The 144,179-nt window shown below is 42.6% G+C and overlaps 1 protein-coding gene and 1 pseudogene across 2 annotated transcripts; one reads left to right on the top strand and one right to left on the bottom strand.

Moving 5' to 3' along the window:
- Positions 1 to 68,307: 68,307 nt before the first annotated feature.
- LOC147886501 (uncharacterized) lies at positions 68,308 to 109,078 on the top strand. 2 transcript variants are annotated; one of them, XM_087395788.1, is made up of 9 exons: positions 68,308 to 68,976; positions 71,902 to 72,083; positions 92,023 to 92,054; positions 92,191 to 92,342; positions 92,453 to 93,399; positions 94,733 to 94,814; positions 103,584 to 103,672; positions 108,294 to 108,399; positions 108,495 to 109,078. In XM_087395788.1, exons 1-8 carry the CDS (start codon positions 68,500 to 68,502, stop codon positions 108,340 to 108,342), a joined length of 2,010 nt encoding a protein of 669 aa, XP_087251914.1. In that variant the 5' UTR covers positions 68,308 to 68,499; the 3' UTR covers positions 108,343 to 108,399; positions 108,495 to 109,078. The 2 variants fall into 2 exon arrangements, with proteins under 2 accessions (XP_087251914.1, XP_087251913.1); XM_087395787.1 differs by having other exon boundaries at positions 92,020 to 92,054.
- Positions 109,079 to 124,878: 15,800 nt separating this feature from the next.
- On the bottom strand, positions 124,879 to 126,626 carry LOC147886500 (delta(8)-fatty-acid desaturase 2 pseudogene; annotated as a pseudogene).
- Positions 126,627 to 144,179: the final 17,553 nt, after the last annotated feature.

Genomic DNA, 144,179 nt, shown 5'->3' with positions numbered 1-144,179 from the left:
GGAGAGGGAGGAGTGTCTTGCATAGGGCTCGAAATGGGGAAGAGGATGGAGGCAAGATGTGAAAGAAAAAGTATGAGAGGGATGGGTGCTCTTTTATAAGGAAGGAGGGGGGGCTGTGGATTTAGTCAAACACGTGCAGCTTTGAATTTGTCCATGTTTGACTAGGGAGGTGGTTTTAATTTTCCTTTTGGGTTATGGCATTTAGAACCTTTAATTATTGATTGCTCATAACTTTTGGTGGTTGTGTCGGAATGTGCTTCCGTAAAAAGGAGAAGGGTTCAGAATTTCAAGCTCTACAGTCTGACAACCATCACATGGTTTGATTTATTGCTTAAGGTGTTGTTTTTCTAGAAAACATGCATTTTCCTAAACTGGTAACAGAGTTTTAGCTAGGAATTATTTTTTTATTTTTTACTTGAGTTGGAAAAATTTTAGCTCTCCTAGCTCTTGAGTGATATGTTCATGAAAGTTCGAAGTAGTTTGTTTTTCACACATACCTGTGTATGTTTACACGTTATTTGAGACGCTAGTCTCCTCGGTAGCGATGCCAAATGTTGGCTCTTTCCCATGGCTTCCGTAGCAAGAGCAGGGTATTCTCAGTAGCAGGGTTTCGAGGCTTTTTGTCACCTTTAGATATATCGGGGTTGTCGCTTGTAGTATATGTGTAGCTTAGGACTTCGAGTCGTATTTTGATGAGAGACGTAGGCTTAAGTGTGTTAAGCAAACTTAGTGCATGCATGTGTAAAAGGAACATGTATCATCATGGTTGAGGTAATGAAGGCTTTCGCCTTCATTGAGGGTTGTAGGGTTTAGGAGGAGTTTAAGGGTTAGAAGGAGGTTTCAAGGTTTAGAAGGAGGTTCCAAGGTTTCAAGAGAGGTTTCAGAGTTTAGAAGGAGGTTCCAGGGTTAGAAGGAGGATCCAAGGTTCAGGGTAGAGTACATGGTGGAGAACTCGTCTCCCTTGTAGATCATGGAGGTTAAGGGTTGAAGAACTAAGGGTTTAGGGGGAGCATAGGAGTGGGAGAGGAAGAAGGTGTAAGAGCATGGGGGAAAGAAGAGAGAGGAGGAAGGAGGAGGAGGAGGAGGAGGAGGAGGAGGAGGGAGAAGGAGGAGGAGGAGGAGGAGGGAGGAGGAGAAGGGGGGAGGAGGGAGGAGGGAGGAGGAGGAGGAAGAGGGAGGAGGAGGAGGGAGGAGGAGAGGGGAGGGAGGAGGAGAGGGGAGGGAGGAGGAGAAGGAGGAGGGAGGAGGAGAAGAAAGGAGGAGGAGGGAGGAGGAGGAGGGAGGAGGAGAGGGAGAGGATGGGTTGCAAGGTTGGAGGAGAGGGGAGGAGGAGTTGCAAGGTTAGGACATGCTTTTGGACGTGGAGTGCAAGGAAGCTTGGACACTTGAGACAATTGCTTGGAATACCAAAGTAGAACTCAACACAATGCTCCAAAAAGTGTGGGCTTCATTCCATTATGGGGTATTTATACAAGTTGGAGAGCTTCTCTCTCTGCATGTAGGAATTGTAAGACATTCTCTCTCTACATATAGAACTTGCATATAGAAGTTGTATGTAGGAGTTGCATGTAGAGCTCGCATGTAGGAGTTGCATGTAGGAGTTGCATGTAGAACTCACATGTAGGAGTTGCATGTAGAACTCGCATGTAGGAGTTGCATGCAGAACTCGCATGTAGAACTTGCTTCCACGACAATCTCAAGCAAATCAGCTCCCTTGCAACAGCATGCCATAGCGGGCAATTCACAAAGCAATGCTAATAATTGGATACATACATTGGCAACCATCGACAACTACCATTCATTAGACCCCATCTTCTCACAGATAGATGCTAAGGTGCTACAGGTAGATCCTCCACTCACACATGAAGAACCAATTGATCTAGAGGTGCATTCTTTATGGCTGACCTCGAGTGGAATAATGAACCTGAAGAAGGTACCCATACCAATGATGACTCAGATTTTCCTTGGGACCTTGAAACAGAGGCTGAGAATGCTAAAATTGAAGATCAAATCTTTGATAATGACTTAGCCATTTTGCATGCCCTAATGGCAGGTGAGCTCCCAAAAGTTGAACCTCCAAAGTTGAATAACAGCAGAAGATCCCGCAAGAAATCTAAAGGAGGAAAATGCAAGAAAAGCCAAGGCCGACAGGTCCTATAGGAACTCGTTTTGTATACTTGGAAATAGCCTATTGTGTAATTCTTTTGGAAATGGAGGACACAAATGCACCTCCATTCATCAATGTAGAGCCACCTCTTCTTCTAGAAGCAAAGCAGGATGTTGAAGTTGAGGAGAATCCCGATGTGGTTGCGGAAGCTGCCGTTGCTCTAGATTGGTCTAGTGCAACTTTGGACAAGGGAAAGCACACAACAAAAATAGAGTAGACGACAGAGTTGGTTGTGGTTTCCAATGCATACGGGACATCATCCTCCATAGGAAAGCCATAAGAGGAAGAGGAGGAAGGAGAGCAAAAAGAGGAGGAAGAAGGTATGACGGATGAGGTTTTGATGTGAACCCTTCCATATATTTTGGTTGAAAATAGAGAATATTTATTTTTGATTGACATTCAATACATTAAAAAATTGAGAGAAGATGAAGTATTGGGGGCACTCTCCGCTTGGGAGAGTAGTAGTAACCTAGGTTACCCAAAATAGGGTTTCGATAGGTGTACAGATTTGGCACCTGCAAACACTTTGGAGCAACCGATCTTAACTGTGTGGGAGGAAATGCATGACTCTACTAATGCAGTAGTTATAGAGACGGAGTTCCGTGAGGTCCAAGAAAGATTGGAGGCAGAGAGGGCACAGAAATGCCAAAGAGTTGAGAATACTGCAAAGGCCTCATCATTGGCACCACCTTGAGCAATTGATAAGAGCAAAAGCTCCATTGATATAACTCGGTCGATGAACAAGATGCTACCCACATTGTAAGTTCATGATATTTTGTCAACATGAATGAATTTATGTTCTTAGTTTGGCATTGAGAAGATTACTGATGTTATCTCAATTTTCAAGATGTCATCGAAGTTGATTAGTTTGTGACACATAAAGGGGGTCGAGGTGACAACATCGGTGTGGATTCAGCACTAGGACTACATGGGAATGTTTGAGTGCCATAGCCTAGTGTGCTTCCATACTTTGTTCTCCCCTTATGGGAAGGAGGAGATGATAAAGTGCAGGGCACTTTCAAAGCTAGTCTCCCTTGTGCCTTTACCCCCTTCTATGCGCAAGTGTATTTGGGTGAGGCAGGATTTGGCACTATCTACTTTTGGAGAGAAACTAGCAGGAAGAATCATGGCAGTTGCTGCTATGGGTGCTTTGGTAGGTGTTTAAGATGTTGGGCAGCTTGTAGAATCTTCCAGTGAACCCACTGTTTTGTCAACTCAAAGGAGAGTAGCAATAGTAGCTAAAGCTAAGCAAGCAAATATTTTGTAAAAAGCGCATCTATTGGATGCAATATACAAGAAATATTATATAGATATCAAAATTTAATATATATTTCTCTTGTTTTCCATATGGGCAGTGTTTTGCATTATAATTGAGTTTCATTTCTTGGATTTTAGTGTATTCTTGTATTCTCAAAATTTGCATCAAGTAGGGCTTGTTTTTTAATTAAAAAAGTCAAGTAGGACATGAGGCTAGAGCAAGAGGAAGAGTACTATACATGAACTTGATGAACTGCAAAATGTGATAATTATAAATGATACTATGAAATTCCTTAATGGCAATGATATTAAGAAATTCCTTAATTTAAATATATGGTTGATTTTGAAGAAAACTGCATTCCCTTATCAAAGGTTTCAAGAATTCTTCAAGTTACTAGGTGTATGAATAGACAAGATCCTTCTAGTCTACTTTGTTCTTGCCATGTCGGTGATGGTGGGGCTATGGAAGATGTGACGGTAGGAAGGAATGTACTAGTATGAGAGAGTACTGATGGTATTGATAAAATGAAGGTATTTGCATATATATAGGGGTACATTTATTTTGTGCATCATTATTAGCTAGCCCCCCTCCCTTTCCCCCTTTCCCCCCCCTCAACCCCTCCTCCCCCCCCTATTTGTCATCGCTCGGGGGTTAACCTTACAAAATTTTAGTGTACCACATGCATTGTAAAGAAGGGATATTTCTCAAAAAAATTACTTAGTTCATTGAAACATTAGGTTTTTTCATTCAACTTTAGGAAAAAATTACATAAAGAGGGGTGTTTGTTTTGGGGAAAAGAATTTATGGGTTTCTTAGCCCAAGGTTGCTCCCCCAACCTTTTCCATTGCTCGCCCTTGTTGGGTCCACAAGTACAAAATTTAATGCTTGTTATAAAAAAAAGAGCCAATTAATCAAATGTCCACAAGAAATATTAAAGTGCGATTTTAATTAACATCAAAGTACATTTGGTTTAGCGATCCAACGCTTTCCAACACGACTTCTGGTTGCTATCCAACTTCTATGTTTTTGGGAATCTTGCAAAGATATCCATGAATGCCTTCTTTTACTCGTTTGAGTTCGACGAATTGCTTGGGCTAACTCTGTTTGCAAAGCTTTATTCCTTGCATAGGAGGACCCGACTATACCATGATAGAACCACTCGAACATCTCATGAAGAGCATTACTTCCATTAATCCCTCCTCCATGTCGCGTACTCTTGAAATAAGCACCTTAAGCTCTATAATGAGACTTTTCCATCCCTTGGGCACTCCAAGCATTCAAGGAACCATATTGGCAAAGAAACCATGGACCATGAGCATAAAGAATGTGCTGGCATACATAGAAAAAACACATGACGTAAACAAGAATAAATTGATTGCAATTAAAATTTGAAAAAAGCAAAGATCAAACACACCATGTAGTGAGTAATGTGTGATTCACCCCATCCATCTACCATGGCTTCAATGAACTCTTTCACGATGACTTTATATAGTTGCACATCATCATCATCTATGGAAGGCTTCCTCAAGATCTTTACTAGATTATCCAATTCTTTCCAAACATGTATTCTCAAAGTTCTGACATGAGGATCAACTTCCAATTTAATGGTGCAATCACATAACTTTTTCCAATAATTCCAATGCAGATTTAATCGATGTTTTCCATGATTGGACAAAAACCTTCGTGCCTTAGAGCCTCGCATGGACACTTTATTTGGAAGATTTCCTAATTTCCTTGACAATTCTGCGTCTTTGATTAGCTTTACATTCCCCCCATGTAGACCCATGCTCAAGAGTAAAGCTTCAACCCTTGCTATACATGATGCCGCTCTCTCCTCCAGTTTCATGTTCCATACATATACAATGTGCAAGTAAAGCAATTTATCAATGAGCTGCATCTCCACATGTAACACACAAAAATGCACTCTTTGTAATGGAATATTTAAAAATAGATTCCAATTTTTATTGTTCTAATCTCTGTTGGGTGTAGCATCTTGATTGCAGTTCATTACTCCATTGCTCCAATACATCCGTTTGTTAGCATCATCATCATCTGTGATGTCATTCATTACATCTTTAGCATTCCCAAAGTCTTTTCCTCTTTTTATTTGCTCTTTCGCTCTATGTATTCCTATAATACTGTCGTGAAGTTTTTGTGAGTGCATATAATAAAGACATGGATATGTGACATTTGCACTCAATTCCATTTCAAACATGCACTTCAATGTCTTAAGATCTCCTGCCATGTGCCATTCAACTTTAAATTATCTAAACCCTTCAACTTGAAGCAACTCTCCTTTCATTTGTGCATCTATGACACTTGGAATTGTAGATCTATCAAATACCCATTTCAAGAATGAGTGTGTCTTTTTAGGAAGTTCAAACATGGCAAGCCACCAAATGTGCTTTTTCGATTGTACACTAAAGTCTTCCCTAATTTCCTTATCTTTGGCATGTTCGAGGGCTTTATTCATCAAAGTAATACTAACCCTCTCCAACTTGCAACCTTTTACAACCTCACACTCATCCAATTTGATAACGAATACTAACTTTCCTTCACAATCTGAAAGATTAAAAGATTTACATGATTAGAAAAGATTTCAATAAAAATTGCAGCTCTCTAAACAATATAATTTTAACCTACCCCATGCTTCCATGTTGTAAAACTCCACCATTACAACTTGGACCCTATGTACATCCAAAAAAACATTGTTATGCTCTATGTACTCAAAGGTTCTTGGTCCTTGATTTGCCCCTTTGGCAGTTGGTCCTCCTTTCTTTTTGCTATGTTGGACATTTGTCTTGTTTGTGCCTTCCAACGTCATGCTTTCTGAAATGTGTACAAATCCACCCAACAAATCTTGAACAATAGAATTTGTTTCTTTCCTTGCATTTCTAACGTATACTAATCTCGGCAATAGAGGATTCTTAATGCCTTGACCTTGAAGTGCATTTACAAAGACATTATACATAGCTAAGTACCCTTGCTGACTAATGCCAGCAGCATCACATGAGTGGACAACTTCCGATGGATCTACAAGATTCTCTAAATCAGTTGTTTGCAACCTCTTGTAATATTACATGTCGCAATGCACACCAACAGGGGTCCCTAAGAATAGAAATGAATTCTTTCTTCTTAACTACACTCTTTACGGTGCAAAGTTTGTCAGAGGAATTTCTTCCAATAACCTCCTCCATAAAATTTATGCAAAAATCATGATAACATTAGAAAAATAAATGACTCATTTGTAAGTAATGCTTCATAATTACAAAATAGTCCAAATATACATACCTTGTAGCTTTCACCTTGCGCTTCCTTGCTCCACCATGATATGCCACGCTCTCCATTGGTCGCATGGGCTTGATCCTATGCTTGTAAACTAGAGGGGTTCTTTTTATCCTCTCTAATCTTCTAGTCAATGTAGCAAGCTCTTGTTGGATACACCAAGTCTTTTTCAACAGTTTACTCTTCTCATCTATTAATCTTGTGATTGTCTCTTGTGACCTCTCTTTTGCAATTTCTAAGTCAGCAAGTTTTTTTTTTGTTCTTGGGTTAGTTGTTCTTGGAGGTTATGCATGGTATCTCTAAGTATCTTTGTCTCTCCTTCCATTCTCAACAAGTGAACCTTTGCAAAGTGTGCTTCAACATTGGAATGGCTGATGCATTTACAATATCCTAGTAAGCCTTGAAGACCATCTCCTACGTATTGAATCAAACTCATCACATTTTCAAACAAAGGTGGAGCACCTGTCAAAGGATCCACTAGATAGAGTCCACCAACACTCCATAAGTCGACATGCTTTGTTCCTTGTTGTCGTAATTGATCTAATGTATCTTTGCCAACAACCTTGTGGCCATAACATTGACAAGTCATGGCATACTCTGGTGTAACTTCAATGTGCAAGGTGCTTTTTCGTGGGTTGTTGGTGTGATCTTCCAATGGAGCCATGAGAGGGATTTAGAAATAAGGCCTTGGATCAGTTCAAAGAATAGAATAGAATCAATGGAAACAAGTTTGGGACAATGAAAAGATCCTATTATGGAAACAAGTTTAGGACAATGGAAAGATATAATAGGATCAATGGAAGCAAGTTTGGGACAAAATGATGAGAAGAAATTGGATGTGGGTGTTGCAAAGTGCTTATGATAGAAGGAGTATGAATGTGGGGTTGGAAGATGATTATGGTGAGAAGGAGTAGGATTTAGATGTTGAAAAGTGATTTGGGTGCATAGGCATGGTTTAGGGGAAGGTCTTGAAGAGTTTTGGATCATTTTGAGCACTTTTGAAAACTTTTAAAATTTTGGGCTAGGGTGTACCCGGATACTTTTTGGGAATGTGGACCATCTAAAGGTTGTAAAGAGAGTTAACTTTTTGAGAGTGGGGGGACCCTCCAACTAGGAGAGGGAGGTGCACTTTTGGGGACCACCAAGGGCCTAGGGAGATGTACTTTTTTGTCCCCATATGGGGTGATGGGACCCTTTGTAGGTCATATTAGTTCTTAATTCATTTTGCTAATCCACTCCTTATGAGGCCCTTTTTGAGTCCGAAATTCCCCTAATGTGTCACCAGGAGAAAGTTTGTCCTGAATCACTACATCTACCCATCAATTCTTTACTTTATTTCCAGCTAGGCTCCAACCAAAAAGAGTTTGGGGAAGAATAATAGCCTTTTTCGGTCTTTCCTGTGGGCAGGGGACATAGGTTGCCACAAAATGGCCAAAGTAAGATGGCAATTCCACACGATGCCCAAAGAGACAGGAGGGCTAGGGATTGTGGATGTTGAGAAGTCTTTGGCAAGATTCATGAACCAGTGGATAATCAAAGTATTTCTAGAACCTAACTCAACTTTGGCTATGCTAAACTTTTGCAAAAAAAGCAAAGTCAGACTCAAAAGATGCAAACATTGGAAGCATATTCCATTTGGGGTAGCACTCCTAGGCAAAGAACCTTGTGTTGTTAAGGGCTTAGAACTTATGGGAGTTAAAGGCCACTATGCCTTAACCTCAGTTATGTATAATACTCAAGCACACACACACATACACACACACATATATATATGGATGACATAGAAGATTAGGGTGTTCAGCACCCATCAAAACTTGTGTGGCTCTCTTCTGGCTCTCCCTCTTGCTCACCCTCTTCTATTTCGCTTCCATTGAGAGCACTCTCAATAGGTATTAGAGCCTGGGTGGTCTATCTAATGCTTGTGGGTGGTCTACTTGAGCCTAGTGTGTGTGTCTAGAGCTTGCTGTTGTAGCTTTGTGGGAGGACGGAGCAAGCCTATGGGTGCTTGTTTGAGTTGTCCAGGTGGTATTGGAACATTGTGGAAGCCTAAAAGTGATTTCTTGTAGTCTCAGAGTGTTTTTGCAAGCCAATGAGTGATTTTTGAGCAAAAAAGACGTTTTCTGAGACCGAGTGACAAACTTTTTGTCTGGGTGAGCCGATTTCTCACAGGAGAACCTTGTGGGTGTGACCATTTAGCTAGATGTAGACTTTTTTGAGCATTTTGAAGGCTCTTTGAAGCAAAAAGGGCAATTTGAGGCTACCTGGTGTCCCTTGCTATTGTGAAATCACTATGTGAGCTCATTACTCTGTCCTCCAGTTTTGAAGCAATTCCAAGCTTCCATTTATCTTCTAGCCAGCTCGAGAGAAGAAGCGAGAGTAGGAAAAACTAGTCAGAGCAAGTATTTTGAAGTCTAGATCCCTTCCTATGTTTTGGATGCCCATGGTTTGGACCCACTTGCTCAGGCTACCATTTTTGAATCTGTTTGTACAACATGAGAAGACTATGGAAGATTTGTGGAAGAAATTATGTGCCACTTATGAGAAAGAAACTTCCTCTAATAAAGTTTACCTCATGAAGAGATTGTTTGAGCTGCAGATGAAGGAAGGGGTCTTCGTTGCTTCTCATGTGAATGAGTTCAATATTATTTTCAGCTAACTTTAGGCTTATAAGCTGAATTTTGATGCAGAGACAGAGCAGAGACTAAGGCAATGTTCCTCTTGTGTTCATTGCCATCCTCATGGGATACCAAGTCCATACTGCTGGTGGACTACTGAAGTTAATGATGTGGGTAGCGTGTTAGCCGAGGAGATTAGATGGAAGTCTATGGATGGAAACAAGCACAATGCAGCCTTAAATGTGCAAAGGGGTAGATCATAGTTTAGGGGAAAGTCCCAAGAAAGTGTGAAGTCTCATAGCAAATCAAGGGCATGAAACATTGAATGTTACCATTGTGGCAAGAAGGGCCACATGAAAAAGGATTGCTACAAGCTGAAAAGAGATAAAAAAGATAAGAAAAAGAATGCAAATTGGGGTACAAATAAGTTCAAGGAAGAGAGTCCAAGGGAGGACAAATGAAAATTGAAGATCTAGGAGATCAATGCAATCACTAATGATAATAACAATGACATTCTCTTCATGTCTAGTCTACCTGCAGAGTTGCTTACCACTTTAGATGATGCATATTCCTAGAATTGGATTTTGGATTCTAGTGCTTCACTCCATGTTACTCCCCATAGGGAATGGCTCTCCACTTATGATAGTGGAAAGACAGGTTGTGTGCAGCTTGGAAATAACTATGCATATGACACAGTGGGAGTAGGTGACATAAAGTTTTCTTTTGCAAATGGGTCTATTTTTATTTTGAAAAATGTGAGACATGTGCCTAAGCTGACCAAGAGTCTCATTTTAGTGGGCTAGATGATGCTATTTTTCAGACCATCTTTGAAAATCAGAAGGGCTCTATGCTTTTGACCACAGGTGCTAAGTGTGGGAATCTGTATCCCTTACATGTATCATGGGTGTCTGATCATGTTGTTGCAATAATCGATCAGCCAAGTACTTCTTTGTGGCATTGTCGGTTGGGCCATATGGACCAAAATGGAATGAAATTCTTATGTTGTTTGGGTTATGTACCGCATTTGAGTTTTTCTAACTTTGAATTTTGTGAGCATTGTCTCTATGGGAAGTAGACTAAATCAGCCCATAAAATAAGGGAAAAGAAAGAGCTTGAAAAGATTGATTTGATGCATTCATATGTATGTGGTCCCATGCCTACACGGTCATTAGGTGGGGCTGAATACTATGTGACATTCATTGATGATGCAACTCAGAAAGTGTGGGCTTATGATATGGCTCGGAAGAGCGATGTGTTCTAGGTAATTCAAAAATGGATGGCTTTGGCTGCAAATCAATCAGGTAGAATGCTTAAATGCCTACGAATTGTTTATGGTGGATAGTATCTCTCTCATGACTTTCAGCATTTCTGTGATACACATAGGGAGCTCATCCCCTTGTATTCCATAGAAAAATCCAGTTGTAGAAAAGATGAACCACACCACTTAGGAAAGGTTGCAATGTATGCTTTCCAATGCAAGTATTTCTAGTGGTTTTTGGGCTGGGTTGTAGTGCATGTGATCAATAGATCATCTAGTTAGAGTTTGGATGGTGGTATTCTTGAAGAGGCATGGGGTTGTAAGAATCCCTCTTACTCTCATTTGCATATATTTGATGGTGTGAGGTGTATACACATGTGCCAAAAGAAGAGGGTCTAGATCACCTGGGAGATTTGTTCCAACGACAAACTATGTGATGCTTACTGATTTGGGGAGCCTTCTTGCTATAGGGAGGCTATGATGCACGAGGATCAGTGCAAGTGGGAGTATGCTATGCTATCAAAGATGTGGACTCACTCATGAAAAATAAGACTTGGTACTTGGTTCCTTTTCCACATGGAAAGAAAGCATTGCCATGTAAATGGGTCAACAAGATGAAGGTCATAGGTGTTGATGTGCCTAAGTATAAGACCCGTTTGGTTGCTAAATGGTTCAAGCAAGAGAAGGGTGTGGACTTTGATGAGATTTTCTCTCTGGTAATGAAGATGAACACATTTAGATGTGTACTTGGACATGTGGTAGGAGAGGATATGGAGCTTATGTAGATGGATATGAAGACAACTTTCTTGCACGGGGATCTGCATGAGAAAATTTACATGGGACAGTCGCAAGGCTTTGAAGAAAAGGGCAAAGAGATTTGGTTTGCAAGTTGGAAAAGAGTCTCTATGCCCTTAAGCAAGCACCTAGAGAATGGTACCACAAGTTTGATGCTTTCATTCGGTCCCAAGGTTTTAGAAGAAGTGAGATTGATCACTATCTCTACACTAAAAGGGCTAAGGATAATAGCCTGATACTTCAGGCACTTTATCTGGATGATATGCTGTTGGCTAGCAAGAACACTTATGAGCTAGATGCAAGTGGCTGGAAGATGAAATGTTGATAGCCAGGTTTTGAATCAACAGGTTTGTGGGGTGGTAGCAAGATAAGGGTGTCCACTTTTTGACTACTCCAGGCAAAGTGTGATACCCCCAACTCTCAAATACAAAGGATTGCACTACCTTGATCATGGTACTACATACAATCAAACTTCAACACGTGGAGGTTCAGGAGCTAGTGAGTGGAGGCTCGAGAGGAGCAAAAAATGCTCGATCGTGGTATTGTGCAGAAATCACAGCTCAGCAAACAAACCTTGAATGTGATTATGTGTCATCCAACATGCTTACCTCGTTCGAGGTGTGTGGCAGCCTACATGTGCATCCAAAAGCCTCGATCATGGTATTTGGGCATGACACTCTGAGCACCCATGGCAGTGAGCTGGCAAGCCAAATACCTTGATCGTGGTATTTCATACCTCGATCGTATGCATGGATGATACATCTTGCGCCCATGGCAGTGAGTTGGCATTCCAATTACCTTGAATGAGGTATGTTGATGTGGCATATGTTCAACATTTGGCGAGGCAAATCCTATGTGGTATGCTTGCTTGGTTTTTTAAAAAATTGATTTGTGGCAGAAGTACCTCGATTGAGGTGAGTTGGCATAAAAAACCTCGATCATGGTCGTTTCATGGATCCTTCACATGCATAGGTGTTGCATGAAAACCTCGATCGAGGTATGGTTCTACATGCCTCACATGCATACGTGCATGAAAGAAACCTCGATCGTGGTATGTTTATGATGAAACATTATTGTTGTTACTTAGCATGACCTCATATTTTCTATGCCCTTTATAAAACAATCATGTTAGACTTCCACGATATATGATAAAAGTTTTATTCCAACAAATACAGAGTCTTATGAAGACTTTTCTTCATAGCTGTAAATTTTATAGAACCAATTCAAGTATAGTGGTAACCAGAGTGGGTTGTGTCTTTTCAAAGCATCCTTGTGCACCCCAATGAAGTGACATATACATTAATGGTGAGATACATTATCCAAAAAAGATCTAAAAATGTGTGAAGAGGGTTTCTTTCATTTGCTCAAAAAGAAATATAGAGGGTTGTTTTGCTGGACAGTTTGTCTCCTCATGTCTTTATGTTTTAAAATTTGGAACTAGTGAACATGAGATTTTGAGATGTACATTAGTTCATTGGAATTTGTTAAGCATAGAGCTTAAGTTATGATGTTTAACAAGTCAACGAGTCTGTTGGATGGTATAGTGATGGAATGAGCTTTTAGAATGGATTGTACGTGAGTCTGTGGGTTTGGTTTAGTGTTACAAGTATTTGTCTCTGAATTCTTAAGTCTTTTGTTGACTCACATCTTTATCATCAATGCAACTATAGTCACGAGTAGCATGACTCGTCGGTAGACTGCCCGGCTAAGCATCCACCTTTGTCCAGTTTAAAGGTTTGCATCCTAGGTTGCCTTTAATTTTTATGAATGAAGTACTTGATGATTGCAACATGTATCAACAATAGAGGTCCTCCATATAGTTTTGTTAGAATGTGCAAAACAAATAAAGAGGCAAAAATAGGCCTTGTTCTCTCGGAGCATATACCTTTGAAGTGTTTGTGCGACTTTGCTTGCTCCTTTGTGTGACTTTGCTTAGCTCAATTCACACCACAACTTCTACATTGCTAGAAAAAATTGATTCCATTTTAGTATTATTAATTTAGGAGCTTAGCATAAGTGCCACATGGTAGTGCCATGTGACAGCCCCTCCTCATATTAAGAGGAGGTGCATATATGTACATGTTAGCAAGTGAGAATGATTGACACATAAGAAGTTAAGCAGTCTAGTCCCTCCTACTTTCTCTCAAGCATTTCAATGCCACACTTTATGCATCTCTAGCATAATGTAAGGAGTCAAGTGACACTTGACTACTCACATTGACAAATAGACTCACCTAATACAATGCTAGAACCCAATTCACCTCATTGAATGGTGGCCAACACATTTTATAGGTTTAGTAGATAATTTTCATAGAGGCAATAGCTATCGAGCTATTCATCCAAGAGTAATAAACTTTCAAAATCAAGAAAGAAATCATTATATACTCTGTAACTATTTTGCTTTTATTCACTTGTATTATCACTTCCACTATTATGTATGATAGGATTTGCAAAATTTCATTTGAAGTAGAAAAATGTAAAAACGAAAGAATTGTCGACAGACATTATGGAGAGATAGAAGAATAGTTACACTTGATGATAGTCATGTATAGAAACATGTAGAATACCCCAAAACATGTTGCAAAGACTTGGTCCTCTAGGGACGCCAATGTTGTTGTTATGGAGCACTAATTTGTGTTAGTGCTTGAATTATGGAGCTGAAGCCAAATCCATGTAGATCACCTTTGGGTTTTACTCTTGAGCATGCATGTGTATGTGGGTAGACACATGCAAACGTACATATGCAACTTCAATTAGTGACTTTAGATGTATGTGTTTATTTGTGTAGGTTTGACATAGCTCTTGCCACTATACAACACAATAGATTGAGATTTTGAGAGTCGAGATGAGGACTCTGCAGGATGCTGGGGAACGCTGGGGACCCCCCTCACTTGGTCACGAGTGTGGATGCAGTCATTGATGGTCTACGTTGATGAGGTGGTTACGAGAACCTTCAGTAGACATTTCAACCACATAGGCAGAGAATGAGGTAGGAGGTTAAGGCATGGATTCGAGAGCCATACATTCCCTATTTGAGTGTGATTCTCCTCATAGGGCGGCACTAGATCTACTTTTTTGGGATGGTTAGATAGCATCCCAACGACCTCATTCAGGATAACCTTTTCACATATTGCAGTGTATGCCCCCCATGATGGCAATGCATATCTATCCAAGGTATCTCTGCCAATGGTGGTCGGTTGCCTCACAACCACCAGATCCCTCGCTCATTTATGATGCAGCTATATGTTAAGTTCATCCTTGGGCATAGGGTGGACTATCTCAGTGCGTGTCTTGGATCAAGAGCTGGACGTGGTAGGTGGGACACCAACAGTAGTAGACAGCAGGTGTGTGATGTCAACGTGAGGCACCAGTCTAAGGAAAGAGCAGCAAGTCGTGAGCGTTCATCTCCAAACATGGAAGGCTCACACCATTAGGAAAGAAGGGAACTCATTTTGGGGCCCTCTAAGAAATTCACTATCTAACTATTTTTGTTGCACTCAAAATATGGGAAATGCCATAAAATACGGATACTTACAGCAAAAATGCCAGTCTAGTACTCAAGCTTCACATAAATGCATATATAAGATCCTTGATTTTTTGTGTAAAATTTGATGATTCTAACATCGCCAGCACGTCTGAGTGGGCCAAAACCCCCAAATTGACCCTAGAGACACCAAAAACTGATGCCTGGAGGCTCGAAAAAGGAAAAAATGCTTGGAATGGGGGATTTGCACCAAGTTCCCCATTGCCCTTGGTGCAAATCCCCCATTCCAAGCATTTTTTTCCTTTTTTGAGCCTTTGGGCATCGGTTTTTGGTGTCTCCAAGGTTGATTTGGGGATTTTGGGCTGCTCTAGTTGTGCTAGCAATGTCAGATTCATCAAATTTTGCACAAAAAATTGTCTTTTGAAGATCACATATGTCAAACTTGATAAAAGAAAAAGATTTTGAGTATGACTTATTTTATCTTTTTACATTGTTTTTGGTATTTTTCTAACATTACATTGGCCCTCTTTTGATTGGTCGAGAGCCTATTTTTCTAAACCCTAAAAGGCCCCAAAATGAGCTCCCTTTTTTTCTAATGTAGGTCCAAAAATCTATTTGCAGTTGAATCGGATACCATTGATAGGTCTGTGCCAGTAAAGCTAGTTAAAAAATATGAGAAAGAGGATAGTGAGAAGAGTCTTGATGGACCTTGGTGTGCTCCTTTACCAAAACTAGAAGACTCACTTGATTGGATGCATACATTGGCGGCAATAGATCTACCGATTGTTGCTGAGGGCACTCAAGCGATGCACCTTGATGATGAACAACTTAACTCCATGGATTATTTCTAGCCTTATGCAAGTACAAGCGGAGTTTTGCCACTACTCTACACACACATTCTGTTCTACCTAAGTCCATGTTGGCACAAAGATAACATACTCTCGAATTTAGTTGATAACCCATCCTCAGGTTATGGCTTATTGCGAGCACGTAGCTAGATTGCCATGCCTTTAGTCAACAAGTGCTTGTGGAACTTGTGTCATGCCACTCGATCCTGTTGTAAAGCCTTGGCACCATACAATTTTTGCTCAGTTTCCAGGTAGCCTGTATCCACCATTTGTTCGAATAGAGATATGTGGCATGCTTCTAAGAAGATCACTCTTTGATAGAGTCGGCTTGTAATCTGAGCATCGACCCGTTCATTGGGATTGAAACTGAGTGGAGGCAAATGGGTATCAAGGTAACATGGGACCTCCAGAATGAATTCCAATGTTTTGTAGAAGATAGCACTTAGGCAAAGGAAGCGATCAATGTTGCCGCACATTATTTGCTCAAGCTGTTGAAGTGCTCGGATCATTGTGCCTTGGATATACCATTCTACACCAGAGTATGGTTCGATCATTGGCCAATTAATGGTGCGATCTTCATCCAAAGTGTAACTGCATATAGAACTTGGGATGGAATCTGAGACATGGAGGTGCATGTAGGTACTCTTTCAAGAAGATTACATCAAAGAGCTTGGGACGGTGCCAATCAGGTTGTGGATCCAACTTGCTTATCCAACCTTCACTAATTTGATGCTGACGAAGGTTGGTAGGAAAGTTGTCCAGGGTCCATCCACCTTGAGTTTTCATATTAGGATATTTGCTCCAAAATTCCTTGATGGGGTTACTGGGAAGTGGTATCTCATCAAAATCATACCCATCATTGGAACGTGGCATGGGAGTATGAATTGGATTATGCAGATCCTGATATTCAAAACCAAATATTGTGTCATTTTCCACTGATGTAAGCACAAGTAGTGTCGAAGGTGATGATGGGGCAGGGAGAGAATCTGGGGACATGGGGGAGAAATATGGATAAGTGTTAGTTGTGGAAGGGGGAGCAGAGGGGAGGGGGGGAAGAACTGGGCAAATGGTTTGAGCAGCTTGGTAATCCTCAAGGGTAGGATTAGCAAGGGAAGGGAAGAAGCTAGGTGTGAGGGGCTCGTAAGTTTGTGACTATTGGATTAGTTGAAAATGGTGAGAGGCATGAGCAAAGAAACGATGGAGGGAATAGATGTTAGGATGGAGCTCGGGGAAGGTTAAGAGGGTGGTAGCAGCAAGGGTAAGTAAGGTTTTGAGGTTGACAGAGAGAGTGGTTAGATATGGGAAGTTGGATGTGAGATAGGCCCTGTCATCTTTCGACACTTCTTTTTGTTGGTGCGATGGGATCATTAGCTGCATGGGTGGGATGTCGGTTATGTCATGCCTTGCAAATAATAGTGATGGACTTTGTAGCAATGGCAACAAACTAGCAGTAACCCTAAGGGGAGGACTACCCATGAGGCATACATATGCAATGAAAGCATCCATCCTGAGTGCTATAAACCCGGCATGTGTAGACAGGCAGGAGATATTTTTCTCATCTTCAGACAAGTCTTGGCAAATTATGCACAGAGTTTTGGTCCCTATGGAATGTTCCCATTTGACTGTTGGATGAGCAGATATGATCATGATTTGGAGTTGCTTCCATTGGATAAGCACGCGTGCGTTGAGGTGATCTTCCACTTGTAGAGCTGCCACAATCTCTTGGTACACCACCGTTGTGCATTGTAGTGGGGCTTCATTGGTGTTGTCTTCCATTGCCTCATTATTGTGCCCTAGCAATTGGAGTTCAAGCTTGGAGATGACTATCTTTTGGGAGTGCATCTCATTCATTTTTTCTTTGTATTTCTGGTAGATGGTTGTATATGCCTCCTTAAGCTTTCTCATTTGCAAGGTGACCTTTGCCTATTGAGGAATGTCTTCAGTGGTATTGGACCATTAGTCCAAGACTTGTGCTTGTGAAGTGTTGGCCTCTTTAGCGGTAGCAAGTTGGTCCCATAAGATTCTGCATTCCCTTGTAAGCTCCTCAATGCTGAAGGCACATACTGCCAAAGATTGTTTCATGTCTTCAAGCTTGTCTTTGCAATCCTAGAGCTCTTCTTCTTTGTGAATTAGAGTGAGTCAATCTTGTGTCACTACCTCCATCTGCTGAGCATGTGCGGAGGTCAAGGAGTTATAGTAGGTCTGTAGGATTGCCGTTGCTTGTACTGCTACTGACAATTGTGTTTGACTTTGGTGGAGGACGATTACATTCGGATGTTCATTCTATAGCCACATCCTTGCACGACATGGTCTCTGCCCTGCCAAGATTTGTACAAGTAGAGATCATTGTTCTTGATCTAGAAAAATTTCCATGTTTTTTTTGTTTGCAAAGTCACGTTAGAATGATTTTTGCATGTACACACTACTGATTCCACCTCTCATAGATGAGCGTGTTGCACGTATTGCTGATTTGGAGGTGCAGTTGGTAGAGTCTACCAGGCAAGGTTAGTCGTTCATCATCTTTTACTATATTTTTATGCCGCATGAGTTACTCATGTGATATGCCCCTTTCTCACCTCATGATGTGTGTTTGTTTGGCAGATGGAGACTCAAGTACGATAGCTAGAGGTAGAGCTACAGGAGAAGAGGGTCTTAGCATGCATTGCATACCATCAAGCTGAGCACTATTTATATCAGAGCTAAGGCATATCTCATGTGACGAGAGTCACCATAGGATACACCCCAGTGTGGCTTTGTATCCTGCCCCTCCTATTGAGATATCGAGCTCCACTCGTGATATGCCAGGGTGACCGTTGTGCATTTATGTCACCGACTTGTTAGCTGTAGATGTAGTTGGTACACCGCCCATGAATAATAGCTGGATCACAACTATCTTTATGCACTCTAGTTAGTGGCTCAGTTAGTATGCCACCTAGGTTAGCTAAGTTTGGTTTGAGACCCACATATAGGGTTCATCTACTAAGAGAGAGTTCTTTTGGCTTTCACAACTAAGAAGAGGAAAATTGTTTTTAGCCTCCACCTTTGTGTGTATTCCCCCTTTATGTATGTGAGAAAGCTGCAAGTGAGACTCCTTACTTCTCTCCCACTCTCTTCACATGGTATCAGAGCTCAGTTCATGTTAAGGAGCTCAAGAAAGCAAACCAAGCTCGCGGCATCTTGGTAAGAGGATCAGTGTTGCTTTCCTTTTTCGAGTTTGGGAGCAAATCTTTGCAGATAGCACAGTCAAAAAGTGCAAGAGTGCACTGTCTCAGATTGGGATGCCCTTGCAGTGCGACGAGAGGGCAGTATATGCTACGAGATCGGGCAAAGCCCTTGGTGACATTATTTTTTTGATTCGAGGCTGTTTCCATTTTGGTGGCAGAAGTTTTCCGCAGGCACTCAGAAAGGTGCCCTGTTTTTGCTGTGTGACCACTGTTCTATAGGTTGGTGAAAAGTTGCCGCACAAATTGCATCGTATGCCTGTGCACAGAGATATTGGGAGTGACAGAATCATTCTTATTGCCTGTTGATGCATAATCGTCACTAGGAAGTGACTATGTGGTCAAATACCACTTTCATCAGTTTTGCATATTTGCCCTTGTGAGGCAGAAGTTGTGTTTTTTGTAGTGACAGAATATTTTTGCAGTGTTTTGTAATGGCATCTGATGCTCTTTCATAGATAGTCATTGAAAAGCTTGGCAAGAACAACTTCCCAGCATGGAAGTTTAGAATGATGAATTTCCTTAAGGGAAAAGGCTATTGGGAGTTCATTACTGGAGCTAAACAAGAACCAGTTATTCCTAATGTTCCCAAACAACAGGAGTTGCAGGCATTTAAAGGCTGACATGAGAGGGCCTGAAAAGTTATGTATTAGTATTTCAGATTCTATGATTGTGCATATTCAGGATGCAAGCACGCCGAAAGAGGCATGGGATACTTTGACAAAAATGTATAGTACAAATATGCAAGCCAGGAAAATGCAGCTCAAGTAGGACTTACATAATGTGGAGAGAGAAAATATGAGGATCAATGACTACCACATGAAGGTGAAGAAGATTGCAAATGCACTTGCTTCCATTGGGTCACCAGTGGAAGATGATGATTTAGTTTTTGTGACCTTGAATGGTCTAGGAAAGGATTATGCACAATTCCAGACATCCATTTCCATCTGTGAAAAATTTCCTGATTTTGAAGAGTTGATTGCTCTTCGAATTTCTAAAGAGCAGAGAAATGGTGGTGCATCTTCTTCAGGAGTAACTTCAAAAGAAATTGTCTTCTACTCAAATGTTGGAAGAGGTAGAGGCAGAGGTAGAGCAGGCCGATCAGGAGGCCATGGCAAAAATCAAAATATGTAGCAAATTCAAGAAAACCAGTCCTATGGAGGAGGATGTGGTAACCTTAGAGGCAAGGGGAGCCAAAGAGGTCGTGGTGGATGGCAGAGAGGCCAAAATGCAAATAGAAATGTTGAATGCTACTACTGTGGTAAAATGGGTCATATGGCTAAAGACTGCTATAAAAAGCAGAATGACATCATGAATGGAAAATTGCAGCAAGGCAATTATGCATCCTCTAGTAGATAGGGTGATGACAGAAATGAGCATTTGTTTATGATGCAGCACATGACCAATTCTGTGACAAGTGCAGAAGAAAGTAATGATGTGTGGTATGTTGACTCAGGTGCATCAAACCACATGACAGGTCATGCAGAATGGATGCAGGATGCAAGGAAAATGGAAAGACCAGTATTTGTGGAGACTGGTGATGATACTGCACATCCTATTATGCAGATTGGTAAAATTCCTTTGTCTATGTAGGATGGGAAAAAGAAATACTTGTTTGATGTATTTCATGTTCCGAATATCACCAAGAACCTAGTTTCTATTGGTCAAATGGTTAAATAGGGCTTGCAGGTCAGATTTAATCCTCATGGATGCTTTGTTGAGGATATGAAAAATAAAGGTCTCTTGATAGCAAAAGGGAAGAAGAAGGGCAGGATGTTTACATTGGATGCGGACATGCTTGAATTGAGTGCAGCAATGTTTGCACATGGGACCGGTGTAGTTGCAGATATTGATATCTGGCATAAACACATTGGTCATGTTAATGTACAATGACTTAAATTAATGCAGGCCCAAAATATTGTTGTAGGATTGCCTAAGTTCAAGGTTGCTGAAATGCATAAGGTATGTGAAGCCTATCAATTTGGAAAACAAGCAAGGAAACCATTTCCTAGACATGTTCAAGAGAGTAAGAGGCCATTGGAATTAATCCACTCTGATGTGTGGACTACTAAAGCTGCATCTATTGGAGGCTGTCATTATTTTGTCACTTTTATTGATGACTACAGCAGAAAAGTTTGGGTGTATTTTATGAAAAAGAAAAGTGAAGTGTTTAAGCATTTCAAAGCTTTTAAAGTTATGGTTGAAAAAGAAACAGGCCTACAAATAAAATGCCTAAGGTCAAATGGAGGGGGAGAGTACCTCTCAAATGAGTTTGCAAGGTTCTTGCAGGAGCATGGCATAAAGCAGCAATATTCATGCAGTCATACCCCACAGCAAAATGGACTTGCAAAAAGGAAAAATAGGCATATTGGAGAGGTATCTCGTGCCATGCTCAATGAAAAAGACCTGCCAGATTATTATTGGGCTGAAGCAGTTCCTACAACAGTCTACATAATGAACAGGACTCCCATTGCAGCAATACATGGCATGATGCCAGAGGAGAGGTATACTGGTAGGAAACCAGATATTTCTCATTTGAAAGTTTTTGGTTGCATTGCCTATGTTCATGTGCTAGATGAGTTGAGATCGAAGTTAGATCCAAAAGCTAAGAAGTGCATCTTTATTGGTTATTCTCTATAGCAGAAAGGGTATAGATGCTATAACCCTTCTACTCGTAAGATCACAGTGAGCAGAGATGTTTTTGATGAGATGAGCAACTGGTATAAACCAGTAAATGTGATTGATGATGTAGATGCACAAAATGGTAATGCTGCACAAAATTCACAGCAGCAATCACAAAGATAGTGGTATGCAAGCATCACAAAAAGGAAAAGAGAAAGTAGATCAGCCCATGGTTCATGTGAATGCAAGTCACTCTTATGTGGATGGTGAATCCAGTGGCTCAGAACAGAGCCTTGATGATGAGTTGGGTATTCCTTCTATTGTTACACCTAGAGTAAGGAAGACAAGGGATGTTTTAAGAGCACCTGGTAGTGAGCCTATTTTGCACAGGTCTACCAGAGTTAAGTATCCTATGGATAGGCTGAAATATGATGGATTTACAGCCATTCACTATGCCTATATGGTCAAAGTTACCAGTGGATATGTGTTCTCTTTTGGGAGTGTTGCAGTCACTTGGAGTAGCAAGAAACAGCCTACAGTTGCCTTGTCGAGCATAGAGGCTGAGTACAGGGGTGCAGCAATGGCTGCATGTGAGGCAACTTGGTTGCATAAGCTACTTTATGATATGCATCAGTCTACAAATGGGCCAGTTGTCATTTATTGTGACAACATGAGCAATATACACTTGGCAAATAACCCAGTCTATCATGCTAGAACAAAGCACATTGAGGTGCATTATCACTATGTGCAGGAGAAGGTTCTAGTAGGTTTTATTGATCTAGTTTATGTTAGCATAGAGGATCAGGCAGCTGACATATTCACAAAGGCATTGGGCGCAGAGAAGCTACGCAAGTTCAGAGACCTACTTAGTGTGCACGAATTGGGATTGAGCTCAAGGGGAGTGTTGAGATATCGAGCTCCACTCGTGATATGTCAGGGTGACTGTTGTGCATTTATGTCACCAACTTGTTAGTTGTAGATGCAGTTGGTACACCGCCCATGAATAATAGCTGGATGATAGCTATCTTTATGTACTCTAGTTAGTGGCTCAGTTAGTATGCCACCTAGGTTAGCTGAGTTTGGTTTGAGACCCACATATAGGGTTCATCTATTCCTTTTGTACTAAGAGAGAGAGTTCTTTTTCTTTCACAACTAAGAAGAGGAAAACTGTTTTCAGCCTCCACCTTTGTGTGTATTCCCCCTTTGTGTATGTGAGAAAGTTGCAAGTGAGACTCCTTACTTCTCTCCCACTCTCTTCACACCTCCTGCAAATGTTCCCACCAAACATCCCATAGACCCAGTAGTACTCTCTAGGATCACCATGTCTATGTGTGTCCTTTGCCAATAGGATTTTGACAGCATAGGATTTTTTGACCTAGGATTGGGCCACCTCGCTCATCTCCACTACTTGACCCACCATATGGTTTCAGGACATGCTGCCTAGTTTGTTTTGCTGATATCGGAGTGCCTACCTTCTAGGCATGGATGACCTATACGCTGGATATTGTTAGGCTATTGACCCCATTGCCTGCATGATCTTGACAGAGCATTATAGGGTAGAGGCACAGAGGGATTTGCTTGAGCAAGAGGGATTTGATGCCGTAGTGATTGCCATATGTATACCCCGATAGTTCTTGTCTGTAGACTTCATGCTTGGCGATGAGACACGAGCAGAGGAGGCACAACGCATCAAGCGAGAGGCACACCTAGAGATATCCTTGCAGGATTAGGTGCAACAGAATATTGGGGAGGATCTAGACTAGTGGCTCAAACATGAGGAGGATCTTACTCATGTTGGATTTGAGGCACAAATCCATGTAGATTAGCGACTCTGGGAGCTTAGGCGCACATATGTGGAGGACACAAGGATTATGGAAATATAGGTAGTGGCTCATCGTGTTGTCACATCCCATGGAGATGAGGCCGGACCTTCTACATAGCGGACAATTGGGCAACGTGTCGTGCAAGAGACATGTAAGAGGGTGATTAGAGGCACCTATGTCGAGTTGTCTGATTCCTTTGATGATAGTAGCTGATGTAGGTGGCACATACTTTGACGATCATGTATGTGTACTTTGATGTACTTGGCATACTTTGATGACCATGCATGTATTATGAGTTATCTACTTTGATGATGATGTACGTACATTGATGATAATGATTTATGAATGTTGATGACATGCGTGTTGTGCGATATGTGATGATTATGGTGGTTATGTTCTTTTTAGCATGTGATTCCATTGTATCTTTGTTTATCACGATATTCTCTCTCTCTCTCTCTCTCTCTCTCTCTCTCTCTCTCTCTCTCTCTCTCTCTCCCCTCTCTCCCCCCCCCCTCTCTCTCTCTCTCTCTCTCTCTCTCTCTCTCTCTCTGCAATCTTATCTCACATAAAATGTGAATAATGCAACAGATTTAATTCAAACACCTTAATGGAAATTTTGTTATCAATGATTGAGAAAAGAAGTGGCCTTGAATTCATTATATGCCATGAATTCGCATTGTACAATAGAAGGGATAGAAGAAATACAAACCATCAAAGCACTCATTGTACTGCAAGTAGCTTAAGGGTGTATATATGTGCTTTTGTTTAGAGAGAGAACAAGTTTTAAGCTTGATCGCTATGCTAGAAGTTGTTCTAGAATATTCTCAAAACTACTTTGATGAGATTTGAAGTAGCAAAGAGGAGACTCTATGGTTTAGGAGGGACCAAGCTTTGTAATATCTAAGTTCAAGACTCTATAGTGTTAATGGTCCACACTAATAATATCAAATTATTCGAAAGAAGATCGAAGTTAGGTTTGTAAATGTAAAATAAATGTGTCCACTAGTCATTCTCAAATTTCCAACTAAGAGAATGACCTAAGAAATTTTGAAAGTCAAAATATTCAATAGAAATTATGAAAGACAAAATATACTAATGACCCATTCCATATTTTGCACCTTCACTAATGTAATGAGGTGCATAGGGTGAAAGTAGGCCCTTTGACCTCCCCGTGCCCACATCTGGTGTCAGATGGGACTCAAACTTTGCAAGAGCATGGAGACCATAGAGTTTAGGACCTGTGCAATGTTTGAACCCAATCCGACACATGGACATGCAAATCCTAATGACCCATTCCATATTTTGCACCTTCACTGATGCAACGATGTGCATAGGGTGAATATGGGCCCTCTAACCTCCCCGTGCCTACATCCCATGTCAGATGGGACTAAGACTTCTCAAGAGCATGGAAACCATAGGGTTTAGGACCTATGAAAAGTTTGAGCCCAATCCAACACATGGACATGCAAATCCTAATGACCCATTCCATATTTTGCATCTTCACTGACGTAATGAGGTGCATAGGCTAAAAATGGGCCCTTTGACCTCCCCATGCCCACATCCGATGTCGGATGGGACTCAAACTTTGCAAGAGCATGGAGACATGGTTTAGGACCTGTGCAAAGTTTGAGTCCAATCACAAACATGGACATGCAAATCCTAATGTCCCATTCCATATTTTGCTCCTTCACTAATGCAACAAGGTGCATAGGGTGAAAATGGGCCCTTTGACCTCCCCGTGCCTACATCCAAACTCAAATGGGACTCAAACTTTGCAAGAGCATGGAGAGCATAGGGTTTAGGACCTCTGCAAAGTCTGAGCCCAATACAACACATGGACATGCAAATCCTAATGACCCATTCCATATTTTGCACCTTCACTAATGCAACGAGGTGCATAGGGTGAAAATGGACCCTCTGATCTCCCTGTGTCCACATCCAGTGTTGGATGGGACTCAAACTTTGCAAGAGAATGAAAATCATAGGATTTAGGAGCCGCACAAAGTCTAACCCCAATCCAACACATGGACATGCAAATCCTAATGACCCATTCCATATTTTGCACCTTCCCCATGCCCACATTCGGTGTTGGATGGGACTCAAACTTTGCAAGAGCATGGAGAACATAGGGTTTAGGGTTTAGAACCTCTGCGATGTTTGAGCCCAATCCAACACATGGACATGCAAATCCTAATGTCCCATTCCATATTTTGCACCTTCAATGATGCAATGAGGTGCGTTCGTGCCCACATCCGGTGTCAGATGGGACTAAAACTTTAAGAGAGCATGGAGACCATAGGGATTAGGACCTGTGAAAAATTTGAGCTTAATTCGACACATGGACATGCAAATCCTAATGACCCATTCCATATTTTGCACCTTCACTGATGCAATGAGGTGCATAGGGTGAAAGTAGACCCTTTGACCTCCCCGTGCACACATCTGGTGTCGGATGGACCTCAAACTTTGCAAGAGCATGGAAACCATAGGGTGTAGGACCTATGAAAAGTTTGAGCCCAATCAAATCCTAATGACACATTCCATATTTTGCACTTTCACTGATGCAATGAGGTCCATAGGTGAAAAGGGGCCCTCTGACCTCCTTGTGCCCACACTTGGTGTCTGATGGGATGCAAACTTTGCAAGAGCATGGAAACCATAGGGTTTAGGACCTGTGCAATATTTGAGCCCAATTTGACACATGGACATGCAAATCCTAATGACCCATTCCATATTTTGCAGCTTCACTAATGTAATGCAGTGCATAGGGTGAAAATGGGACATTTGACCTCCGTGTGCCCACCTCTGGTGTCTGATGGGACTAAAACTTTGCAAGAGCATGGAGACTATAGGGTTTAGGACTTGTGCAAATTTTGAGCCCAATCCGGCACATGGACATGGAAATTCTAGTGACCCATTCCATATTATTCTCCTTCACTGGATGTAACGAGGTGCATAGGGTTAAAATGGGCCTCTGATCTCCCCGTGCCCACATCTGATACCGGATGGGACTCAAACTTTGCAAGAGCATGGAAACCATAGGGTTTAGGACCTGTGAAAAGTTTGAGCCTAATCCAACACATGGACATGGAAATCCTAATGACCCATTCCATATTTTTCTCCTTCACTGATGCAACGAGGTGCATAGGGTGAAAATGGGCCCTCTAACCTCCCCATGCCCCCATCCGATGTTGGATGGGACTCAAAGTTTGTAAGAGCATGGAGACTTAAGGGTTTAGGACCTGTGCAAAGTTTGAGCCCACAATCCAACACATGGACATGCAAATCAGTGCATAGGGTGAAAATGGGCCCTCTGACCTCCCCGTGCCCACATCCGGTGTCGGATGGGACTCAAACTTTGGAAGAGCATGAAGACCATAGTGTTTAGGACCCGTGAAAATTTTGAGTCTAATTTGTCACATGGACATGCAAATCCTTTGCACAATTTATTAATCCTTTATTGCACGGTACGTGTACAAGAACCATTTAAATCACCAAAACACGATATGCCATTGTAACATAAGTAATAATAAACACTTGTACATGATAAAACAAGGAATGGAGTGAAGGAGGCAATGTGGATGATGAATAAAATAGAGTTAAATACAAGATGTGCATGACATTGTATAAAACCAATCATGTCGTATACAGTGAAATGCATTAAAAAACTCCATGCAAAATACAATGGTGTGCTCATAATGTGAGACTATAGATCTCTAATACAATGACATGTAATAAACTAGAAACCCCCAATACAATGATATACCCTAAACTTCCTTAGGATCCACTCTCATGCAAATAGTTGCAAGTATGCTCTCGTGATCCTCAAGAGCAAGGCACCATTGAGGAGTGGATGCCATCTTGCAACTGTGAACATGAGTCAGTGAACCCTGATCTTGCAACAATAAGATGTGAATACATGTATGAGAGTGCTATTCATCTTGCAAAGAATTCAGCCTTCCATTCAAGAACGAAACATATACACCTCAAGTATCATTTCATCCGATTTGTTTTGGAGGATGGACTGTTGAAGCTAGAAAAGATACACACTAGCTAGAACCCTGCAAACATGTTGACTAAGGTGGTAACTAGGGAGAAGTTGAGCTCTTTCTCAATTTCAATTGGTCATCAAGAATGAGGAACACAAGAGAGATAGCTAGATCTAAAGCATTTCTTTGAGTGTAATAATGGTGGAATTACTATGATCAGTCTCCAAGTGGGAGATTGTTGTATGTGGAGCCTGATCCATTTTCCAAGGTTGTTTTTTTGTTGTGCTTTGGAGCAGGTGTGCTTATACCCATTCCATGAAGGGGGGGGAGGTGGGTGCAATACCAAACTAGGACGTCACCCAAGGGTTCCAAGGGGGGCATGAAATTTGTAAGAGAAGGGTGTGGCTCACATAGCAAGAGAGCAGTGGATATATTGCTTGTATCTTGTATCTTCTCACATGTTGGATAAGAAAAACACACGACTAGTCATTTCTCCATAGATGTAGCCCACACTGGGTGAACCACGTATATCGGTGTCTCTTTATCTTCCATTCCATGTGCTTCTTATATTGTGTAGTTTATGCATTCCACTTCTCGCATTGTTGCTCTTCGTACACCTCTTCCAGTCCCAAGTAGACATCCTCAGCTACCTTCAAAAGACGAGATCAAAAGAGCACAAGAGCAAAATCCTTAGAGTATAAAGATTCGGCAATAGCTAGCCTTAGCGAAACCACCTCTCCATTTTTGCCTCATTAATAATATTCTGTATTATCATAAGCCCCCTTTTTAACCTCGCATTTTCATCCCAGCTGTATTCCGTGATCGATACATGCATTCTTTCCATGACGGAATGTTCGGAGGACACCTAGGCATGAGTAAGGTTTTCACAAAGTTGCAGACCAATTTCTTCTGGCCTAAAATGCAACAATCGATTCACAATTATATCCAATCGTGCCCAAAATGCCAGGCATTCAAGCCACCTACTCAAAAGCTGACTGGAAGTATGCAGTCTATTTCTGTTTCTTGACCTTTTGAAATGGTAGCATACGATATAATAGGCTCTTTTCCAACTTCAAAGGATGGTAACTAGTACATTATAGTACTCATAGATTACCTAACGCGATGGGCAATTGCAAAGCCACTCAAGATGGCAACAGCTTCAAAAGTAGCTAATTTTCTAATCCAGTATTCACCGCATTTAAAGATTATTAGAGAAAATTCCTAGAGGTCTTCTTAGATGAACTATTCTACATGGAATGATCATCTTAAACATCTAAAATTGGACTTTGAGAGGTGTAGGCTATACCGAATCTCCCTAAACCTTGTCAAGTGCCAATTTTTAGGTAAAGCATGGAGTAATTCTTGGGCACATAGTGTCCAAGAATGGATCTCCATAGATTATAATAAGATCAAGCTCATTATGGAGCTACCACCATCCAGCAAAAGTAGTGCACCGGTTCATGAGCGACACTGACTACTACTGTAGGTTCATCCTCTTCTATGTTGACATATCCATGCCACTGTACAAACCCCTAGTGTTGTTTGATTGGATTGAGGAATATCAAAAGGTGACACCCTCAAGTTAGCTTTGGCCATAGCACTCGTGCTAAGAGCACCAGACTAGGATTTGATATTCCATGTCCACATTGATTCCTCTAATTATGCCATAGGGTGTGTGTCAGTACAACCAAGGGAGCACAATTAAACTACCTGGTGTACTTTGCTAGTTGGAAACTAAATGATGTCGAGATCAATTATACCACCACTAAGCGAGAAGGCCTTGCCATGGTATACGCGGTTAAAAAGTTGACTCTACTTATTGCAAACAAGTTTGTGTTCTTTGTAGATCACCAAGCACTACTATATTTGAACAACAATACATGTATAACTAGGCACATAACTAGATGGATGCTAATTTGAATTTACCGTCATGGTTCGTAAGAGGAAGATCCACATCTTGGAAGACCATCTATAGAATACCTAATGGGGAACCCCCAATGGGAGTACAAGATGACCTCTCTGATGCCCCCCTATTCTTAATTTATATAATTCTGAAATGGGTAGTGCAAATAGGTCACTTCCTTGTGCTAATGGGTTCCTAGTTTTGATAGGCCCCTTGATAAAGAAAGGGCTTGTAAGCTCATTAAGAACGCCGCATCTACCAACTAATCACAAGCCAACTTTACCATATGGGGAAGGATGGCATTATGCATAGGTGTGTGAGGTAGGATGAGTATGTAGATGTGCTAGAAGAGACACACTCAAGCATAGTGGGTGGTCACCATAGAAATCATAGCATGACAAGTGCTAGAAATAGGTCTCTGGTGGCCTACACTTTTTCGAGACTTGAGGGAGTTTGTCAAACATTGTGATCCCTGCAACGAGCCAAAATCCCCCAGAAGGTAGACATGATGCCCCTCACCCTGGTATCTTAATGGACCAACCATTTGAAACATGGGGTGTAGACTTCATCGCATGATAATCCGACCAAGTAAAGGAATGAGAGCCAAATATAGCATCTTGGCCATTAACTATTTTACCAAAGGGGGGAATGCAAGGCCATGAAAAAGGTTGATGCAAGGTCCACAGCCAAGTTCTTGAATGAATAGGTAATCACAAGGTTCGGATGCCCCTTGGAGCTTTTCAATGACTGAGGAACCCATTTCCTCAATGAGAGTATAGCAATCCTTACTAGCGAGTTTCTAATAATCCATCAAAAATCCATTCCTTACTACCCACAAGCAAACGGCTTAACTAAAAGCTCAAACAAAACTTACTGTACAATAATCACCTGCACAGTTGAAGGTGACCGGTCGCACATACTATGAGCACAAACTCATTGTAGCACTATGGGCATATCTCACATCATATAAATTGGCAGCCAACTGCACCCCCTTTAGCTTAGCCTTTGGGTTGGAGGCAATTATGCCGATGAAGTATGTTGTACCTAGCCTATGCATTGTGGTGAGGAAAAGGATTGCCGAGAATGCCCTAGCTGAGCGCCTAACAAAACTTGAGAAGCTCAATGAAACATGATTGTGAGCCACGTATTGCTTTAAGGTTAAAAAAGCCAGATGCAAAAGATGGTTCAACCACAAACTTACAAAAAAAGACCTCAACAAAGGAGACTTGGCACTCCTTTATAGCGTTCAAAACACAAAGTGAAAACTTACATACAAGGGCATGGGTCCCTAACATGTAGTGGAGGTTACTTCACAAGGCACAAGTAGGATAGCAACACTAAACGGAGTTAAGATGGACATCTACCTCAATGGTGGCAAAATAAAAAGATACCACGGTCGTCTCGCCCTACAAAGCCATCCATTTGGTAAAGGAACTTAAGGCCAAAGTGGCAAAAATGAAATGTCAGGGCATTGATATGATAGTAAATCCTACTAGGGTGCCTCTAAGGTTTCTTGTGGAGAGCAAGATGATTCATACTTGTGATGCACTTATTGACCCGAGTGTGAGCCATAACTCTGTATCATAGGAGGTATGGGAAAGTACCTCTCGCCTCTAATCTCGAAGAAGTATGTGCTATAAATGGAAAATATCTGCATGCCCTAAGATACATAACGATTAATGTTGTAGTAAATAACCATGTTGTGCAAGCACGCTTTTATGTTTTACCTCTATAAGCTCGATCGAGGAACATGTGATACTAGGAAGAGGGTGGTGTTGTGGTAGGCAAATTGCCAAATCGACTGGCACCAATGCATGGTCATCCTCACCTATGGAGGCCGCACCTCGTTACTCCTTCTAAGTGCAAAAATTGAGAAGGAGATAATATAACCAGTAGAAAAGCAGCCCCTCAAGGTGTTGGCCCCCCCAACCACTCAAGGATGCCTAAGGTTTTAACCCCCTAGCTGCCCAAGGCCATACAAAAACCAAGATCATCAAGATAGACAACCCAACAAAAGAAAGGACCAAATGCGACCCCCCACCACACAAACAAACAATTCATATGGGTCCCCAAGAATAGGCCTTAGTGACAAAATCCTCTTCCTCCTCCACCTCTGCCAAGTCCTCTTAGCCTCAGACAACAAGAGGCAAACCTCGCTGATGCAAGCAAAAGTCCCACTCCTAATGGGTTTTGAAGAGGATCCTAAAGGTCCAAGGCTATTACCAAGGCCAGAGACACAAATCTGGGTTTTGAATCCCCCAAGGCCTATTGGTAAACTGAAAGGAAAGAATAGAGTGAACACAAACTCAGAATACTTGCATATAGAATGAAGAAGAGTGAGGTCCTTATGTAGGCACCTCTTACATGCTCACTGACATCACTGATGACTTCAGAGCTCCACAATTATCTCCTCAATCTGCTCCTAGATTCTCTCAATCATCCTATGTGGCTTACCACCACCTAACTGTGCTTATGGGCACCTAACTGTGCCTCTAGCACTCACACATAGAAACCAAGGTGTGCTTGAGGCATACACCTTGAGATATCCCAACAAACCCCCCCTCAAGGGAATGCCTTAGGCTATGTCAAGGATACAACTAGCATAAGGTGTCTCATGCCATCTCATGGTGGTCATGGATCTATCAATGGCTAGGATCTCAAGCTAGCAAGGGTTCCCATGGGTGTAAGGTAAACAAAAGGGATATAAAAGACCTTCCAATGGTTATCTCCCCTGCATGTACATGCACACAATGTCTGCAAGAGGTACCATGGAGCAAACACATACACATGGCCTACATCATAAGGTGACCAGAGGTGTTTACAAAACACACAAAACATAATAGTTTATTTCATTCATTTTGGAGGACTATCCAGGCTGAGTACCTTGACTCAACATAAAAAGAGAGATCTGGAGCATACATAGAGATGAATTAAAAAGCATAATCTTCAAAGGATGCCTCATCTTGTGGAGGCACATCAACTGAAAGTAGATTGGCATTTTCTGTCTTTGAAGTTGCTTCCTTTTTGGCTCTGTAAAACTTCTCATGATGATTGTTTTTGCCATAGTGTTTGCATGGATTGATTTTGAAGCAGTATTTTGAGAGGTGATTAGTCTTCCCACAATGATTGCAAGGTGAAAACTTGCCCTTCTGGATTTTTATGGCATAAGCTGTGTCATTGCCTTTCCTGACCTCCATGTGCCGTTCTTCCTCTTGGAGAGCAAAGATAATACCTTCAAGATTAGGATTAGGAAGATTTTTCAAAGTGGTAACAATATGATCATAATCTTCAGGCATACTCTTAAGCAACACTACCATAGCATCATCTGTAGTGATAGGAGAGTTGATAGAAGCAAGTTGAGTCATAAGACTCCACATGTAATTAACATGGGCAGCCAAAGGAGTGCCACTAACCATCTTCAATTCAAAGAAAGAAATTTTAAGTGATAATTTTGAGATGTGAGAGCTAGCACCAAAATTCATGTCAAGCTTCTGCCAAGCTTCTGAAGGAGACTCTAAGTCAGAGATGTGATGAATATAATCATCTCCTAAAGCAAGAGCAATGATACCATATGCTTTCTCCTCTCTAGCGGGATCCCTTGCCGAGCATGTCGGAGCTGAGGATTCTCTAGCATTGGAGGCTGTTGAAGAAGAAGTTGAAGCTGGTTTGACAAGTCCCCAGAGGTTTTCCCTCATCAATGCAAATTTCACCTTCATCTGCCATGTGTGGAAGCCCTTACCATTGAACTTATCTATATTCAATATGGTAGCCATGAGAGGGTCTAACCCAGGTATTGGGCAGTGTCTTCTCTCTTACAAGGCTAGAATAACAACTGAAAAGCTTCAAAATATAAGCATTTAATGTAGCAAAGACTTGTAACCAAATTTTAGTCAATGATGCTTTTTCTTACATGCTTCACAGAGGTGGCTAAATGAAAGCTTTCCAATCAAAACTAGGTATAGCAACTCAAAGAAAAGCTGAAGCCACAGTTGTACTGATGCTATTGAAAACTTCAAAAACTCAAAAATGCTAAAGTAGCATCTTATGTAGCATCACTTTTAAAACCTTGTCAAAACTGTCAAAAACAAAGGGCTAAACTTGGAGGGCTTGTATCTCACTCTCCAAAGCAAAGAAAAAGGGGGTTTTTGAGGCAAAAGAAAGCTCATATACCATAGAAGGTCTACTGAGGAGAAGGGGTGCAAATCCGTGTCAGAGCGCCATAGCTTGCCTCTTCGTTTTCGACTGGTTTTTCTCTGTTTTCACCTTGAATATGCAGCCATTGCTACTCAGATTTCAGCACAAGATAGCTCAAGGTATGGAGAAGCTCCCTCTGAAAGGGATTAGAGAAATATGAAGCAGTCTCAAAGAAAACATAGGAAAGAGAGTCATCGATTTTCGTGCAATGTCGTCGAGCAGAGGCGATGAAACTTCAATTTGTTGCAGGCAGAGGTTTGCCCCTTCGAGATGTATCTCCAGCAGGAAGGGCTTGGAGAATGGTAGAGAAAGGGAGGAGAACGGGCTTTAGCAAAATTTGGGAAGAAGGGGAAGGGATGGTGAAGAAGAAGATGGAGAAGAAGAAGATGATGTGGCAGAAATGGGATCAAGGGGGATCAAAGGGCTCTGATACCATGTTGGTAAACTGAAAGGAAAGAATAGAGTGAACACAAACTCAGAATACTTGCATATAGAATGAAGAAGAGTGAGGTCCTTATGTAGGCACCTCTTACATGCTCACTGACATCACTGATGACTTCAGAGCTCCACAATCATCTCCTCAATCTGCTCCTAGATTCTCTCAATCATCCTATGTGGCTTACCACCACCTAACTGTGCCTCTAGCACTCACACATAGAAACCAAGGTGTGCCTGAGGCATACACCTTGAGATATCCCAACAAGGCCAACTGGCCTTCAAGCCACCAAACAAGCCCTAAACATTGTGTTACAAAGTAGAGTCAAAGGATCGACAAGTGGAAAGGTCCTCAAGGTAGCAACACAAGAACCTACTTCAAAGAAAGAAGCAGTACCACAAGAACCTTCTAGGGACCTCACCCCAAGGAAGGACTCCCAAGGCCAAGAAAGGGAAATGGTTCCATGAGTATTGCAGCTCCAAGAGAGGTTCAAGCATGCCACTGGGGGGGAAACACAAGAACTAGCCACTAAAAAAAGATATCTCACACAAGAACCTCCCCCAAATGCCTGACCCCCAAGGTCTAGAAGTTAGCACATCAAGGGCGATGCCAACAATACTTATCAATCTTGATTCAACTGACACACAATAAGCTATAGTACCATAAGAACCTACATCCACAAAGGAGGTAATGCCACAAGAGTCTACACGCTTTGAATCAAGGAAGAACAATCAAGAGGAGTGTGCTAATGCTCCAACCCCCCTATTGCATAGTAGCTCACCACCATTATTGGCATCCCAGATGGCCACCATGCTCAATGCTTGCTCAATTTGGTTGTTAACAACAAAATATGTAGTTGCCCGATGGCAATCTCCCCCACACTCAACCTAATGCATGAAGAGTAGGGTGCACTAGCATTTAAGTCTAGGTCTATGTGAGGCTATATGGTTGGCATCCCATTCACAATTGTCATCAGTTCACTAGTCCCATGATATCATAAAACACCCATGTTAAGAAAGGTCAACACCAGGTGAATAGAGCTAGGACCAAATGCATTAGAACGTGTTGACCTCACATGAGTTCATATCATCTAGACCTGTTAGAGGGGGCATCCCCACTACAGGTTGTCCTTGCCCAATCAAAACCCATGAATAGGCTGAAAATTTCAAGGGGGATCCAAAAAATGCCAAAACCAGGTCCAACATCTGGGTCAGCAGAGGGAAAGCTTGCTAGCCTAGTGACATAGCATGTTAATTGCTTGACTCAACGGCTTGGCTCCATAACCCCCCATCTCAGAGGGATAGACCCCTATCTTGCCAACCTACAAACTCCTTACTATCCACTTGGATGGTATCCCTCTAACTTGATGCCATACAATGCTGCCCCACCAGCCACGTGTACTCATAGTTCCATTCCCCTGACCTTTATTCCAACAACCAGGTGGGATGGACCCCTATCCCACTAACCTAGTGGCATGATCCAACCCACCCTTCAGAGGATAGCCCTTCCTATAAAGACAGACCCTACCCCCCCCCAGCCGGTGCCATACCAAAAAGACATAGGTTCTACCAAAATTTACACAGCCCACCCCAGCTTCCAACTACCTTCTCAACCTCTAAAACATGCTCATAAGAACTCTATGAACTCAGATTCCTCGTCATCTACAGCTTCCCTCATCACCAAATTGCCCTCTATCTTCAAAATAAACCCAGATGGTGACAATTTCTAGGGGTTGGATAATGAGCTAGGCCTCACCTCCACTCCTCAATCTCTAGCTCAAGGCCACACTCCCTCCATCTCCATTGGAATGCTCTCCGACATCCAAGAGGAGGAATTGTAGGGGGATGCAAAAACATCCGCAACCCTACCCCCCAACCATTCCATAAGAGAATGCAAGGAACACCGAAAGTGGATCCAACTCAAAGGGAGTTCAAAGTGGTCCAATCACTAGCCCACTCACCCCTCAAAGAGCAATGGCTCTAGGAAATTAGTCGATGTGCCATCTATTCATGCTACTACTACCAGGGCGAGGACTACATGTACTACCATAATGCAGCAACCTATTGTGCCTTACAGCACCCAGAGGTCTAGCCCTAACTACTCTCAATCGGTCTCAAGCCTGTGGCCGACAAACTCCCATGCCGCATCAACATGAATTTGGTGGTAGAATTTCTCTCGACGTATAATGCCAACACCAGGGGCTATGTCCTTCATAGTGGGAAGGATGTTCTACATGCGAACCACCTAAATGTGGATCTAGTACATGTGGCCTTCAATCTTTCAGTGGTTAGTGAGAAGTTCATCATGAAGAAGAAGATGGACAACGTGCTCACCCCCATCTGCATATATTACAAGAAGAAAAATAAGTTGGCTCATCAATTTCACAAACATCTTGGACCCCCAGATGGACAAGCCTACCAGGGTGGTGCAATTGCTAACACAAGTCGAACACATGGATCACCACCATTCTACCATCCCCAACGTGCTCGTCTGCCTGGCCTAGTTCCAAATCACAAATTGGGTGGATTAATTTTTTACATAGATGAATTAATACTTAGAGCACCACGGCAACCACCTCAACAACCCAATGATCTATATGCCAATACTCTATTACATGATCTAACAACAGCCACCTAGGGTATGTAGCTTGGCCCTAACAAGGATGCAATGGTGGAAACTAAGGCCACTGAAGAAATTACTATCCACCTCACTCCCAAGAAGACGCTTAAGCTTGCCCAGGGAGAATCCTCCGCATCCCAAGAGGAAAGAAGAAGATTGGAAGAAGAGGACAGAAAGTAGTGGGAAGAGGTGAGGGTCCAAAATTTATTGCAATGCCAATTACAAATAGAAGTCGGAGCCAGAAAGCAACAGGAAGCCCAAAAGAACAAGGAGGCCATCATAGAGCTCATAAATGTTGACAACTAATAGACCGACTTCACGAAAGTTGACATCAGAATCGAGAAACCACAAACTCAGGAATAGCAACAAAGTCAAGGGCAATAGTCAAAGCCACCATCCCTTACAGGCTCCTTAGCTTTCCCTTGGGCTGACCTAGCCAAAGCCATACAATTCTATTCCATCCTCACCTAGCCAAAGCCCTACAATTCTACTCCACCCCTGCTTATGCTTCCGAGCAGGCCTATGGCCAGGTGTTGAAGCCGCAACCTACACAAGCCAATAGTATGGAATCGAAACTCATGGCCTACTTCATGCAAGTTCCACAAATTATTCAAAATATCTTCCAAATGAAGAAAGAGGAACAAGCAAGGCTCTCAAGTGTAGCCCATCACCCAAGCAGTAGGGGAACTCTCACTGGAACAGGTAGAAAGGTACCAAAAGCAGGCAGAGAACTTGTAGACCCAAGTTACAAAGGTCCAAGATGAGCTCACATCCAGCCAAGAAGTTGTCTAGACCCTAATGTACTAGCTTGAAAAGAATGAGTCAAGCCTCAAAGTGGCATAGGAATGAGTTCAACGAGTTGAGGATGCTGTGGCGCGACAATGGGAAGTACATGGAACATAGCTCTGCTCCCTTCAAGACCAGTTGACCACAAAAAGGGAACACAGCCTTTCCCTCCAACAAGAGCTCTATCGCCTACTACGAAGTACTCAAGAGCGTGGGGACTCCTTCAGATTGTTTCAAGAGGCCTCTTGCCAAATAGCCACATTCACTCTAACACCATGCATGGTCACAGAGACCCTACAAATACACTTCGATGCACTAAGAGCATAGAATAGCAATTATCACCTTGACCTCACCACATCACTTCCCCCCATTGCACTCACTGCCATGGTTCACCACTACACTTGGGAATGCCTTATTTTTGTCTCGCTTTATAGCCAAGTGGCCTAGAGCTCCACCGAATTTCACTAAACTTCCAAGATTGGTACCACATCATCATTGAGTCCCAAAATGTTTCTCAGGTTGAGGAAGTGATGCAGGTGGTAAGAATCTAGATGGAAACCTAGAAAGAAGTTACTTGGAAAGATGGTCAACCCTCAATGCCAAATGGAACCTAGCTAACAACAAGATCAAATGGCAAAGTAGTTTTCTTTTAATTTGAGTTAGAGACATACCAAAAAAATATGCCATCTCCTCTAGCTCATTCTGCATAATGCAGTTTGGACCAATTGTAGAAGTGAGAGGATAGGGAAAGGGATAGTTTTCTGCAAAAGACAAAGAAGATGTTTTCATCACTTGCCCTGAGGCTAGGAAAATTTGGAAGTATGTACAAATGCAGGTTGGAGAGCCCATAAACTAGAAAGGAATCTTAATAGGGGGCTCATGCAAAAGGCCTCACTCTTCTTGGATGATCTTGAGAGCACATGCAATTTGGTCTATATGGCTTGCAAGGAATGTCTATTAGTTTCAGAATGAGTCTATCAATGCCCTTGATTCTTTCTCATGCTGGTTTGACAAAAATATTTCCCTCTTTCAAAAGTAATGATTACTAACATTTCTGATTATCATGTGAGTAGGCCAAGCACGTCCTTTATCAACAAATCTACAACTGCAATGAAGCACTCTCCCATTTGTAGGAAGAAGCAAAAGAACACTACAAGGCTTTAAGAAATTGCAAAGGTTTATTAGAGTGCCTACAAAACCAAAACATCCCCCTCTCTATTCCTGGTTAAAGAACAAGCTCCATGAAAGTCTCAAGATACACTTGCTCCATGAAAGTCTCAAGATACACTTGCTCCATGAAAGTCTCAAGATACACTTGCACCATGAATGTCTCAAGATACACTTATTGGCTACCCCAGGCTTTTTGTTCAGAGTTATCTTGTTGAAAGATCTATATTTTTGTTTCTCTACTAAAATAAAAGGATGTATGGAACACCAATGTATAAATATTATGTGAACATATATACTAATTTTTCTACTTGCACCCCCCCCAAAAAAAGAAGGCTGGAGTCACACCATCCTCCACAAGGGACTTTTAGGGAGGGAGGGCCTTGAGGGCCTCCCATTGCTCCTCATCCGTGAATGATGTGTCTAGATGTTTGCTCATTCTCAATGGGACCATCGAAGGAATATAATCCCAAACTTTCTCCCTAGCTAAGAGGACCAAGGGACTCTCCACCTCTTACTGGAATAGTTGTCGGTTGAAAACCATGGTCATCTCAAGGATCTCCTAGGGGTCTGAGTGCATATGACCATGCTCATTCCAAAATCTTTGGAGTTGGGTCCTTGTTGATTGGAGCCTCGTAGTTTGAAATAACCGCCTAGTCATCATGTCCCCCTACTGAACCCACCTGGTGTTAGAGGAATTATATGAGACCTCTAGTCAGAGGACCTTCGTGGCCTGTAGCTCCAGCCTCATGCTCTCATGGAAACCGCTAAGCCACTATGAACTCTAGCTGGACCTTGTTCTCTGAGTCTTTCAATGGAATCATGCCACAGGGCTCTCTCCCAATCCTGGAGAGCATGTCTCCATCTAAGGGCCTATGAATGTAGCTCTATGCGCCTCTCAATGGTATCAACCACCTAGGTGCATAACCCTTGCTAGGCCCTCCTTCCTAGCTATAGCCAGATCTCTGCAACTGTCTCCTACACATCCTCATCCTACAAAATATCATATGGGATGCAAACCCCCCTCTAGGGGAGACCTCTATGGGGCTGATCTAAGTGTAGCACCATTGGGAGTGGTCAGATAATGTAGTGCCTAGCAGAATCCTTGTAGAGCCCACTCTATGCTGCGCCCAACCCCCAACACAGAACCACTCTAGCCCATCATGTCTCCTCTGTCCAAAGGAAAAGAGGAGACTGCCAAGGATCCTAGTGAACTCCACCTCCCTCCATGGATCCCTACCACCATTGATCGCAAAGATGAACAAGGTCGCAAGTGCTCCTCTCTACTGCATGCATCTCTATGCAAAAAGAGCTTCCTTGTTTGTCCTCAGCAACTCTAGATTGTTGAATTCCCCCCCACAATTCAAGAGTCTACATTTGGGAGGCACTTCGTCAGACATCTCCAAAAGGCTAGGTGGTGCAATAGGTAGGATTGTGCATAGACATTTAGGATGCCAATCTTGGACTCCCCAGGTGAAGGCCCATCCAAACTGCTCTACTCGTGATAAGCTCCCCCTAATTTCACACCTTGGGAGGTACTAAAACTGGGATGCCAAAATGCAATCAACTCTATTGTGGCCAACTGCAAGAGACCACACCTCTGGGCCTCTCCTCGAAAGCAAGTGATGACAATGGATGATATCTACTACTAAGAACATATGCCCCCTAAACTAGAAGGAAATCCACTGCTCATCCTACATTGACCTCTACAACTCCTGCCAAAGTAGCAAGTACTACAGTTGGCTCCTTGCATGATCCTGGAGACCGTGCACATTCTAGCTAACCAATGGTCCAACTCATGAGGAGGAGGACAAAGTGAACAATGCTCATTTGTGTGTGGGAGCATGCACCGTAGTCTTAGACTTTGTGACTTTGGGGGGGGGGGGGGCTTGGAAAAAGAGTAGTCCATATTTGTGCATCTACATACTACGGGCATGATCAAGTCAATGCCTACCTTTTGTGCCCACTGCATCATGAAGGAAACATCTACTTGAAATCTATCGGCACACTGCCAAAGCATCCAATAGGTTAGACGCATGATCTCTACCTTTGGAGGTAGATGGATCATGGCAACTACCAAACCCTCTTTGGGACACAAACCAAAAAAGCCAAGCTGATAGATGGCAAAGTCCCCATGGTTGAGCAATAGGTCATTCCCCTACAAACCCATCCACAATGTGATGCATCTACTCATTCATCATACAGTCAAACAAAGATGGGGTACACTACTCCTCTCCTATGGAGGCAAAGTAAGCCGCCAAAAAGGATCGGTACAAGAGACAACCACACCAATAGAGCCCCCTTTGAGGGGCTATAAAATCAGTACAGTCATCTCTAGAGGCAGAGGATACAATTTGGGGACATCAAGATAATTTTGGGGTCCCAATCTCTAGAACTCTCGAGGCAATGGGCACGGTTTAGGACCCAATGGGCTAAAAGAAGCAGCCACCTATTTTGGATGTGGTCAAAGAGGTTGTGTCCTAGCTAGATCTGGTCTAGTGCTAGGGTGGGGAGTCTCAGCCTAGGGGGTGGGGTGAGGAGAGAGGCTCCTACTTTCCCCTAGCCCATAGGGAGGGCAGCTAACCAAAGAAGAGTCTGATGAAGCTATTGCAACTTGAGAGCACCTCTTTTGCATGGACAGTTGTGGTCCTAGGGCCTCTACCTCATGAGGTGGAGGGGGCCTGGTAAATGGGGTGGCTAACATTGGAGCCTTGGAGGTTCTCCCACACCTTGCTACTACTGAGCTTCTGGATGTGTGCCCTAAGCCCTAGTCCCCTATGGGCACTCCGGAGGGTCAAAGAAGGTCTCATCCTCTAGCATCCATGGGCATGCAGAGGGACCTCTCCTTGCACACCCTATGCCTGGGAAGCAACTTCACTCTCTGCTCGCAACTTCTCCTTTGCCTTTGCCTTTGCCTTTCTTCTACGGTTCCATTCACCCTATTTTCTTCACTTTTTCTTTTTCTTTCCACTTTTTGTCCACTTCCCTTCGGATGGCTCCACCAAAGGGGTCTAGGACTCATGTTGCTGATGCTCATGATTATGGTATTCATGCTAATGCTTCTATTGATGCTGATGCTGATGCTATTGGCTATATACCCGCTGAGATCTTCCTACTTGTGGTGCACTCTATTGTCCCTAGTGCATCTGCAGGGGGGGCTCATCTCTGACCTCCTTGAGGGTAATCCCATGCCATGTGCTCCATTAGTCAACATCTAAGGCACTAGCTCAGAAGCCGTGAGATCTCTATCCTCTAGTGTATCCCTCCTCCTCTAGTGTTCAAGGTACATCTTATATAGGAGAGACTCTAGGCACTCCAACACTAGCCAAAGTCTGGGGACTCCATCATCTGTGACCACCAAAGTTGATGTGTTCAGTGGGGACTCTAGCACCATGCCTAGTGCTCAATCAATGGTTGGGAGAATGGCTCTGCACTCTCTCTCAAGCCCAATAAGTGGAGTGTCACCCAAAAGCAAGGTATCTGGTGTGTCGTGTCCATGTCCTCCATCACCATAAATGGTGACATCCTAGATAGGGTCATCTTCTAGTGCTAAGCTTGCCTTGATCCACTCATGAACCTGTGACCTCGTAAGAGTAAGGCCTACAATCCTACCTGCCACCGCTACTTTATCCTGCAATGATTAAACTAATTTGATCACCTGCTACTTACCTTCCGAAGAGAAAAGAACCTTGACGGTAGTGGGATTCAAGGGTGCTACCATGAGAGCCCCTCTGGCTAGACTAGGTCACCACCCAGAAATTTCTACTCCAAGATAATGCAAAGAGCCATTTTATGCTGCTACTACTACTATGGAGAAGAAGGAAAGAGGGCAAAAGGAAAATGCATTCACGGCTCTGGAGAACCACCTACTACTGAAATGGAAGGCTACCTTAATGGGGCAAATTGAAGAGATATTATGGACCACTCACCCTGCCTACCCTTCAAGCCATCCACAGAGAAAAAGAACTCAAGGCCGAGGTAGTCCAGATGAAACGCTAGGCCATTGAAGAAGCTAGGGCACGTAACGCTAAACTCAGACAACGTAAGCAAATGGCATTGCTTAAAACAACACTTGAATACCCAAGACTAACTAATGAGCTAAGGGTAGAACCAACTAGGTTGCATGTTCAATTGCAAGGTCCAGGTTTACGCATCTGAGCACTCATGGATTCGGGAGCGACGAGCCACAACTTCATCTCTTGCAATGTATGGGAGAAGCTGTAGGTGCCCCTAAACCTCACCGTCGCTTCAGTACATGCTATCAAACACCTATTTCATTAATTTTGGACTTTTTGTGTTGTTTCTGGACGAAGCCCAAAAATCCTTCCCAAATGAAAACTTTACTTTATGAAAATATCCTTTCCAAATCAAAATTTTACTTTCTAAAAAGTTTCTTCCCAAATCAAAAGTTCACTTTGTGGCACTGTCATATTCACATAAAAATATTGTTTTTTCAATCTATACTTTTGCACCAACATGCAAGAATTTGAAATAATCCTATATTAGAAATTCTAGCTATATCTAAGTTATTTGTTAATTTAATTATTTTTAATATTTTTCCTTGACGTTTTTCCTTCCCAAATCAAAAGTTCACTTTGTGGCTCTATCATATTCACATACAAATATTGTTTTTTCAATCTATACTTTTACACCAACATGCAAGAATTTGAAATAATCCTATATTAGAAATTCTAGCTATATCTAAGTTATTTGTTAATTAAATTATTTTAAATATTTTTCCTTGACGTTTTTCATTGACGTGATAAATTTATAAATCCATGAAAGGAGACTTAAATATTTCATGAAAATAACATTGTCACTCGGCAATATGCACAAAATTTAACAAAACTTTTAATAAATAGAAAGAAGACATGATGCCATAAGACCAAAGAGGGATAATAGCAATTGTAGCTTTATGTATATGATTACATTGAGAGACGTTGCTCTTAGCTACAGTCTTTATATCCAAAATGATATAGATTGAACATATGTTTACAATTTAAATTGTTGCTCTTAAAGAGCCTCAATTCGTGCCATCTGCATAATTTGACACCCCATTGTCTTATTGCTCAATGTCACGACAGTCCCTTGCCAGTTGCCATCTGCATAATTTGACCTAGGCTTGTCTTGCCAAGCCTTGCCCCTTGGGTGCATTGACTCCCCATTGTCTTATTGCTCAATGCGATAGTCCCTTGCCAGGTGCCATCTGCATTAACTCCCTGTTGTCTTGCCAAGCCTTGACCCTTGGGTGACATCCAGTGCAAAATACAGGTGCCATCTGCATTAACTCCCACAAGTTATCTTGCCAAGCCTTGCCCCTTGGGTGCATTGACTCCCCATTGTCTTATTGCTCAATGTGATAGTCCCTTGCCAGGTGCCATCTGCATTAACTCCCTATTGTCTTGGCAAGCCTTGACCCTTGGGTGACATCCAGTGCATATTTTGACTCTCATTTGACATACGAGGTGATGACTCTGATTATAATTGTCTTGGATTGGCTCCTTGCCTAGTACCCAAATAAAATCCTTCTGAATCAATGGACTTCAATACAAAGCTTTAATCATGGACATTCTTCATTTGCGCTATCTCCTTCTACTTCCTCCATGGCAAGCATCCTTAAAAATTCGTGTATATGCAAAATAGTTTGCTGTGGTATTTTTATTTTTCCTTCTACCTCATATCCCATGTGCTTCTTTGATTTCTTTGCCCTTGAATGCCAAGACACTATGATTGTCTCTGTCGAAACTTGAGAGACTGCTTCATCATTTGGGACCCACTCCTTCATTATACAATTAGTATATAATGTGTTGTTATCCATATTCTCCTTCCTGCCCTTTGGCTCATACCATACCGCTGTAAATGTTGTAGCTCTCCCTTGGTCATCTCTTTGCACATCAACTACTTTTGCAACCCAAAACTTCACATTCTCATATTCATCATCCGATGGCCGAACCACAACAAAACAATCAACCTCTATATCTACTTGTGGCATAAACTCTCTCTTCTTCGGTCCACAATATGGACGTGGGAGTAATGATACAAAATCATTTTCAAAGACTGGAGCTGGGCGCAAATCGTTATGAACATTTGGCCAAAACATATTGCATTCTTCCTTGACATCCTTTGAGCCTCGCATTCTCTCAAGGTCCTTTATTAAATTTCGTGTCTTGTTAATTACAGTGGTAGTGTGTTCTCTCCAAGCAGGCTTCGAATCAGGATATCTCTGGAGCATTTCCTCTTTGTATGTAATAAATGCTTTTAATCCATCTATTTCACAATTAGACCTCTCATTAAATTCTTGTATAGGAGCCCATGTTGGATACCTTTCCTTGCTGGGAATTGAAGTTAAGAGACTATAAGGTTCTTCAGGTTCCCATTTTGTATCATGAGAATACTGTTGCCATTGCATTACGGGTTTTTCAACTTTTAAAAAAAAACGAAAGTAGTGTGGATTGGTATGACCTGTCAATGCATCACCACCCGTTTGTATGAAAGGTAGAATGAAGCTCTTCCAATCATACATTCTTTCGAGCCTCTCACATACTGTACTTTCCTTACGACCACCAACTTGCCTGCCACATCTTCTTACCAAGTCATCTATTGTCTCCACATCCTTGCATTTAAGCTCCCTTGAGACTGTGCTAAAAACCTGATCGATATCCTCATGTGTATGCCCAACATACAAAAATCCACATTCGACCTCATTGAAGATTCGATGAGCAACTAGCATGGAGCAGAAGGCAAACATAAGTACATTCTTATTTTCTCGCCAGCAATTATCAGCTTGTATTCTCAAAGTCGGTGGCAAGCGACCTTTTTCTGCATGTACATTGCGAATTGCCTTCATAATAGATGTTACAACTTGATTGCTATCATGTAGATGCAAGGAATCAATCCATATATCTGCAAAGAACTTAATTCCATGCACTAACACTCCACATAGATGTGTCTTTAGAAAGTGCTTTCCTTGTAATTTAGGTGGAGTGGCAACAAAACGAGGCAATGTTGTTGTATTCTGATCCATGCCATCTACAATAAGACACATGTAGTCATCAGGATGCGAAATAGCTTGCTCCTTCCAAAATGCATATTTTTGTCTGGAATGTCGAATAAGGTCATGATGAGATTTTCGGTTTTTTTTGTATAATTCCCTTTGATTTGGACATGTTGCACTCTCAATCGCTCGCTTTAAATCATCACAGACATTGCACTTTGACATTTTTTGCCTCCTTGGGATTTTAACATATCCAAAGTTCTTCTTCCAAAGAGTATACAAAGTATGAGAAGAAGCTACAACATCCCCTCTTTGCCTTTGCTTTTCTGCAATAGAGTCAAATACTTCGAGCTTTGTCAAGCCCATTGGAAGGTGCATTTCAGTGATCGCGTCACCGTTAGGGAGTTTGGTAGATATATGGGGTTGAGGCAAAGCATTTTCATGTATGAAGTCTTGTAAAATTGCTGCTGCCCTGACAGTTGAGATTCTTGATTTGGACCTTCCTCTATTACCGTGAATGCTAAATTTGTTGCCGCCCTTTGCCTTGGTGACTAAATCCCAATATGTACCATGGGATAATCCAGTAATATTGCGATATGCCTTATTGCAAATCCTTTTTCCATTTACGAGAGGTTTTACCTTTTGTCTTGAACTTAGCCTTTTATTGCCATTCTGAAGAAAGCAAGAGAGACTTGTGAGAAGGTATTCATTTCTTTCGCTTCCCCTTCTTTGCCACACGTGTCCTCTACATTCCCTGATGTCTGCAAGATCAATGAAGCGCATACATCTTCGCTTGCAACATAGATATCCCAATGCATTTAACATGTTCTCCTCCTTCATTACTCTCTTCCTCTTTGGTTGCTTTTGTGGATCTGCCTGGATTCTCTTTCTCTTCATGCATATGTATGACCGTTTTCGTTCCTCGTACACATTGTTATCTGTATTTATGCACTTCTTCTCCTCACATTTGTTTGTAACCAAGCATCCATGATTGGTCGTTGCATCCTTGTTCATATCACAATCAAAGTTAAATACTGAATAATCCTCTGTTGATCTCATCCTCATTTTTAACATACTCTTAGGACCATTCAATGAATTCAATATTCTACGAGAGTATTGAGAACCTTGAAACTCTTCCACTCCTGAGAGAACATCACTCATTGGGACATCTTGCATGGCTTTCACAAATCCACAACCTTGATTGACACCAGGTTTGTTAATATGCATGAACTCATCCACACTTGACAAGACATCGCTATTGAAACCTTTGCCCTTCTCACTGTGCAAGAATTCATCCACCCCAGATAAGGCTTCGCTTCTAAAATCATTTTGTTTCTTGGAACCAATGAACTCATCCACTCCAGATAAGATGTCACTTCTATAATTGAGTATATTGAAATCATCCACATTTGAAGTGATAGAGCCTGGCACATGGGCACGCTTTTTAGGTCCTTTGATATTATAGTATGCGTTGTCTTTATCATTGAAAACCACGTGCCTCTTTCTCATGTTTAAAAATTGCATGCTCCATCTCATATTCTTGCCTGCCTCATAGTAGGGATCACATAAGGATGTTATGTTATCAACCATACCATCATCAGTGACTTTTAGAATCCTCATCTGTGCAAATGACCATTGCTCCACTTGTTCAAATCCCAATACTTCACCTTCTGCTACAATCTTATTTGCAAATGATCTCATTTGTAAAATGTCCCCTATAGTAAAATCCAAGGTGGTGCACTTTGTATTCTTGATAATGTCTGTTGCACAAGTCTCATCTTTGTCCCATGCTATAAATGATTTGTTGGATGTATTGTAGGGCATAACATCTCCAAGTGTTTTCATATCTCCACATTTATACTTTAGCTCAACATGTGCGCTAAGAATATTTGATACAGTAACTGCTACCTTATCTTCGCCAAGTCTTCGAAAGTGGCAAAGTGAATTGGGATCACTATCATGGATTGTAGCAAATGCAACTACTTCTCTTTTGCTACATAAAATCACATCCATCCCTGGAACAAAATCTATAGCCATCTCCTTTGTGAGAGTCCTTCGCAAGCAAGCTGCAGTGGCAACAATTACATAAATATTAGTCTCTTTTTAATAATCTACTTATTTATTATAATTTTTAATTAGTACTTAATTTATTAGTGGGAGAAGTTATCCGATCAAGTACTCATCAGATGCACATGACAAGTTATCCTTTGCATGGTCAATCAAGCATTAAATACTATTTTTGCTCTAGTGTCATGCACATCCGTAAAAAAACATGAGCCTACTAGGTACGTTATCCAATCAAACACTAATGGGATGCGGGTGCCACTTTGCATGTAAGTCAATTCCACCTAGTTGAGGTGTACAAAAAGTGTTGTGCCCATCGGATATGCTTTGCATGGTCCATCGAGCATTAAATACTATTTTTGCTCCTATCATGCACATCCATAAAAAAAACACGCTGCTAGGTGTGTTATCCGATCAAGTACTTATGCGATGGGAATGCCACTTTGCATGTAAGTCAATTCCACCTAGTTGAAGGTGTGTGCAAAGTATTGTGCCCATCCAATATGCTTTGCATTGTCGATCAAGCATAACACACTATTTCTGCCTTACTGTCATGCACAACCATATAAAAACACGGCCATAGGTGTGTTATTCAAATAAGTACTTATCAGATGGGGGCTCCACTTTGCACGCAAGTCCGTTTTAACTACATTGAGGTGCGTGCAAAGTATTGTCACCATCGGATATGATTTGCATGGTCGATCACGCATTATACACCATTTTTTCCCTAATGATATGCACATTCGCACAAAAACACGCCATTAGGTGTGTTATCTGACCAAGTACTTATCGGATGGGTGTGCCTCATTGAGAACATTTCAATACCACCTAGGACGATCAAGAGAGCAAGGAAGGAAGAGCAAGAAAGCAAGAAAGAGCAAACTTACAAACTGTTTCCAGGTACTTGCAAACTTTTTTTTCTAGTTTCTTTTTTAAAATTTGAAGAGAGAGAAAGGTTCAGGGGAGGGGAGGGAGGAGGAAGGGAGGGGAGGAAGAGGGTGGGACGGGAGGGAGGAGGAAGGGAGGGGAAGAAGGGGCGAAGAGGGAGGTGGGTGTGAGGGAACGGGGTGGGAGGGAAGCGGGTGGGTGCAGAGGGGGGCTGAGAGGAGGAGGAGGGAGCGGCTGAGAGGGGGAGGGGGGGGCGCAGCTGAGAGGAGGGGGGAGCGGCTGAGAGGGGGAGGGAGGGGGGCGCGGCTAAGGGGGGGAGGGGGGGGGAGGGTGAAGAGGGGGGGCTGGCGGCCGCGGCCGCCAGCCAGGGAGGGTGAGGGAGCGGCTGAAGGGGGGGAGGAGGGAGGGGGGGAGGGGGGGAGGAGGGGGAGGGGGGGGGCGCGGTGAAGAGGGGGGGCTGGCGGCCGCGGCCGCCAGCCCGGGAGGGTGGGGGAGCGGCTGAGGGGGGAAGGGGGGGTGGGGGAGGGGTTGCGAAAGGGGGGGGCGGGTGAAGAGGGGGGGAGAGGGGGAGGGAGGGGGGCGCGGCTGAGGGGGGGAGGGGGGGGGAGGGTGAAGAGGGGGGGCTGGCGGCCGCGGCCGCCAGCCAGGGAGGGTGAGGGAGCGGCTGAAGGGGGGGAGGAGGGAGGGGGGGCGCGGCTGAGAGGGGGAGGGGGGGGGCGCGGTGAAGAGGGGGGGCTAGCGGCCGCGGCCGCCAGCCCGGGAGGGTGGGGGAGCGGCTGAGGGGGGGAAGGGGGGGTGGGGGAGGGGTTGTGAAAGGGGGGGGGCGAGTGAAGAGGGGGGGACTGGGTGAGAGGAGGGGGGGGGGCTGGCGGCCGCGGCCGCCAGCCAAGGAGGGTGGGTTCCGAAAGGGGGGGGGGAGAGCGAAGAGAGGGGGGCTGGGTGAGAGGAGGGGGGGGGGGCTGGCGGCCACGGCCGCCAGCCTAGGGAGAGAGGAGAGGGGGTTGCGAAGGGGTTGGGTGAGAGGAGAGGGGGGGGGCTGGGTGAGAGGAGGGGGGGGGGCTGGCGGCCGCGGCCGCCAGCCAGGGAGGGTGGTGAAGGGGGGATGGGTGGGTCGCGAAGGGGGGGGGGGGAGGGTGAAGACCCCCCCTAGGTGAGAGGGGGGGAGGGGGCTGGCGGCCGCGGCCGCCAGCCAGGGAGGGTCAAGGGGGGGGATGGGTGGGTTGCGAAGGAGGGGCGGGAGTGTGAGGGGGGGGGTGGGTGAGAGGAGGGGGGGGCTGGCGGCCACGGCCGCCAGCCTAGGGAGAGAGGAAGGAGAGGGGGGGGGGCTGGGTGAGAGGAGGGGGGGGGGCTGGCGGCCGCGGCCGCCAGCCAGGGAGCGTGAAGGGGGGGATGGGTGGGTTGGGAAGGGGGGGGGGAGGGTGAAGAGGGGGAGGGGCTAGGTGAGAGGAGGGGGGGGAGGGGTGGGGGGTGGGTGAGAGGAGGGGGGGGGGCTGGCGACCGCGGCCGCCAGCCTAGGGAGAGAGGAAGGAGAAGGGGGGGGGGCTGGGTGAGAGGAGGGGGGGGGGCTGGCGGCCGCAGCCGCCAGCCTAGGGAGAGAGGAAGGAGAAGGGGGGGGGGCTAGGTGAGAGGAGGGGGGGGGGCTGGCGGCCGCGGCCGCCAGCCAGGGAGCGTGAAGGGGGGGGATGGGTGGGTTGGGAAGGGGGGGGGAGGGTGAAGAGGGGGGGGGCTGGGTCAGAGGAGGGGGGGGGCTGGCGGCCGCGGCCGCCAGCCCAGGGAGAGAGGAGAGGGGGGGGGCTGGGTCAGAGGAGGGGGGAGAGAGGAGAGGGGGGGGGCTGGCGGCCGCGGCCGCCAGCCAGGGAGGGTGAAGGGGGGGGATGGGTGGGTTGCGAAGGGGGGGGGGTGGGTGAGAGGAGGGGGGGGGGGGCTGGCGGCCGCGGTCGCCAGCCCAGGGAGTGAGGAGAGGGGGGGGGCTGGCGGCCAGCCCCAGGGAGGGCGGAGGGGGAGCTGGGTGAGAGGAGGGGGGGGTCGCCAAGGAAGGAGGGAGGGGGGGCCAAAGGGAGAGTGGGGAAGAGGGTGGAAAGTTTGGGGGGGTCGCCAAGGGGGGTGGGGAAAAGGGAGGAAGGTTAAAAGGGGGTAGGGGGAAAAAGGGGTAGGGGAGGAAGAGGTTAGGCGACGGGAGAGGGGAAGGGTAGCAAGAGGGGAGGGGGATTTTGGGGAAGGAGGGAGAGCGGAGGGAAGGGAGGAGTTTTGGCGGCGGAGGGAGGGGAGGGAAGGAGGTTGGATGAGAAGATTGGGTCGAGGGATGGATGGAGGGAAGGAGAGGAGAGAGAGGAGAGAGAGAGAAGGAGAGAGAGAGATGGGAGAGGAGGATTTGACTTACTATCACGAGCAAGAACGAAAAATAAGATTTGACTTACGAGAAGAATGAAAAGGACTTACGAGAATGAAAAGGACTTACATGAAAAGGACTTACGAGAATGAAAAGGACTTACGAGAATCGAGAAGAATGTTGAAGAAAGTATCAAGAAGAATGTTGAACATAAATTTGAATTCAAAAGGAACGTATAAGAAGAAAGTATAAGAAGAATGTTGAACACAAATTTGAATTCAAATTTATAATGAATTCAAATTTCCCTCTCTTTTTTGAAAATTCAAATTTATGTGTAGGAGTGGACTAGTTTTAACTCTCTCCTCGTTTCATTGAAGCAACCAAGAGCGGAAGAGAAAGGATAAGCCAAGCCTTACTTTCACTTTTTCCGGGTACTTGCATTCTTTTTTATTCGTCTTGTAATTCTATTTCTTTACTTACAATTCTTTTCAATTAGTTTCTTGTTAAGGTTTTTGAGTTCTATTTCTTAAAATTCGTATTGTAATTCTTTTTCTTTACTTATAATTCTTTTTCAATTAGTTTATTCTTAAAGTTTTTGAGGAGGGTGGTCTTTTAAAAGGCATTACAATTCTTTTTAAATTAGTTTCTTATTTGAGTTTTTGAGTTCTATTTTAATTAGTTTTTTATTTATATTCGAGTTTGTAAATTTGAGAAATGGGAGAACAGGGAGGGAGGGAAAGAGAGAAATTAAGAGAGAGAAGAGGGGCTCCTTAAGAGAGGGAGAGAGAGAGAGAGATTCACACAGAGAAGAGGGGCTCCTTAAATGAGAGAGAAGAGTAGGGAGGGAAAGAAAGAGAGAGGAGAGAGGTGGAGAGAGATTAAGAGAGAGAAGAGTAGGGAGGGAAAGAAAGAGAGAGGAGAGAGGCGGAGATAGATTAAGAGAGAGAAGCTGGTAAAGAGAGAGGAGAGAGGGGGAGAGAGATTAAGAGAGAGAAGCGGGTCTCTTGGGGGCCGTGGCTACTTGAGGGAGGGAGAGAGTAGGGAGAGAGAGGGAGAGAGAAAGAGAGAGAGGGAGAGAGAGAAAGAGAGAGAGGGAGAGAGAGAGAAAGTTTATGGGAATGAAACGTGGCGAGAGGAGAGAGGAAAAGAGAGAGAGAGAGAGAAGAGAAGAGGGAGACTTAGGGAGAGAGAGGGAGAGAGAGAGAGAGAGAGAGAGAGAGAGGGAGAGAGAGAGAGAGAGGAATGAAACTTCTGTGCTAGAGGGAGAGAGAGGGAGAGAGAGAATAAGTGGGATGAGGATAGAGAGAAAAATACTTAAGAGTTGTCAAAGAGAGAGAGAGAGAGATTAAGAGAGAGAATGAGGTGTCTTGACTATGACTACAAGGAGATTTAGGAGGAGAGAGAGAGAGAGAGAGAAAGTAAAGAGAGTTTTATATATTTACATCTTTTATATTATATTTTTAAATGAGAGAGAAGAGTAAGGAGAGAAAGAAAGAGAGAGGAGAGAGAGGGAGAGAGATTAAGAGAGAGAAGCCGGTCTCTTGGGGACCTTGGCTTCTCTTGGGGACCGTGGCTCCTTGAGGGAGGGAGAGAGTAGGGAGAGAGAGGGAGAGAGAGAGAAAGAGAGAGAGGGAGAGAGAAAGAGAGAGAGGGAGAGAGAGGGAGAGAGAGAGAGGAATGAAAAATACTTAAGAGTTATAGAGAGAGAGAGAGAGATTAAGAGAGAGAATGAGGTGTCTTGACTATGGCTGCAAAGAGATTTAGGAGTAGAGAGAGAGAGAGAGAGAGAGAGAGAGAGAGAAAGTAAAGAGAGTTTTATATATTTACATACTTTATATTATACTTTTAAAAAATTATAAAAGAGTGAATTTATGGTTTGTTTTGAAGGTGAGATAATGTTTTTATATATATTCATCTTTTAAATTGAAAAATGTTAACTTTTCTTTAGATACTTGTTCTTTATTTATATCACATGCAAGTTTAGCCTCTACATCACAACCCCTTCTTTTGCATATTTAAGCCTCTTAAACCCCAGCACATTAAAATGAACACAGAAAAAGAAATTATTTATTACTTTTCTTCGCTTCGACGGTTGGTTTAGCATAGTTTAGCATAGATTAGATTGCCTTAGAGGAGAGACAATTCTCCAAGTTGCTAATCGAAGCCATGCTCAAATTTTTCTAACTAGTTCCTATTCGTTGTCAGTCCCTTCGCTCACATGCGGTTTAACACTCATAACATGCTATTAAATAAGACCTTTTACCATTTACCAAGAAGTTTATCAGTGGGCAGATTGCATGAGCAGATATCAGTGGACAGATTGCATGAGCAGATATCAGTGGACAGATTGCATGAGCAGATATCAGTGGACAGATTGCATATATCAGTGGACAGATTACATGTCATGGGACATATTGGAGCTTGATGATTATTGGTTATTTTTATTGCATTTGTATAAATATTTAAGCTCATTTATTGTCATAAAAATCCTTGTAAAGCCTTTTATGCTATTTTTTACATTTATTGTCATATGAAGCGCCTTGTAATAAACCCGACCATCCCGACCATTCACTAATTAACGAGTATCAGTGGGATGCATAAGTGGATATCATGTGGGCTGCATAAGTGGATATCAGTGGAACAGTTTTTAGTGGATAGATTGCAACAGTTGGGTATCAGTGCTCAGATATCAATGGATGGACAGATTACATGAATCTTCACGAAGATTGAAGCTTTATCACTAGACAACATTTTATATTACTTGTAAAGCTTTATTGGCTAATTCTTTTACATTTGTACAAATATTTAAGCCTTGTAAAGCCTTTTAGGCTATTTCCCACATTTATTGCCATATGAAGCCTTGTAAAGCCTTTTGGGCTATTTTCCACATTTATTGTATCAAGGGTTGTATATTGTACTTTACTTGTATGTATCTAAATTCTTCATTATCTTTTCTTGTAGGATTATGGAGCAATCAGCTAATGTGATGGCTATGCTAGATGACTCTGAGATCAGAGAATGGGTTTCTGATGTCACTTTGAATTTCAAAGGAAAGGAATATAGCCCCAATGGCTTTGGTAGGTGGACTCGATATCACATGGGTAGAAGAGCCTGGTTTCTTCATCAAAAGGAAAAGAGACTCTTTCTACTTATGTCAAAAAGGGAGTTCAATGGTGTTGAAGATCCATGGGATGCTACTTTCTTCAAAAAAGATATGACTTCAAGCCTTGTAGTAGGCATAATAATTCAGCGAAAAGACACCTTTGTGGATATTTTAACAAAGAGTTCAGATCCTGAAGTTGGCGGTATGCATTTTATTGTGTCAAGGAGAGACGCAAAGACCTTTGTGATGCCTCCTCCTCAACCATCAAAGTTTCCAGAGTTGCAAAGGGCATTGGAGACTCTTTCATATACTTGGGAGCAATTTCCTAGTGTGGTGGCAAAAAGGATGCATGCAAAGATAATGCTTGAATACTTTCAGGATGCAGAATATGCTCTCCATATGCAAGAATCATCACATGAAGGAGATCAAAAAGCTCAGACTTCAATGCAGGGACAAGAAGAACAGGCACACTGTCACAAACCTGTAGAACATGAGCGCAAACTTGTAGAGCCAGAAATGGTGAATGTAACTAAGGATGATGAAAAACAAGCCTTGAGTGCACGGGAATTAGCAAAAATTGAAGAAGATCAAGGTCGATCCACTGCAGTTATGCTAGAAGCTCTTGCTAGCAAACCACGACGTGAAATGCAAAAGGCTAGTACTGCAAGAGCCACGGTTCCAAGCAGTAAGAAAAGACATCGTCCCACTGTAGAGAAAGATAATGTGGATGAAAAACGGTCAAAAAAAGAGAAAGATGAAGAAGACTCAGAATAGAAGACTCAGAATCCGAGGCTGAAGATGATCAAGATGAACTCACATCAATTAAAAATCTTAATCTGCGTCTTAATGAAGCAGTTACAGATGATGATGTGGGATATATCTGGGGTCAAAGGACGTGGTTTGTGAATGCCAAAGATGTGGAAGCTGCAGCTCTGTTTACTAATAGCCGAAGCCTTGATATATCCTATGCAATGCAAATATACGAGGCTTTGAGAGATGGTAAGAAACCTGTGGCAAGTAATGTGGTCTTGCGCCCAATAATGTTTTGTCCAACCAAAAATAGTTTTCTGGATCAAATAACATTTACAGGGCCTACACATTTCGAGGAGATCTTCAGTCAATTCTTTAAAAACACTCTAAAAAATATTCCACATGAACAAGGCGAAGAGGCACAAGGAGAGAATATGCTAAAGGAAGTCAAGAAGGAATTTCTCCTTCATTGCAGATTCCAGCCCATTGATGGTCAACATTGGGCTTATGCTTGTAATCAGATCGCAAGGGAAGCAAAGGAGGGCAAAAGACTCACTCCAGAACAATTTGTAAAGATAAGCTCATTCCATTATTATCCTGCAACGATCTGTATATTCAAGCATGAGATTAAGTATTTGATTGAGTCCGAAAGACTTAATCATTATGTCCATGGAAAGCGTAAGATAGCCTCAACATCAGAGGTCTTACAGAAGGCAAGGGTGATATGGACAACATTTGGTTCCCCAAATCCTGATTTGAAGCGAAAGGTCACAAAAGCAGACGCAGACACACTCACAAACTTTTATACTTCTTTGAGTGCAGTTGTGCCTAGGGGAACCCAAGAGCGGGAAGAAAGTATGACAAGCCTCAAGGTGGTGAGGGACAGATATGCCGACTATACTTCTATCATCTTTCGTCCTGTTGAAGTGTTCAATGAGATGCTTGAAACGTGCATTGCTTGTGAGCGTGGACAGCTGACCTATGAAGCTCCTTTGTTTATCTCCGGCAAGTCAAAGGTAATGGATAAGAAGGAGTTGACGGCAAGGATGTGGAGGCCTGTAAAGTACTTACCTGATAAGTATGCATCCATGGCAGCACAAAGAATTTTAAAGAAAGAATGGTTTTTTGGAAAAAAAGACAAAGACCACTGCATGGAAGAATGCATCAATGTACAGGTGAGGCGTGATGCAGTGCATAGTGCCATCAAGTATTTGCTGTCAGAGAAACAAATTCCACTTACTCATTGCAACATTGACTATAATGTGGTGAAGCATATAGCTTCTTTGTCAACACCCAAGGTAAAGCTATGGGCCAATAGGTGGATTAAAAAGGATGAAGATGGGTCGGAAATAGTAACCTCTTATATGAGAAAAGAGATCCCACAACAGGTGGTTGCATATGTGGAAAGATTTATCAGCGAGATAAGAATGCCAACAGATATGCACCAAAGCTTTCAATTCAATGTAGAGGTTACGGCAGAGTCTGGAAAGCTTGTCAACTTCAGGGGAGTCTCAGAAGATGACTTCTTTAAGAATGAGTCAGCATGGGATAAGCCACAACTATTCTTTATCAATGAAGTTTCTAGCAATGATATCCATAACTTCATTGATAGAATAGTATATACCACCATTAGCAAAGTGGCGATTTGTAACATTGTCATATTTGTTGATAAAAAAGACAAAGAAGCCATGCAGGTTACTCTAGAGCGAGCATATTCATCAGATTTGAAGATCTATAGTGGTGTTTATGCAGCAAAGAGAGGCAAGAGAGAATGTGGCATAGCGATTCAAACTCTTGAATCATTCTTTCTATGTATGCGGAGTCCCAACCCTGATCACTCTTTACAAAAGAACATAAGAGGGAATTCAAATAATTTGAGATTGATGCTAGAAGAGCAAGATATTCCCAGGTCCATACATTATCAAAAAAACAACTACGGAAGTCCTGCAAAAAGTGGGAGTCTCTTGCTTACCATGATGGAGAATTTGCTGCCGGCAGGTTGGGAGGTCACCTTGTGCAGGATGGGATATTTATTTGAGGATCTCCTAAGAAAAGGCAACTCCACCAATATTATTGAAAATAAGCATTTCATGGCCTATTTCCAGCTTCAAGCAGATCTAACCACAGGCTATGAAAAAGAGATAGACCACAAGGACACCGATGACATGGATGATTACCTTGAAGATCATAATGTCCCAGTTGTTAATGATGAAAAGATGGACTTACATGACCCATTCACAAAGAGGTTGGTGGATGAAGACAAATATGATGATGCCCTCTTTGATAATTATGGCTCGCAGGGTTATGAAAAAAGGCCACTACGACAATACTTAGCGGTATGAACTCTCTATTTCTCAACTAAATACAATTTTTTAAATAAGATTTAAATTTAAAGATAATGACTCTAATCTCTCATATTTATTTACAGGCAATAGAGGGAGAAGAAATGGATGAAGTCAATACGGAGGCACTCCCTTCCACTTCAACAATGCAACCACCTCTAAATTTGATTGAAAAATCAAATTTAGCTGCATTAGATAAAATGGAGAGCTCATTTCAAGTTAAGATCGTTTTGAAACGAGAACCTCAGTATTTAAGCTTTGGTAGAGAGGAGGTTTCAATCCTCTCCAATCCTTTAAAAGAGGTTAATGACAATGTTATCTTGGCCATTCTCAGGTAATGTTTATTTATTTATTGCTACTTCAATAAGCTAACATTTGTTTATTTATTCACAGTTCAGTTATATATCAGTTTCCTAGTGCAGAATGCAAATCAATTCTATGAGCTAATGTTTGTTTATTTCTTGGTGCAGTGTAGTTATTTCTCAACTTCCTAGTACAGTGCAGCATCGTGTCTACATGCTCGATGCTCTCCTTTCTTCTATTCTTAGCTCTCCTCAAAAGACTATAGAAGATGTTTGTACCTGGTTAAGCCCTTTGAATTTAGATGGGGTGCGAGTCATCTTAATGCCTTATCATGAGGCGTAAGTATCAACTCTAACCTTATTTTTACTATTTCTTTGGCAAGTTTGTGTAAAACAATAATCATTTTTATTCTGGTCGTGTAGCTCACATTGGAGTCTGATCTTCTGGGACCTTGAACTCAACCATTTATGGTTTGTGAATTCAATAGAAGGCTATCATGCCAACTCCCCAAGGTAATTATTCTCTTAATATTTTTGATACTTTCTTATTTTGTATCTTATGATCATGACATATTAATATATTTCATATGTCATGCTGGACAGTGCTGCATATCGGCTAGTATCTGCTGTCAGAACAACCACGGAGCAACAAGATCAAGTAGAATTCAAAAGACGTCTGCCAGTGGAGCAAAAAGATGGACACAGTTGTGGGTGGAGAGTCGCCTACAACTGCATGTTGTTTCTTAGAGAGATTTTTGATCTGGAGTTACCAGTCAAAATGGAATCATATACAGAAGCTGATCTGCTAGCATTTCGGGCTGAGAGTATTCAGCATCTAATTACTACCATTGGGAAACAACATGAAAATATGACTACATTGCAGCATGTATAAAACCTTATCTTTATACTTGTATACTTGTTCCAGCCTTTAATTGGGATGTATAAATCTCATAACTTTTTTATATTTTCCTCCAAAAGGAGAAGAGAATGAGTTTAATGAAAGCATACTATCTTTATACTTTTATAATTATTTAAACCATTAATTTTATTTGGGATGTATAAATCTCATAACTTGTCTAATGAAAGCATGCTATCTTTATACTTCTATGATTATTTAAACCATTATTTTTATTTGGGATGTGTAAATCTCATAACTTTTTAAATTTTTCATCCAAGAGAAGGAGAGACTCACTCTAATGAAAGCGTGTATGAAACCTTTTTAAATTTTTGCTCCAAGCAGAGGAGAGACTTACACTAATGAAAGCATATATGAAACCTTATCTGCTTGTTTAAGCCTTTATTTGGGATGTGTACATCGCATAACTTTTTTATATTTTTATGGCAGAAGGAGGATGTGGAGGACATAGCAAGTGAAGAAGAATACGATGTAGACTACTCCCTCAATAAGATGAGTCATAAAAATATGAATCTATTGGAGCAGATTGGAAGTTCATTCACTGCTATGTTGTTAATTCGACAACAACCTCATTTTTTTTAATTTGGTGAAGAAGAGATTTCAATCCTCTTGAATCCTAAGAATGAGGTTAATGTCAAAGTCATTACAACCATCCTCAGGTTTGATGCAGCCTTTTCCTTGGCTTTATACTTTGCTTATTTTGATTAAACCCAAGAAGCTAATACTTTTTTTTTAAATATAGCAATGTTATAGCAAATTTTCCGCAAAATATACAAAGCATTTCATATATGCTCGATCCTCGTATTTCGGAAGTGCTTATCAACAAAGAAGAAACCATAGAGAATGTTTGCAAGTGGTTGAAGCACATTCCTATGAATGACGCACGAGTTATTTTTACAGCATATTATGAGAAGTAAGCATCAAACCCTACTTGTTTTTTCTATTGCATTTGCTAGAATTGTCTCAAACACAGTAATTATTCTTTATTGATAATGCAGCTCACATTGGAGTCTGGTAGTCATGGACATCCTTGCGAAGAAGTGCTTCTTTGCAAACTCAATGACATCCGTCCATGGCAATGTGTTAGAGTAAGTATAGACTACACTTGTTGTCACTTCTTGACATGTAGATTGATATGCAATGCACATATTCACTGTTGTTATATGTTTTGATATGCAGATCAGCTCGAAAATTAGTAGATGCTATCGACATAGTAATGCGGCAATGTGACTTGGCACAACAAATAGAGTATATAACATGTCAGGTATCACATCAAGATAATAGCCACATCTATAATTGTGGATGGAGGGTGGGCTATAATTGCTTTTTGGTACTTGGTCAAATTTTTGAGATGCAAAATGACACCACACTATCAACATATACGGATTTGCATCTCTATGCATTTATAACATGTACCATTCGAGCAATCATTGATTGCGAAATGAATGCCATCAAAGAGTCAAAGAGGATAGATGACCTCAACTCTACAAACATGGCCTCATTAAAAGAATTGGGAAGCTCTTTTAATGTTAGGGTTATGATTCAACATAGACCTCAGTATCTTGAATTTGGGGGAGAAGAGATTTCAATTCTCTCTAGAGCTTCAAATGAGGTCAATAACAACGTTATGATGGCCATTCTCAGGTTTGATACAAACTTTTTCTCTACTTGATAATTCAATATTTTGATTTAATCTAATAAGCTAATAAGCTAATATTCATTTATTTTGATTAAATCTAATAAGCTAATATTCATTTATTTGTTGGTGCAATATAGTTATCTCACGATTTGGTAGAGTCGTACAAAATCGTGCGTATATGTTGGATTCCCTCCTTTCTCCTATACTTAGCGATAGCAGAAAGACAATAGCCGATGTTTGTAAATTATTACAGCCTTTACATTTACATGGCGTGCGAGTCCTATTTATGGCATATCATGAGATGTAAGTATCATGGCAACCTTTATTTTCATCTTGTACTGGCAACATTGTGTTAAATAATAATGGTTCTTAATTATTCGTGTAGGGAACATTGGAGTCTGGTGGTTTGGAACCTTGAAGACAACTATTGTTGGTTTGTTAACTCCATTGCAGGCTTTCATGGCTCAGTGCAAACGTAAGTATTCTATTAATCTGTTGTTACTTCTATATTATGTACCTTATGTGATAGATACACTAAGTTTTTTTAATATGTCACGATGAGCAGGTCGATTGAGAAGTTGGTATCTGCTATCAGAGAAACAGGACAGTACAAAGACTCGGTAGACTTCCAAAAGCGTTTAGTAGTAGAGCAGGAAGATGGGCATAGTTGTGGGTGGAGAGTTGCCTACAACTGCATGTTGATTTTCAAAGAAATTTTCTCACTTATGCCACAGATCTCATCGGAAGACTCTTTGGAGCTCAAATATTCAGAGGAGGATATACAATTGTTTAGGGCTGAAATCATTCGAGACCTAATTGCTGCCATTAGAATACAACGTGCAACTGAAGCAATACCAGAGCTTCCCTTTAAGGAAGAGGAGACTGAGTCTACTATGAAAGCACTGCATACTACAGAAGAAGTAGAGACCCAATGTACACCTACAGCACCACAGCCTCCACTGGAAGCATCAGAAGAGTTGTCACTGCCTCCGCTTGCATTTAAGGAAGAGGATACTGAGTCTACTCCGAAAGCACTACATACTACAAAAGAAGTAGAGACCGAGTGTACATCTACAGTACCACAGCCTCCATTGGAAGCATTCGAAGAGTTGCCAGAGTCTCCACTAGAAGCATCACAAGAGTTGTGATGCATGTATGATGTTGTGTTTGTAGTTTTTGTTGATTATACACCAATTTGTGACTTATTACTTAAGTGGCATAATCATGATATTTATATAATTTCTTTATGCACACAATTTTATGATATGAATGTGTGATGATGTGATTATTTGGAAATAAATCCTTGTGTGATGGGAATTCTGATATGAATATTTGATGATGTAATATTTGTAATATATTTATTTCATGCACACAATTTTATGATATGAATGTGTGATGATGTGATTATTTGAAAATAAATCCTTGTGTGATGAGAATTTTGATATGAATATGTGATGATGTAATATTTGTAATATATTTCTTCATGCACACAATTTTATGATATGAATGTGTGATGATGTGATTATTTGGAAATAAATCCTTGTGTAATGAGAATTTTATTCAGTTGGACAGTCTCCACTCACTTAAAGTAGAGCATTCGCAATGCTTCTCTCACTTTATTCCAACCCTTATCCTTATCATCTCCACTCACTTAAAGTAGAGCATTCAATCTCCACTCGCTTTATTCCAACCCTTATCATAGTGAACACATCGTGCCACTCACTTTATTCCAACCCTTATCCTTATCGTAGTGAACACATCGTGCCTTAGTGCACTTGTATTCTTCCATCCTAGTCTTTCCACAAACACTGTCTTATTTCTTACATCCTAGTCCTTCTGAGTAACTTGTATTCTTCTATCCTAGTCCTTCCGCAAACACTCTCAGAGTCTTCTTTCATCCATCCTGATAACCAAGTATCCTTCTGAGTAACTTGTATTCTTCTATCCTAGTCCTTCCGCAAACACTCTCAGAGTCTTCTTTCATCCATCCTGATAACCAAGTATTCTTCTATCCTAGTTCTTCCACAAACACTCTCTTCTTTCATCCATCCTAGTGCTTCTCATTAACTTGTATTCTTCTTGTATTCTTCTATCTTAGTCCTTCCGCAAACACTCTCAGAGTCTTCTTTCATCCATCCTGATAACCAAGTATTCTTCTATCCTAGTTCTTTTGCAGACACTCTCTTCTTTCTTGCATCCTAGTGCTTCTCATTAACTTGTATTCTTCTATCCTAGTCCTTCCGCAAACACTCTCAGAGTCTTCTTTCATCCATCTTGATAACCAAGTAATCTTCTATCCTAGTTCTTCCTCCGCAGACACTCTCTTCTTTCTTGCATCGTAGTCCATCTCCCTTTCTTTATCATCTCCCCACCCATGGATGTCCTTGGCATTGTCGAAGACGTGGAGTTCGGAATTAACAATCTCAAAGAATGGATTGCTGACCAAGGAGCACAGAGAGAGGCCAGAATTCGACAAGGTTCTCCTTTGACACACATGGAGAGAGAGGAATTTGCTGCACAAAGGCACGCAGAGAGGGAGGAGACTCTCAAGATAGCAGACAGTGAAAGACTTCTAAGACGTATGATAAAAGCACGATAAGATCTATTAGATTTCTTAAGTAACCTGCGTTATCGCAGCTCTCGTCATGGGCGATTTGATGCGGATGCTGAGAGAACAATAAGAGCCTCTCAGAGAAATTATAAAGAAACAATTTGTGATTGCTTAAACTTCTTCTTCTCATGTAATTATGTTGAGGATACAGCTGTGGAGGCAGTGAAGGATTGGGTTGTTGAGAAGATAAGAGAGACCAATGATGAGATCTTCTAGACTTAGATAAGAGAGACTGTATTAAGGTGTTTTTTGACACCATATGGCTTTGTATTAAGGTGTTTTTTGACACCATATGGCCTTGTATTAAGGTGTTTTTTGACACCATATGGCTTTGAGTAATATGATCTACTTCTTGTACAAATGTGATGTTAAGATGATGTTAAGAGAGACTGTATTAAGGTGTTTTTTGGCACCATATGGCTTTGAGTAATATGATCTACTTCTTTACAAATGTGATGTGCTCTTTTTGAAATGTACTCTAGTTTTCATAACATGTCACGCCATTTTTTCTAATCTGATTTTTTAAAATCTTACTTTTTTGTCTCTTTTAACAATGTGATGTACTCTATTTTTAACATCTCACGTCATTTTTTCTAATTTGATTTTTTTAAATCTTCCTTTTTGACTCAATGTTTTGTTTTATAAGAGCCTCTTTTTTTGAAATGTTTTATCCAGAATTATCTCACAAAATGAATTTGGACAGTGCAAGAGTCCAAAATTAATGAAATAGGTGTTATCAACGGTCAACTCTTAAGTACCTTAAGATTTATGAACTTGAGTCTAACGGTTGTTCGCCAAGAAGTAGAAATCTGCTTTTATGTTCTCCCCATAGAAGCGATTGACGAACATATAATATTGGGAAGGACCTGGTGTTACGTCGTGAACTACCAAATTGACTAGAGGGCCCAAACAACTTCCCTCATGAATGGTGGGAGGATTGTGGTAATTCTGCTTTGTGAACCATGTCCTGCTCCTTCTGCTGCACCGTCGTCGGCCCAAGGCAAGGAAGTTCTCCGGGAGGGCAAACTTGAAGCTCCATCCACCTCCAACTCTCAAAATCCCGACCCTTCAAAGAAAGTCCAACTGCGAACGGAACAAAGGACCAACCGCAGTAGCGGCTAGGTACGATTGCTAATTACTCTACCACCACTACTGTCGCCCACTTAGGAAGGCTGTGAACAATAGGTACACGAGGCTATTTTGTGTGGTCAAGTTGAATAAGAGGGCTCTATTCTCTTTACCACCCAGCCTTGAATAAGAGGTTGGATTCCACCCAACCTAAGAAACCTCAAACACAAAATTATCCTCTCTTGAAGAAAGAGGATTATGAAAGGGCCAGGCAAGAAAATCTTTGCTTCAAATTTTTGGGCAAAGGCCATGCTGCTTGGAACTACCCTAAAAATAAACAAGCAAGAGCTAAAGCCCCAAATAGACCTCCACAAAAACAAGTACATGTGGTGCAAGTGTTGCAGCTTAATGGTACTGAAAAGTACACTGAGGTAGAGGTCTATCATGAGGATAGCACCCACGTGTTGTCTATCATCGGCAATGTGGTAGCCCACCTTTGGTCCTCATAATTTAATGAGGATGCATGGAAAAATTAAGCGGCAAAGAGTAAGAGTGATGGTCGATGATAGTGCAACACATAATTTCTTGAACTACTCGTTAGTTAAGAAATTAAAATTGCCTGAGAGTCCTAGTGCCCATAAATATGTGGTCTCTTTGGCAAAGGGCAGTGATAAAAAAGTTTAGGACACCATGATACATGGTGTAGTCGTAGTCGGTGGAGTCGACCTAGTCAGTGGAGCCAACCAGTCAACCTAGTCAGTGGAAGTGACTAGTTGTCCATGGAATATTCAAGGAATATTCCCTATACTGTCGCCTCGGGGGCTCTCGCCCCCAAACCCCCACCACACAATCACCTTTCTACCATCAATGGTCTCATTGATAGACCTCATCTGACATGCAAGTTAGGATCCATCTAGTGTCCCGGGCTCACACATGGCTTCTCCTCATATGGGGGCCTTACAACTTGAGCACCTTGGACCACTATCTAACAATTACACGGCATACGAGAAGGAACTATATGCTATCTATGCTTTAAAAAAGTGGAGACACTACTCATATGGTGCAAAATTTGAGATCATCTTTGATCAAGAGAGCGTTAAATGGATTTGTAATCAGCCATAGCTTAAAGGTAGAAAAGCTAGATGGGCTGAATTAATACAAGAGTTTGATATACAATTGACATATAGGAAAGGGAAGTTTAATGTGGTTAGCAAACTCTCTTAGCCGAATGCCAATTGTTAATGATTTCCTAGAGTCCTTAAAGGGGAAATGTGAGTTTGATCCTCACTTCTCTGAAATATGGAAAGCAATTATAGAAATAGGGATCCAACTAATCGAGACTCTTTCGCTGAGGAGTCGCATGGAAACGGTGACACACCACAAGTTGGTGATAAGGACTCAAGTGGGAAAAATATACTATTGAAGATGGCTACCTGCTCTACAAGGGTAGAGTATGTGTCCCAGATAATAATGACACTAGGCACCAAATTCTTTTTGAATGTCATGATAGTCCGAGTGCTAAGCACCCGGGAATTCAGAAGACATATGTGCTTCTGAAAAGACAATTCTTTTGGCCTGGAATAGTTAAGGATGTCCAAGATTATGTATTGAAGTGCCAAAAATGCTAGGTCAATAAGGCTGAACGCCTCAAGGTAGGAGGTCTCCTACACCCATTGGAGATTCCATCTAGCAAATGGGAAAGCATCTCCATGGATTTCATTGTGGGATTACCTAGGACACATAGGGGGCACAACTTTGTGTGGATAATTGTGGATCGGTTGACCAAGATGGCTCATTTTATTCCTGTTAATGAAGATGTTAAAACTCCAGAATTAGCTAGGCTATTTGTGGAGCATATTTATAGATTGTATGGGCTACCAGTCGGTATTGTTAGTTATCGGGATAGCAAATTTAATAGCCATTTTTAGAGGGTTGTGTTTAAGAGGTTGGAAACTTCATTGAATATGAGCACCACAGATCATCCACAAAGTAATGGTCAAACTAAAAGGGTCAATAAGATCATTGAGGATATGCTTCGAGCATATGTAAGTAAACGGCAAACTAATTGGGAACAGTATCTGCCCATATTAGAATTTGCAGATAACAGTGCCAAACATTCAGCTACAGGTTTTAGTCCATTCATGATGATGTATGGATTTCAACCAAGAGCCCCAATGGCAATGGGACTCGAAAAAGAGAAGGTTCAAGCGGCCAAAGACTTTCTTGAAGATCAGGATAGAGCACGAAGTTATGCAACCCCCCACCGTAGAAGGTTGGAGTTTGAAGTAAATGAGAAAGTCTACCTCAAGGTACCAGAATCTTTAAAATCTCTAAAAATAGGAAAATGTCCAAAGTTGTCTCCTAGATATTGTGGACCATTCACAATACTTAAGAGGATTGGAGAACTCACTTACAAATTAGCCTTACCTGAGGGATGTAGAGTACATCCAGTTTTTCATATTAGTAGGCTAAAAAGAAAATTGGGAAATGATGATAATCTCATTGGAAATGAAATCCTAGTTGAACTCATTGAGCCTGCATCTTTATTACACAAACCAGAAAGAATTCTAGATAAACAAGAAAAAAGAACGCGACATACTATATGGCAAGAACGTCTGGTTAAGTGGAAAGATGGATTTGAAGAGAGTTCAACATGGGAAAGAGTAAGCAGTCTCCAGAGGAGGTTTTCCAATTTTGTTTTCGAGGACATAAACATTTCTTAAAGGGAAGGGAATGTTACGTCAACTATAATACCGTGACCACGGTACAAGGCAGGAAACCAAGAGGGCTTGACAACACTTGCAATTAGTGAGGCTTCGAGGGCTTGGGTCTAGGTTTATTACTAGGCCTAGGCATTAATGAAGAGGTATAAAGGGGAGCCCATGAGAGGGCTAGAATGGTAAGGTCCCTTGTGCGACACATGGCACTAATGGAAGAAGCCATTTGTAAAGTGTTGGGTTCAGGGGAGGATTCTAGAGGGAGCTCAGAAAAGGAAGGAGGTTAAGACCTCACGGAAGATAGTGAGAGAAATGAGGTCATGTACAAATCCAAGGCTGGGTGGTAAAGAGAACAGAGCTCTCTTATTCAACTTGTGTATGAGGATGGCACACAATTGGAGCTTACGCATCAATGACGAACACACCGATTGGTGATGGCCTACGTAGGAAAGACCCTTGGACAGATCAGGATGGGGATAAACGGCCTATGTAGGAAAGACCCTCGGATAGAGATCAGGATGATGAGTTCTCACTGCCCACACGTGTCTGTATCTTTATGATTGGGTATGGTGGACGCGCACACGCGGGGCTGTAGGCTTGTGGGGGGTTAGTGTATGAAGGGGCTCCTCTATGCAAGTGACTGGAGAACTCCCTCGTTCCATCAATGGGCGAGGGTTTGGGTGAGGGTCAAAGCCGAGTGTTTAACCACTTCTCTTTAGTAAACACACACACACACACACACACACACAAGCACATACACTTGGAGGCTCATCGAAGTTGATGACAAACACAAGTCCATGCCGAGCCGAGTTTGTAACCCCTTCTCTTCTCTTTAGTGAACAAGTTGAATGACTTTTGTCATTCATAAGGCCTGCCCAGAAGGAGTTGGAGGTAATAAAGGAGGAAGGGTGCAGCTTCTTGGCTGCATTGCGATTATGTGGGCATGGAGATCTAGAGTGGGGAGAAACTCGAGAGCGAGCGAGCGAGAGAGAGAGAGAGAGAGAGAGAGAGAGAGAGAGAGAGAGAGAGAGAGAGAGAGAGAGAGAGAGAGAGAGAGAGAGAGAGAGAGAGAGAGCCTTGAAATAGAAATGAGGAAAAGAGGGAGAAAATGGTGGGAATGAGGATAACGAATTAGCGAAATAAGACAACCAGTATTAGAGGCACGCGTGGAACGAAACAGTATTTAGAAAATAAAACTAATAAAATGATTTTCGCTTTGGAAGCAGCCCTTGCCTTCACTAAGGCCTCCCTGTGGTGGCAGGCCAAAACACACACACACACACACACACACACACACTTCTCTTTAGTAAAACCACACTCTTTTTTTTGGGGTGAATATAGTAGAAACACACACACACTTTTTTTTGTGGAAACAAAAAACACACACACTTTTTACATACTTACATGCACACTCTTTACACACACATACACACACTTTTTTTTTTTTGGGGTGAAAATATACACACTTTTTGGCCTGCCGTAGGTAGCCTTAGTGATGGCTTCAGTTTTGAGATGGGCAAAATTCAGAATTTTTTAAAGTTTTTATTATGAATTGTTGATTAGTCCACTTGTGTGTTTTTTGTTTTTTTATGATTGATTATCTCCACTTATTCCTCCCTCTTTCTCTCTCTTTCTATTTGAAGGTAAGCCCACCCCCCTCCCCCCCTCTCTCTCTCTCTCCCCCTCTTCTCATGCACATTGAAGTCGTCTCTCTCTCTCTCTCTCTCTCTTTTCCAAGCTACGCATTTAAGGCAGGCCTTTTGAATGCTTTATGAGCATGCATCTTGTTTTTTTGGTGAAAAGAAAATACACACACCACCTTTTAGGCAGGCAACATAGTGGAACCAAACCCCCTTTTTGCCCTCTTGTTGAGCCACGTGGCACACTACAAAAAGTAGTCTCTCTCCCTCCTTTCTTGTTAGGCAGGCAGCACAGTGGCTTGGAACGAGATTCTACCCGCCCAACCTGACACCGTTCACTGCTACCTATAGGGTTCTAGTTTTTAAGTGAAAGAAGAAAACACACACACACACATTTTTTTAAAAAGTAAGACACACACTTTTTTTTTTTTGGGTGGAATGATACACACACAGACACACACACACACACGAAAGTGCGTACACATGGAGGCTCACAAGCTCACCTGAAAGATGGCTCTGGCCCAACACATTTGGAATGCCCGCCTTTTCTCGCCATTGCCCATAGCTTGGATCTTTGCCCTGCTTTCCAAGCTCTGAATCATCCTGCTCCTTCCACAAAATTCCCAATATGCTCCCTTGACCTCCTTCCCGCCTCCCTTCCCTATCATGGCAAGCGAAGATTTTGACGATCCTGAGCTCAAGGATGAAGAGCTAGTTGACTTTGAAGGATCGGACTATGACATTGGATCCGAGGAAGAACTGGAAGTTCTCGGGATTCAGATCGTTGACGATGTACACGTTGATCAGGAGGTTGCACTCCATCCTCGATCTGCATCGGAAATTGTTGAGGACTCCATTAAAGAAGTTTCTGAGCAGGCCCAAGTAACTAGGAATGAGGACTCCACTTTGGCAGATCTTCTGAGGCGGTACGATGACCTTCCTGCGCGCAACAGAGAAGCTGCAGAAAGTGGGGAGGTCCTAGAGGAAAGGGATGATAACGATGAGGGCGCCGGGCTGCAGCCTTCTTCTAGCCCCCGCTTGGTTGCCCGTAAACCGAACTTGCCCTTGAGAATGGGTGAGATTAGGCACAGAAAGCATCGAAAGCCAGACTTGGAGGATGGAGAGCTGGACGACGCAGTCATGGTGATGCCATTTTCTTATACTCATCTATGTTGCCTGTACTTTCATTCCATCCCAGAATTTCCAAGCTATCCCTTTCATTGCGAGCACTTTTCCCTCGAGGACGTTCCGAGCCTTTCCGTACGTATCCAGTACTTAGTTTTGTTTCCCCTGACTTTCACCAAACAAATTATACTGCTTAGGCCTTCCAAAATGACAACTTTGGGAGGAGGGAAGGTTGTAGGTCATAGGGTATGTTGAGTCCCCACAGAGGACTAGTTTCCCTGAAACTGAGAGAAAGGGAGCAAAGGGAAATGAGAGACAGGGAACAGGAGTTAATTCCCCGCAGCCAACATTTGTTTCAGTTGACCTTCTCAGTCAAATTCCCTCGTTCCAAGCTTTTTCTGGGATCCCCTGATTTTCCTGTTTATCAGCACGCGTTTTTCCTCGTCACGGGAATTTTTTATCAGCACGTGTTTTTCCTCGTCACGGGAATGTGCCTTATTATTCTGCCCTCTCTTTGCCTCTCCAACTTTCCTCTGTACCTCTAGGAAAAGCTTTTAAAAGTTCAAAAGGATGCCACCGTTGCAGAGTGAGTAAGCAAGCATTTTGCTCTTTCCCCAATGCCAGGCTTGCTCAGGTTGCATGCTTGCAGCATACGCTCACACACACATTGCAGAGAGAGAGAGAGAGAGAGAGAGAGAGAGAGAGAGAGAGCGCTCTATCAATGTCCTCTCGAGACTTACCAGGATCTATGGACAGAATCATCATTCAGTTGTTGCAGCCCTAAGTGGCTGCTTCTATGTGCGTGAGTGTGTGTGGAGAGAGAGAGAGAGAGAGTCACACCGCCCCAGTCTGGCAATCCTAATGGTACTTCAAAGTACAGTCTTTTAGAATGGAATTGGGAGACATTCTTGTGCAATCAAAATATGTACATCACTCCAAAAAGTATAGACAGTTGTAATGTCAGCAAAGCCAGCAAATTGCAGGGACAATGTAGTCCAATAAAAGGTTGGGAAGTGCGGTGCTCATGGTGAAAAGCAGTGATAAGAGGTTCAAGGAAAAGCACCAGGGTTGGGGGGAAAACCTGCTTCAGTTGGTGCAACTCATGCACTTCAACAGAAATTGAGAAGGGATTTTATGAGATTTTCAGCGCTTACACTTGTGAAATCGGCAACAGTAAGCTCTTTTTTCTATTTTGGCTCTAGGTATAATGAACTACAGCATTTTCACTCTTCTCCAGCTGCAAGAAAGCACATTTGTTTTGATTGTATGATGATATGTTACGTGACACGTCCATCAAGGTTAGGTTCTGATAAAAATTTGGGCTGCAGAGAGTGTTGTAAAGGCTAATGTGGAGTACTTATCTATTGTTTTCACACGTGGGCATTACTTTAGCAATGACTGTGGGGGATTGTTGCATGAAAGTGTTAAAAGGTGAGCTAATGCAGATTACTGTGGACGATTAGTGGAAAATTTTGTGCTGTACAGCAGTAATGATGTTTGATCCATCAGAAGCAGTCCTTTCTAATGTGACCTTATTCTTCTTGACTTCCCACACTTTTGGTTTTGAGACAGGGAGTCTGACCTCATGATTTTTCCAGTCTTCCCATTTTACTGGAGTTGCAGCCAGGATTTCATGATTGAAGTGTTTTCATGTTTGCTCACAGTTAAATCTGTCAGTTTTTAGAAAACCAACTTTTTTCTCTTTAGCATGTAATTCTGGATCGTCTTTTCATGGTGGATAATATCTGTGAATATTTCTACAGTCCAGAAATATTCAGACAAAGGTTAGTAACCTTTTCATGGCAGAGTCCGTCCTCAACTTTTGGAGGAGTTCTAGTCTCAACGTGTTGGTCTGGGTAGAAGTTGACGACTACTATGCGGAGATATGTTAATTTATGTGAGCATGCGTGCTGTTCCTACTTTCAATTGCTGATCTTGGTAGTAGGAGTATTGTAGCATGTTGTCCTCATAATCCATTGTGAAGTTTATGACATATTATGGTGGGGTCATGCAATGTAGACCACACACTATCTGTTTTGATGCAAAATCTGGGAACATACATAGGATGGTCACTGATATGTGTACCATTTTTCAACTCATAAATTAGCTTTGCTGACCTTGAACTCGTGAATTCAAACCATGAAAGAAATATGAAACCTTTTTGATAGTGTATACAATAGTAGGTCACTTTTTTGATTTTGTGAAGGTCCAGATTATGTTAGAAAATATTTATGTTCTCAAATCTTTAGGGTCATTCGAGTTTTCTACCGACAAAGTAACTAGAACACGTGGTGGTACATACTTGTTATAGACTATGTCTTTTGTGTGGGCACGTATGTGCCTGCTCGTGTTACTCCATTATTACTTTTGTACTGTTGGATGTAACGTCAACTTTGGTAACAGAACCTGCTTTGGTGTGTGCTTCTTTAATGCTGTCTATTGTACTGTCCTGATGCCTCATTAATTATCAAGTCTTATGCTTGATAGGCCAGGCTAGGGGTGAATAAATCATAAATATGCACAAGTTTATAAGTATTATCTTTAGTTTGAGAAGAGTACTATTTAGGTTGTCTTCCTTCTTTACTTGCTTGAAACATCGAGATCAAAGATATATTCTCCAGAAAGCTTTCAATTTCAATGCATGATTGGGGGTAACAATTCTGAAGCAAGAGCTTATCATTTTCTGTCAAGGCACTATCTTGCATATGCCATTTCTCCCTGTTCTTTTTCTACTATACGAAGGCTTTTTTATGTTGTTTGCATCAATCTGCAGCTTTATTTATTGAAAGAGCTTGAAGGTAAGACTCAGGCCTCTCAAAAGTAATGGGGTCTTCCGTGCTCTCTGTATTGTGAATTCCTATGTTGAGAATTCATGTGAACATGAGCATTTGTATCCAAAAAGGACACTGTTTGTACTCACTTACTTTATGATTTAAAAAACAGCCTGAAGGCTTTGATCTGGACAAAGGAGCAAATGTGAAATGTGAAATTGCTTGGCGAGAAAGGAAGAGGAGGAAAGATCGATTTGTAGTGGAACGACAGATGGACGTTTTCGAAGGGAATAATGCTAAAGGGGCAGAGGAAATAGGATGTCCTGCAACGAGGCAACAACAAAATAGAGGCAGGTAGGCTGTGATACTTGGTGCCTTTCAAGCTGTTTTAGCTTTCCTCCAACAGCCTGTTAACTGGATTGGTCAGCTTGCTAACTTGTGGTTGTTACTTTGTTCTCATTCGTGGGTCAGACATGGCATTACATCCTAAAAAATGGATATCAAGGTCTGTAAAGGGATATTAAAGGGCCAGACCAGGGCTATATATATAAGGGGCTCAGCCCCCATTTCATTCAGTCAGTTTTGGGCCATTTCTCCTCCAGTTTCCCAGCCTGTAGCAGTGCAGGCTCCAGCTGCAATAGTTGGCAATTTTGCCATTGGTTTGGGCAGAGGTCCACGCAGCATTGTCCCAAAAACATAGCTCATTGTCCCACAGTTGCCTAGTCCAGCATACAATTTTCACCTCAGACGGGAATTGCCAGCTCTTTTTTGGCAGTAGAACAGCAGCATGACACAGAGATTATATACATTTTGAAAGCCGATTGGCTCACATGTACGTACAGTTGTTGGGGCAATTTTGCCAGCATTTGTAATACACAACTAAGCATGTGTATGGTATTTAGGAAGATCTCCAGTATCCATTGTGATTGAGGTCTCTTGCATACATTCATGTACACGCCTTCTATACGCTTCCGCACAACGCAGTAGACTGTTCTGCATGTCACATTGGTTCCATCACTGTTTTTCCTTTGTGCATGGCATGTCACAATGATCTGAAAATTGCATACTTCTTGGTTAAATCATGAAGTGAGGCAGCAATATCATGACTGAGTTTGCCCTTCACCTCCGGAGTGCCGACAGAAACTCAGTACGAAGACCTTTGTATAAATGGATGCTCCTCAAGTATGTGTGGGTGTGTGGATTTGTGTCTACAACCGCTGTTGGTGCCGATGATGTCAGTGGGGATGCCATAGTAGCTAGTCCCTGCTATGTGTGATGGAGTTTATGGTTTCAGCCTTATGAGTGACTATCATGAGATTGAGCTGCAGTATGCTGTGTTTTTAGAGGATGAGTTTGGGCATGTTCCTGGAGTCATCTAGATATAAGTGAGGCAGCAATATGAGGAAAGTGTAGGATAAATCTCCTATAATATGAGCAAAGACTAAAAAAGCTACATACTTCATGCACTGTTTTCAGCTTAGGCCATTCTTGGATGGTTTTGATTTTAGCAGGGCCAGATAATGAATCTTTTAAGGAAAAATTCACTCTTTAGAGCTTGTTGCAGAATTCCCGAAATACTATGGCTAGGTGCTTTTTATGCTCTTTTTCTGACCTTGAAAATACAAGAATATCATCAAAGCAAGTACCTGTAAAGTGCCGATGAGGTCTGAAAATCCGATCCATTATCTGATTGAAGGTGGCTGTTGCGTTTGTGAGACCAGGGCATTACCAAATACTCATGCAATCCAAAGGTAGTCTGAAAGGTTGATTTATGAATATCCTGAGGATGTATTCGTATTTGATGACAGCCACTTTTGAGATATTTTCGGCTGAATACTGAGGCTCCTTCTAGCCTATTTAGCACATCATCAATGTGAGGGATGAGAAAACGATTTTTGATGGTCATTTTATTGGGAGCTCTGTAGACCACACATTCAAAATGACCCATTCCTGAACAAGCAGCATAGGCGAACAAAAATGTGAAGAACTAGGGCTTGATGAGCCCTTTAGAAAGTAGCTTTTTATCTGATTCATAATCTCTTCATTTTGGGTTGCACTCGCTTTGTATGGTGGCTGGTTTGGAGGCTCACTCCCTGGCATGAGCTTGATGGTGTGATGCTCCGGGCACTTGCGAGGTAACTCTCCCGGAATAGACTCTGAGAAACAATCCTTAAAAGACTCAAGAAACTGAAATTTTCTTTTTCCAATGAACTCAAATGAACTTTTAGATCTTTTTCTTTGTCTTTGATGAAAATAATGCAGAAATAGAAGACTTTGGCAACAATCTTTTCTGAGGGATAAAACAAGGGTCCTCTTGGTCATCAAAAGCTGTACTCCCTTCCTATGAAACAAGGGAATAATCAAAACTACATCATGGTGCTTCAATAGCGAGATGTACAATTCTTCCTTATCCACATGGTCTTGAATGTGAATCCTAAGCTTCCCAATCAAGGGTGTAACTGGGATTCTTAGTATGCAGCGCAAATCACGATCTACTCCAAACTAGACTCAAAGCATAACTTTTTCTGAATTTTGCTGGTCACAATTCGTGAGCAGAAACACTGAATCGTTGACATGGAATCGACCAATACTGAATTGCTATTTGGACAGCTTCAAGACCTCGACAGAAATCAGTCCTCTGTCACAGCAAAATTAGTCAAAACAAATCACTGTTTTGGAATGTCTGAGAGGGAAGGACTACATCAAATTGCCAGGGCTTGGGGTTGTGAACAGCTTGAAATCAATGCACTTTCCTGGCTGCTCATGTGTCACTGTTTGGGCTGGACAAATTTCTGTGAGGAGTCTTGGACTCATATCTGCGCCTCGTGTGGATCGTTGCACAAGCTCACAGGTACCCTTTGCAGTTGAAATCTTTTCTTAATGCTTCGCAGCAGATGTCCACAAACCTCTGGTGGTTGGGATCATCACCACCATAGAAAGTGATGATGCCATGCTCCGGTACCACTGAAAGCTGACCGGCTCGCAAAATTCTCAGACCTTCACACCAAAATACAGCAACTCAGCACATTGAATTTGGATCCAAGATTGTTACTAGAAGCTGGAAGTCATATGAGTGAAGGAAAACTCAATGAACTAGCTGGCAAGGCAATTGAGATAGGAGAGGGGTGAGAAAGAAAGAGCGCACATACACTAGGGCCCAGGAATATGGACTGCAACCACCCCCCCCCCCCCTTCGCCTCCCTTTCAACACACACCCAACACCCCCTCCCTTAAACAAATTCTACCATAGACATGAAATCTCTGAATTTTTTAGACTTGGTAGGCAGCCAGAAAGCGGTGCTTTCGAAAAGTTGGTCCCGGCTTTTTAGCTAGAATAGGCTGGCTTTACTAGAAAGTTGAGCTTTCTTCATAAATTGGGGGATCCAAATGCTTTTACTCCGGTGGGCCATGCTTTAAAGCTGATTGCCCCTTGTTCGTTTACTTTTCGCCTTAAAAACGTGGGGATTTAGCACTCTCCAGTGCCCTATTACAAAGAAAACAAATCCCACATTTCACCCATTACTGGTTAGCCGATCCATGCATTCTTGTACTGTGGAGTAATCCTAGTCCTCTGTGGGCATCCACACTATGCACATAAACAAATGTAAACAATGAAAAGAGAGACTTTCGTTAGTAGACCAAAGTGAACTAGAATCCAAGTGTAAAGGGCAAGGGGGGAAGACCCCCACTATCCATCTGTGTGACTTGATCTGTGTATGCTGTTTGTGGGACTAAGTCCATAGGTCAGTTGAGGATCGACAAGATGAGCTTGTTTGACCGTGGCTCTGGATCTATTGAGCGCTCATGTCATCGAGGAAGAAAATTAGTGATAGATCATTGCTATTACTCAGCATGAACAGATTGTCCAGGTACGTCTCTCCTCCTTTGTAGCTGTTGAGGGGAAGCTCATGGTTTGACAAGTGCTACCTTCACTCTCGCGGTTTGTCTCTCCATGAGAGCAGATGTTTGCAGTCAGCAATGTGAGTGTCCAAGCAAGGTCCTATTTGTCGAGTTGTGCACTGTGGGTTTCTAATGTGTCTAGTCCCTTACTGCCCTTGGCTCGGATCAGTGGAGAAAAAGTTTGTGATGTCCTCGTACTAGGCTCTTACGAGTCCCTCTTGTGCTCTCCTTTGTGCTTTTATGAGCCGATCTCTGCCGCAAGGAGGAAGACGGCCACACATCGCTGATCAGGATGTGCCAGGAACTTTCTGGCTAGCCCAAAACCGCTCTTGAAAAGACTATGATGCCATCGACGGATCTCATAGTACAGAGGCCATTTGAATGCAAAGTCTTCCCTTGTCTCGATATCTTGCATATCACGTAAAGTGCTGATTTGTCTCTCACATGGGATGCCCTCTGCGTGCCTATCTTAATCCGTAGCCTCTGAGAAGATATCCGAAACTGTCCAATCGAGATCCTTAGTGCATGTGGGAGATGAATCTTGGTGTAGCCCAGTGGTTCGGTAAACATTTTCTTTGAGATCCGCAAGTAGTGTTTTTCGTAAACGCTAAGTTTATTGAAAGCCAGGGGGTGCTAGCTGTTACCACTATTTACTATCCTAGTCTCTAGTTCCGATCACGGGAGTAGCACCTTAATCTTCCACCCAGCCAAACTGCCAAAGCTTCACAGCAAGAGAGAGAGAGAGAGAGCTATCTCAAAATCACGTAAAATCCCTTTATTCTCCCCTTCTCTCTCAAGCTTTGACAGACCCCAAATCCCTAGATAGATCTAGATGCCACATGTCATCCATATAGGGCCTTTCTAATGCAACATTTCACCCCTCTCTTGGGATGCATTTAATTCCTTGCCCCTAGGCACATTCTTTGCACTAGGCCCCTGGTCTCAGATCTATCTAGTCTGGTGCTATCAGCCCTCACCTAGGACCTTGACATTAATCCCTCCCGATCATTTACATAAAGCGCAAACACAGATTACAAAAATAGATCCTATAAGGGAAATGTCGACTGATTCTTCCGAGGTCATGCTACCTCGGCTAGAGCGTAACATTCCTTCCCTCTTCAGACATCAGCGTCCTCGATGATAAAGTCTGGGAACACTCTCCTCAACTGATATACGGATTCCCAGGTAGCTTCGGATAGAGGCTGACCATGCCATGCAACCAACACCGTGGGTATCTTCCGATTTCGTATTTGCATTGTTCCTCGGTCCAGGATTCTTGTTGGTTTGCGCCTTGCAATATCCTCTATCTCCTGAAACAAAACCACACCTTCGATTAGTGAGTCACCAGTATGTAAAAATTTCTTTAAACGTGAAACATGAAAAACCGGGTGCACCTTACACCCCTGTGGCAATTCTAATTTATAGGCTACACTGCCTATTCTCTTTAGAATTAACCACGGCCCACAGTATCGAGGTGATAACTTAGCACACTCTCCTGAAGTCAACGACTTCGAGTGCGAAGGAATTCTGAGAAAAACTTTTTCTCCTTCTTCAAATACTCTTATAGACCGATTTTCATCCGCATACACCTTGGCTCTATCCATAGCCTGGCGGATGTTAGCTCTCGCAAGTGCTAGCATCTCCCGCATCTGAACTACAAAGTTCGCGGCACTAGGCACTTTCTGAGGTACTCCAACTATAGTTGGATTGGCTGGTCTATAACCATAGTTCAGCTCAAACGGACTGAACCCAGTAGATGAATGTTTCCTATCATTGTAGGCAAACTCCAACAATGGCAACCACTTGTCCCATGTATGTTGCCTCAATGACACATATGCTCTCAGCATATCCTCTAAAGTCTGGTTGACTCTCTCCGTTTGACCATCCGTCTCAGGATGATCCCCACTACTCATTCCCAACTCAGTCCTTAGTGTCTCAAATACCGCTGTCCAAAAGTGACCGGTAAACCTGACATCTCTGTCTGACACTATGGATCTAGGCAATCCATGCAGACGAAATATGTGTCTAATAAACAAATCCGCTACTTGCGGGGCACTAATAGACTCTCTAGTCGGAATGAAGTGAGCCATCTTGGTTAGACGATCAACCACCACAAGGATAGAATTATAGCCTCCTTGTGTTGCAGGTAGCCCTAGAATAAAATCCATGGAAATGCTCTCCCACTTACTTAGTGGTATTTCCAAGGGCTGTAAAAGTCCGGGTGGCTTCACCCGCTCGGCCTTACTTACCTGACACGAGAAACACCGTGTCACATATTCATGAATATGCTTTTTCATCTTTGGCCAAAAGAAATCTCGCTTCACGAGATCATATGTCTTCTCGACACCTGGATGTCCCGCACACGGGCTATCATGGCATTGTCGAATGACTCTCTGCCTGAGATCATTCTGACCAGGTACTACAACCTTGCCATTTCTAACTAGCATACCATCCCTTATGGTATATCTTGCATAAGTTTGGCCTTTTCTGGATGCCAGGTCATCCTTTTCATTTTCCCCGGGTTTTAACACATGAGCCTTAGGCCATAAGCTCAGGATAAACTCGTCCACCTTCTGAGTTTCTCTGATCTCGGTCATTAGAGCACTCTCTAATACCGTGAAACTCAGGTTGTGCATAATGCGAGACAACGCATCAGCTATCTTATTGTCTTTTCCTCTTCGGTACCGAATCGTTAAATTAAACTCCTGCATGAGCTCTGCCCACCTAGCTTGGCGGCCCCTCAAGTCAGGCTGTTTACAGAAATGTTTCAGAGTATCATGATCCACATCCACATAAAACTCTGAACCATACAGATAATGCCTCCATGTTTTCAAAGCATGGATAACTGCATACAACTCCAATTCATGAGTTGGCCAATTCCTTTAAGAGGGAGAAAGCTTCTTGCTTTCGAAGGCTACTGGCCTTCCCTCTTGAAGGAGGACTGCTCCTACCGCAATGCCACTTGCATCGGTTTTTAGGAACAACGGTTTCTGGGGATCAACTATTTTTAACACCGGTCCTGAGACCACAGCTTGTTTTATGGTGTTAAAACTTTCCTGTTGATTCTGTCCCCAAATAAAAGGTACTTTATCTGAGGTCAGATCAGTCAATGGCGATACTATTTCGGAATATCCTTTGATATGCCTTCTATAAAACTGGACAAATCCCAAGAATGATCGCAACGCGGTCAGACTCTGAGGGATTGGCCAAGTCAGTATCGCAGCCACTTTCTTCGGATCCATTACTACCCCCTGTGGAGTAATTATGAACCCTAGATACTCAAGCCTAACCATACACAGTATAGTTTTCTTTTTATTCACATAAAGACTGGCTTTCCTCAAAGTACTGAACACTATCCTTAAGTGTTCACGATGTTCAGTAAGACTTTTACTGAATATCAAAATGTCGTCAATAAAATGTACTACGAACTTTCCGATATACGGTCGTAGTAAGTCGTTCATAAGCATGACAAAGGTCGCTGGAGCATTGGTAAGTCCGAAGGGCATTACCAAAAACTCATAATGACCAAACCTGCTCCTAAAAGCGGTTTTATGCACATCCTCGGCTCTAATCCGGATCTGATGATAGCCGCACTTAAGATCTATCTTGCTGAAAATCACGGCTCCATGTAATGCATCTAGCAAATCATCAATCCGAGCCATCGGATACCTGTGCTTGACAGTGATATTATTTAATGCTCTGTAATCTATACAGAGGCGAAACGTATCATCCTTTTTCCTCTTTAATATCACTGGTGAAGCAAAAGGTGAGAAACTTGGTTGAATCTGCCCCAACTTGAGGTATTCTTCCAGTTGCCTACGCACCTCCGCTTCCTCAGTAAAACTCATTCTATAGGGAGGTCTATTTACAGGCTTTGCCCCCGGGATCAGTTCAATCTTATGCTGAACTTTCCGCTCTGGAGGTAACCCATAAGGTAGTTCATCCCTAAAGCATTCAGAGAACTCCTCTGTTATAAGATTAGCCAGCTTGGCCATCTCATCACTTTGCGTAACATCAGTGCTAGTCGAAGAATCATTCACCGACTCTACCGATGCGGTGCAAAGGTATAAAAACTCTACTTGAGCCTTTCTGATTTCCATCACGGAAACCAACGGTCCCTGAGGTATATCTCTTTCACCTCGCAAGACATAAAGCACATCATTCATCTTGAATTGATATACGTGCTTTTTCCAATCAATGGCTGGATTCTTCCTAGAATGCCACGCCATTCCCAGGGCTATATCCGCATGAGCAAGCTTAGTCATTTCAAAATCAAGCTTCTCAGCATAGTCTTGAATCCGAAGCTCCAACTGGGTAACCCTTTGGTCCCATACTTCAGTTGAACTTCCATCTGCCATCCTGACTGTGTACGCATAGTCAGATGGACTTGTCTTTAATTTCAGCCTCTTCACGAGCTTGGAGTTAATCACATTGTGAGTTGACGCTGAGTCAAACAACACAATGACATCATGACTGGCCACTTGCCCTTTCATTTTAATTAACTCCGTATCATTGAAGGCTGCATACCCCGTTGCTGCGGGCTTAGATAGGATGTTATCAGGTGCACTCGTCACTAACTTAGTAACAGACACACAGAACAAACAAGGTACTAACCTCTGAGAAGATCCCGCTAGCTGAATCTGCATCTCTTCCGCTCTGGGACTTCCCTGCATCTCCACGTCGCACTCTGAGATCACCATCTCAGCCATCCGACGATCTTTATTACGTGGACAATCTCTCCACTGATGAGGTTGAAGGCAACCAAAGCATAAGCCTTCTCTCCTCGCTTTTTCCCTTTGTTCCGGGTTCAAGGGAGACTTAGACCAAGCCCGGGCTGCCATTGGAGTTACTTTTCTCTTCACTCTAATGGTGGTACTTGGTTTGGGAGTTTCAGCCGGTCTCGCCTGCTTGGCTTGACCACTCGGCTGCGAACCACTCCCTTTACTAGTCCACTTCTTCTTAAACCTAGATTTCTTCGGATACCCATACTGGGTTCCGACCTGTGCAAACCCACTTGGCTTGCTGCCCTTGGCATCCTCGTAGTTCAAGGCTATAGCTATTGCATCATCTAGCGTGTTCGCGTACTTAGCCCGAACTTCCATTTTTATTCGGTCATTCAATCCAAATATGAAATCTTTCACTTGGATTGATTGAGGCAGGGGTTCGTCAACCTTCATTACACTCTCTCGAAACTTATCAGTGTATTCTGCCACTGATAAATTTCTCTGACGCAGGTTCCTATATTGATCCCAAGCTCGGGATGCCTCGTCAGGAGGTAAGAAGTGTTTCCTGAATTCTCTTTTAAACCCCTCCCAGGTAGTGGATGCTATACCGTCTTTTTGTTGTTTAATCCACCACCGATCCGCCGCCTCACTAAACATATGGGTGGCCTCGCGGATCTTTTTGATGTCATTTCTGATCTCACAAATGGCGAACGCCTCGTCCCATTTGTGTAGCCAGGTCTCAATGACATCGGAGCTACGGTCGTTCATCCGACCAGAATACTTTTCCGGTCTGTAATTAGCAATATTTGGCACTTTAGCCTTCCTAGGCTCGACCGTATGGACACTAGACTCCGGTTCCATCGGAGCCTTTCCCTTCTCCTCTCGAGAAGGTCTGGCAGACATACTCTGGAGTGCTCTCCTAAGTTCGGACTGCCCTGCATTGGCTTGTAACTGCTGTGCTAACAACTGTTGCAAGGCATCTTCCAGCAATGCAATCCTGCCAGATAACGTATGAGCTACTGGGCGCGATCCCTGCTGGGTCGGCCGGACTCCTGATTCACCAGGGTCCCTCCTGGAAGCTCCTTCTTCTGCTTCCATTTGTTCAGTAGGTGTTTTGTTTTGGGGTTTTTAAAAAAAAAAAAAAAAAAAAAAAACACCCTTAGAACACTGTAATCACAAACTGACACTCTGAACACAATTCCCTATACTAGGGAATTCCTGCAACCTGACATGCACACTAATTACGTATTTGACACAGGCATATATATTCAATCCCGCCTTTCCCTATACTAGGGAAATTTCTGCAAATAACTCAAGTATACCGGCATAGTCTCAAGCACAATCTGTCCTTGTTACAGCATCATATTCTATGCATACTTGTCACTTTTCACGCAAACGGAGTATCAGCAAACCAAACCAGGAAAAAAACATAGAATCGACAGAAATGACAAAGAGCCTTCCTGGTCTATGAATTCTGATCCAAAACCAAAAGGGAAAATAGATAGAAGGCCCCCTGGAATTCGAATCCTGCTGCTTGCAGCCTGCACGTACGGTCTGCTATCAACCTACGGGCTTAGTCTACCCTTTGTAGTCTGTAATTCACCGATCGGCGCCGTGCCTTCAGCGATGCCCACACCAATGTTACCCGAAGCCAATCGTCAGCCACCACGTCTCCGTTAAATCCACGAAGGGCGTCGTGACATGGGTCTGCGCTCCACGCCTGGCGATCCTTCGAGTGTCTAGGCACCCTTTCGGACGCGTGCGTAAAAATGGCAAATCTGCTCCAATTACGTAGCTTTAACAAAGCTCGTCGCCCATCTGCTTATCCTGCGTCGCTCTCCACCATTTTCTTCGTTCGCTTCCTTTTCAAAGAAGCTCCGTCAGGTTCGGTGATACCAGCTCACGCGATCCTCAGAGGGATCCTTGCCCTTGAAGTAATCCAGCACCCCGCCAATTCGTAGGTCCCCACGTTCCTGCGCTACATCTCACAAATTAACTTCGTCGAATCGCTCCAACAGCCCGTTCGTGGGTCCACGTGAGCGCCGCACTGTCGCAGACCTCGTCGTCACCAACTACCGTCCGTCGATTCTTCCTCTCCTTCCAACCTTCCGCTCTGATACCAAATTGTTACCACTATTTACTATCCTAGTCTCTAGTTCCGATCACGGGAGTAGCACCTTAATCTTCCACCCAGCCAAACTGCCAAAGCTTCACAGCAAGAGAGAGAGAGAGAGAGCTATCTCAAAATCACGTAAAATCCCTTTATTCTCCCCTTCTCTCTCAAGCTTTGACAGACCCCAAATCCCTAGATAGATCTAGATGCCACATGTCATCCATATAGGGCCTTTCTAATGCAACATTTCACCCCTCTCTTGGGATGCATTTAATTCCTTGCCCCTAGGCACATTCTTTGCACTAGGCCTGGTCTCAGATCTATCTAGTCTGGTGCTATCAGCCCTCACCTAGGACCTTGACATTAATCCCTCCCGATCATTTACATAAAGCGCAAACACATAGATTACAAAAATAGATCCTATAAGGGAAATGTCGACTGATTCTTCCGAGGTCATGCTACCTCGGCTAGAGCGTAACACTAGCCAAGTCCTGTACATGGGGAGTTGTAATATGACTTGGCCTAGTTCACCTCGTGATAGGTGAGCGGAATGAATGGAGCCTCAAGGATGTACTGAAATGGTGGTAGTTTGTCCATTGGTAGTCCCCAGCTTGCAAAACCATTTGCATGTCCGAGCATACTAGCTCCTCCCCCTCTGCCTCCGAGGACATAGATGAAGTTAAGGTGAGCCATGGCAATCTGCGTCATCCTAATGTTATGGTACCAAAACTCTTGACTCTGTATAGATAAGTGACCGCCTGAAAGATTGCATCAAGCTATAGAGGATATGTTGTGAGGACTGATGGCTTGCTACTTATCATTTGAGCAAGAAGTAGAACCTATAGTCTTTGTATGAATGACTAGTCTGTCTCTGATAGGTGTGTCTACCAAAAGAAACTGTCATACATCCCAGTTGCAGGGACAAGTGAATTAAAGAGAAGAGACTTGGTTCTGGGGTCTTGGAAATGTGTGTGAAAGCACTGTCACTCGAGTTTGGCTAGTGGGAATACCATGTACTCAAATGAGCCTGCATGGCTGGTTTCATAATGAAGATCGAGCTTAAGAAGAGAACCCCTACGTTGGAACGATCTCTACTAGTGCCCCATCAAAGTAAATTGCTCTCAATGTGGGGCTGCTTGGGATGCTGTCACGATCTGTGACGTATTCCTTTCTCTATTTCTAGACTTAGGGATGGTTTGATGAATGGACACTTGTGGAAGGGTATGCCCTTTCGACGGGACACTTCCTATGAGGCACAACCCTTGCCCTTTCGACGGGACACTTCCTAATGAGGCACAACCCTTCACAAGAGACATTCTATTGAAGAGACATTTCTATTGTAATGTACCCTCTCATCAAGGGTCACACCCTTCACAAGGGGTACACACCTCTTCATGCACATACCCTTTGGAGTACACACCTTTTCATGTGTGACTCTTCACTCTCTATATAAGAGAGGCCCAATTGTATGGATGACACGACATCTACACTACAGACATTCAAGCAATACAATTATTCCTTGTTCTTTGCTATCTCAGTCTCCTTTCTGTTCCTTAGGACATTTCTAAATATAGTAAATCTAGGATTTCTTATAGTGGTATCAGAGCAAAATTCGCTCCTGTCTGTAGGAAATGCCCTCCACCTTCTAGCGCCGATCTGATACATCTTTTCCGCTAGAAGGACATCCGTGCACATCGTGCATGGAAGAGATGGAGAGGATGAGCGTAAAAATTTTGCGCGCCAACCCTGCCTAAAGTCATCTATGGCCTCTCCATCTCACACACATCACGAGTTGATGTGAATGGACACGACAAAAATCGTGTCTTTTCAGGTGCTTGGGCTGTCCCAAAACCAAGGGACGCACCTTTTCCACCATCGGACACACCTTTTGATGACGAGTCTCGACTCCTCACTCAAGGGACACACCCCATCGTGGACAAAAGGACACACCTACTCATGTAGGGACATCCCTTTAAAAAACAGGGACACACCCCTTCATGAAAAGGTGCACCTATTCCAAGGGTCATACCCCTTTGAATAGGCACACCTTTTAGGCACCCAGCACCTATAAAAGGGTACCTAGAGGGGTTAAAATGGGAAAAAAAAACCCAGCCCCTAACCTTAGGTTTACCCTAGCTACCCTAGGGTTAAATAAACTCCCCAATTAATTTTTGGGCAACTACCCAACCTTTTGGCAGCCCCAACGAAAAAGAGGCGCACCTCTTTGACGTTCCGTACGGATCTCCACGCAGCAGCAGCCGCTTCAGCCACCGCCAGTTCGCTGGCAGCCCACACAGGGTCTGCCCGCCTCAGCCTTCGCCATCACGCTGCCAGCCGCGCAGGTTTGCTGCCGCTCCCAGCCCATGCCATATCGCTGCCAACCCGCTCCGATTCGCTGCCGCCTTGGCCTCACCATCTCGCTGCCAGCAGCCTGGTATCGCTGCCCGCCTTGGCCTCGCCAACTCGCTGCCAGCCCACGCCACCTGCTGTAGCCTTCACGCGCCATCACGCTGCCAGCCCTCTGCCTTTTTCGCTGCCAGCCTTTGCCTTTTTTGCTGCCAGTTTCCTTGCCCTTTGCAGCCCTGCTCCTTTCCAGCCTGCAACGGGAGCACAGCATCAGCCAGCCTTTCGGTCGCAAAACAGCCTGCAAACAGATTTTCGCCATGACAATAGCAGCCTGGTGTGCCAACCTCTATTGCGATCCAGAATCGGGTACCTGCAGCCTGTTGCGCCATTGATAGCCTGCTCTCATTGCCAGGTGGAGTCTTTCCATTCTGCTTTTAAGGATTCTCTTGTCATTATCAAATTACAGCAAATGAAAGAATCTCCCTTAAAGCATGGAAACCCCTGGTAATTCACCCGGTATTTCAAGGACACCTCATGCATCATCTACCACACAATATCGTGTTCAGATTGCACAACCAGCCCATTTCGGAGCTTTTGCATCGTGGGTCTTCTGTGTCACGTGCCCTCCTAGTGATTTGGACCACATCCTATATCTTCTGCGTGAGGCACCTCAGTTACATTACTTCCTCAGCACAGTACAGGTTGTGTTCCACGAGACACGAAGATATCCAGAACCCGATATTCCTCAAGAGTTTGCTGTCCATCGTTGGAGAGAATTTTACCCCTCACCTTCGGCATCTCCAGGGTACTCTCCACCTCCTTTAGCTCCGAGATATCCTCCTATACAGGTTGTACCTTCTCCAAGATAGTATTTACACTCTGAAGGCACTCTTTCTCGTGGATATCCTCCATTTCCGACAGCAGCTCCTTATACCTTCTCAGATCCGTGGACTCTGCAACCTACTCCTGTCCTCTCACGAGTAGTAACACCACTTTCGGCATCACCAGTGTTACCTCAGTTACCTCAGACAGGACCTCCTTTACCAGACTTCCACGGGTGGTTCCATCTTGCCTCGCCTGCCCCCTCCAACATGAGCAACCTTAGGGAGCAGCCCGAATCTTCTTCCAGGAATGGTACAAACTAGAGCGCAAGTTCGCGCTTTTCTCACAGGGATCTCCGATATGTCGCAACGCTCGTGTCAAGCCTCTCCAGAGATCAAAGACTCAAGTCCAAAAAAGACCCCTGAAGTCAACGTACAAGGCGAATCCCTACTGCAACTTCAAAATTTTCAGCTTTAGGACAGCATCTCCGACTTGGTCCAGAAAGTTCAACAACTTCAAGAGTCTCGCAGTACCACACATACAGAGGACGACGTGACGCAACTAGACGACTATGCGGATTCATTCCCACCAGAGGTAGAAAACACCGAACTACGTGCCCTCTACCGTTTACTTCAAGCTTCCAAAACTAAAAGACTTGACATCAAACTTTCGGAAGCCTACACTGGTCAACACAATCGCCGAACAGTTGACCAATGGCTCGCAAAAATGCGCATGTATTTTGATACTGTTGACCTCACTGAAGGCAAAAAGATTGCCTTGGCAGCCTCCCTCCTCAAGGATACAGCTTTTCTATGGTGGCAAAGACGCTTAAAGGACGGCAAAAGTGTGTTAACATGGGAACGTTTTGAACACGTGCTCCGTAAGTAGTTCATACCTGCCAATGCGGACTTCCAAGCACGTTCAAAACTCCGGCAGTTGGAGCAAACAGGCTCCCTGTCGTCCTACATCTCTCAGTTCACCACATTGGTGTTGGAGATTGATGGTTTAACTGAGGATGATGGTCTTCATGCTTTCATCTCAGGCCTAAATCCCTCGTTACGCATTGATGTCCTTAAAGCAAACATCACCACCACAGCTGGCGCTATTGCTTACGCAGAGCGCATTACAGATTTCCAAAACACAGGGAAGCAGAGTGCTAATCGCACACAGAACTCTCCTATGGCCAAAGGTGCTCGCCCTCCAGATAACACCAGGTTTCGAAAAAACTCCGGTAATCAAGGTCAGCGACAGTCTCAAGACCCCCAGAAGACTCAGAAATCATATGCTGGATTCCAATAGAAGCACTCCTCCAAGGATCATGCCTCTTCTTCTTCAAAAAGTCATTACCGACATCCCCAACATAAAGGTGCGGCCACTGACAAGAAGAACAGCTTCAGCACAAAAGGACTTTGTACCATCTGTACAGGCGACCATAGATGGTTCGATTGTCCCAAGTGGCCAAAGCAAAATTCCAATATGGAACCTAGCACTTCCCAAAGAGAAGATGCTATTCCAGCACAAGACAAGAAAGGCAAAGCTGTTCGAATGGCGAATACCATCCACTTGAGCCTTGCCCGCAACCCTGAACCTTCCCTGGCCACTTAAGTACTTTGTGTTCAAGGATCGATTCGTGGAACAATGGTCACTATGCTCATCGACAGTGGCTGCTCTCATAATTTCCTAGCTAGTTCGATGGTTGACAAACTTCGGTTGACCACCAGTCCTAGTCTCATGGACTATCAGATTGAACTCGCAAATGGAACGACTTTCTTGTGCAACACTAGGATCAAAAACTTGTCTTTTCGCATCCAACATTATACGGAGAAGTTGAACTTCGACATCATGCCTCTTTCTCGGTACGATGTCATACTTGGACAACAGTGGCTCTACGACTATGATCCATCAATCAGTTTTCGCAGCCATACTATCCAGTTTGTCCACCAGGGAAAACTTATTGAGCTAACTGGTTCTAGGGACTCTCCTTTAACCCCAGTTGCCTCTTCCCTACAAGTAAAGAAGTGGGTTCGTAAACGCCAAGTAAATACTTCACTTCTGTTGGTTATGGCAGTAGAGGAGACACCAATAAAGGAGCCTCCTGAATACCTCAACCAACCTTTTTTTCAGCCTTACCTGGATATTTTTCCACAGGAATTGCCAAAGCAGTTACCACCTCGACGACCAGTGGATCACCCAATCGAACTTATTCCCGGCAGTAATCCACCGTCGAAACCTCCCTATTGGGTTTCTTACACTCAAAATGAGGAAATCCAAAGACAGGTCACCGAGCTACTCGACAAAGGTCACATTCGGCCCAGTCGCAGCCCTTTCGGATCTCCTGTACTACTTCTGGAAAAAAAGAATAAGTCAATGCGCCTCTGCATCGACTACCGAGCCCTCAACAAGCTCACTATCAAAAACAAGTATCCATTGCCTCGCATCGATGATCTTTTCGATCAACTTCTACATGCAACACAATTCTCAAAGATTGATCTTCGTTCAGGTTATCATCAAATTCGCATACGAGAAGACGATGAGTACAAGACAGCTTTTCGAACAGAGTATGGACACTATGAATGTTTGGTCATGCCTTTTGGGTTAAACAATGCCCCGACCACATTCATGACATTAATGAACGACATCTTCAGGCCTTTCCTCGATAAGTTCGTCATCGTTTACCTCGATGACATCCTTGTTTTCAGCAGATCCCTACATGAGCACAAACAACATCTTCACCAAGTTTTTGAAGTTCCCCGTGCAAATTCTCTCTACATCAACATTGAGAAGAGTGAGTTCTTCAAAACCCAACTCAAATATTTGGGACATGTTATTTCAGCTCAAGGCATCTCCGTGGATCCCAAGAAGGTCGAGGTAATCCAAAACTGGCCTACTCCTAAGAATGTTCATGATGTCCGCTCTTTTCTCGGTTTGGCAAACTTCTACCATACAAAGGTCTAAGCTCCTATGTCCGAATTATTGAAAAGCATAGCAATTTTGTGGAAGGGTATGTCCTTTCGACGGGACACTTCCTATGAGGCACAACCCTTGCCCTTTCGACAGGACACTTCCTAATGAGGCACAACCCTTCACAAGAGACATTCTATTGAAGAGACATTTCTATTGTAATGTACCCTCTCATCAAGGGTCACACCCTTCACAAGGGGTACACACCTCTTCATGCACATACCCTTTGGAGTACACACCTTTTCATGTGTGACTCTTCACTCTCTATATAAGAGAGGCCCAATTGTATGGATGACACGACATCTACACTACAGATATTCAAGCAATACAATTATTCCTTGTTCTCTGCTATCTCAGTCTCCTTTATGTTCCTTAGGACATTTCTAAATATAGTAAATCTAGGATTTCTTACAGATGCGTTGAAGATCATGACTGCTTTACCTAGGTTAACGTTCAAATCATGTGTCTCACAGAAAGACTGGAGTGCATGCAAATGTTGTGGAGACGCTCGGTTGATGAGGAGAGTAGGACCACATCATCTGCGTATAGTAGAATCAGGACAGGGAACGAGCCAAGGGTGAACTTGCTCTCCCAGCGTGCGAGAGAGAGAGAGAGAGAGAGAGAGAGAGAGAGAGAGAGAGAGAGAGAGAGATTAGACCTTGCGGGTCTATGGGACAAAAAACCACATCCCAAAAACATCAACATCAGTTAGAGACTGAGAGTCTTTGGGGGAGTATATCAGCTCAGCCCCAGTTTATTTAGGTGCATAACTAGCTACCAATTTTATCTTAGAAAAAAAAACCCGGCTTGAGCAACATCAATTTAAGTCTGAGAGTCTTTGGGTTTAGATTTGAAATCACGGATCAAGGCCCGTGTGCCTTTCAATTTGTTCAGAGAATCTTGAAGCTACCTTCCCTCTCTGTGAACTCAACTTGTATTGGTGTTCCCTTCTGAGAGATCCAACTGATGTCAGTTTCATCCCATTCTATTTGTGGTATCTCCTTCTTGAGACTTTTGATCTTCTCTTCTAATGTGTATCCCTCTGTAAAATCATCTGCAGGACAGCCCATACAATCCTCTGGCAGCCCCCCTATGCGCAATCTCTTCTTGTTTTTTGCCATGGCTTCTTGCTCTTTTACCTCTGTATATAGATCTGCTTTGCTGATTTTGTTGTTGGCTAGAATAGCCATCTCTTTCTTGGCTGAGCTTACGTGAGTGGTGATCATCTCTTCAACCGTGGAGACAAGTGTTGGCACTACTGGAGATGTTGTATTTTTCCATAACCTCTGCAATAATTTCTTGATTGCCTTTGCTCTCCATCTCCTTCACCTTTCTTCCAAGAGCTGCAACCATAAGCCTGAGCTCTCTCACTTCTTGCTGTAGAAAGTATATTTGCTCTTGTGGATCAGATCCAATCCTTCGCTTGTAGTGCAATGCATAGGGGCTGGGTGTTGATATGGAGGCTGCAATGTCAGAGTAGGAGGGCTTTCTAATTGGTGTAGAGGCGAAAGTCTACATCTTCAAGAGTTCCAGTGGCCTGTGCAAACTTAGATGTGCCCTTTTGTTGACGCTAACCCCCAAGCTAAGCCAAAGAGCTCAGCTTAGCCTAGGGTGAGGGAAAGGGAAAGGACTGTACGGAGAGGTACTATGGGGAGAGAGTGTACAACAGAGATGACTAACGAAGAGGCAGGTACGACGGGAGAGTCAGGTACGACGGACTGTACGGCAATGAACAAGGCTGTACGGCAGATACGACGGGACTGTATGGAGAAGAGGCTGACAGGGCTGTACGGAGAGGCTTATGATTGTATGGAAAAGGCTGATGGGACTGGAGAGAGAGAGAGAGAGAGAGAGAGAGAGAGAGAGAGAGAGAGAGAGAGAGCCTTAGAATTGTTACTTTCTGACCTTTAAAGTCTCTCTTCTACGGACGGACTAAACTATGATACTCTTGTAAAGTCTCTCTTCTTCCGATGGACCAGACTATGATACTCTCGTTCGGTCTCTGTCTCAATCATCAGGTGACACTTGGTCTCAAGTTTGAGCTGACGGACAAAGCCTTACAATTGTCATTGGGGACCAATCCATCATCCAATGGGTGCTGGACAGGTGGATCTAGGGGTGTGAGGGAAGGATTGGACGGTGGCGCAGCATGTAGGGAACGGGTGATAAGTGTGGCTTTGTCCTCTAGAAGAGGGATATGATGAAGGTCCTCAAGGATAATGGAGAGGCGGGCAGCATAGGCAGGGGCTAGTGTGTGCTCAAAAGGAATCTCTTGGAACGTGGTGTAGGTGGGATGTGATGTGCTTGGTATTGCGATTGACTTTGTATAAATGGATGCTCAAGTATGTGTGGGTGTGTGGATTTGTATGTGTGAGAGCATACTTTTATACTATGGTCTACACCCACTGTTGGGCGCTGATGACGTCAGTGTGGATGTCATAGTAGCTAGTCCCTGCTATGCATGATGGAGTTTATGGTTCTCAATCTTATGAGTGACTCTCGTGAGATTGAAACTGCACTATGTTGTGTTTTTAGAGATGTTCCTGGATTCATCTAGGTATGTGATGTGCTTGGTAGTGATAGTGGGATGTATAAGCTAGAGAAAAGGTATGTATGATCAGCTGCAGGAGGTGGCGGGGGACTAGAGAAGTCTACGATGTGAGAGGTGAAGCAGGGGATCCCATGAGATAGTCCACACTTTGTGTGGGAAACAAGTGAGCCCACCAGAAGATACTCTGATGTTCATTCTAAACGTGTCCACTATTTCAGTTGGTTCAAGATAATCTCGTCTGCTATTGTTGTACCATTGACATTGTCTCTGAATTTTATGCTTTATGGACCAAAGTTGTGCATGTGATCCTTTCGGATGCACACACAATGATACTCTTTCTTTTGGGGCACGGATGGTAATGACATAGGACCTTTGATGTATTTGACCTAGTTGCATGATTGTTTAGGGCATATTGCATCCTTGAAAAAGAAGTAAATCATTTTAAACCTTTTTCAACCATTTCATTTATAATATTTGGGGGTAAGGGCTTATGTTGTGGATAATGTCATGGATAATGTCATGGATAAGAGCTCTTTGCCTTGGACAATTCCCAAATTCAATGCAACATTTCACTTCTGTTTCTACAATTTTGAGCATCCAAACAATGAGTCAAAATCAATGGAGAATTGTGAGTTGTTGTAGTTTCAGGTGCACACGTTCTTAATTCTGCTGAAATACTGCTTGATTGATTTAGTTTGAATCTAGTTTTGTTTTGGTTTTCTGCAGCTCACGTTGTCTTGGACTACTAAGTATGTGAACCCTATTATAGGATATATCTGTATCTGTCCGATGTATTTGAAGAATATCATGGTTTGTTTTTTCCATCAAATTTTGCCCTGATTTTTTTGCTCTTATTTGTATCATCAATGGCAGAAGAATGGAGCCTTTAGCGGGGTTTGCCAGGATAGGTTGGTTTTTCAGATTGTGTATGCTTTATCAATTGCAATGCTATCTTTTTTTGGGGTCATCTGCCAATCGATTTTGCAGAGAGCTTTTTGGAATTCAACCTTCTCATAGATAATGGATGTTTATCCGGCATTGCAGGAGGTCGAGGTGCCAACATGCGAATGATGGGCTTTGGCCAAGGTGCACCAGGTATCATGGGACCTGGAAGGCCGCTTATGCCTCATGGAATTCGAAGTTTGGGCCGTGGTTTTGGTCCTCTTGGAGGGATTGCTTTACATGGCCGGCCTAACGTAAGGCTTAATGTAGCGTGATTTCATACTTAAGAGATGGGCCGGTGTTTTGCTAAGCTAACTACTTTTTGGATGCTACTGCAATATTTCTAACTGCTATTTATTTGCAGGTCCATTTTCAAGAACTATTGGCCCAAGAGCACCTTTTGAGGGCTCGTGCTATGAGGCTTGCGCAAGAGAGTATCGCAGGCGCTGTACGGTCTCCCATTTCCGGTTCTTTGGGGGCTGCTGCGTTACGGCCATTTCTGGGTTTTGACTTTATGGCACCTGGATCACATAATATGATGCAGTTTCAGCCACAACCACCTGATTTGATTTCTCAAATGAATTTTATGGGTGCTGTGGATAATTTTGTTAGAGGTCACAGGTCAAATTTAGAAGTTGGAAGAACAGGCGTGTCTGGAAAGTCTGGAGGGCAGACAGAGTCATCGTCAGGCAGTGGTTCAGCAAGGCAGTCAGGCTGGCCAGCTGTTGTAATGTCTGGGGAAACGCTACATTTGGGGAGGGGACGGGCTCAAGCTCGAGGTCTCGTCTCAGGTCCATGGACAGAGGTGCAAGCAATGGGTCATGTTCTTGCAGGTCAGGGATTAGCAGTGGGACATACGAACTTAGGTAATGTGTTAAATGTAAGTTCAGGAGCACAGGGAGTGCCAGCGGGCGTCCAAAATATGAGCTCAGAAAAGGTAATGAGGTATGGCCCTTCAGGTCCGAGTGTATCTCAAACAGAGGGAAGTCCTGGACTGGAACTTGATACCAGATACAAAGGTGAGAAAGAGAGAATGCTGAGAAATGCTATGCATCGTGTTGGAACGGTTGATGATGACATCTCGGCAGAAAATCATATGGGAGTCCGTAAAAATTTCGGAAAGGATGATACAAGTAGAAGAACTGAGGCTAAAGTCTCAGCTATACAGGGTAATCCATCACCTGTAAGCAGTGCTGCACATTCAACTTCACCTATGCAAGCCAAGCAGACAGCATCAGTCAATATCTGTACTCCAAATTTGACTGCTGGAAGCAATGTTATTCAACTCCTCCAACCTATACAAAAAAGCAGGTATAGTTCTAACATTATAAGCCTTTTGAATTTTACAACTTAATGCTACATCTTAGGCTCTTTTTTCTTTAATTAGTTAGTCAATAGTATTTCTATTCACCAAGTTTTGGATTTTTCGATACCACGTAGCAGCCATGCGTAGGGTACAGAATTGGGTCTTTCCATTGATGTACTGCTTTACCATGCCTGATGTCTCTTGGGTCTTCTTTTCTTTTGAGTCTTCGCTTTACTTGCACTTCTCTTCACCTTTTTTGTATCTCTGATTCACTGACATCAGTGATATTTTAAATATGGGACTTGCGAGCTCATTGGCTGAGTACAAATTATAATGGCTGATGCACTTTTTGACAGATTATATCTGAAGAGAAGTTTCAAAAAAGTCAACTTTTTCTTAGATCTAGGCATGCAAGATTGAGAAGTATCTTGGTTACAAGTAGATACGTCAGCCAGATAAGGGAGGACTCGCTGAGAATGGGGTTATAAATCCTGAGTCAAGGGTTGATGTTTTGCAAAAGGTAGGTTTTGCTTAGTAGATCAAGATGAATTTGAAAATTAGAGATCTCCTATTATATTGAATGCTAGCAAAGCATCTTGGTATCTACAAACATACAATTTAATGAATTGACCAGATACCTGGTTCTACTGCTTGCATTTTCAACCGATCGATTGGTTTGATGAAGGTGATCGTGGTTAGCTAGCTTGGATAGGGAGTCATCTCAGGAGCCCACTTTCTTTATGGCCTTTAGCTGTATAATGTATTGGTCTTGAATGCCATCTGACCTAGGTCGTGAACTGCTTTGAGGTCGCCCCTCCCTCTGCCTCCCTTTTTGTTACATGTATGACCCCCCCCCCCCCCCACAAAAAAAAAAATCTATATTCTGTGTGTGTGTGACTCAGTTCTTCTGTTTCTTTTTGCGTCTTTCTCTTCTTTGTATACTTTAATTCTTGTCTCATGTCAAATTTTTCATGTTTTTATGGTTTTGTTTTGCCTTTTTGGTTTCTTGTGTGTGTGTGTGAGAGAGAGAGAGAGAGAGAGAGAGAGTCTCTTGTCATTTCCCTTCATTTGTCAAGAGAATTTGAATTTCTGGGGGGGTGAATAATGTTATGAAGGCATATGTATGAGGTGTACTACATATGCTGATGGGCATTCCTTTTTAGTACTAATGTCACAGAAGCTGTAATATGGTGTTTGAATAAATGGGTTCATAGAAACAGAATTCTTCTGACACTTTTTTGTGGGGGGAGGGTCTGCCACTTCACTCTCTCTGCATTGAAGTCACTCTTATTTGATTATCCACCATATCAATGATTTTTTCTATTGTTGCTATCACAGGATTTTGATTGTTAGTGGCCTTCCAGAAAATACGTCTATGTCAATCATTGTGGAGGCATTTGAGAAGCTTGGCAAAATCACGGTGAGTCTCGTAGTTTCCATTGTTGCATGACAAATTTTGTTATATCTAATACTGATTAAGATTCACCGTTTTTTTTCTGTTTATTTTTATGAGATTAATGCAGATGTGAGATGCAGTTTATAATAATATACTATGCGAGTCTAGTTCACAGATATCTCATGCAAAGCCAAGACGGGAACAGTCACCTACTTTAACATCTACTTAGACCGAGTAACTCTCCGGCACTAGGTTGGCGGTCTCAGCACTTCTCCCAACTACCATATGTGTCACCCTCAACCCCCCCCTCCTCCCCACCCTTGCGTGCCCCCCCCTCTCAATTCTGCCTGCCATTTTGGGGAAGGCTCTAAAAATCATAAGTGGTTGCCATCTCACACTCCCCCAGCAAGGCCCTAGAAGAGTGGGCCAAAAAGGTCCCGGTTGAGCCCTTATAGAGCTGGACCAGCCACAGACTGGTCGGCCAGAATGGGCAGGATGGTCGGTTTTTGCCAGCCCCTTGAAGGGCCTATAAAAGGAGGGCCTCCAGCCCTTGTTTATCAGCTTCTCGAGCAGCCTTTCATAAGCAGTTTGGCGCAGTGGAGCAGCTGTCTCGGGGCCTACATTCAGGAGGACCAAGAGGACCTGTGTGCTGCAGACAAAGCTTGACAGAGTCTGCCTACCTAGGCTGACACTCAGGGCAGCAAGGTTGAGAGGATCGTTTTGGACAGAAAGTCTATAGATGCTCGAGGTGGAGCATGCGGGCTCGAGTCTAGAGATAGCCGGTAGATAGGAGGACTTTGTGGTAAGACCAGAGGACCACACCATTGGTGGGACTTTGGATCTGTCTCTTTTGTATTGTGTCCATAGCTTTGGACGGAAATATATTATTTTGGTGGTTTCTCTATCTGGTTGGTTCATTGTCTATTGATGAGTCTGTACATCTATTCTATGCACATAAGTTTAAGAAGTTTGTGATTCCACACCCCACACCACACTGTGTGAGCTCCTGGGCAATTCTACCAGTCTCCGCTGTGCGTACCCTATGTTGGGTGATTTCTAACATACACTTCATTCTGGTGCTTTGAAAGACCGCAGGGTTTACGAGACCCCAAGAACCCAATACAATGAGATCAATGGGTGGGGTCTCTAAGCGGGGCTTTAACTCTCAAGTCAAATGCAACATAATTACAGAAGTACCAATACTTATAGAAATGTATAAGCCCATAGAGAGCATGGAAGCTTTGGTGTGGCATCACTGTGATGATCGTTTGGAAGCTAGCAGAGGGGTCAAGTCCAAGGGGGAGCCTTGTGGTGTACAAGGATGTGGTGGATTAAAACAGGTGATAGAGCACTAGCAGCGGTCGATGTTTGTGGTCCGCTGTGGTTTTCTAGCTATGGCCCTGCGTCAGACAAATGCCATTGTCACCCTCGTTGGTTGTTTCTCTAGGTTTGATGAACATGGAGGGAAATCGTCAAGCATGACATGTGCATCAATCCGCTGGTGAGTGATCGTGTCTCTCGCTCTGGACCTTTGTTCCGCCGTTGATCACCCTCAATTAAGATAGAGCTAGCCATGGTAACCTACGTTGGCGTGATGCTTAAGAGCCATAATCTCTGACTTGGTACGGGTACGTAATAACCTAGAATGCTGCGTCAATCTTAGTGGGGATGCTCCGAACTTGGCCAAAATTATGTGATGTGGCACTAACAATTTACTGCGGATCATTCATGATAGCAAGAGACCTTGACGCCTTTCCACTCGAACCCAATGTGTCTTTGATAGGTTGGGTCAAGGACTACCATTCATACCCGTTGGGTGGACCAAGGGGTCAAAGAGAAGCGAATTGGTTCAGGGATCTTGCAAATGAGAGTGGAAGCATTGCCACTCAAGTCTAGCAAGTGCGGCGTATCCTTGCTCAGTCTTGTTCGACTGCATCATGAAAATCGTGTCAGAGAAAAGAACCCCCAAGTATGTATAGGATGTGATGGCTTCCAGTGGTAATTTGTCTAGCTTGAACTGCTCTCTTTGCATGGCTACATAGGATGTGTTGAAGATCATGACCTTGGTTTTACCAAGGTTGACCTTCAAGTCACTCGTCTCGCAGAAGGTATGAAGGGCATCCAATTGTCGTTGGAGGCCCTCTACTGAGGATGAGAGCAAGACCAATCATTTGCATAAAGGGATCTGAATCAAGGAGCTGTTGAGAGAATAGCTTGCCCCCCAGTGTCCCAATGAAAGTCTTGAACTCGTCTACCTAGAGACCAATCAAGGCTGGTGCTCATGATCTCCTCCATCCACCCTACACCTGTTCGAACACTGCTTGAGACCCCTCATAGAGTGCTATGACTACCAAATGATCTCTTGACCATACCCCAGCTCTTGCAAACGTCTGATGAGGCAAGCTCGACATTGTGTCAAAAGTTCTGCGTAGATCGGCAATGCAGCAATAAATCCTCTATCTTTGTGCTTTGGCCTCCTCAGTGACACCTCTGAGTGTGAGTGGGTGTGGACGTTATCATGGAATAACCCGTGAGCAAGGTGTTGGCGCTGCCCGTGGTAACATGGGAGGAGGCTTAACAGTGATACGTGTTATGGGAGGCCTTCGATGAAATTTGTGGATGAGCGACGCGCAGGCAGGATTACGGAGGTTATGGGGAGTCTGTAAAAAAATGTGTTTCGTCACTTCATCATATCTCCCGCTATCTGGCTACGGGTCTGGCTGGCCCGTAATAGTTTTTGACCTGCTTCCCTGGCGCACTTTCGGTCAAAGCCCTCCAACGCCACACAAGCAGCTCGTAAGCTGAGATTGGATCGACGCTCAAGTAAAGCTCTAGGCTGAATACTTGTCGTAGGAGCGTAGGGGCTTGAACGATGTGGAGCTGAGACAGATTCCCTCGACAGATTTAGACCAGGGAGCACTTTACTCATTTTCCCTTTTGTTCTGTCATTCCTGTTTTGTTAGAAACAGATTAGGCTTTTGTGGTTGTAGCAGTGTTTGCAGTTTACGATGCTATTGCAGGGACAGATTATGCCTGTGCATATGCCTGTGTGCTTCAGTCAGAGTTAGTTTGCAGGAATTTCCCTAGTATAGGGGAAAGCGCTATTTGGGTTATGCATGTGTCTAATGCCTAATCAGTGTGCATGTGGGATTGCAGGCATTCCCTAGTATAGGGAATGGTGTCAGAGTGCCAGTACACTGAATTGTGTCAGCTTGTAAATACAGTGTTCTAGTGGTGTTAAAAAAAAAAAAAAGAACAAAACACCCATTGAACTGAATGGAAGCAGAAGAAGGAGCTTCCAGGAGGGACCCTGGTGAGTCAGGGTCTGGCCGACCCAGCAGGTGTCGCGCCCAGTAGCTCACACCTTAGCTGGCAGGATTGCATTGCTTGAGGATGCCTTGCAACAATTATTAGCGCAACAGTTATAGGCCAATGTAGGACAGTCTGAACTTAGAAGAGCAATATATAGTATGTCTGCCAGACCTTCTCGAGAGGAGAAAGGAAAGGCTCCAATGGAACCGGATTCTAGTGTCCATACGGTCGAGCCTAGAAAGGCTAAAGTACCAAATATTGCTAATTACAGGATGGAAAAGTATTCTGGTCGGATGAACGACCGTAGTTCCGATGTCATTGAGACCTGGTTACACAAATGGGACGAGGCGTTCACCATTTGTGAAATCAGAAATGACATCAAGAAGATCCGCGAGGCCACCCACATGTTTAGTGAGGCGGCGGATCGGTGGTGGATTAAGCAACAAAAAGATGGTATAGCATCCACTACCTGGGAGGGGTTTAAAAGAGAATTCAGGAAACACTTCTTACCTCCTGACGAAGCATCCCGAGCTTGGGATCAATATAGGAACCTTCGTCAGAGAAATTTGTCAGTGGCAGAATACACTGATAAGTTTCGAGAGAGCGTAATGAAGGTCGATGAACCCATGTCTCAATCAATCCAAGTGAAAGATTTCATATTTGGATTGAATGATCAGATAAAAATGGAAGTTCGGGCTAAGTACGCGAACACGTTAGATGATGCAATAGCCATAGCCGTGAACTATGAAGATGCCAAGGACAGCAGGCCAAGTGGGTTTGCACCGGTCGGAACCCAGTATGGGTATCCGAAGAAATCTGGGTTTAAGAAGAAATGGATTAGTAAAGGAAGTGGTTCTCAGCCGAGTGGTCAAGCCAAGCAGGCGAAACCAGCTAAAACTCCTAAATCAAGTACCACCATTGGAGTGAAAAGGAAAGTAATCCCAATGGCAGCCAGGGCTTGGTCTAAGTCTCCCTTAAACCCAGAACAAAGAGAAAAAGCGAGGAGAGAAGGCTTATGTTTTAGTTGCCTTCAGCCTCATCAGTGGAAGGATTGTCCACGTAACAAAGATCGTCGGATGGCTGAGATGGTGATCTCAGAATGCGACGTGGAAATGGAGGGAAGTCCCAGAGCGGAAGAGATGCAGATTCAGCTAGCGGGATCTTCTCAGAGGTTAGTACCTTGTTTGTTATGTGTGTCTATTGCTAAGCTAGTAACGAGTGCACCTGATAACATCCTATCTAAGCCCGCAGCAACGGGGTATACAACCTTTAATGATACGATACGGAGTTAATTAAAATGAAAGGGCAAGTGGCCAATCATGATGTCATTGCGTTGTTTGACTCGGCGTCAACTCACAATGTGATTAACTCCAAGCTCGTGAAGAGGCTAAAATTAAAGACAAGTCCATCTGACTATGCGTATATAGTCAGGATGGCAAATGGAAGTTCAGCTGAAGTATGGGACCAAAGGGTTACCCAGTTGGAGCTTCGTATTCAGGACTATGCTGAGAAGCTTGATTTTGAAATGACCAAGCTTGCTCATGCAGATATAGCCCTGGGTATGGCGTGGCATTCTAGGAAGAATCCAGCTATTGATTGGAAAAAGCACGTATATCAATTCAAGATGAATGATGTGCTTTATGTCTTGCGAGGTGAGAAAGATATACCTCAGGGACCGTTGGTTTTCGTGATGGAAATCCGAAAAGCTCAAGAAGAGTTTTTATTCCTTTGCACAGCATCGGTAGAGCCGGTTGATGATTCTTCGGCTAGCACTGATGTTATGCAAAGTGGTGAGATGGCCAAACTGGCTAATCTTATAACAGAGGAGTTCTCTGAATGTTTTAGGGATGAACTACCTTATGGGTTACCTCCAGAGCGGAATGTTCAGCATAAGATTGAACTGATCCCGGGGGCAGAACCTATAAATAGACCTTCCTATAGAATGAGTTTTACTGAAGAGGCGGAGGTGCGTAGACAATTGGAAGAATACCTCAAGTTGGGGCAGATTCAACCAAGTTTCTCACCTTTTGCTTCGCCAGTGATATTAAAGAAGAAAAAGGATGATACGTTTCGCCTCTGTATAGTTTACAGAGCATTGAATAATATCACTGTTAAGCACAGGTATCCGATGGCTCGGATTGATGATTTACTAGATGAATTACATGGAGCCGTGATTTTCTGCAAGATAGATCTTAAGTGTGGCTACCATCAGATCCGGATTAGAGCCGAGGATGTGCATAAAACCGCTTTCAGAAGCAGGTTTGGTCATTATGAGTTTTTGGTAATGCCCTTCGGACTTACCAATGCTCCAGCTACGTTCGTCATGCTTATGAACGATTTACTACGTCCGTATATCGGAAAGTTTGTAGTACATTTTATTGACGATATTCTAGTGTTCAATAAAAGTATTACTGAGCATCGTGAAGACTTAAGAATAGTGTTCAGTACTTTGAGGAAAGCCAGTCTTTATGTAAATAAAAAGAAAACTATATTGTGTATGGTTAGGCTTGAATATTTAGGATTCATAATCACTCCAGAGGGGGTAGAAATGGATCCGAAGAAAGTGGCTGCGATACTAACTTGGCCAATCTCTCAGAGTTTGACCGCGTTGCGATCATTCTTTGGATTTGTCCAATTTTATAGAAGGCATATCAAAGGATATTTCGAAATAGTATTGCCATTGATTGATTTGACCTCAGATAAAGTACCTTTTATATGGGGACAGAATCAACAAGAAAGTTTTAACACCATAAAACAAGCTGTGGTCACAGGACCGGTGTTAAAAATAGTTGATCCCCAGAAACCGTTGTTCCTGGTGGAAACCGATGCAAGTGGCATTGCGGTAGGAGCAGTTCTCTTTCAGGAGGGAAGGCCAGTCGCCTTTGAAAGCAAGAAGCTTTCTCCCTCTTAAAGGAATTGGCCAACTCATGAATTGGAGTTGTATGCTGTTATCCATGCTTTGAAAACATGGAGGCGTTATTTATATGGTTCAGAGTTTTATGTGGATGTGGATCATGATACTCTGAAACATTTTTGTAAACAGCTTGACTTGAGGGGCCGCCAAGGTAGGTGGGCATAGCTCATGCAGGAGTTTAATTTAAAGATTCGGTACCGAAGAGGAAAAGATAATAAGGTTGCTGATGCGTTGTCTCGCATTATGCACAACTTGAGTTTCACGGTCTTAGAGAGTGCTCTAATGACCGAGATTAGAGAAACTCAAAACGTGGACGAGTTTGTCCAGAGCTTCTGGCCTAAAGCTCATGTGTTTAGACCCGGGGAAAATGAAAAGGATGACCTGGCATCAGAAAAGGCCAAACATATGCAAGATATACCATAAGGGATGGTATGCTGAAAAGAAATGGCAAGGTTGTAGTATCTAGTCAGAATGATCTCAGGCAGAGAATCATTCGACAATGCCATGATAGCTCATGTGCGGGACACCCAAGAGTCAAGAAGATGCAAAAGCATATTCATGAATATGTGACACGGTGTTTTTCGTGTCAGGTAAGTAAGGCTGAGCGGGTGAAGCCACTCGGACTTTTACAGCCCTTGGAAATCCCACCAAGTAAGTGGGAGAGTATTTCCATGGACTTTATTGTAGGGCTGCCTACAACACAAGGACTGAGTTGGGAATGAATAGTGGGGATCATCCTGAGACGGATGGTCAGACGGAGAGAGTCAACCAGACTTTAGAGGATATGCTGAGGGCATATGTGTCATTGAGGCAACATACATGGGACAAGTGGTTGCCATTGTTAGAGTTTGCCTACAATGATAGAAAACATTCCTCTACGGGGTTCAGTCCGTTTGAGCTGAACTATGGTTATAGACTAGTGAATCCAACTATAGTTGGAGTACCTCAGAGAGTGCCTAGCGCCGCGAACTTCGTGGTTCAGATGCGGGAGATGCTAGCACTTGCGAGAAGGGGTGTAAGGTGCACCCGGTTTTTCATGTTTCGCGCTTAAAGAAATTTTTACATACAGGTGACTCACTAATCGAAGGTGTGGTTTTGTTTCAGGAGATAGAGGATAATGCGAGGTGCAAACCAACAAGAATCCTGGACCGAGGAACAATGCAAATACGAAATCGAAAGATACCCACGGTGTTGGTTGCATGGCATGGTCAGCCTCTATCCGAAGCTACCTGGGAATCCGTATACCAGTTGCGGAGAGTGTTTCCAGACTTTATCATCGAGGACGCTGATGTCTGAAGAGGGAAGGAATGTTACGCTCTAGCTGAGGTAGCATGACCTCGGGAGAATCAGTCGACATTTCCCTTAAAGGATCTATGTTTGTAATTATTTGTTTGCGCTTCATGTAAATGATCGGGAGGGAATTAATGTCAAGGTCCTAGGTGAGGGTTGATAGCACCAGACTAGGTGGGGCTAAGGCTCAGGGCCTAATGCAAGGAATGTGCCTAGGGGCAAAGGATGTTAAAGCATCCCAAGAGAGGGGTGAAATGTTGCATTAGGAAGGCCCTATGATGATGACATGTGGCATCTAGATCCATCTAGGGAGATGGGGCTTGTTGAAGCTAGAGAGAGAAGAGAATGAGCTCTCACGTACGTTTTTTGAATTGGAATTCTCGGTTGGCTCTCTGGTTTTTCAGCAAGGTTGGCGGGATGGAACAAAGTGATGCTTCTCCCGTGATCTGCCTGTAGATAGTTAGTAGTTAGAGTGTTACACAAGAGCAAGCACATGCGAAAAAAGCTGCAAGCATCTGCAGCTGGCTTGTACCTTGAGGCAGCTTATGCAACTCAAAATTGTGTTTCAGTCCTTCGCACATACCTCCAAGCAAAATGGTTCCATTGCTTCCTTTTAGCAGGACACAGATGTTTGATTAGTGTCTGTAGTAGAAAAAAATAAAATTTCACATGACATGCACCCCGGATTGATGCTCAATTTTTAAAGTTTTGCTTTTTGGGGCAAAAGTTTTCACAGCTTTACATTGAAACACAATTAGTTTTCTGAAAGTGGAATACTGTTGAGGCATGCTTTTTAGGCTCAAAGCTTAGATGATAAAGGGGATTGTTTTTTTGGATAAGATCTCCTCAACTCTCATTAAAAGAACAACACTTGAGATTATTTCCTAACAGCACAGCTGTGCTGAGGCTTGGAGAAATGCTGTTTGTATGCACTGTAGATTGGGATCGCTTATTTCGTGGCGACTTTGGTGATTTGGATAGGGTGATAAAGGGACTATCTTCTATAGAATACCGATTGTGTGCTCAAAAGGTTTGTCCCTATGATAGACTGTCTACGTTAATGGTTGCCCTCACAGTCTCTGAATCCTAAAGTAGTCTCCCTTGCATGTAAGCCATTTGTGTGGTTGAAAATTTCAAGAAGTTGATATCAGAGTTCTCCAATCAAAAATGCAGGTTTGTGGGGGTTTTGTGAAGAGGCTATTTTGTTTTCAATTTTTGGGTTGCAGACTTGTATCTCTTGTAGAGGGTAATGACATGTGCTCATCTTTCACTTCCAGGATTTCAGAAAAGGTCAGAAAGGAGATGCATTCACAATCAGCTATTCCACTGAAAGAGAGGCTGTAACAGCCAAACGACATTTGCATAGGTACAAGGATGTTATCATTATGCTCTTTACTCCTTGTGATATTAATGTGAATTGGTTTCAAAATAACATGAGGCCGGAATCTGTTATACATACAATCACTACTTCGTCACATGCAGTAAATACTCTGATAAAAGCTTTTAGGTTGCCATTGGTTATAACAAAATAAAGCCACAGCTGCAAGTTTTTAATTGCGTAGAAAAAATCGATTGTATTCCTCTTAACTGGGTGTTTCTTTGAATGCAAACAGAGAGAGAAGCTAGGTTTTATCTGTCTAAGATCTTGCTCGACAACTGTGCAAGCAGCAAGGTGGAACTGTTGTGTTTTATCAGATCACAAACCAGTGGCCATCTATCTTAGTTTTGGAATGGGATGTTCTTCTTGGGCCCTGATGAATGCTTCTCATATTGAGCAGCTGGAAGCTAGGATCGACGGTCTGTCACTCCCGCCACCGATTCTGAAATATATTTTAAGGATTGATCACAAAGACGGCTAAGTTTGAAAAGGTTCCCTTATGTTAACAGCATCAGATGAGGGTAATACAGCATCAGATGTGGAGGGGATCTCCAATGAAATCAGCACGAGGGAGATGGATGAACCTTTGACTCTGGAGGAGCTTGAAGAAACAGTAGCTTCTATAGCTGTTCGTAAAACTCCAGGTGTTGGGTATAATCCTATGAAGATTTTAGGAACTAGTCAGGCCCAAGCTGTTGAGTGTGTGGCAGGAGTAGAATTACTGAGCAGCATATTCCAAAAGAAGGGATAAGAAGTCGCCAAAAAATTGGCTAAAAAACAAAATGCGGTCCTGGATGAGGAGAAGGTTCATTAAGGGGAGATATTCTCGATTGACTTGGACAAGGCTTATAAATTGTCTTTGGCTAACAGTCTTACATGTCATGAAATGTAAGAGTATGCTTTACTGCCTGCCATGTTGATTGAGGCCGAAGTAGATATAATTGTTTTCAAAGGTATGAGCAATGATGTATTAATAGTTCTTCCATTTGGGGAGCAACAACATTCGTTTTGTGATCCCAAATAAATCATACTTTGGAACTAATCGGAAAAAAGAGATAGAAAAAGGTCAGGTCTTGGGCATCCTTGTGCATTGGGATTGGATGCTCAATAAAGTCAAGAAAAATTTGATAGGTGGGTGGGGCACCAACTGCATCTAGCAAGGAGGATGGTATTGAACCATGTCATGTATCCCATGGTGTTTTACTTCTCATCTTGGCTCTTGTGGGAGAGTTCTTCCAGCAACAAGCTATCATGTCCCATACCACAGGTGCTCATAGTCAAGAGACCAAAGTACTCCGAGGCTTTTTTGGTCTACGCTTGGGAGAGAATGCCACTCGAGAACCATAAAGAATGAGCCCTTGGGGTATACTAGGCCTTGCCATAAGTATCATGTAACCCTAAAAGATAGGGTTATAGCTAACCCCAAAAGTAAGATTTATAGCTAAAAAAGCAAGGAGTAAGCTATATATGGGCTGCTATTTCGAAGAGAGCCACACTTTCTCTAAAGCAAGCCCACTTTCCAAGGAAAGCCTTGCATAAGTGGAACTTGACCTTATCCCCACCCTAGCTCTAGTTTGTTTTGGGTTGATATCAAGCCTTGGGTAGACTACGAGTAGATCAATACTTTGGAACTAATGGGATGAAAAGAGATAGAAAAAGGTCAGGTCTTGGGCATCCTTGTGCATTGGGATTGGATGCTCAATAAAGTCAAGAAAAATTTGATAGGTGGGTGGGGCACCAACTGCATCTAGCAAGGAGGATGGTATTGAACCATGTCATGTATCTCATGGTGTTTTACTTCTCATCTTGGCTCTTGTGGGAGAGTTCTTCCAGCAACAAGCTATCATGTCCCATACCACAGGTGCTCATAGTCAAGAGACCAAAGTACTCCAAGGCTTGTGTGGTCTACGCTTGGGAGAGAATGCCACTCGAGGACCATAAAGAATGAGCCCTTGGGGTATACTAGGCCTTGCCATAAGTATCATGTAACCCTAAAAGATAGGGTTATAGCTAACCCCAAAAGTAAGATTTATAGCTAAAAAGCAAGGAGTAAGCTATATATGGGCTGCTATTTCGAAGAGAGCCACACTTTCTCTAAAGCAAGCCCACTTTCCAAGGAAAGCCTATGTGCGGTGTCCCATACCATGACAGACCACATTATTTGATTCCATAGTCGTTGACTTTGTTGGCAGTTGCGAAGTCAAAAATTTACCTACCTATACAAGTTAGGCTAAGTTCATGGCCTCCCAAATTGTCAAGAAGGCAATTTATCTCTCTCTCTTTATTTAAGTAACAGTGGGCCTTGACCTGATCAAATATGTAACATTAGGAGTTCTAGTTTAGCAGTCAATTAAGTAATGGGCCCTGCTAGTCTGTAAAGTGTCCTACTAGCTGTAGAAACTTCAGTATTTTTCTTTACATTCAGTAGTGATAATAGGCTGTCGTGAGGGCTTGCCACATGACAAACCTGTTGTCTTATCCCATATACAATTAGTTGTTAGCCCAATTCCCAAGACATACAAAAGGAGCTTCAGCTGTACTTGCAAGGCATTCAAGATCAATGCACTCCAGATTCCATTCTATTATGTCTATTTGGTACTTTCAAGCATTAGCCTTCCTGTCTGCGCATGCAAGGATAAATTTAGCATCAAGCTAGCCAGCCTCATGAGTCATGGGGGCTGTTTCCATCCCATGCCCTCTTCTTGGGAAGAGTGAACTCTCCTTCTCTTTTGCTTCTATTTCTGCTGTCTAGTTTCTCAGTTTCCCTATACTAGTTACTGCTGGCTGGTTCAGTTGGTATCAGAGCAGATATTGGGCCAGATCATAGGGATGTTGAGGTTCATTTGCTCAGAAATTTGGAGCAGTCCATGTTGAGCCCAAGGCCCACCTCTGTGCAAAAGTCTCTCTCTCTCTCTCTCTCTCTCTCTCTCTCTCTCTCTCTCTCTCTCTCTGTGGGCATTTTAGGACTCTACTAGTGTTTAGCTATGCATCTAAATAATCGTTGGATGAGCTGCCTTGGGCCCCCTCCCCTGACTCTCTGGCTGTCCAAATGTTGCAAGTTTTTTTGTGTGTACTTTGTCTCATAGGTCCGTGAGGCCTTCTGTGATGTTAATATAACTCTCTCTCTCTCTCTCTCTCTCTCTCTCTCCTCTTCTCTTTCTCTCGCTCTCCGAAAAGAAATTCGTGGGATACCAGAGCCAGAGTATCTTCGGACACTTCATCACAAGGTGTACTAGGATTCTTGATCCAGAGCCCCCTTGGTCAAACTTCTTGTTTTAGAGGCTTGACCCCATGGGACCAGCCATGGAATTCTTACAGTGTACATTAAATGCAGCTAGGCATTGGTCAAGGATTGTTAGCTGGATTTTCTTGGTGGACCATCGTTGTCAGCCCAGTTCTCTGATGGTGAGGTGATTTGTCCAGATTTGGGATCATTTTCGTCCGGCTCCCATCCAAGCAGTACAATCCACCAGGGAGTTCGCCAGGTAGCTTCTTTTTATAGCCAAAGATTCTTTCAAAAGACAAGACATTAATAAAGTGTCGGATTTTTAAAAATTTCGGCTGCTTAAACTTTGAAAACTTCAAAGTGAGGGCCCCAATGGACGATTTGATCAGTAGGATCATAGATCTCTCTTAGCCTCCTTACCCTCTCCACTATCTCTCAGCCCTCGAAGCTCTTGTCCAGGCACAAAAAAAAAGAAACTAAGAAACCTTATTGTCTGTCACAATGCGGCATGCCTTTTCTGCCTCTAATCCACATTGGTTGTGTGAACAGCCTGTTCTCTCAGCCTTCTCAGTCATCTCTCAGCACCTCAGCTCCCTCATCCCTCTCTCAGCCCCCTTGTCCTCCTCAGCCCCCCTTGCCCTCTCAGCCTACCCCCGCTTTGCTTCAAAGTTCAGGTCACTCCTTGAGCTTTTGTTGAGCCCATGGCGCCCACGTTGGTCCTTGCTTTGTGCTTAAAGGCTGAAGGTTACCTTTTCCCTCTATCTCACCATGCCTAGACAACCTTGTCCTTATTGGTATGAATTCACTATCTACCTTGGCCCTTCCACTGCATGTGTATCATGTATGTAGAATCTACACGTCACAATTGGGTTTTCTATTTTTTTTCTTTCCATTTGGTACGATTTCAGTCTTATATGGTAGAATTTGAAAGTTTTGGTTGATCATGTACTTTTGATTCATTTGATATGTGCCATGTATGATGTCACGTGCCACAAGATCTCTGGGATAAAACATAGGTACTAGGAAGTCTCATCAGAGATTTCCTGTTGCTGCTCTACAGCGAGCTGGCAACAGAATATGATACATCCAATATAGACCTATGAAACCATTCAATGCGAGCTGGAATGCCACACAAAGTCTAAAAGGTAGAGTTGTGCAATCAGGGAAGGGAAATAGCTGGAGATGGAACTTTGAGATAAATTGGATGGAGGGTGGTGGGATGAGTAGATAACCTTTGTGCTGCTACCCCATTAAGTTTATATCGTGAAGGCTCATAGTAAAAGATAATTTTACTTGCTTGAGTCATCTTTGGTTTTGTCAATGCCGAGGCCTGTTCCTTGAACAATACACCTATCTTTTTACCTGTTTTGGTATGGTATGCAGATCATTTCTTGCTGGCAGGCAGATTACTGTCGACTATGCCCATCAGTAAACTGAGGGTTTGTCTGGCATGTTCCATGCTCCATGAAATTTAGGTTCTCAGAATCAGGTAGTGTGTATGCAAGTTTACTGAAAGGTTCTAATATGTGAACTCTGTAGGAGGATTATCAGTCTGAGGTTTCTTTTGTTTGTTTGTTGTTGCAGGAATTCGAGTGTGCTAGACTCAATTAAGTCCTTAAAAGGTTGGACAGTAGTCCTTGGATCAGTTTACATCCACAAGTATTCTTGTGCGCTAAAATTTTGGCTTCCGGCCTATATGTGAGGGATTCAAACATATGGTGTTGGTTAGTTTGAGCAGGGGGATATCTCATCCTGTTTTACTCCTGACTGTGATTATAGGAGATCACAGGTTTCAACACAACATGTATGTTGAGTCATTGCTAATGAAGAGTGGTTTTTTCACTGATGTCCTGGAGCTGAGACCACAGGAAACATGGAGTGTGTTTTGTTTCTATTAAACTATAAAAGAAAGAAATAGTTTCCTGAGTGTCAGAAGAGATGAGCTACTTGATGGACCTTTTTATATTTTCTAACTGAAATGCCATAGCAGGTTGTGCAAAGGTTCGAAGTCCTTGTAAGCTGATCAACTTCTTCACCTACTGACTATTGAGGTGCTTGGTGCACGTCTGACTGACTTTTGAAGAGTGTACCGGAACCTCCTGTTTGAGGCATCTGTAGCAACGATTGCGAATGTTATACTTGTTTCTCTGGTATATATGATACATCGGAAAAAGGCCTATTTTTTGGCATTATGGGGTTTAACCTGAGAACCTCATGCTTGAAAAACTCTCTTTTGAGAAGCAGCCTTTGAAGATTCTAGTCGAGTCACACTAGGAGGGGTATGTTTCACTCTGTGATGTGATAGATACTCTCTTGCAGGACCCCTTTGAGCAGTAGTGGTTAAACCTGCAGCAGCCATCTTCAAAAACATTGTGGCTGGGATCCCCGGGATGGGTGAGTTGCTCTATAGGAAACCCATGCAGTTGTCTGATGACAAGCTTTGCATGGATTCTAGAGTGATGGCCCTAGTGTATGGATACAATTCTCTTTAAGTGCTTCAGAGGTTGATTTTGTGTAGATCTGGAGTTGCATGACATTACACTGTCTTCCACAAATTCAGTGGGAAATAATAACAGGCCAAAGATAATTAGGTCTACTATAGCAGGAGGGTTGTAATCCCTTTTTACTTTCTAAGCACATAATGGAATGCAGGACATGAATAGCAATGTTATGTGGTCTTTGTTTGTCACAAGGAGAATCCTTTTTTATAAAGCTACCCCAACTTTCAGAGACGCATACGTTATGGAAATCTGGTCTTATTCTCATGCAAATACAAAGCTAGAAGATATCAAGAAAGAATGACCTTGGGCTTCACACAGAAAGTGTGTACAGAAAGTTGAAAGGTGAAGACCATTTATGTATATGTGTAGAACATTTTATACCCCTAAGAAAACTACAAGTTGCTTTATGAATCGCTAAGTAATGTAGATTACGAGCAGTCGTTTTCCATTGTTTTCTTGGTCCTAGCTCAACAACATGAATCTTGGGCAAAAAATTATCACAAATTCAGTAGAAAACGCGCATGTAGTATATGTATAACCAACCACGTAGGCCTTTTTTCTTACTATATAAAGGCTAGAAAGAATAGCTGCAAAAAAGCAACTGCTGCATAGGGGAAGCAATGGAAGAAAACTACTTAGAAGTGTCAGATTCAAAGGATGGCTTTTGAGAACATAATATGAGTTCTTTTCTTCAGACTAATCCTCTCACAAAGTTATATGGAATAGTGTTGTGGATTTCGTAAACCTCTTTTTAAATTAAAACAAAATACCAGATACGATAGAGCTTAATTAAGAAAGCCAAGAGACATGTAATTTTATCATGTGATGTGGAGGGCTAAGTAAGCTAAGCCAATGATGAGGTTAAAGAATAATCAATGAGGTCTTAAGGAATAAAATGGAGAGCAAGCATCAGCCTAAGCTCATGGCATTGATGTGGGATAGCTCTATCATTGGTGATTATTGCATTTGTAGACAAGGCTCACATAGTTGGAGCGATGCATTGTAAATATGTGAATAAGTTTTTAAAGCAACACCCACAAGGTTATGGGGCTCTAGCTTTTTTGCTCTCGTGCATGTGTGCGTGCGTGCGCTTGTGCACGTGTGTGAAGGGCGCAAAATGCTTAGCTAGTTTTGTCGACGCATGAGTGTAGGAATCACAATCAATGCTTGTTCCTTTTGTATGTTTAAGCAAAGTGTTTGATGGTAAGGTGTATATTGAGTTGCTCTCTCTGAAGTGAGACTCCACATCATAAAGAGTAAGTGAGACTCCAATAGATAGGAAAAAGGAGTGATGGCATGCCATGCACATGCAAGAAATAAATGGATGATAATTTTATCCAAGTTAAAGGATTTGGTGTGTTGCATTGTGTAAACCTTGTCTCCACGGCACAATTAGTCAAAATTGTCATCAAATTTGCTTCAAATTGGTTGTATTGTAGTGTTGCAAAGAAGGCCCAATTTGTGTTCGATCCCCTATTTATCTTGAATGCATGCACCATCCACAGACAAAGTGATTTAGTTTGTATACATGGCTCGGCTCTATTCACATTCTAATCTTGCACAACATTATCTTTGCAAACGACATTGGTCTTGTAATGAAACTTGGAAGCTTCATATTTTAGGTGCTTTTATAGCCATGATGAACATAGATCAAATTAAATTTTCTTTCTTTTGTTTTATACATGTGTTGGGGTCTTGTAGTCTTAATCTCTTTGTTGACGCGATAACACCATGAAGTCAAACCCCATGTTGTTCTTGGAGGAGCTCTTGGCACTACTTTAGAGGAAGTAGCTAATGCTAAGAGGCAACAAGACAAAGAAGCCACCAAGAAACTACAAAAAGAGGTAGTGCTTTCATAGTCATCATGAGTTGAACATAATAGTAGATGCATGAAAGTGAAGTTATAACTTCCTTGAAAACCACTACTTCTAGAATGGCATTGGATTTCATGATGTATTGAATTCTCTCTCTTTTTTAAAGAGCTTTCCTTTCTCGCCTTACTTCATGGCTTTTAGAAGTTCCCACATTCAATTCATCAATTTCAATGTAGTTATGTGCTTTGATGTGACAATCATTTTTTCTTGGCCTTTGATAGCTTTACATACCAATTTTACTATGCATTCCTTGAATATGCATGAGAATAGATGCATTTAAAATAAAGTGCATTGAGAGATATCCTTGTAATGAAAAGCATGTAAGTAACAAGAGTCTTAGCCAAAAGCATGGAATTTACTTGCTTTGATAAACAAAATGAGAAAAAATGAATGGGAGATTAATGGTTGCTCTTGATTTGCTTCTCTTTGCAAAGAAGCTTTAAAGCGATGCAAAGTGGGCATTAAATATATTTGAAAATGATTTTGATTCAAAGTAAATTTATGTGAAACAAAGTTAGCAAAGACATGACACTTTCTTTGAAGGAAGAAAGAAAGAAAACACTATTCATGAAAAGTATGTGAGGTATGGGACAACTCTCAAAGGTGTAAGACCATGTCCACATGCATGTGAACAACAAAGGAGGTGTGGCCACATGAAGGCTAACATTTTCAAGCGATGAACTTTTGTCTTAAATTGTGCCTTGCTATCAGGGCCTCCATGTAAGAGGGGGTAGTTGCCAAGAGACTACCAGATGAGCACAACCCCGAAGTTATGAGGGGCAAGCCATAGGTGACTATGCTCCGCCATGTGGAGAGCTAGGAATTGTTATTCAAAAGGACTACCATGGTGATCAACCTTTGAGTAGACGTTCAACTATCCTTTTCGGCTTGCATGTGGTTGCAATTAATTGGTAACATTCCCAAGGGAACTTATGTTAGCTTTTGTCGTTTTGCAAAAGCTTGGTGCTCATTAGCTTCTTGAATGACTTCTCAGAATGAATTCATTTTGTGCGCTTGCAAATTCGACACTTCGCTTAAATGTATGTGCGAAAATCCTCCATAAACAATATCATTATTTGCTTGCTGATCGTGTTTCCTTATGATTGTCTGCAAGTATTTCACAGATTCGATCATTTTTTTTTCACTCCCTTGGCCTAGTGGATAATTCCTACATCCTTTTTTTTTCTCACAAAATGTTAGATTTTATTAAGAAAAAAAAGTGAGCACACAAAGTGGCCATCTGAGGGGTAGAACACTCGTGGCCTACAGTTAAAAAGCAGCAAGGAAGAAACAACTAACTAAACCATCGTACAAGAGGCAATATCCACTAGAGCTTGTCCTACTAAGGTATCTCGTTTGCTCAGGACCATGCCTAGGTTCCGCATACCAGTCTGCACACACTTCAACACCATAGATTCCCCAAGGGCCACTGGTATATCGGAACCAAAAGCTAGCTGATTACGCACTGTCCAAACAGCTCCCCATGAATGTATGGTGAACATGCTGCGAAAGTCGAGGGAAGCCTAGCAGGGTTCCCCACCAAGATAAGCTTCCCCCAGTGATGCATCAGTTTCGAGAGGAGAAAACATCATTTGTCGGCACAACAGCCCTTCCAAATATCCCTACAGTGTGCCCGCCACCTACCTGGGGATCTGCAGAGCCCCCATTTTTAGTTTAGGTCACTGAACAGACCCTATTCTGGCAATAGATTTCGATACAATACTTTTGCAGCATACATTTTCTCGACATAGGTTCTACCAATTAGCCACAGCTTGACCCTCCCTGCAATGGCTTTTACACAGTTTCTAGGCCAAACTGAGGGACCCTCCCTAGAATTTCCTGCACCAGGTTTCTTTCTCTAGGGCTCAAGCTAAATTTTCCCGGAATTCCCTAAAGATCCATCTATTTCCCTTTTGAGTTATCCCAAATTTGAGCCCAGTTGTGTGAACCCTTCTAGAAAAGTTCCCTGGCAACCGGTAAATCCAAATGGGCAAAAGGCACTCCCGCAACATTTAGAGCTCAGCCCCACCAAATGTGCTCACCTAAACTTGCATCCCCTCTGAGGCCTGCCCTCCCTTCCAAGCCATCCTAAGGCAACAAGCCTTCCAAGATGCAACTAATCTCGTAATCAGGTCCGACCCTGCAATTTTGGAACTCTAAAAAAGTACGTCATACCAAGAAAGTGCAACCCAAAGGCCTGCCCTAGTCCCTTGAGCTCGCTCAATGAAGCACTTCGTAATTCTCCAAAAAGGCGAGGCAGCCATTCCCAATTAGTGCCGTATTCTTTACTGTAATGTCAAGCATCCCCATCCCCCCCTTTAACTTGGGAGCCTTTAGAGCTTCCCAAGGGATATAATGCATCCGCCATCGTAATCCTTCCTCCCCCCATAGAAAAGCTCTAAGAAATCATTCAATTTTTAGTAGCGAGTGACTCTTCTTGAAATTCCAAACAGTCTGATGTGTTTGATAACCAAAGCAGGGGCATTGTAGCCTAGAGGCATACCATACCAGTTCCTGAGTTTGGCTCTCACTTTCTCTTTGAACCAGTCGAACCTTTGCCTCAAAGTCACCCCCATACCAAGCGGGGCACATCAACATAGACCTGAGAGGGCGAAGCTTTTCTGCTAGCTATAGATAGATCCGGAAGCAATACAAACCAGGAGACTATACTCATCAGAGAACGGACACTATTTCTATCTTCCTTAGAGAATGCCATGATGTCATCTGCAAACAATTGTGAACAAACATGTTGCCCATTTGGAAGGTTGACTCCAAAAATACTTCCTTGAGCCATATAGCAGATCCAAATTGATGGATCAACGGGATTGTGCTAATAGCAAAAAGCAAGGTGGAAACTGGGAAGCCTTGCCTAATCAACCTGTGCAAATCAAATCTCCCTACAACACCACCATTTAGGCATATTGTAGTTGACGCAGTAGCAAACATAGCCGAAATGATTCTGATGAATCCCCCCCAAATCCAAGACTTTCCAATACTGCAAAGATGAGGTCCCAACGGACTTGGTGATAAGCTTTATCTAGATCTAAACTAAACAGCATACAACTGTGTCCTGTGGCACCAAGCGTGGTAGAGACATTTAGGATGTTGTTCAAGATATCCCGGGATTTAACAAAACTACATTCTTCTCGGTCCACTATCTGAGAGCAAACTTCCCTTATTGGAATGGCCAAAGTCTTAGCAATAATTTTGCATGAAGTATGTGGGCTTCCAATCTGCGACATGCAACCTGTTTTGTCATGTCAAAAATAATTTGATCAACCCTTAGTTCACATCCATCGACAGTGCTCTTCCCACTGTAACATTAATCATTTCAGTTAAGTCTTCTTCCAACACATCCCAGAAATGCATAAGAAATTTTGATGTAAATCCATCAGGTCTTGGGGACCGATCCTTCTTACAGCTACAATAGCTCGTTGGGTCTCAGAGACCGTGGCCTGCAAGCCATTCAGGACCTCCCTCAAGGCTCTACATCTTGAGGCCTAGGTATACCAACCAAACACCTGAGATGGTTCCTAAAAACTTCTGCAATGTGCCAAGTACTCAGTTATCAAGTTTCCCTAGGCGTCCATCACCCTATCAATGATCTCTATCTGATCCTTGCACTTGACTGCTTGAAATAATATCTTAGAGGGGCAATCTCTTACCTCCAACCAGAGATGTCTACTTCGAATTTTGGCTCATTCTTCCTCTTCTAGATCCCTATCGTGAATGGAAATTTCCATCTCCACCAGCAGAGTAGAGACACAAACATCTTGAGGTTGGAGCTCCAGAGCCTCCTTGAGACCCACTCAAATTTGTACCAAGTCCTTTAACTTTGCCTTGGACTCCCTATCTCTCCGATCCCAAGCTTTAGCTTCTCTCAGGACAGCTCGCACAGCAGTGTCCCATCTTTCACAAGGATCGTACAACCCCGATCTGGTCAGACGACAAGCATCCCGGATATGCCTGCAAAACTTAGTAGAAGCCAAATACTTTTTGTTGAACTTGAACGGGACATCCATAGAGTGACCTATCACTAAGGGGGGACAAAACTACCACAGTAAAGGAAGATGGTCTAGCAACTTGGAGTGCTGAAGGTATTGTCCCCTAAGTGGAGCCGCAATCCACCAGCCTTCCCTCGAGGAGTGCATAGCACCCTAGATGCCTATTAGACCAAAAAAACCACCTAGACCTGAAGTGAGAGAGAGGACGGAAATATGTTTTTTCTTCCCGAACCCCAGACCACGACAAAAACCACCTTTGTCGATCCAAGTCCCTCCGCCTATGCCAGACCTCCCAAGTGGGAGTGTTGAGATATCGAGCTCCACTCGTGATATGCCAGGGTGACTGTTGTGCATTTATGTCATTCGACTTGTTAGCTGCAGATGCGGTTGGTATACCGCCCATGAATAATAGCTGGATGACAGCTATCCTTATGTACTCTAGTTCGTGGCTCAGTTAGTATGCCACCTTAGTTGGCTGAGTTTGGTTTGAGACCCACATATAGGGTTCTTCTATTTCTTTGTACTTGAGTTCTTTTGGCTTTCACAACTAAGAAGAGGAAAACTGTTTTCAGCCTCCACCTTTGTGTGTATTCCCCCATTGTGTATGTGAGAAAGCCGCAAGTGAGACTCCTTCCTTCTCTCCCACTATCTTCACATGGTATCAGAGCCTGGTTAGTGATAAGGAGCTCAAGAAAGCAAACCAAGTTCGCGGTGTCCTGGTAAGAGGACCAATGTTGCTTTCCTTTTTCGAGTTTGAGAGTAGCCAAATCCTTACAATCTATCATGCCATGGTTCAAGAGAATCTCTTCTCAAGATTCTAACTTTGTAGCACTTACCACTACTCCCATAAACACTAACGTCCCTAAAGACTACTTCTAGCCTAGTGATGACAAAGACCACAACGAAGCATCCCTCAGTATCTTGAAACAACTCACTAGCTCAGAGTCAGGCTTCACTAGAACAACAGATCCCCCCTTCTTTAAACTAGATAGTATGCAAAAACTTTAAAACAAACAAACGGAGTAGAAACCAAAACCTATCACACTCACCGCACGTACACTCCTATAATAAGACATCCCGATTCATAGACTTAATGATGGATGTAAGTCCCCTCTGCTTCGTGGGATTGCACCATCCTCATAGATTCCAAGAAAGTACTGAGATGTGGCTCACCTTTCTCTCACCGTTAGAGCTTCCCTCCTCATTGATTCGCTAGTGCTACTTTGTCTGCATCACGAAGAAAATAGAACCTATTTTCTTTGCCCTAGCCAGCATATGAGCAGCATCGTTGATTCTCTTGGACATCAATCTATTGGTCTGTGACAGAGGCACCCTCCTTGCAACTTCTCTTCCAACATTCTTTTTCAGTGGTAGGCATCAGGTAGATCTTCTTCTTGCAGCTCGATTCGACCCAACATAGTTTTTCAGGGACTTGATGTTTTGTCGACGACTGACTACATGACCTGAGTCTTGCAACTGCTACAATCCCATCTTGCAACATTTGTGGTACTTGCTTGCTCCATACCTTGCTCACCGGATACCTGAGAAGCTCTAGCTTGTTTGATCCACTAGGAACATCATGCATGTTAGAGATAACCTTCCCTTTTTTGCCCACCATGTTTGAGGAGCCCTCCCGGGTTTTGGATCAACATTAAGACCTCCATTTGACTACATCTTCTCTTCTGTATCACCTAGTGCCTTTGAATCTTGACTTGCTTGTTCTGCAGTAGTATTTTCCTTCGAGGGAACCTCCATAGAGATCTGTGTGTTGTCAGTCTTCTAGGCTACAACCTCGGAGATTTGTGGAAAATTTATCTGAGAGACTTCGTCATCTTGGTATTGCACTTAGTGCAACTCATCGATTGATGGAAGCGGAGGGTCTCGAGAGGGATGCAAGGTGTGCATCTTGCCACTGGAAGGGCTGGAGCTTGAATCAGATTTGAGAGTATGTGAACTTGATGAATTGGGATCGTTTGATCGCGACAACGTGTGTGCTATCTCATCTAGTCTTCTAGGTCGATAAGAGATTGAGAAGTCGTAGTCATTGGGCTCCATGAACATATGCATGTAACTTTGTGATTGCCCAAACGAAGAGGGAGCAAATGATGTAAACTATTGGTCTCCAATTTTTGTCTTTATCCTGCTAAAGAAGCATTGCACCAAGGCCTTGATTTGATGGCATCGGTTCGGATTAGCAAAGGTTTTGAGATGTTAGAATGTCTCAATAATGCATCTTCTTTAAGAATTTGTCAAATGGTATCGAACAATTGCTGACATTCGGCTAACCACATGAACTTGTGATGTTTGAGCAAGAGTCTTTTGAGCAGAGAAGACACAACTGACAGGTGTGGAATGCATTTGGAACTGACGCCTGCTAGGCCCAAGAATCTTTGAATTTACTTAGCACTTTGAGGTAGTTGGTATGTCTACAATGCTTGCACTCTTTTAGGATCAGGTGCGATCTTCAAAATCAAGGTACTTTATAGAATAATTGAGCCCATTTGCATTTTTGTGCATTGAGCTCAAGATTTAACTTTTGGAATAATCGGAGAAATTGATCCAACACTTGATGCTGTTCTTCCCATGTGTGTGAATGTATCAAAACATCATCTAGATATATTAAACACACTTAAAAAAAAAATTGGACTTGTGTAAAGTCCAATTTTGGAATTGGAGTTAAAAAAGTCAAAAACTTATGAATACACTTGTAATAATGTTTTAAAAGCTAGAACATCAATGGATGACCAATTCTCTTAAAAAGGTCATGTACTTATACACCTTCTTGGTGTAAACATACACCCTTAAGAAAAACCATCTTTAAAGCTAGAACATCAACAGATAACCAATTCTCTTAGAAAGGTGGTGTACATATACACCTTTTTTGTGTAAAAGTACACCCTTTAGTATGAAACCATCTTTCATCAAACATTCTTGGTGTAAGAACACACTCTTAAGGCAAGTGAGGCCAAGGGATTGATCCCCCTTGCCCCTCCCCGTTGGTGGGGGGGGGGGGGGGGGAAGGGGGTAATCCCCCTCCCCACCTCCAACTCTGCCTCCCTCTCCAGGTCCTCACCTCTGCCTCCATGGCAATTGAGTGCAGATGTGTGTGTGTGTGTGTGTGTGTGTGTGTGAGAGAGAGAGAGAGAGAGAGAGAGAGAGAGAGAGAGAGAGAGAGTCGACTACGTTAGAAATCAAATAAAAAATTCAAAAACCTTAATAGTTGGAAGTTGTTGCATATGCAATATGTTGGAAAGTAATTCACCTGTTTGCAGCATCTTGAAAATTTTGCCAATTTGCACAACAGGTTGAGGTGAAGAAAGAACCAAGACTATTGAAGAATGAAGAAGGGACTGAAGATTATGCTACTTATACTTATGCTAACTAAAAAGCTACACTAAACCTAATTTTATCCTGCATCCTATAAAATACCTACTCCCCTCATTCTCACTCCTAAATTTCAATCTTCCTCCTCCTCCATCACTCTAGACCTCCTCCTCCTCCTCCTCCTCTTAGGTAATTCTTAATTCCCCTCCCTCTGCTTCCCCTCTCCTCATCTCTCTCTCTCTCTCTCTCTCATGTTGTCGATTGTGGTAAGCCAGAGTATTGTCGATTGTGGTAAGCCAAAGGTTAGGAGATGGAGGGGGGGTGGAGGGGTGGGGGAGGGGGAAGGGAGGGAGGAGGGGAGGGGGGATTGCCTCCCCCCCCAGCCAACCTGTACACAACACACACACACACACACACAGGATTGCCCCGTTGCCCCCCCCAACTTGTTGCATGTTGAACAAGAAGGGGTTTGGGGGGCGGGGGGTGGAGGGGGAGGGGGAGAAACAATGCAAAGTTGGCAAAATGAGGTTTGGAACCCATGATCTCTTTGTTGGCATAATTTTTCCTTGCCACTAGGCTATGAAATATTACTTGTAGTTAGAAGGGGTAACATTAAATTTAGGGGCACTTGGAGGGGGGGGGGGGTGATGAGGGAGGTCAGGGGGTGTGCCCCCTAGCCGCCTCCTGAAGCCTTGCTCGCCCCCGACCTCCTCCACTCGCCTAGCCTCCTCCATCCGCCCCAGCCTCCTCTCGCCTTTCGGCCTTGCCTGGCTTGATCTCTGCTCATGTCGACATCCTTTGCCCAGTGTGGCTTTGCCAGTCCGACCTCGTTTGCCTTCCCCGACCTCCTCATGCCTCTCGGCCTCACTTACCCCGATCATTGCCCGCTTCGGCCTCAGTCTCTTCCGCCCAAGTCACTACCCATCGACCTCAGTCTCTTCCATCTCGGCTCAAAAAACAAGTAAAGAAATAAATATTATTTATTATTAAAAAATAATTACATTTATTTTTAAAAATCAATCTTTTTATATTTACTTTTGGTTTTTTTTAAATTTAATAAAAAATATATTAATTATAATTGTATTTAACAAATGATTAATTTATTTTTAAAGAAAATATAAATTAATATAAATTGATTTGTTTTAAAAAATATTATAATTTAATTGAAAAAAGTAAAAAAATTAAAATTAAAGTTGCAACAACATGAAGAAGCTTGGTTTGGTTTACACTTTCAAAACTTTTTAAGATATCAATGTTTATAAAATATAAATTATAACTTAAGCGAATTTAAAATTATTTATATAATATTTATTTTTTATTAACAAATTTTTAAAAAATTAAAAAATAAATTAAGAATAAAAATATTTTCAAAAAATTGAAGAATATTAGAGAATCATAAATTAAGGAGTATGTACAAAATAAAAAACTAATCTAGAAATGAGTGAATGAATTTGTAAGTTTAGTGTTAGAAATTATGCAGCGGTGTGCTTTTATTGTATGTATGTATCTCCAATGGATGTGATACTTTGCAAAGACCTTAAAGTTTTTTTGTTTGAGGACTGTACAAAATATCATTCCCATCAGATATCATTTGCATAGTATTTTCTTGTTTCGTACCATGCATCATGCATGTGTTAAAAAATTTGCATCGGTGTTGTCTCCAATGGTTATGATACTTTGTTCAGGCCTTCAAATAAGTAATTTTAAATCCTCTACAAAGTATTATAACCATTAAATATCATTTGCATGGTTTGGAATGCATATTATAATCTTACCATGCATCATACTTTGGCGTTAAAAAATATGCTCATTGTGCTTGTGCCGTATATACTTGGCTCCGATGGGTATCTCACTTAGTTTAAACTTTAAGGCCTCTGTAAAGTATCAGATCCATTGATATCATTTCCAAGGTTTAAAATGCATATTTTCTTGTTATCATGCATCACACATGAGTGTTAAAAAATATGCATCGATGTGCTTTCGGCCTATGTGCTTGTCCCTTATAGTTATGATACTTTGCACAGGCCTTAAACATACAGAGTTTAAGGCCCGTGCAAAGTTATAATACCCATCGGATATCAATTGCATGGTTTGGAATGCATTTTATGTATTGTTTACTAAACCCTAAACCCTAAATCCTAAGCCCTAAACCCTAAACCCTAAATCCAAGATCCTAAATCGTAAACCCTAGACCCTAGACCCTAGACTCTAAACTCTTAACCTAATACACTTACCTATAAGCCATAAACCCTAAATCTTAAATCTTATACCCAAGAACCTAGGCCCTAAAAATGTGGCAGGTGGTGATCTGTATGCTGATGTGGCCACTGAGGAGATAAGGTTGCCAGGTGGCCAACCCTTGACTAGCCTCTAAACTCCAAGTCACCTTGACCTAACCATGGGCTTAGGCATATTTGCCACATGGTAGATTTTGTGCATTGCCATGTGTCATAGTGAATGAGATGCTACCGGAATCTCAAGGATTCCATTGACGCTGGTTTTCCTCTATCGGTGGCATGTCGTGTGAGCCTGTGAGCTTGTGAGCCTTCATTTGGCACTAGAGCACCCTTTGCTTGGAGGCTTGAAGCTTGTTGTTGTGTGGAGGCTTGGGAGGCCCTAAATCCTAGACCTTAGACCATAAACCCTAGATTCCTCTAAACCCTAAACCATAGACCTTAGATTCTAGACTGTAAACTCTTAACCTTATACATAAACCTATAAGCCCTAAGCCCTAAGCCCTAAACCCTAAACCCTAGACTCTAGGCCCTCAAACCTAAACCCTAAACCTTAGACTGTAAACCAAGATCCTAAACCCTCGATTTTAGACTCTAAAGTCTTAACCTTATATACTAACCTATAAGACCTAAACCCTAGACCTTAGATCCAAAACCTTAAATCCGAAACCCTAGACCCTAGATTCTAGACTCTACACTCTTAACCTTATAACTAACCTATAAGCCCTAAACCCCAAACCCTAAACTCTAAACCTTCCCTTTTCTTTAGTTATTATATCTTGAAGCACAAAATTCATTAATTTTTGAAAGGTACTAGGTGTGGCATTACATTAAATTGATCTAATCCAAATGGAGTATTTGGCAATACCCTGATTTCATATCTCGTGTACTGAAATTTTTTGAATGTGCAAATGAGTAGAGAATGTCATCCAACATGGGCAATGGGTATTTGTCTCATCTTGTCACCTTATTCAATGGTCGAAACTCTACATAGAATCAGTAAGAATCGTCAAGTTTCTTCACAAGATGAGGTTCGTAGGCCCATGGTATCTTTGAATGACTAATTATCCCATCTTATAAAATTGCAGTCATGTGTTGTCGAAGAATTTGAATATCTTTAGTGGATCTACGTCGTTATGTTGTCGATACTGGACGCAAACTTCTTGTATGTATCTCATGAAATACATTGGCCGATGTGGTCATTAATTAACCTCTTGCAAATGCTTGTTGGAATTGAAATAGTAATATTTGAATTTGGGCTTTGTTATACAAGCCTTGATGAACAATTGAGACACAAGATTAGATGAACTTTTTGAATATAACCAAGGTATAGGAGGGGTATTTGAGAGTTGTAGACATTTGTGCTTAAAGTCTATTAAAAGCTTGATGGGAATATTTGATTTGGGAGGAATAGAGTCAAGACAAGAAATTTCAAATTTGCGAAGTCTACTTTGAGAGTCGTGTCTAAAGTAGAAATAGTAGGAGTGATACTAACTCCAAAAGGGAAGTTTCAAATAAGCAAATTGTTAAAAAAAAGCAGCTGTGAAAAGTGCGTGATACAGTTAGGCAGAAGAGAATAAATGGGAAATTTGGAATCTTGAATGCATGGTAGGAACGAAAATGTGATTGAGGCACTAGAGTAAACTAAAGTGAGAACATAGTTTTTTCGGCATTGGGGTTCTATCATGAATGCTATGGGTTTAGGAGGGATGGAAAGGCTTGGAGGTCATACCTCCTTTACTAATCCAGGTGTTCTTTTCCTCCTGAACTATGGAGTCGAAGTAGTTTTGGTGCTGTGAATTTTGCATTCCTTGCAACGTACGGCAATATTTTCGTACATGTTCTTATTAATTGCATGTAAAACACCTAGGCCTTCCTTGTTGATCATGGTTTGGGAGCCTAGATTTATCAGAGTATTGAGGTCTCGGACGAAAATTAATTCTACATGAATTCTGTGCGTTTTGCATATCAACTTACATTGGAGTTGGAATAGAATTAGAAAGTGGAACTGGTAAAAGAGGAGGTAAGGTTGGAACTCGAGCATCGGACTTAGTCAAACTGAACTGTATCCGCTATGCGATCAGTAGAGCTTCACTTAGTGGCATCAGTCCTCGATCTCGTGTTTGCAGTGCAATGTCCACTTGTAATCTTAGCTAGAGAAAGAATAGTTTCAAGTCCTCTATCATGTTGGCGTCCACTCGGAGAAGAAGGTGTGTTGGCTTAAGTACAAGCTAAGAACAGACTCACTTGGAAGATGTTTAAGCTCTTGCAATTGGGTCAATGCGCTCTTTAGTGCATCTAAATAGTTGAATGCCGATGTGAGTGCAGCTTGTAAATACGATCAAGAGCCTTTCAGGCTCTCGTGGAGTTGATGCTACCATGTAACCCTGAAACGATCGTTTAATTTCTTCTCTTTTGTGCATCTGACCAATGGTGATATTCTAACATGTTCCATAAACGATCCAACCATAAAAATATACCTAGATGAATCCAGGATCATTCCCAAACTCATCCTCTAAAAACTCAACATAGTGTAGAGTCAATCTCACGATAGTCACTCATAAGATTGAAAACCATAAACTCCATCATGCATAGCAGGGACTAGCTACTATGACATCCCCACTGATGTCATCAGTGCCCACCAACAGTGGGTGTAGACCATAGTATAAAAGTATGCTCTCACACATACAAATCCACACACCCACACATACTTGAGCATCCATTTATACAAAGTCTTCGTACTAAGTTTTTGTCGGCACTCCGAAGGTGAAGGGCAAACTCAGCCATGACGAAGGCTAGCACTAAAGGAGAAGGCTAATCAAAAAGTAGTCCAAATCTCTTCATTCAAGCTACAACTGCTTGTGAAGTCTATACGATTCCATTTTAGTGTCTCCCAAACGAGCATCTAAATCTAAATCTAGTTGATAGGGCAACACATCATTTAAGATAGAAAGAATTATTGCAATACCAACAGGCCACAACTTGGACGAAAACTTCACAAGTTGAAATTTGCATGTCCGCTAATACGGCAGAAGCATATACCTAGATGAATCCAAGAACATTCCCAAACTCATCCTCTAAAAACACAACATAGTGCAGTTTCAATCTCACAATAGTCACTCATAAGATTGAAAACCATAAACTCCATCACACATAGTAGGGACTAGTCCCCACTAACATCATCAATGCCCAACATTGGGTGTAGACCATAGTATAAAAGTATGCTCTCACACATACAAATCCACGCACCCACACATACTCGATCATCCATTTATACAAAGTCTTCGTACTGAGTTTCTGTCGGCACTCCGGAGGTGAAGGGCAAACTCAGCCATGACGAAGGCTAGCACTAAAGGAGAAGGCTAATCAAAAAGTAGTCCAAATCTCTTCATTCAAGCTACAACTACTTGTGAAGTCTAAACGATTTCATTTTAGTCTCTCCCAAACGAGCATCTAAATCTAAATCTAGCTGATAGGGCAACGCACCATTTAAGATAGAAAGAATTATCGCAATACCAGCAGGCTACAACCATAAAAATATACCTTCTTCTGTTGCACTGGTACAGGGCTTTCTCGAAGTCGTGAATCAAGGCCAAAAATTACAGTATAGACAAACTGAAAGCATCGTTGGAAGGATGGAGTTTCGAACTAAGTCAAGATCATCCCACTCATCAATGGGATTACAGTATAGACAAACTGAAAGCATCGTTGGAAGGATGGAGTTTCGAACTAAGTCAAGATCATCCCACTCATCAATGGGATTACAGTATAGACAAACTGAAAGCATCGTTGGAAGGATGGAGTTTCGAACTAAGTCAAGATCATCCCACTCATCAATGGGATTACAGTAAAGACATACTGAAAGCATCGTTTGATGGATGGCATCGGAAACCCCAACAGATCATCCCACTTATCAATAAAGACAAACTGAAACCATCGTTGGATGGATGGCATCAGAAACTCCCATAATCAAATTTGAAAGTCCTTCTACAACCTGCCTTTGCACTGATGATACAGCAAAATCCTCGAAGGTCACATGCAGGAACATCATTTGTTAACAGACCTGCTAGCTTGCTAGATGAAAAACTCTTGTTGAAATGAAATGAAAAATTGTTGCCAAAACTGTTTGCCTACCTCCTTCAAGGATGCACAGCATTGAGAGGAGTACAATGCTACATTGTGTTCTCGTTTGTACATCAACGACTCACGTTGCTGCAATCTCATTTGTTGAATGTAAAGAAGGAGAAGGGGAAAACGAAAGCGAAAGATAAAAAAATACAGAGTTGTTCATTCTGTAGAAGTTAGAATGGTATCCTGCATCAGCCTTGGGCGTTGATGGCTTCCCATACGAGGTTTTTGGGTACAGGATTGCGCACATCCCTAGCTTGCAAAGCAGCTGTTCGAAGAGTTCGAACCAGCATCACGTTGGCTTCCCAGAATCCCACGCTTACATACGGCAAGCCGTGTTTCTCGCACAGGGCCTTGACCATCCCCGACACCTTTCGCAGATTATGACGAGGAAGATGTGGGAATAGGTGATGCTCCACTTGAAATTGCAGGCCTCCGTGAAACCAATCGATCCAACTGGGACAGGAAATGTTGAGGGTTCCTCTCACCTGCGATTCCAAATATTCGGTGCATTCGGGCGGATCGTCGCTCACCTCGCACGGGAAGTGGTTGAGACAGAACTGTAGGTGTTGGATTGCAGTAGTGGCGGAGCTCACAAAAAGAAATGTTAACCGTTCGGTTGTATTAGGCAGGCAGGAAAGCAGGGCAAGAAACCATGCCCAGAAACACGCTATACCAAACATCTCCATCGCTCGATATCGAATCTTCTGCTTGGAAAGAAAGAAGACGAACGCCTGGGCGAGCAGATTGATCCGTGCCACCAGCATCACGGGGTAAAAGGTCCAATGTTGATAGCTAACCAGGAAGCGAGCGAGGCCGTCGAAGATCATGGGGCGCTGGTGGTAGTGGGAATAGATCGATCCGAAAAACTTGCTGGAGACAGCGAAGAAAGGGATGAACTGGAGATCGGGGTCGTAGGCGAGGTTGTTGGTGGAGACATGGTGGGCGTTGTGGGAGCGCTTCCACCAGGAGGGGCTGAGGCCAGTGAAGCAGGTGGCGATGACGATCTGGAGGCAAGAATCGAGACGAGGTATACCGAGTAAGGCGGAGTGGGCGTGGTCGTGCATGATGTAGGAGGTGTGAGTCCAGAAGAAGCCGAGGAGAACAGCGGAGGCGAGATGGGAGACGAAGCTATGGGAGAGGAGGAGGAGGGCGACGGAGAGGGAGACGGAGCAGGCGAGGGCGACGGAAAGGCGGAGGTAGAAGAACGGATTCTTGGAGAAGAGGCCGGAACGACGGAGGAAGGAGAGAGTGCGGCGATAATCGGCGGAGAGGGCGGAGATGGAGTAGTCGGAGAGGGTGGCGACGAGGAACTGAGGGAGGAAGGTGGCGGCGGAGGGCGGGTGAAACGCCAGGAATGGGTCTGTTACGTCCTGGCCAGCGAGGCTCAGCAGCAGCTGCTCCCCGCCCGGATGGCGGCGCAGCCAGTCCGTGATGTCGTAGACTTTGCCGTGAACCGCCACCCAGAGATCCCCGGCGTCGGAATGGCGGCGCAGCTCGGCCGAACTGATCGACGGAAGCGCCCCCTCGCCGGCGCTCGCTGGCTCTCCCGTCGCTCCTGGCGGCGGCGCTGCTGGCGGCGGCGGTGTTTCCGGCAGCGCAATAAGAGCAGTCATGGCTTCCTCCTCCTCCCTTGCGTCCCTTCGTTGATTTAAAGACCCCCTCCAAAAAAGCCAGTACACCAGTTTGTAACGACCACACCATCCGATATTTCTGCCCACGTGTCCCTTCCACATCCCCGCTGACATGTCCACCTCCATTCCCCCTCCCCCGCTGACGTGTCCGCCCTTCCGCTCCCTCCGGGCCCACCCTCACTGACCCGTACACCTCGTGCTTCCTCCCCTGGGACCCTCCTTTGCTGACGTGTGCACTTAGTTGAAGGGGTCCCCTCCACTCTTGCTGACGTGGCCGCACAGGCCCGACCTTTGCTGACCTGTACACGCGTGTACAAGCCGCGCCCCCGCGGGGCTCGCGCGCTGACGTGTACCCTCGTCTGACCTGGACGCCTTCTGTCCCACAAACGCCGCCCCGGTGGGCCCTACGGCGCAAGATATCTTCATCTAACCCACCTTACACGGTCCGATCAAAACTATCCGAAACGCAAATTTAGGGGGCTAGGCAGCTGGGGCAGCTGGGCCTGTCACGCGCTGTTGCCGCCTTTTACTTTCTTGCGTTGCGCCTTCGCTGTGCCTTTTTGAACGACTCTCTTCCCACCAGTACCTTTTAATAATTTTATGCTTTCTCGAGCTCGTGCAAGAGGTGTGTATCCCGGACATGTGATACACGAGATTCGGCTATTCACTGCCCGGGATGGCACGCCAGATCTGATGCGACGCTCATTAACTTGAGTTTTAAAAGTATAAGATAATAACGAAAACGCTGAATCTGATGTTTCAAGCAGAATTCCGCAGGGTGAAATTATTATTTGACATTTTAGGCCCCCCTTTAAAACTTTGGACGGCTCGGCATCAATCATGAAAAATCACATCCGCGCGAGCCGTTGATCAGCTGTGGCCCAACATTGCACTGCTAGACTAGTATCAGGAGCTATTGGAAACCACAAAGGCGAGCGAGAAATAGAGAAGCTCGGGAAGGGTCGTGCACTATGAACACTTCCAACGAAGAGAGCCAAGGGAGGACGAAGCTACGGCCTCGGTGGATTCCTGTATCAAGCCTTTGCAATGTGAGAAGGCAACAACAAATTAGAGGAGGCAAAAAGCAAAGCGAGCAAAGGTCAACAAAACTAGGACTTTGCTTGCTCAAAGCAAATGAGCATGCTAGCCGAATATTTCGACTCTTTGTAGTGCTAGGTCAAGTGTCTCTACCACCCTTCAAAATCCAAAGTGCACGTCTAACTTCTCTTTATGGCTTTCTCCAAGCACCCAATAAGACAATTCCTACCAAGTCTTGCAACCCAATGGTGCTACGACCACCAACATGTGAAGGTCCTCTATGTGAAAGAACCAAAGCTCGATGTGAGAGAGAGAGAGAGAGAGAGAGAGAGAGAGTAAATCAAGGGAGGAAAGCAATTATCTTTTCTTTTTAAAAAGAAGGGAAAATCACCTTCTGGGTCATCCTCAGAAAGCACTCCACTTGGTGAAAGCACTATATACATCCCATGCCTTGACTTCCTTCAAAGAAAAATAAGAGCAATTACTTTTTTAAAATGAATATGGACAATTCTTAGTGGGCCTCTTCAACCTCCATCTTATGGACATTATAAATTGCTTACAAGATGCCTTCTCATGCAAGTTTCCTCCAAAATGACATTATATTCCAGATTTGAAAATCATATAAAGTTTTAGAATGTGACAGTAACGTAATCAAACTTTCATGCCTCCATATATATTTAATTCTATGGATTATAGATTCCTCACTTAATCCTCATTGTCCCTTCTTCCATGATACTCCACATAGGGGTCCTACATACAACTTATCATTGAGTGCTTCCCAAGCCAAGCCTAGCTACCAAGTCGTTATGTAAAAGGCCTACATCACTTGCAAGGCTAAGGAGGATAAAGGTGCTGCAAGCATGATGCCCTCAACCATTCTATGTACCTTACACGATCCTTACAATATATGTACCTTAGGCTTGATAAAATCCAATCAATCGTCGTCAGCTTATTTCATACAATTATTACCATTGGTGCTACAAAATTACTTTCTTCTCAATTTCTTTAGGTTATATACGAGTGAATAGGATACAAAGCAATGTTTATGGCTTTCTAGCTTGAACTAAAATCCAATCAATCCCATGTATGGCCATCATTTTTTTGCATTGTCTAAAAAATTAAATGACCTTGTCATTCAATGCTCCTGCTTGTGTATGTGCTTGATATATCAACTTATCTGATTCACACCTAAACATTAAGGCAAAGATCCATGCCCACCCACCACACTACAAGTTGCCCAATCATTGCCTAATAAGACACTTTATCATAAGTGTCTAATATATATTGGTAATGTGATGATGCATAATGCCTTTCACATTCAAGAATTAAAATTGTAGTTTTAAAGTGGATTGATAACAATTATTCAATGGCTTTTTCCTTTTACCGCATGGATTGCCTTATTTTTAGTTGTATTCTTTCTTCTTGCTTCCTTATAGAGAGGTAATGTTTATGCCTCTTTAGCTTAAATTAGAAGCCTATAAATGGACATCATTTTTTTCCAATGTCCAATCAACGCCATTATTATCTATATGTGTGTGTGCGCGTGCGTGCATGCATGCATGCATATATGTATGTATGTGTACACACACACTTTTTTTTAAAGTGAAAAATGTATATGTGTACACACACACACACACACAAAAAAGCCAAGATCAAAATTGAAGAGACATATTAGGATACTACTAAATTCAAAGTGGTATGCAAAAAAAACAAGGAGACTTCAATGCAACTACAAAAGGCCATGAGTGCAGGAAGTGCGCTCGACATACTATTTTCGGGGGAAGATGGCGCATCAAAACCAGTAAAAATTAGCACTCTTTTGGGAGCAGAATTCCAAACAGCACTGGTGGCGCTATTGATTGACTTCTCTGATGTGTTCGCTTGGGACTATGCCGATATGAAGGGCTTGGATCTGAAGTTCCACCAACATTGGGTGAACTTGAAGCTGGATGCATCTTCAACCAAGACACAGAGGTATTGAATGAATCTGCATGTGGTTAAACAAGTGCGGGAGGAGTTGGATCGCCTATTGAGGGTAGAATTCACAGCACCAATTGAGAATCCATAGTGGATCTCGCCAATTGTCATTGTGCCCAAGAAAAATAAAAAGCTGCGGATTTGTGTGGACTATTGCAAGCTGAATGCGACAATTGGACCGGATCCCTTTCCTCTACCTTACATGGACTCAATGCTTGATGAAGTGGTAGGTCATGAGGTGTACTCATTTCTGGATGGGTACAGTGGGTACAAACAAATCCGGATGGCTCTGGAAGATCAACCAAAGACAGCATTCATAACGTCTTGGGGAGTGTATGTGCAATGATGTGGTTCTCGAACTTCGGAATGCTCCATCCACTTTTCAGTGAGCCATGCAGGAAATTTTTGGCCCATATTTGACGGAGTTCATGCAGATCTTTTTGGATGACCTTAGTGTGTTTGGGATATTCATCGGGCATTTGGAGCATCTATGGAAGTGTTTCTAGCATTGTCGGGAAGTGTCTTTCAGTTTGAATCCCATGAAATGTTCGTTCACAGTGAGAAGCCGGCGACTCTTGGGTCATATCATCTCGACAGAAGGAATTGCAGCCGATCCAGACAAAGTGGCCATGATCATGCAAGCACCTGCACCAACAACACCAAAAGAGTGCTTGCGGTTCCTTGGTCAAATACGTTGGCATGGTCGACATTTGCGATTTTTGGCTCACATGGCCATTCCCCTGAATGCCCTAGCTCATGTAGAGCCAAAGAACATACTATTCAAAATTTTTGGACTTGTGTAAAGTCCAATTTGAGAAATGGACTAAAAAACAGTCCAAAATTTTCGAATATACTAGTAATGTTGTTTTTTGAACTAGATTTGACAACTCAAAACAAAAGATTTGGTGATTAAGTAGTAAGAACATCAATGCATAACCAAATCTCTTACAAAGGTGGTCTACATAAACATCTTCATAACTTCTTAAGAATTGAGCTACTATCACCTAAGAACATCAATAGATGACCAATTCTCTTAGAAAGGTGGTGTAAATAAACACCTTTGTGTATAAGTGGTGTGCACACACCTGTATGACCATTTCTTTTAGAAAGGTGGTGTACATAAACCCCTTAGAAAGGTAGTGTACATAAATCCTTTTATGTGTAAGTGGTGTACATATAAACCTCACTTGGTATTAAAAAACACCCTTAACTATAAAAATACATTGGCATAAAGTTTAAAATACACCATTAAGTATAAAATGGACCTCATAAACAATCTTTATACACAATAATGAGAGTAAAGAAATCAAAAAAGTAGTTAACTTTTTATTAGATATTCGCTTTACATAGAAGTTCAAAACTTGTGATTACAAAGCCATCAGCCATCATGTTCCTCAGTACCAATGTCCTCAATGCTAGGCCCTTGACTACCAGGGTCCTGACTAATAGGCTGCTCTAAGACAATACCAATGTCCTCAATGCGCCCTTGACTACCAGGGTCCTACCTAATAGGCTACTCTAAGACTAGAGTCTTAGTAGCAAGGTCCTCAATAGTTTGCTCTTCAGTTCCAAGCACCTGACTAGTAGGCTGCTCTAGAGTCTCATGACCAAGTTCTTGGTGAGTAGGGTCTTGGCTACTAGGTTCCTGAGTAGTAGGCTGCTCTGGAGTCTGTAAGGTCATGGTTGAAGAACCATCTATGCCTCCTCGTAACTCCTCCTGGTCATGCTTTGCCTCATCCATACCTTCTTTGGGTAAGGCTTCCTTGCTTGATCCACTTGCATGTCCTTAACCCAAGATCAAGGGTGCCTTTCTCACTTTTAATTTCAAGGGAAGTGCTTCCACCTCTTTAGCCTTACCTTTTCCTATGACGTGTTGTACTACTACTTCTTGCTGCCACGGGCCTTCCCGTATGATGAGTGGAACCTCCTTGACTCTAGTTGACAATTGATCACCCTTATTCTTTGTGTGGATTTCTTCTTAGCGTAAGTCATCGGATGTAGAGCTTTCATCCTCATCATCACTTGAGCTAGAATCATCACCCTTAGACTCACTACCCTCGTCTTCAACATTTTCCTCACTACCCTCTTCTTTGACATTTTCCTCTTCAAAGAAGATAGTGCAACTATAATATGTGTCAAAGAACTCAATCTGATGGGGGGTATCAATGACATTTACATTTCTACCTTGGCATAGCAATTTCTCAGTAGTGAAACCCATTCAATACAATGCTACTTCCCACCCATCATTCAGTAAATTCTTTGTCATCTCTAGTATCACATCAGGATCCATCGGCTTTCTGTAATCCACCATTTCTACATCAAGCTTAACCTTATTGTCCTCAAAGTAATGAAGCTTGAGAGTCCTTAAAGGAATTTTGATTAGATTGCCACCACCCCTGGATAAGAAGCACATCAAGAAAGGCTGCAAGACTTGAATGGCAGTGCCTTCCAAGATAGTCATATGATTGCATAGGACTATACCATGGTATACTTTTGAAAGTAAATACCCAAATGCAGATGTCAAACTCGCATACAAGGCATCCCTTTGTGATTCTATCACGAACAGGACCAACGTTGATCTTTTCTTATCTGCCATAGGACCTTCTATGATAAACTGCACAAGTTTAACTATCTGTGACACTGCAAGTTCTTGCAATTCATCTATGAAAAATACACATGGCTTCTCCCAAGCATGATTTCTCATTGTTATGAAATGCTCTGTATCAATGCCATTGATGTGTGCAAAATTTGTATCATTCTCTGATAGCAAGATATCATAGGAGAAGCTGAATGGAGAACCATCATCTAAACCACCAATTGCTCTGCCTTGGGTAGTGGAGTGCAAGGCCTTTTTCTTTATGTCCATATATTCCGTCTCAACAACCTTTGGCATTTTAGCTCTTAGATCCTTTGTTGGTGTGGCATCTGCATCCATTGAAGCCAACCACTTTCTAGCCCATGTCTTATCAAGGAGTTGACCCAGGCTAAGTGCTTTCTTCTTATCCACATCAATTGACTTGCCAACTAACTCATCATCAGATTTCAATAAAAACGATAGTGCCGAGAGAGCAGCCTCACTTTGAATCATTCGGGTGACCACTTCATCCAAGTTGCTATGTTTGCTCTTCTTTCCAAAGAAGCAGTCACCGCTTAGGATCTTCTTGCATACTTCTTATGTTATTGCATTTGGAACAACCTTAATGCTCTCCACCAAACAATAGACATCGGTTTCATTATTTCTTTCCTTTGAGTTGTAGTGTGCTCTGGTGCCTTAAAGGATATCTTTCCTGTTTCATATGCTTGACAAACATCCACCATGCTCTGAAACACTGAGTCCTCGCGGAAGACAATGCAAGTAACATCCCTGTATCTTGCAACGACTGTGTTTAGATCCTTTGCCTCAACCTTATTACTTGGTACGCCTTATGTATTGCTTACAACACCTTTCAAGCATCTATAGAACCGAGTCCTCTTTGCCATGTACTCAGATTAGGTCTCTTGCCCTTCACTGTTTGTGGCTTTCCACATCCCACCCATAACTCCCTTGCCTTTATCAGGATCTCAGAAAGAGAAGGGCTTTTTTTCAACCTAAATGGAGCAGAATTCAGCCTTTTTGATTCTAGAATGTACTTCGAGTCATTGTTAAATATGCATACATGACAAATGACTCGTTGAAACTTTTCCATCCACTCAATCTGTGGCAAGTTTCCTTTTCTTCCCTCATCAAGGGCGATCCTGCAAGCTTCACAAAAGTGTTGCCCATCAATGGGCTCAAACCTGCATCTTTCCAAGAATCTATTCTTTGCCAGCATGTATCTCTTCTCGATGTCAGTCCCATATCGGCTTTGGTACAAAGCCTCTCCACGAACAAAGTCACTCCTTCTAAAGTTCTCAAAAGCATCAAGAAAGTCCACGCACTTTTGAAATGTGACATCAGGCAATGTAGGATCATCTTCTTGAAGTCTCTTAAATGCCATAGGACGAAGAGTGATATTAGTGGCAACTGGAGTTCTTGTTTTCCTCGTATCTTCATACAATTTGCGTGCAAGTGTCTTATCTAGCTTTCTTTGATTTGTGAACAACGAAGCTCAATCAATAAGCATTGTGGCCACGCTGAATTGTGAAAATCCCCAAATGTACCCCTCATCCTCTGGAGGATGTAAGTTTGCCACACTTATAGAAAAGTCTGCGAGACTTGTATCTTCTTCTTGCCGATCCTCCTGATCATCACTATCCAAAATTTCGCCTGGTTTTAAATAACCTGCACTTGAACGATCTACACGTGGAGGAGTTATTTTGGATCTCTTTCTGGGAATAGCTGTGGAACTTGAATCTACTCCACAATCACTCCTCCTTGTTCCTGTAGTTGTAGCAGTCGATGGTGTAGGTACAGTTGGAGATACTATAGTTACTGCCGCAGATATTGTAGTTACTCTTGCTGGAGATATCATAGTTATCGCCATAAATATTGGCGGTACAACTTGAGGGCTACATGTTATAGATGGCGTACTTACTGCTGTTGAAGGTACAACACCACCACTTGGAAATGCATCCCACATTTTCTTTAATGCTTCCAAGGCAGTAAGTAATTCTTGGGATCCCTCAATTGAATCTGGTAAGGGCTTCAAGAAGTGCTTGTGTCTAACTTGTAACTTGTAGACCACATCGTCATTCTTCCCTTTGCACACAATTTCTATCAAATTGTTTTCTTTAATGTTGATGGTTGAGACCGTCCACCATTTCTTATTGCTTCTGGAGAATATTTCACGCTTGACTTATTCTCGGCAGTGATCACCAAAAAATACTTTGATTTGCGCTCCATAAAATACCAAGCATGCTCAAGATATTTGAAAGACACCTTGGAACCACAACTCGAAGCCATAGTTTTCTGCAAAGCAATCAAAAACAAAAAATGAGAATTACAATGATTTTCAAACTCAAAATATTAAAAAAATTGCTAATTAAATAATTAAATATTAAAAATTTAAAAGTTCAAATATATTTATAAAAATATATTTTTATATTTCTAGATACTATTTTTTAATCTAATATTTTTTAACATAAATAATTTAATTCAAAATATTTTATAAACATAGATAAAAGAATTTAATTTAATTTTTTTAAAATTTTATTTTATTTATTTATATATCTATATATTTAAAATTTAATTTAAATTTTCTATTTTTTTAAATTTTATTTATTTATTTAATTTTAATTTTTTTAAATTAAATTAAAATTTTAATTTAAATTAAATTAAATTAATTTATTATTATTATTATTTAAAAATTTATTATATTTTATTTATTTTAATTATTTAAATTTATTTCTTTATTTATATATTAAAAATTTAATTTAATTTTTAAATTGAATCTGATGACTCTGAATGAGATTCAGATGCATAAAATAATGTTTTGTATGCTTTTTTCCATACAAATGGTGTATCTATACACCACCAATAAGATGTATTGTATGCTTTGTTTTTCAAAAAAAGAGTGTATCTATACACCACTTATATATTGAATTCAACAAACTCTTTTTTTTTTTTTTAATGGTGTATATATACACCACCTATATGTTGAATTTAACAAACTCTTTTCATATGGTGTCATAGTTTCACTTTATCAGCATAGTGTTAAAATTGAACTAGAGTTAGGAGACTACTACTATTATTATTATAGTTATTGGATGGGGGCACCATGCACAAGTTTGGGAATTATAGCTTCATTGAGCCATATTTTTTTTAATTAGAGGTCACCACTTGACTTTTTAGCTTAATAAGGCCATATTTGTATATAAGTGACCCATTTAGTGCTCTAAAAAACCCAAATTTTTAGCTCACTAAGTGAAGTCGAGTGGAGAGGATATGCTCCAAAAAAAAGTCCAAACCAGGAGAGAAAGTCCAAAAATTTTGAATAGTGTGTTGAAGGCATTTCTGTGGACAAAAGAGTGCAATAGGACATACAAGCAACTCAAAATTCAGCTCTTGTGTACACCGGCGCGGCGTTGATGTCTCCCGATTGGGAGAAAAGTTTCCATGTGCTCGTCGACGCTTTGGATTGAGCCATTGGCAGTGTGCTGATGCAGGAGGATGCTGACATATGGTACTGTCCGGTCTATTATATGTGAGCAGACACCTTTCAGAAGCTGAGAAGAACTATTCCATCACCGAACGAGAAGGACTGGGAATGATCTATTCCGTCAAGAAGTTTTGGCATTACCTATTGGGACGACCCTTTGTGTTTCATGTTGACCATTCCATGTTGCTGTACCTGGTGAAATAGCAGAATGTTATGGTCGACTGGCATGCTGGGTGTTGTTGTTGCAGGAATATGATTTTGAAGTCATCCATTGGCCAAGTTCCCAGTGGAAGATGACTTTCCTGATGCTGAGCTAGCAGCAATCTTCCGGGTGGATCCAATCGAAGTTGAGCCCGAGGTGGTTTCAGAAAGCCTGTGGTCTTGGTATGATGAGATGCTGTCGTTCCTAACCACTAGGGTGATACCTAAGTACTTGAATTGAGATCAAAGGAAGATATTGGTGTTGCAAAGCCGATCTTTTGAATTGGTGCTAGGCCAACTATATCAGAGGCATTTGATGGAGGCCTTGCTGCGATCTGTTCAGCTTCATGAGCAACATGTGGTTCTAATGGAGGCACATTGTGGTGTTTCAGGTGGTTACTTTGCGGGTCCAATTATTGCAAAGAAGATTCTACAAGTGGGCCTATGGTGGCCAACCATGCGGAAAGATGCTTGTTGGTTCGCAAATAGTTACGATCTCTGTCAGAGGTTGGGTCGACCCACAGATCGCGATCAAATGCCACTAAACCCCATTTTGCCACTTGAACCATTTCAGAAATGGGCCTTGGACTTCATGGGTCAATTTCGACTGGTTGCGGTCCACACGCGAAACTGCTATATGCTTGTCCCCACAATCGACTACTGCATTAAGTGGGTAGAGCCATGGGCACTGTAAGATAACACCGTAAATTCTGTTGCAAAATGCCTCTATAGGGATGTGTTCATGCAGTTTGGCTATCCGATCAAGCTAGTCAGTGATGACAGGGGTACTCACTTCATCAACAAGGTCATTAAGCGGATGAATTCTTTTTACATGGTGATTCTTAAGAAGTCATCTCCCTATTACCTGCAAGCCAATGGATTGGATGAATTGACAAATCATACATTCAAGCGGATCATCTCGCTGCTAGTCAATGAGCACCGCATAGATTGGGATGAAAAGCTGTTAATCACATTGTGGGCCTACCGCACGTCCTTCAAGGTGGCAACCAGACTGACTTCTTTCAAGCTGGTGTTTGGGATGGAGGCCATCACACCGATCGAGCATGTGGTTTCGAGCTTGCAGATTGTAGTGGAGGACAGGTTTCTTCCGCAGGATTCTATGGTGCTCTGTCTGGATGTGCTAGATTAGTTGGATGATATACGGATGGAAAGCTATTATCTTACCCTGGAGGTTCAAGCAAGGTAGAAGCAGAGGGTGGATTTGGCTTTGGGAAAAAAGCTGTTCGAATGTGGGAAATTACAGTAGTTGCATGCAGACTACATTGCGGGTATTCATGACAAGCTTTTGTTGCGATGCCGTACTACCAACACACTGGCTGAATATTTGTGAGCCTTCCCTGGCATGGTCAACGTCAACATGGAGCAGATGGATTCGCTCCTTGCGGCTTTGCAAGAAGATGTGTGAGCAGAATGGGATAGACAGGTCGCACGTTGGCAAGAGGCAGTGGTTCCATTGACATGTCGCGTTGTTGTTCCGCACCAACGCCGACCAGATGCGGATGGTGATGCGGGTGCCAGTGCGGGGTCAGTATCATAAAGTAGTCCTCAAGTGCAGACAACCGATAGGTTAGAGTGCTTTAGCAGATGGGAGAGAAAATGCAGACAAGGGAAAAAGGGGGTGGGCGGAGTCAGCATCTATTGAAGAAGATGGTCGTATGAAGAGTTGGCTCAAGACATTGTGGAAGCTGTTGCCCGCTCAGGTAAGAAAGTATAGGTTTTGAAGTGGCAAAGGTGTTCCCTTTGTTTTTGGTTGGAGCTGTGTGCCAACTCCTTCAGCATGTCCTTGCCTCCTCATCCTCTTTGGTGGAAAGAAGCGGATCAGTTTTTGCAGAAGTTTTACAATAAGCATACTCGTTTTCCTGGTCTGCTTGAACCTCCTTATGAGCCGATTGTCATCGAGCGCCAGCTACACAAGAGGAGTGCTAGGAGCAACAATTACCACATGGTGGGTGGATTGAAGAGGTACTTCCTCTTGAGCAGTGGCCTGAGCATCTCAGCCAGTGGATTGGTCTAAACCGCATCCATTACAAAGGCTTATGGATATGGAAAAAGACCAGCGGTTAAATATGTGATTGCGGAAGAGACAACTCGAGATTGCTGAGGTAGGATCGAGTGAAGCTGAGCCTGCAAAGTGGTTGCGATCAGATTTGAGTGAATGAAGTGATGTAGGGCTGAGCAAAGTTAGGGTTTCTGGTGCACACTTGCAGTCCGGTTTGAGTAAGGGCTAAGCAAAGTTAGGGTTTCTGGTGCACACTTGCAGTCCGAATGATGAGTAAGAGTCCGAAGCGGTGGCTTTTGGGTAGCCTTGCAGTTCAAAGGCACCTGGATCACTGTGTGCTATTGCACAAGCAGGCGGCAACAGAACGATTCTTACTTATTCAATGAAGATAGATTCGGAAAGAGTTGCTTGTTTTCATGCATTCTTAGTGATTTAGTTGCGATCTTCCTAAGTTGCACCTGGTTCTCTGTCGAGGCTTTGCCCAAAATGATTGTTGCACAAAATACACAAGCACATTCTGATGTCTATCATAGGGGATGGGTATCTATTGTGGATTCACACAGTCCACTATGGGTGCCATGTGTTATTGCATAATCATGCGGGTTAACAACACTATGCACGTTAGCAATAGTGACTACGAGGGGTGTGCGTGGGTAGGTTAGTCACAAACAACTGCCGATGGTTCTCAAGCAGTTCCCAACCATTGTCTTGTACGCATACTATTACTAGCATTCTGACTCCATTCATTCTTGATATGAGAGAGATGCATTACGCAGCGTTATGGTGATCTATCTTCTTCTTCTCTTTGTTTTCTATACATGATGCGCTATGTGTTCATTTGGTATACCCTGTAGCGTCTATGCGGTATAATGATGCTACAAAACTTTCATGCATACTACATGAATGAAGGATATTTTCACATGCTTTCCATTGTGAACGATTTATAGTGTTGCAAAAAATTATTTGATCTACATATTACTATCCCAGTTTTTGCTACATGGAGATCGTATATGGTTGGCATTGTGGGTATTTAGGATCTTATTGACTAGAGTCATTTGCTTTGTTTGTCTTTAAGTGCTTTGTGGATGCTTTTTGGTTAACGTTAAGTGGTTGATGGTTGGTTTGAAATCGTTGTTCTAAAGTAAGCCTCTTGATTGGCGTTAAAGGGATTTCAAGTTTACTTAAACATTTTTTTGAGGTCGTCTCCACTTGTTGACCTTTTTATGTTCAAGGAAAAAAAAAATTATGGCTTGTTTGTCTACTAGACGTCATCTTGTTTTGGGGTGCTTTTCCTTTGTTGAGACTTTTTCTGATTATTTTTGGTGATTAGATAGATGTACTTTTTCCTTCTTTGACTGATTAAGTTCTAAGTTTTGCAGTGGATTTTTTAGTGTGACTGACATATGGTTGGTCTAGTTTGATGGCTGACTTTAGTTCATAGGTAATATATGAAACTTCTAAAGTTACATTATAGGTTCAGGATAGATTGTAATGGAGTGATTCTTTTTTATAGGGTTTGGTTTTCATTTTTTTTTAAAAATCAAAGAGAAGGCTAGAGTATATGCCCTCTTTTTGATAGTATTAAAAATTCTTCTATAAAAGTTAGCTTATAAGGCCCTTTTTGCATGTGTTGAGTTTTGAATGATGCTATGCGCTCTTAATTGCTTGTCGAGATGAGTTGATTCCATACCAAATTGTTGATAGAGTTTAGCATAGATTAGTTATGAATGGGGATGAGAGTTCATTTTATATCTTAATATATTTACACCTAATGTTAGTCGACTAGGCTTTGGTTTTATGATTAGTACTACAGCAGTTACGTTAAAAGCTCAATTACCTTGCTATGTTATGTCTTTGAAGCTAACAAGTTGGTTAATCTTGTGTCAATTTTCTTTTTTGGAGAGTGCATTGTTGAGTTCAAAATAGGGATGATTGTTGGTCATGGCTTCAGGCTTATATTTGTGCTCCTCTTATTCTTATTTCATTAAGTTTGTTTGAATTGACTTAGAGCTCAAGGGCCCATTATTGAGGTTCTTTAGACCATTTGACTAATATAAAGGAGTGTAATTATGTTAAGATAGCACCTTAATGTATGTGGTTAGCCTTATATAAATTGGGGATTTCTTATGTGAACTCCTTGTCTGGGTTCTCATCGATTAAATTGGAAGTTTCTCCGTGAGAGAGACTTCCAAAGGTGCTTTAACATATCTTTCTTTGAACTCGGCTTTTTATATTTCCTTTGTTGATTTTTAGAGTCGTATTAGTGGATGTGTGTGTGTGGTTCTTGTTTGGAGGTTCCAGTTAATATTTTTTATTGTGCTTTCTCTCTAAGAATAGGTTTATATATATAATTTTTGATTGATTTGTGCAAGCTGTGTGCATGTATTTAACAATCAAAAGTTATTGGTTTTCTGTTGATTATTAGATTACATTCTTTTGCTTCCTTCCTTTATGGCTTAATAAAAGGAGATGGGGTCTAATAATCTCGAAGGATAAAATAATGTTAGGTAGGTCTAAGATGGTCATGGTGTTTAATAATTAAAAAATCATGGTTGGTGCCTGATAGATAGATGTGCCTGGCTACACTTTTTGTTTATTCCAAAGCAGGGTTGATAGATGGGTCTTCTTGGGTAAAGTTCGTGTGATTGGTTTTTGGCCTGCCCTGTGGGAAGGGTATAGGCAAGGTTAGACGTTCTTGAAAGGTAAAATAATTTATATAATTTTTTCTTTGGATGGGCCACGTGGCATTTTTTGGTTGGTAGCCTTCATTAGTTGCCATGTGCATGAATAAATGGCATTCCTGTTGCAGCGCCTCTTCTTCCTGGGCGCATTCGTTAGCGCCATTTTTGTGGAATTCTTGCATGCGATTGATGGCATTTTGGACTCTTCCCCTTTCATGGGATTTTCTTATTCATGGAGAGGATTCGTCCGACGGCTACCTCCAGCTATGGCGCATCTTCTTGTGTGCTTATAAGGAACCATTTTGTGAACAGTTCGTAGACCTTGGAGAATCGATTTCTTTGTTTGTGGAATTGTAGATCCGTAGTATGGCTGCTAAGGAACAGCTTCCGCAAGTGATGAAAACTGAGAGTATGACATTTGGGAAAAGTTTTCGCCACTAATCTTCATCTTTTGTTTCCACTTCTTTGCTTATATTTCCAGCTCAACTTTTCGAATAGTTTTGTTGCTCGTCTACTCCATCTTCTAACTTAAGTTAGGATGCCAAAAAACTCTTCAAGTTACCTAAGGTATTCAACAATGGAACTATCTAATTGGCTAACTTGCAAGGCTAAATCATTCTCAAGTTGGTCAATGGTAGTGAGCCTTACCAAGTGGCCATCTTTCAAGTGGCACACTCATGGAAGCGATCACTTAGACGTGCAAGGGATGCAAAACAAGGATGCCATTTGGCAACCTCATGCAAAATTAAAACAAAGGAACTACATGTAGCCCCCAATATGACATCATGAAGATTCACAAGATGGAGCCTTTTCTGCATTCCAGTCCTTTCATTCAATACCATCTACTATTGCCTTCTCTATCTTCCCAGCTACCTCTTACAAACTCCTTCTCTTTATCCAACCTCCCCCCTCACAGATACATGTCATCCTTCTTTGAGTCTCTTCCCTAGCCCATGCCTGTCGAGAAGAGATATCATAAGGCAACCTCCCATGTCATTCCTCCTCACCTTGTTGATTGGACTCCTCTGAGCTAGCTCATGCCCAAAAGGAATAGATTAAGGAAGTTTTCATAGCTCTCGTGGGTAGAGCAATTCCATGTTGTTAAGGTGAAAGCAATGCTCAGCACCTACATTGGCTTAGATTGAACTCTCATCAATGGAAAGAAAATGAATTTTCCATAGAAAATTGGTGGACTAGATGTTTTAGCTCCCATATGTGATGAATATCCCTCCCATCTCAAAGTAAATAAAGGAAGGAGTAAAAGGAAATTCCATAATATACGTATCACATTAGTAGCCCATATTCACCTTCTAGAACCTATACTCTCGGATCACCAATGGAAACCAACATTGCAAGGTTATAGCCCATACTTTAAAGGAATTTCAAAGACCAATATGGCTCTAATTAGAGCACCATAGCTCCTTAAAGAAGGGTTCTCAAGAATGGTTGCAAGAATTTCTACAAACAGTGAAAAGTAGCAACCTTTCACCTTCAATATAAAGCAAAAGCTACAACATCTTACTAGAACCAACACTATAGCGTTATAGCCAATATAATAAAGAATTTTTGGAGACCAATAGGTTTCTAATTGAGCCCTTTATCTCCTTAAATAAGTTCTCGGGGCTAATTGCATAAATTTCTACAAACACTGAAAAGTAGTCACTATTGGAACCCTTTCCCATTCATTACAAGGAAATGGTTATCTCAATCCGCTTGGGACTTGGAGCAAATACTAGAGGTATCATGTATCCAATTGATGAATATATAGTAGAATGAAAGCTGGGCATGGCACATTTAGATACGTGCCTCTCAACCATGCATATTTTAATTCTTCCTCTTTGGAAAAAAACATGGAAGCATGTTCTTCAAAGTCTAAACCATACCTCCAGAAATTCAAGCCATAAACATTTTTTATTAAAACCATTTCATGTCCCCTTCCAATCTAAGAAAGGTATTCAGCTCCTATGGTTACATAGATCATATCAATAAATCTCATTCCTCATGTATAAAAGTATAACATCAGACCTCTCAAGTAGTATAAATCCGTCTTCGACCAGCATAAAAATGTGTGCTATCCTTAGTTAACCAACTAAGACTAGCTCATAATAATGAGGTCCATGAAGAAATATTCCACTACCAACTCAAATATAACATTCCAAGAATAATTTACCCTATTTTTTAGCCAAAAAGTATAGGTATCTTACCAAGATTCAATGGGCCTAAAACACCAAGGCATACCTTCCTCATGAAAGAAGTTACATAATAGATTTCAAAACATATAAATCATCACAATGGACCTACCTTGCAACATATATGCAAGCAATACGTGCACAAAACAAATTACAAGCCCTTTGGCTAAGGCAACAACCTAGACTACTCCAAAACACATTCGCAGCATACCCAGATCTTTTAGCATGATCTTCCCAAGAGCAGTTTAGTTAAGGGAGTATACACCCTCTATAGAAAACAAAAGAGTAAGAAATCGTATGTACATGTCATCACATATCTCAAGTACAGAGAGAATATATGCACCGATAGTAGCTACAAGTATATATCACCTTGACAACTGTAGCAGCCTAGAGTTTGCCAATGTAGATTCATTAGAAGAAACAAAAACATTAGTCATGGTGGTAGCTCTTGCAATCTCACCATCCAAGCACAACACAGATGTAATTTTTCCAACCTTGTAGGAGGAGGATACTAACTTGAAATAGTGTGTGCCGATTGAGGATGTGGTTCTTATCAGCCAAGATCAAGGTCTCTTTTGGAATCGATAAAACAAAAACTAGCAATTCTCCTCTTTGTGGATGGAGATGCTATGAGGAAGTCTATTGTCCCTATTGGGAGTGTAGCCATGCAAAAATACTTGTAGAGAACTAAAGGTCAATTGAGACCGATTCATGAAAACAATAATGTGTTAGAAAGCATCTTTGACAATCCTAAAGTTGATGGGAATCTATCAACCCCTTGTCAGCCATGTATATAATGAAACCATTCCTCAACAAGAATAGCTCGAGCTCAATTCTTGGATCAATGGTCAATACCAATGAAGCCATTCCTCAACAAGAACAAGTCACCTTGCAGATGAAAAAGCTTAAGGGTGCATATACATCCATCTACCATAAGCATAAGGAAAAGTCTGAAGAGCTGCACTGTTGGAACATGAAGCCAAAGTGAGTGTTTTCTAGTATTCTAGAGTAGTACTAGACTACTTTATATCCTAGAGTGCCATGTGTCACTATGGGACTTATCTTATATACATGTGACACCTAGAGTGTGTGTGTGTCTATTCTATAAAGGCATTGTACTTTCTAGTTTTGTTACATCAATCAACATCAAGCTCTCTTGGCCTACATGTGAGTACTCTTGGTTATCATTGCTTTGCACTTGTATTGTCATTTCATTTCCATTTCATTTCATTCCGTTCCTGTGCCTTCATGTGGTATCAGAGCCACTGCTCTTTTGCTCCTAGAGATTGAGGAGAGGGAGGCCAAAAAGAGAAGCCATGCCCTCTCTGTCTTTCTCTAAGTGCAAGAGAGTATGCTCTCCTCCAACTCCTTGAAGGCAGCCCGCCAT

The sequence above is a fragment of the Dipteris shenzhenensis genome, chromosome 24 (genome assembly GCF_047967505.1).
Source record: "Dipteris shenzhenensis isolate YYH24624 ecotype China chromosome 24, Dip_SZ_1.0, whole genome shotgun sequence".
NCBI classification, from domain to species: domain Eukaryota; kingdom Viridiplantae; phylum Streptophyta; class Polypodiopsida; order Gleicheniales; family Dipteridaceae; genus Dipteris; species Dipteris shenzhenensis.
This window is presented reverse-complemented; position numbering and strand designations above follow the sequence as displayed.

Bases quoted from the DNA above. Each gene is read 5' to 3' on its own strand.
- LOC147886501 (XM_087395787.1), top strand. From the start codon at position 68,500: ATGGCAAGCGAAGATTTTGACGATCCTGAGCTCAAGGATGAAGAGCTA. The intron at 93,400-94,732 runs GTATAGTTCTAA...TTGCTATCACAG, and splicing joins CAACCTATACAAAAAAGCAG to GATTTTGATTGTTAGTGGCC. The intron at 103,673-108,293 runs GTACAAGGATGT...TATGGTATGCAG, and splicing joins GCCAAACGACATTTGCATAG to ATCATTTCTTGCTGGCAGGC.